Raw genomic sequence first — 140666 nt, 5'->3', positions numbered from 1 at the left:
AACCCAAGTGAAGATGGAGGTGTTTTTTTTTAGTCATGAGGGTTTTTTTTAGTGATGAGAATCCAGTACATTTTAACAGGCAGAAAAATCTCTTCAACGCTGGTCTAACCTCATTAGGCAAGCATAAGTGACACTTTTGCCAGATGCATTGGTGGTATAGTGGTGAGCATAGCTACCTTCCAAGCTAGTTGACCTGGGTTCAATTCCCACCTAAGGCAATGATGTGATGTTTTCTCTGCTGGGAATTGGTTTAATTTCAGTCACATTGTATCAGTTTATCAATGGAATGAGAGAATCCATGTGCTGCAGGTCATTCAACACACAATGGAGGAAGAAAGGGGCAGGACTATACAATGAGCTGTTGGAGTTATCCTGATATTACAATGTTTGGTTTATTTTTTAAAAAACTTCCTTTACTTCCATCTCCCTTTTAGACTCAGAGGCTTTAAGGTCAGAAGGGGCCAGTGTGATCATCTAGTCCGACCTGCTGCACCTTGCAGGCCAAAAGACCCCACCCACCCACTCCTGTAATAGACCCGGGAGGGGAGGCAGCTCTGTGCTCTGCACCTCCCCCAGGCAGCACATGGAGGCCCTCTGCTCCCCTCCCCCCCATGGGTGTGCAGAAATGTGCCAGCAGCACTGAGATGGCTCCCTGCCCACTCTGCCTCCGTCCCTCCGTGCCACTCTCAGAAATGGCCGTCATGTCCCAGCATCCCCTGGGGCGGGGGGAGTGTCTCCATTCACTGCCCCTGCCCTGAGTACCAACTCCACAGCTCCCATTGGCCAGGCACTGCAGCCAATGGGAGCTCTGGGGGCGGCACCTGTAGGCAGTGGCACACGGAGATCCCCTGGCACGGCCCACCTAGGAGCTGCTGCCGCAGGGTTGTGTGTACCAGACACTTTGGGAGCTGCAGTGCCCAGGGTAAGCGCCACCCCTCCTGCACCCCAACCCCCCCCAGCGCAGAGCCCGCACCCCGCACCCAAATTTCCTCCCAGAGCTTTGCTTGTCTTCCTTTCACCCAGAACTGTCCTTCTTCTCCTGGGCTGCAAGTAGCCATCCCTGGGAAGCCAAGAGGCAGGCACAGGATTCTACCTCCCAGCAGCCAACCGCACCTCCCCAGGCTTTGCAGAGCGACTGGTGACGCTCTACTAACCCCACTTAGTCGCACTGAGGCGCTTAGCTTCTGCCCTGCCTTCCTCAGATCGACTTTCCTCTTTTGCCCAATTCCTGCCTCACTCCCTCCTTTGGCAAGTCACACAGAGGAGGCAGCAGGAAGAGCCGGCCGCCATAGGCCAACCTCCAAGGGCAGAGGAGACCAAGCCACAAGGCTTCAAAAGGTGACTGGCCAAGATCCTCTAGCTTTCCCCTGCTGATGCCAAGGCTTTTTCTCAGCTCATTTCACCACCCTCTATCCTGCAGGGGTTGAGTTTATCGCAGGTGTTACCCAAAATTGGGCCAACTAGTAAGTGTAAGGAGGACAAATGACCCACCAGAGTTTGGCAGAAAGCAGCACATTTGTTATACTGACAGCTAAGCTCAAAATAAGTGGGGGCAGGGGGTGTCACACTCGCACTCGCATACTCACACGCCCAGGACGGGCACAGCACTGGAGATGTTAGGATTCTGCAAGGTAAGTGTCCCACAGCACAGCTATGGATGGTGTGATGAAGGTAAGTCTTCCTGAGGCACAGTGAAATGCAACGCAGAGAACCACTGGCCAGGCGGTCCCGGCGAAGGGCATTCACTGGAGGTACAAGCTTGTGAGTGCTCTCCTGAGCACAGGGCCCCTTCCCCTTTTAAGGGCCTGCACCTCATGGCCTGTGACTAGAGATGACTTGGCTGCATCTGGTTGGTCACACTCCACCTTGGGCAGTGTCCATGCTCTGGGTGTGTGAGTGATGCATAATTAGAGTCCCAGACACCTTGTCTACCTGGGAGCTCTTCTGCTCTTCAACCAGCCCATTCATCCCACCAGCATTCCAGGAGGGAGCGGGAGGGGGAAAGCCACTTCACAGGCATTCAGAGAGGGAGAGGAGACAAAAGTGGAAGCAGGGGAAGTATAACAGACCTTTTGAGCATAGAAATCACTGCTACTCCTGCAACAGCAGGAACTGGGAAAATTAAGCCAGGATGTTTCTGCCTGGTTTTGAACCAGGGACCTTTTGCGTGTTAAGCAAACGTGATAACCACTACACTACAGAAACTCTGTCACAGGGTTCTGCCCCTCCCTTCATAAGTACATAAGAATGGCCATACTGGGTCAGACCAAAGGTCTATCCAACCCCGCGTCATATCTGCCAACAGTGGCCAAATGTCAGGTGCCCCAGAGGGACTGAACCTAACAGGTAATGAGTAAGTGATCTCTCTCCTGTCATCCATCTCCATGCTCTGACAAACAGAGGCTAGGGACACCATTCCTTACCCATCCTCACTAATAGCCATTCATGGACTTAACCTCCATTAATTTATCAGCAAAAAGAACAAGGAGTACTTGTGGCACCTTAGGGTATGGCTACACTGGCGAGTTGCAGCGCTGGTAGTTTGCAGCGCTGGTCGTCCAGCTGTTCAGGGCCAGCACTGCAGTGTGGCCGCACTGCAGTGTGGCCACACTGACAGCTACCAGCGCTGCAGTGTGGCCACATTGGCAGCATTTCCAGCGCTGTACTGAGAGGTGCATTGTGGGCAGCTATCCCACAGAGCACCTCATCCCATTTTGGCGCCGTTTTGGCGCTGAGTATTGTGGGAAGGGGAAGGAAGTGTGTGGGTCATTCCGCTTCCTGTTCCAATGCCCCGTGGTGCATCGCTTCACTTCCCAGCAGTCACACTTTTGCCGTCCACGTTTCTTGCCATTGTGAGTGCAGCACGCTGTGAAATGGAGCCTGAGCTGCTGAGGAATTTGCTGCTGACTGTCGCCAGCACATCACGTTTGGCAGTTGAGCTATTCCTCCTTCAGCTCCAAAGTGACAGTGAGGATTCCGATGATGATATGGATTTGCCTAAAGCGGGTGACATGAAATTGCTTGTGGCGGTAACGGAAATGCTCAGCACCGTGGAACGCCGCTTTTGGGCTCGTGAGACAAGCAGTGAGTGGTGGGATCACATTGTCATGGAAGTCTGGGATGACGAGCAGTGGCTGCAGAACTTTCGTATGAGAAAAGCCACTTTCATGGGACTGTGCTGAGCTCGCCCCCACCCTGCAGCGCAAGGACACAAGATTGAGAGCTGCCCTGACGGTGGAAAAGCGGGTGGCTATTGCAATCTGGAAGCTGGCAACTCCAGACAGCTACCAGTCGGTCGGGAACCAGTTTGGGGTGGGAAAGTCGACTGTTGGAATCATGTTGATGCAAGTTTGCAGGGCCATTAATCGCATCCTGCTAAGGAGAACCGTGACTGTGGGGAACGTGCAGGACATTGTGGATGGCTTTGCAGAAATGGGTTTCCCTAACTGTGGAGGGGCAATAGATGGGACGCATATTCCTATTCTGGCACCACCCCACCTAGCCTACGAGTACATTAATCGCAAGGGGTATTTCTCTATGGTTCTCCAGGCGCTTGTGGTTCACCGTGGGCATTTCACTGATATTTACACAGGCTGGCCTGGAAAGGTGCATGATGCACGCATCTTTCGGAACAGTGGCCTGTTCAGGAAGATGCAGGAAGGTACATTTTTCCCAGACCGAAAGATCACAGTAGGGGATGTTGAAATGCCCATTGTGATCCTTGGGGACCCCGCTTACCCATTAATGCCTTGGCTCATGAAACCCTATACAGGGAAGCTGGACAGGAGCCAGGACCGTTTCAACTACAGGCTGAGCCGATGCCGAATGACTGTGGAGTGTGCTTTTGGCCGTTTAAAGGGGCGCTGGCGGGCGCTTTATGGGAAGCTAGACTTGGGGGAAAGCAGCATCCCTGCGGTTGTATCCGCGTGCTGTACCCTCCATAATATTTGTGAAGGGAAGGGTGAAACATTCAGCCAGGCATGGAACAACGAGGTGCAAGTCCTGGAGGCTGAATTTGCACAGCCAGACAGCAGGGCTACTAGAGACGCCCACCACAGGGCAACAAGGATTAGGGATGCCTTGAGGGAGGAATTTGAGGCAGAAAGCCAACAGTAATGTTTTTTTGCCTTGACCAGGAGTGACGTGCACTGGTTACAGTGCTTTTAAAAGTGCCTGTGTTTTCCTTGATGTTTGTTACCTGTGTTTTCATTGGGGTTTGTTATCTTTCACTTTATGCAGTAATAAAAACTGATTCATAATCAAAGAAATCATTTATTTAAAAAGAAGGAAGTACACGGGCAGGGGGGTTGGTTGTTGAACTGTACATTCATGGTTTTGCATATGTACTGCCAGGAGTGCTGTGCACCTCAGGATTGTACTGTTGCATGGTGATGGGGGTTGAGTGCAGAGGGTAAGGGTCGTAGTTCTCTGGGCTCATAGGTGACCGTACAGATGTTGGGGGCAGCTGGTGATGGTGTAGGTAAGAACCTGGATGCTGGGGAACGGGACTTGGAGCTGACATTGGTGCATAGGGGAAAGAGGTTTGGGAGGGTGGGGGTTTGGCACGGTAGTGCTCTGCCTGCATTGCTACCAGTGACTGCATACAGTCTGTTTGGCGCACAATGAGGTTTATAAGCTGCCTCGTGGTTTTCTTCTGCATCAACACCTTTCTCCTGCTTTCTGTTTCCCTCCAGTGCTGCATCTTTTCTCTCCATTTCTGCGCATTTTTATTCTCTGCTGCACACTGGTTCATAACTGCCTTGACCAAATCTTCTTTGCTTCGGTTAGGTTTCCTTCTCAGGTTCTGAAGCTTTCTTTCAGTCACTGATAAGACCGGCCCAGGACTACTCAAGGTCACTATAAAAATACAGCAAATGATACATTTTAAGAGAGCTTGCATTGTGTATAATCTGAAGTCTCACACAAGCATTCCTCAGACATTTCAGCAACTGCTAGAGAATTCACAGCCTCCCAGAAATGGTAAGGGTTCCTGCCTGCCGCGGTCTGCTCGAGCAGGGTGCTTCTTGCTTCATGGCTAGACTGCCTGTTTCTGGGCTTTCTAAAAGGCAGCACTGCCATGTCCCTCAGGAATTAACCCTGGGGTTCCTGCCTGCCACGGTCTGCTCGAGCAGAGTTTTCTTCCTTCATGGCTAGACTGCTTGTTTTTGGGCTTTGTTAAACGCAGCACTGCCATGTCCCTCAGGAATTAACCCTGGGGTTCCTGCCTGCCGTGGTATGCAGTTGGGGAAACCAGCACTGAAACACTCCCTCCATTTCCCACAGGAGTTAACACTTGAAGATATCTCCCTTCTGCGGGTTACCAAAGAAGCAAGGGAGGGTCTCCTACAACAATGCGGATTCCGCCCGGGTCCTTATGCAGCGTGCCTCTGTGCAAGCATGGTTCCCCCACCCCTCCTGGAACAGTGGCGCGGACGCGTTAGCCTGAATGGGACAGGGACCACAATGGCTCTCCCTTTAAACTTGGTCACGCAAATTGCCTATGCTCTTGCAGAAACTTTTGAAGAGATTACAGAGGCAGATTACTGCGACGTGATAGACCACATCAATGGGATATTCCATGTCTAGGCATGCAGGCATGCAGCCATACCATCCCCCTCCTCTCCCAAAACCTTTGCATTGCAATAAAAGCTGCTTACCTGGGACCTGCTCCTGTGATTCTTCTGCAGCAAGTTCCAGGGGCTGCGACTGGCTAGCTTCCTCCTGGCTTGAGAAGAGCTCCTGACTGCATGCCTCCTCCGGGGTGTCTTCCCCCACCACAGTAGCCTCACTGTCTGCCTCCCCCTCCCCCTCCTCTACCAGCTCTGAACTGTCCATCGTGGTCCTTGGATTTACAGAGGGGTCACCCCCATAAATCGCATCCAGCTCCTTGTAAAACCTGCAGGTCGTGGGGGCACTGCCGGATCTGCGGTTTCCCTCGCGTGCTTTGCAATAGGCACTCCGCAGCTCCTTTACTTTTACCCTGCACTGCAGCGCGTCATGCTCATGGCCCCTTTCCAGCATGGCTCTCGATACCTGGGCAAAGGTATCATAATTCTTACGGCTAGAGCGCAGCTGTGCCTGCACAGATTCCTCCCCCCAAACACTGATGAGGTCCATCAGCTCGCCATTGCTCCATGCTGGGGCTCGTTTGCCATGTGGAGGCATGGTCACCTGTAAAGATTCACTGATTGCACTCCACACCTGGCTGAGCAAACAGGAAGGGGATTTTTAAAATTCCCGGGGCATTTAAAGGGCGGGTCACCTGAGGCCAGGGAAGTAGAGTCTGACCTGATGAGCAGAGTGGCTGAACAGGCATTCTGGGATACATCCTTATACCCTGGAGGCCAATCACAGCGCTGGTGTGTGGCCACACTTGATGACCAGCGCTGCAGCACCAGCGCTGGAATCCTTATTCCCCATGCCGAGAGGGGTGTTCGGCCAGCGCTGCAGCCAGGGAGTTGCAGCGCTGGAAGTGCCTTGCAGGTGTGGCCACTTACTAATTGCAGCGCTGGTGGAGGCTTTCCAGCGCTGCAAATCGCCAGTGTAGCCATACCCCTAGACCAATTGACAATGGAGAATGGCATAAGGGGTTTTTCAGTGTTGTACCCACAGAATTAACACGTACACCACAAGGGAACTTATGTGCATATGTACATGTCATCAACACGCACAAACATACTAGCCTATGAAGTAAGCGTACCCTAATGTTTTGTGGGTAAGGAATGAAATTTGGGCATAGGAGGAAGGATTTCCGGCGCTTGTGCCCTATAAAAAAGGTAACCCACCTCGCTAGAGCACATCGCTCTGTCATTCTGACTTACTTCCTCCACTCTCTCTCTATCTACTATCAGTAGGCTGTACTTGTTCTTAAACTTTAAGTTTCAAAGTAACTCGGCTAAGCTCGGTTTCCCTAAGTTTTTATTCTTTGTTTATTAGGATTTGATTTTAAGTTTAACTTATTCAAGTAAACCCAAAGTAACATTAGCTTTTTCTAAGCACTGCATCTTTCACTCAAGAATTGAGAAACCTGAACTGCAAGGCTGGTCCTGTGTCTCTTACCACCAAGTTATCAAGGAAGGGTGTGAGTATATTAACCAAAACTTTGTTGCATATAATGCCATATGTATCTTTTGAATAGCAGTAATGCAACTGTAACTTTATAACTCAATTAAATTAAATAAAATGTAAGCTAATAAATTAAATTTTCATCATATTTTCCAAATTAATATTATTAGTACACCCTAAATCAGGCTACATGGGACAGAGAGTTGGAGTGCAGGGGGATGAGAGCACTGGCTAGGGGGTGCAGGCTTTGGGGTGGGGTTGGAATGAGAGGTTCAGGGTGCAGTAGAGGGCTCAATGTTAGGGCAGAGAATTGGGCTGTGAGGGCTCTGGAACAAGGCCAGGAAAAAGAGACTTGAGGCATGCAGGGCCGTCCTTAGGATTTATGGTGCCCTAGGCGAGATTATGAAACTGGTGCCCCTGTGCCTGATCTGCTCTTAGCAACACAAATATAAGCATACAGTATTGGAAAACTTGCCACGTTCACGTTATTAAACCAGTTTAACTTAATGAAGCACACTGTAATGCTGATGCACTAGCACTAAAGAAGTGGCACTATAGAAAAAATTCTGATTTGACAGAATGATGCAAATAATATAATTTTTTTAATTTGTCTAATTTTTATTGGAAATTTCTATGAAGAGGTATTGAAACAAAGATTTGTTTTTAATTAAAAGCAATCTTTCTGGCTTTTTTGGCTGCAAAATCAGTTTAATAAGCTGGGTTTCCAAACAGTGGGACAATATAACCCTAGTTTTACTGCTAGGTAAAGCACAAAGTGACCAAAATGAAGTCAGCACAGCATCATCTCATCTAGATTAAGGTAGCACAGAAATGTTACAGAAGTCCTATTGTGCCTTATTTTGTTTGGAAAGACATTAGCAATAGCAGCACATTCACATGATAAAATACATGATAAATCACTGCCTCTAAAGTTCCATCAAAAACTGACATTTTCACAGCTCTAGCATGATCTGCTGTACAGATTCTTCACAAGGAAGTGTCCCGGGCCTTTTTAACTCATAGTAACTATGTATTTACTTTATGAAAGTTGGAGAAAACATTGTGAAAACGTAAAACATTGGCTGCCCAACTTCCGGGCTGGCAAAAGCTATACTGACTCACAGGAAAAAAAAAAAGCAGGAGAATCTTAGTACAACATATGGTCAGTCTATACCAGGGGTCAGCAACCTTTCAGAAGTGGTGTGCCAAGTTCACTGTAATTTAAGGTTTCTCGTGCCAGTAATACACTTTAACGTTTGTAGATGGTCTCTCTCTATGTCTATATTATATAAATAAACTATTATTATCTGGGGTCCCGGACACCAGTCCTGCTCAGCCCACTGCCAGCTGAGTAAATGGAACCCCAGACTGGCAGCGGGCTGAGCGGGACTGGTGGCTGGAACCCTAGACAAGGATCCCAGGCCCTGCTCAGCCCATTGCTGGTCTGGGGTTCTGACCACCAACTCCTGCCAGCCAGGATCCCGGCCGCCAACCCCCCTCAGCCCACTACCAGCCTGGGATTCTGCTCACCCAGGCTGGCAGGAGGCAGAGTGGGGCCGGGGGCTGGGCTCCTGACTGGCAAGGGGCCGGCAGCCGGAACCCCGGAGTAGCAGTAGGCTGAGTGCTGCCGGCACCCCAGACTGGCAGCAGACTGAGCCACTCAACCCCCCACCGGCCCTGCTCAGCCTGCCACCAGCCCACTCAGCCCGCTGCCGGCTGAGTGAATGGAACTCCAGGCTGACAGCAGGTTGAGTGGTTCAGCCGGCCTGCTCAGCCCGCTGCCAGCCTGGGGTTCCTTGGGGGTCCCCAGGTCAGCAGCAGGTGCTGAGTGGGGCCGACGGCCGGTATCCCAGCTGGCAATAGGGCAGCAGCCGGTACCCCAGAGCAGTGATGGGCTGAGCCGCTCAGCCTGCCGCTGCGTACCATCAAAAATCAGCTCACCTGCCACCTTTGGCGCGTGTGCCGTAGGTTGCCGACCCCTGCTTTATACGCTTGTAAGGAGATGAGCATATTACAGCTGCTGGAGGGCTCTTATCAGGAGTAACAGGCTATGGGAAAGTCAGTCAACATTTTTTGTTTCTCTGATGAAAACTGGCCCACTCCCTGCCTCAAACCAAACCTGTCACTAATAATTGTCAACAACTTAATTTTCTGTTTTTGGCTAAGATATTGATTTTTTTTCTTTAAATACTGAAATTGGATTCAGGATTGTTAGCAAGAATTTTTGGCAAACTAAGTTGTTAAATGACAATCTAAATGGCAACACAGCACTGCTTTCATGCTTGGCTCACCCCCAAGCCTGCTGGTCCAACAGCTGCAGTAGACCCCAAAATCCACCTCTTGGGGTGCAAAGTGGCAACAGCAGCAGCAAACCCTCAGGTCCAATCACACGCCAATGGGCACCACCACCAGCCTTACGGACCATGGTGAAGTTAGCACAGCATCTGATCTCAGGGACAGGTCACCCATGGAGCCACAGCAGCTCATCCTGCCCTGTGCAGCTCCCCCCGGATGAGATGGATCACTGGCAGCTGCCAGCCCGGGGGAGAGGCGCTCCCCAGCTAGGGTGACCAGATCCAGATGTCCTGATTTTATAGGGCCAGTCCCGATATTTGGGGCTTTGTCTTATATAGGCACCAATTACCCCCACCTAGAGTGACCAGACAGCAAGTGTGAAAAATCAGGACAGGGGGTGGGGGGGTACAAGGAGCCTATATAAGAAACAGACCCCATATTTGGGCCTTGCCCTATAAAATAGGGATATCTGCTCACCCTACCCCAACCCCCTGTCCTGATTTTTCACACATCTGGCTAACCCCAGCCCAGCCCTGTGTGACATTCCAATCCTGGCCGAGGAAGTGAGTTACTTTCACTTTCATTCCTCAGCAGGTAGCCAGCCTCCCCCCACCTACCCCCCAGCACCTCACCCAACCCCGCCCTGATGGAGGGGAGGGAGAAGAGAGAGAGGGATGCTCCTGGGGACAGAGGAACAAGGAGGGGGTGCTCCATGGTGCATGGGGGAGAAGAATGGATGTTATGGGGGACAAGGATACTGGCTCCAGAGCCGCAGAGCCTGCCTCACCTCACTTCAGCCAGAGGGAAAAGAGTCACACTCACAGGTGAGCTCCTTCCTCAACCCCTCCCCCCTTACCTTCCCAGAGACCCCAGCAGCCAATCCCCTCCCTCAGACTGTGCTGCATTCAGCTCTCTCTAGGATCCAGCAGCCTGCTCCACTGCTTCCCATCTGTCCAGGCTCCCCGGAGAGCTGTGCCCCATGTGGCTGCCTATGGCTAAGGACAGCCCGGGAGACATGAGAGAGAGATCAGGCTAGAGCAGAAAATGGCTGGGGGCGGGCTGAAGAGTTTGAAATGCAAGGAGAAGAAAAATCTTCCTCCTGCTCCCTCTCATCAGAGCATCTAAAAACCAGGTGAGAGATACCTCTCCCCCACCGAAACATCAACTCTGGTGGGCTCGGGCTGAGGAAGGAACTTCTCTCTCCAGCAGCTCCAGCACACCTAGGCTGGGACATGGACACCTCCCCCCAAAGATCTGGTGTGCCTGGCCTGGGACAGGGGAGGGGCTCCTCTCCTCTCCATTGGGGACATGGCAGGATGAGAGATGTGACAGGGCTTTATGGGAAATCATTATTTGCCTGATTTATGTGCCAGTCCTAGTCCTTGCTGACCCAACAGATTGTTTATCCTGCATGCTGATGCCAGTTTGGAGGGTCTGGGAGCAGTCTCCTACCAGGAAGTGGAAGGTAAATGTAAATCTGTAGCCTTTGCCAGCTGAGGACTGTCTGATAGCGAAACTCGCTATCCCATCCACCAGCTGCATTTCTTGGCCTTGAAATGGGCCATCACTGAGAAATTTCCAGACTACTTGTCCAGTGCTCAGTTTCAGGTATGGACAGAGAACAATCCACTGACTTCTGTGTTAACAAGGGCTAAGCTGGATGCTACAGGGCAGAGATGGGTGGCTACTTTTGCTAGCAATAACATCAGCATTCAATACCAGTCAGTTGGTATAATAGGGAGTGTGATTTATCAGGATCACCAATTCTTGGCTGGGGGGAGGATGTAAGCAGGGTCAGAATGAACTCTACCCTGCCATCTGTTGGTGATGTGTTGTAAAGGCCTTTTGTTGCTGATGTGCATGGTCACACCCACCCCACATTGCATGATGGGGGTGCTTGTCCAAATGGTGATTTTGGCTGCTGTGGGATCCCCAAACTCTTTCTTAATAGGGCAGGAGTAATAAAATGTAGTAATCCTGGTCATATGAATCAAAAACAGTAGAACGGTACTTAGCAGTTCATGATTTCGGGACTCACCCGAACCTACATAAAAATCATTAGACAAGGGACATGGGTTCCAAAGAATAGCAATTTAAGACAGATTGAAAAAAATATATGTGTTTAACATCATGAGATTCTTCTGAACTCTCTAAATGCACATTTTATGGTTTTCTTCTCTCTTTAGTTGAAAAATAGAATTCATTATTATCCTATTACAAATAATGTATTAAAGCATACACTTAAAATCTTAGACAGATAAGTGAAAAATTGAGTTATACTGAAGGAGGTGGACTCTGATGCTATTTAAAAGCTTAAATTCATAGGAATATAGTTTGGAATGAGAACCTGGTAGAAAAGTTTTTCTGGAAGAGTTAGCAGAGCGAGATTGTTAGTCACAGGTCAGTGGGTGGGTTTATGCAAATACTGGACTCTTGAACGGGGGCAGGGGCAGGACCAAGAGTTCTTTGGCACATGCACCACCTCTGCAACTAACGTTTGCTACCTCACTCCCTCACAAAACACCTTTTACCTCTCAGGGCCAAAATACACCGTGAAAGAGATCTAACGGCATAAGCTTAGGGTGAGCAACTGCAGCACTCACAACAATTTGAAGAGATTCAAAACCGCCTCTGCCTCTGTCTTTCCACACCAGGGACAGCAGAAAGGACATCAGCAGCACCTGCGAGAGACCAACAAACATCCATTTCTACCTCCCTCCACGCACTGCCGTTAGGAACCCATACCCCTTAATGGTGAGTACTTTTCAGGCGAGGGTGACGCTCTCAGGCCTCAAATGCCAGGTACAGTTACTCTGTCCTTGATCCAAAATCAACAGGAAAATACACTGGATTACTCCTGCCCCAATAACAAAGAGACTGGGGAACCCGCAGCAGCTGAAATGACCGTTTGGACAAGCACTCCCATCATGCAATCCGGGGTGGGTGTAACCATGCAAATGACATCAGCCCCAAAAGGCCTTGACACGGGCTGGGAGAGTAGTCACCCTGACTTTTGGGAGCGTAGGTGGTTGCCCCGGCAGCGCCTCTGCCACGTGTTCTACATACTCTGCTTTCTCTTCAGTTCGTATAAATCTTTCACCTTTTACTAAAGATTTCCGTGGAGAGGAATGTTGATGAGTTTGTACCCAATTTTTTAAGGCTTTGCTTTGGCAAGGCTGTTGTCTGCTGTGAAAAAAACAGAAGAGTGCTCCCTGAGCTGGTGTCACTGGCTGAAGCTTTTCTATAGTATGAAAAAGTATAGTAGGGGCACCTGGCATTGGCTGTCAGCAGACAGGATACTGGGCTAGGTCTTTAACTTGGACGGGTAGCTGGGAAGACAGTCAATCAGACAGAACCCGTTCAACAAACCTTTTCATTTCCTTGTTATTGCCTGACTCCTTTAATTCTTTTCCTTTTCCTTATTTCCCAGCAGACCGACTAGCCACCAGATTTGGGTGCTAGCAGAGGGACCTGACGAGCTCCTTCTTTTCGGCAGCGTTGAACATGCCAGGGCACAGTCAGATTCTGGATTCTCATCTGAATGTAACGCCTAGCTCTCACCTTTATTTCTATTTCTTAGCTCTTTTGGGCCATCGATCTTTGGTCTGACCCGTAGGATCCCTGCATTAGGAGAGATGGCTAATTAATGAGCCCATAAACCTTGGAAATCAAATGAAACCTGAAGTCCGTAGAAGACCTCGAAAGGCCCTTGGGGGTGGAGTGCAAGCTGAGGAAGAGTTCCCTGCACAGCTTACCTCTCCATTCTCGTTTTCCTGTCCTGAGCGGAAAAGCCAGGAAGCAGCTCCGGGTAGGGAGGGGATACCATATGTGTGCAGTGGTTAGACAGGAAACAGCAAGGAACTGGACTCGTATGGAGTGAAACTGTAAGCATCTTCTGTATGCCTGATGACTGCAGGTTTGAGAGAGTTATGTGGGAAGTGGAGGCTTTCGGTGGGCTTTCAGAGGAAATGTAATGGAAAGGCAGCCGAAAGTGGAATCCCAGGTTTTTAAACAATCCTCCACTAACACGCCAAACAGCTCAGGTCTAGTTACTCATTGAAAATTAGAATAAAGTTACAGCAAGATTTCATCATAAATGAAGTCAAACCCTAAAGATTTCAGAACACAACTGCTATAAGGAGCCACGAGGGAAGCAATACAAAGTCAACCTTGCCTCAGAGAAAGGCAGTTAAACAATTTCTCTTTTTTAAAGCAGCATAATCTCCCCAAACGGAAGGGCACTGTTCCCGGAGAAGGGTCCTGGAGAGGGTTTTCCTCGTTGGTGCCGCCATCCACCTCCCGAAAGGCGGAGCTAGGTCGACGGAAGAATTCTTCCGACCAAGGCGCGGACTGATGTAGCCGCGCCGATTTACGTTCCCCGTGCAGCCCAGGCCTGAGGGTCGGTGCGTGCTGAACAGTTAAGTCAAAACAGCTCCGTCCGTCAGAGGTGTGCAAAAGGGAAAACCCGCTCCTGGGCGACACGGCCACGCCGCCCTAACCCGCAGCGTAGCTAAAGGGCATTCGGGCGGGCGCTGGGTGGGCCTCAAGCGACGGAAAGCCCTCCTCCAGCATGGGGTTGTGACAGCCTAGTCTCCGTAGCACAGACAGGGTGGCCACCAAGAGACAGGAACAGACAGCGAAAGCCAAAGCAGCCCCAGGGCAGGGGGCGAAGCTGCCTGTTGGACGAGGAGACCACGTGGGACAGGCGTTTTGGACAGGCCGTCCTCCCGTCAAAGGAGGAAGAGCCCGAGAAGAAGGGCCGGGCAAGAAGCTACAAGCAGAGCAGGCAGGCAGGCAGGTCCCCATAGAGCCAAGGAAGGCACCGGTCCAAGCCCCCCAAAAGCAGACTAGAGAGCAGATCAGCTGCAAAAGACCAGGGAAAGCCAAGAACACAGGGAAACCCAAGTAAAGTTTCAGAGCTGAGCTTTGCTTACAAGGAGGAACGTGTGACAAAGATACCTAGAAGTACAGGGCCTGTGGAAAAGAGCACTCCCAAAGGCCCAGAATAACAACTGCTTTCCTAAGAATCTGCTTTGCAGTGCACTAAGCCTAAACAGCCCACTGTCAGTTGTCTGTTGTTCAAACCAATCAGCAGAGGAGAGCGCGAACGCAGTCCCCCACTACCACAAATTATGCAGTTGAGTTTCCCGCATTTGGGGAAATCGCAGGGGTCAGCACACCCACAGTGCAATGGATGAGCCTCCCCCTGGGAAAACCACCTTCATGATCATGGTATCTCCCCTGCCAGGTAAGTATGAGTTCCTGCTGCCCGGCCGCCGCCCGCCCTCGCTCGCCCCACACTTATAACACACGGGGCGGACCGCCGCGCCCCCACCGACGGCCTCGCCCACACCGGCCCCCACTGCCGACAGCTGCCCCGACGCGGCCCCCGGAGACCGTCCCTTCCCCACCCCGAGCTCCCGGTGCCAAAGTCGGGCCCTGCCTGGCAGCCTGCGTCCGCTCCCACGATTCTCTGCTCGCACACAGATCTGCATACCTGCTCACGCGGCTCCGCCCCTCCGCTCGGGCCCCTCCCCCTGCCCGCCCAGGCCGCCGCTCTTGCGTGCTCAGCTCTTTGAGCTCAGATGGGGTGTAGTGCTCAGATCGAGTGCGACAGACCTTAACTTTGCCATGTGAGGGTCATTCTATCCCCATTACCTGGCTTGCTTATTTATACCTATGACTGTCTTTAACTGTTGTATGCGTGATGTACCCTCACTGCTTGCTGAAGGTATCTTGAACTCACCCACAGTATACCCCACATTGGGGACATTGCACACTGTATAAAAGTTATGTGCTGTCCAATACCAAAGTACTAGCATCCCCCTATACTCTGTATGTCACCCCTGATGACCAGTAAGTGATGTTACAAACTCTCTGTATTATCTATTCTTAAACATTTTCTAATAAACATTTAAAACTAAAATTGCCCTATACTCTGTATGTCACCCCCGATGACCAATATCTGACGTTTCAACTCTCTGTATCGTTCATTTTCAAATATTTTCTAATAAACTTTTAAATCTTGGCCTATCCAAGGCCGTGATCAAGTGTCTTGATGTTTTTGGTCTTTTGGCCTCGAGATGAAAACCTTGTCTGTGTCTTGGGAACCTTGAGGTAAAAAATTATCTAAGTTGTAGCGGGTCCCGTCCCGGGAAGCCAGGCCATCGGAGAGATGACGTGGCCCACCTGCTGCTAGGGAAAGAGTGCAGCTTGCATTTCGCTTCTCTCTCGCTCTCTCCCCACCGGAAGTTGGTCCAATACAAGAATGACCTCCCCTGCCTTGTCTCACGTCAGTTTCTCCTCAGGGCAGAAGGTCGGGTGTTGTCAGCCACTCTCCAGAAACTGGACGGCCACTCGATCCCTTTTGTTACCTGCCAAGTGAGGCTGAGTGCACTGGCAGGCAGCGCCGTTTGAAGAAGTGGAAGATTGGACAAATGACCAGGGAGGAGTATAAAAATATTGCACAGGCATGCAGGAGTGAAATCAGGAAGGGCAACTCACGCTTGGAGTTGCAGCTAGCAAGAGATGTTAAGAGTAACAACAAGAAGGGTTTCTTCAGGGATGTTAGCAACAAGAAGAAAGTCAAGGAAAGTGTGGGCCCCTTACAGAATGAGGGAGGCGACCTTGTGACAGAGGATGTGGAAAAAGCTAATGTACTCAATGCTTCCCCACCCTCCCCCTTCGTGATTTTGTCTTCACGAACAAAATCAGCTCCCAGACTGCTGCTCTGGGCAGCACAGCATGGAGAGGAGGTGACCAGCCCTCTGTGGAGAAAGAAGTGCTTCAGGACTATTTAGAAAAGCTGGATGAGCACAAATCCATGGGGCCGGATGCGCTGCATCCGAGGGTGCTAAAGGACTTGGCGGGTGTGATTGCAGAGCCACTGGTCATCATCTTTGAAAATTCATGGCCATTGGGGGAGGTCCCAAATGACTGGGAAAAGGCTAATGTAGTGCCCATCTTTAAAAGAGGGAAGAAAGAAGGAGGATCCAGGGAACTACAGGCCAGTCAGCCTCACCTCAGTCCCTGGAAAAATCATGGAGCAGGTCCTCAAGGAATCAATTCTGAAGCACTTAGAGGAGAGGCAAGTGATCAGGAGCGGTCAGCATGGATTCAGCAAGGGCAAGTCACGCCTGACTAACCTAATTGCCTTCTGTGAGGAGAGAACTGGGTCTGTGGATGAGGGAAAAGCAATGGATGTGTTCTTCCTTGACTTTAGCAAAGTTTTTGATACGGTCTCCCATAGTATTCTTGTCGGCAAGTTCAAGAAGTTTGGGCTGGATGAATGGACTATAAGGTGGACTATAAGCTGGCTAGGTCCTCGGGCTCAACGGGTAGTGATCAATGGCTCCACGTCTAATTGGCAGCCGGTCTCAAGCGGCGTGCCCCAAGGCTCGGTCCTGGGGCCGGTTGTGTACAATATCTTCGTTAAGGATCTGGAGGATGGTGTGGACTGCACTCTCAGCAAGTTTGCAGATGACGCTAAACTGGGAGGAGCGGTCGATACGCTGGAGGGTACGGATAGGCTACAGAGGGACCTAGACAAATTGGAGGATTGGGCTGAAAGAAACCTGATGAGGTTCAACAAGGACAAGTGCCCGGTCCTGCACTTAGGACGGAAGAATCCCGTGCACTGCTCCAGACTAGGGACCGAATGGCTAGGCAGCAGTTCTGCAGAAAAGGACCTAGGGGTTACAGTGGACGAGAAGCTGGATATGAGTCGACAGCGTGCCCTTGTTGCCAAGAAGGCTAACGGCATTTTGGACTGTATACGTAGGGGCATTGCCAGCAGATCGAGGATGTGGTCGTTCCCTTCTCTTCGACGTTGGTGAGGCCTCATCTGGAGTACCGTGTCCGGTTTTGGGCCCCACACTGCAAGAAGGATGTGGAAAAACTGAAAAGAGTCCAGCATAGGGCAACAAAAGTGATTAGGGGGCTGGAAGACATGATTTATGAGGAGAGGCTGAGGGAACTGGGATGGTTTAGTCTGCAGAAGAGAAGAATGAGGGGGGAGTTGATCGCTGCTTTCAACTACCTGAAAGGGGGTTCCAAAGAGGATGGATCTAGACTGTTCTCAGGGGCACCAGATGACAGAACGAGGAGCAATGGTCCCAAGTTGCGGTGGGGAAGGTTTAGGTTGGATCTTAGGAAAACCCTTTTTCACTAGGAGGGTGGTGAAGCACTGGAATGGGTTCCTTAGGGAGGTGGTGGAATCTCCTTCCTGAGAGGTTTTTAAGGTCAGCCTTGACAAAGCCCTGGCTGGGATGATTTAGTTGGGGATTGGGTTGGACTAGACGACCTCCTGAGGTCCCTTCCAACCCTGATATTCCATAATTTGAAGCTGTTCCCGTGTATCAAGGTGAGCTGCAGCTCAGCGAACCCCAAGGATCTGAGCGAGGCGAGCTACTTTGCAGCAGAGGCAGACCAAGCAGCAGGTACAACGCGGGGTCGCACCCCGGCCGGCAGATAGAATCTCATGTGCGAGATCCCGGCTCCTGTTACTTTGCAAAGTGTGTGCGTTTGCTCCGGGTTTCAGCTGTGGGCCAAGTGCCCTCTGGCTTCTCGTCCGGGCTCCGTCCTCCATGCGCCTGGGCATCAGCGGGACTGTCTCAGGAGAGCAGCTGCCCCATCCCAATCTCCGCCCAGCCGGGGAAGGAGCAGAGGCAGCCCGGAGAAAAGACTCCTTTGAGCGCCGGAGACGGCCGGAGCATCTTATTTGCATAGCCACAGTGCACTGCGTGCAGCGAAGCGAGTCCCTGGTCGAGGGGCTGGTTTTGCTCCCTGTGTCCCCGGTTTCGATGATCCAACTCGGGCTGCCAATCGGTTCAATTCCATTTCCTCTGAAAGCTAGCGGTGTAGCGGGCTGGGAGAGTCGTCACCCTGACTTTTGGGAGCGTAGGCGGTTGCCCCGGCAGCGCCTCTGCCACGAGTTCTACATACTCTGCTTTCTCTTCAGTTCGTATAAATTTTTCGCCTTTTACTAAAGATTTCCGTGGAGAGGAATGTTGATGAGTTTGTAGCCAATTTTTTAAGGCTTTGCTTTGGCAAGGCTGTTGCCTGCTGTGAGAAAAACAGAAGAGTGCTCCCTGAGCTGGTGTCACTGGCTGAAGCTTTTCTATAGTATGAAAAAAGTATAGTAGGGGGCACCTGGCATTGGCTGCTGTCAGCAGACAGGATACTGGGCTAGGTCTTTAACTTGGACGGGTAGCTGGGAAGACAGTCAATCAGACAGAACCCGTTCGACAAACCTTTTCATTTCCTTGTTATTGCCTGACTCCTTTAATTCTTTTCCTTTTCCTTATTTCCCAGCAGACCGACTAGCCACCAGATTTGGGTGCTAGCAGAGGGACCTGACGAGCTCCTTCTTTTCGGCAGCGTTGAACATGCCAGGGCACAGTCAGATTCTGGATTCTCACCTGAATGTAACGCCTAGCTCTCACCTTTATTTCTGTTTCTTAGCTCTTTTGGGCCATCGATCTTTGGTCTGACCCGTAGGATCCCTGCATTAGGAGAGATGGCTAATTAATGAGCCCATAAACCTTGGAAATCAAATGAAACCTGAAGTCCGTAGAAGACCTCGAAAGGCCCTTGGGGGTGGAGTGCGAGCTGAGGAAGAGTTCACTGCACAGCTTACCTCCATTCTCGTTTTCCTGTCCTGAGCGGAAAAGCCAGGAAGCAGCTCCGGGTAGGGAGGGGATACCATATGTGTGCAGTGGTTAGACAGGAAACAGCAAGGAACTGGACTCGTATGGAGTGAAACTGTAAGCATCTTCTGTATCCCTGATGACTGCAGGTTTGAGAGAGTTATGTGGGAAGTGGAGGCTTTCGGTGGGCTTTCAGAGGAAATGTAATGGAAAGGCAGAAAGTGGAATCCCAGGTTTTTAAACAATCCTCCACTAACACGCCAAACAGCTCAGGTCTAGTTACTCATTGAAAATTAGAATAAAGTTACAGCAGGATTTCATCATAAATGAAGTCAAACCCTAAAGATTTCAGAACACAACTGCTATAAGGAGCCACGAGGGAAGCAATACAAAGTCAACCTTGCCTCAGAGAAAGGCAGTTAAACAAGTTCTCTTTTTTAAAGCAGCATAATCTCCCCAAACGGAAGGGCACTGTTCCCGGAGAAGGGTCCTGGAGAGGGTTTTCCTCGTTGGTGCCGGCCATCCACCTCCCCGAAAGGCGGGAGCTAGGTCGACGGAAGAATTCTTCCGACCAAGGCGCGGACTGATGTAGCCGCGCCGATTTACGTTCCCCGTGCAGCCCAGGCCCGAGGGTCGGTGCGTGCTGAACAGTTAAGTCAAAACAGCTCCGTCCGTCAGAGGTGTGCAAAAGGGAAAACCCGCTGCTGGGCGACACGGCCACGCCGCCCTAACCCGCAGCGTAGCTAAAGGGCATTCGGGCGGGCGCTGGGTGGGCCTCAAGCGACGGAAAGCCCTCCTCCAGCATGGGGTTGTGACAGCCTAGTCTCCGTAGCACAGACAGGGTGGCCACCAAGAGACAGGAACAGACAGCGAAAGCCAAAGCGGCCCCAGGGCAGGGGGCGAAGCTGCCTGTTGGACGAGGAGACCAAGTGGGACAGGCATTTTGGACAAAGGAGGAAGAGCCCGAGAAGGAGGGCCGGGCAAGAAGCTACAAGCAGGGAAAGAAGCAGAGCAGGCAGGCAGCTCCCCTTAGAGCCAAGGAAGACACCGGTCCAAGCCCCCCAAAAGCAGACTAGAGAGCAGATCAGCTGCAAAAGACTAGGGAAAGCCAAGAACACAGAGAGACCCAAGTAAAGTTTCAGAGCTGAGCTTTGCTTACAAGGAGGAACGTGTGACAAAGATACCTAGAAATACAGGGCCTGTGGAAAAGAGCACTTCCAAAGGTCCAGAATAACACCTGTTTTCCTGAGAACCTGCTTTGCAATGCACTAAGCCTAAACAGCCCATTATCGGTTGTCTGTTGTTCAAACCACTCACCAGGGGAGAGCGCGAACGCAGTCCCCCACTACCACAAATTATGCAGTCAAGTTTCCCGCATTTGGGGAAATCGTAGGGGTCAGCACACCCACAGTGCAATGGATGAGCCTCATCCTGGGAAAACCACCTTTGTGATCATGGTATCTCCCCTGCCAGGTAAGTATGAGTTCCTGCTGCCCGGCCGCCGCCCGCCCTCGCTCGCCCCACACTTATAACACACGGGGTGGACCGACCGCCGGCCTCGCCCACACCGGCCCCCACTGCCGACAGCTGCCCCGACGCGTCCCCCGGAGCCCCTCCCTTCTCCAAGTCGGGCCCTGCCTGGCAGCCTGCGTCCGCTCCCACGATGCTCTGCTCGCACACAGATCTGCATACCCGCTCACGCGGCTCCGCCCCTCCGCTCGGGCCCCTCCCCCTGCCCGCCCGGGCCGCCGCTCTTGCGTGCCCTGTAGGGGTAGCCGGGTCCCGTCCCGGGCAGCCAGGCCAGCAGAGAGACCACGTGGCCCACCTGCTGCTGGGGAAAGAGCGCAGCTTGCGTGTCGCTTCTCTCTCTCGCTCTCCCCCCACCGGCAGTTGGTCCAATACAGGAATGACCTCCCCTCCCCTCGCAAAAAACCCACCTTTCCAAACAGTCCTTCTTTCCCTGCCCCCTAATTCTGCTTTCACACCCTGGGACCATCTCCTCGCTTTGTCTCTCCCCCCCGCAGGTAAAGCAGAGATGGAGGCAACTTCAGCCACTGGAGACAGCCCCAGCGAGCGCTGCAGCCGGCCCGGGGCGGGGGGGTGTTTGCAGACACAGGAAGGAGCAGCTGGGAGCGGTGGGTGCTGGGAACAAGGAGGCAGGAGAACAAAGCCCAGAGATGGGACATTGGGCAGCTCCGGGGGTGGGGCTCTGGCACAGACTGGGGGCAGCTCCTGGGGCGGGGCTCTGGCACAGACGGGGGCGGGCAGCTCCTGGGGTGGGGCTCTGGCACAGCCTGGGGCGGGGCAGCTCCTGGGGCGGGCTCTGACACAGCCCGGGGCCGGGGCAGCTCCTGGGGCGGGCTCTGGCACAGCCCGGGGCAGGGCAGCTCCTGGGGCGGGGCTCTGGCACAGCCCGGGGCGGGGCAGCTCCTGGGGCGGGGCTCTGGCACAGCCTGGGGCAGGGCAGCTCCTGGGGCGGGGCTCTGGCACATTGTGACGCAGGAGCCCGGGCTCAGCAGCTGCTCCCTGGTGGCCGCGTGCTGCCAGCAGCGCTGGAGCCGCCCGGGCCGGAGCAGAGCCGCTGTTCTCCGCTGCAGCCAGGATCTGCCCACGGCCCCGCTAGGATCCAGGTGGGGCCAGAGCCTGGGGCCCGGGGGTTCCCCGTTGTGTGGCTGGCGGGGGCGGGCGGGCAGAAGCCGGAGCTGCAGGCGGGGGAAGGGCAGTGGGGCAGGTGGGGGTTGAACGGTCTCTGTGCAGCCGGGAAAGTCCAGGGGGAGAGTGTGTGTGAGTTGGGGGGGAGATACCTGCATCCTTCTCCTGTCTGTGCCACTTCCCTCCCCAGCACTGGTAACAAGTCTCTCTAGTTCTGCCCCTTTTCTCTCCCCTCACCACACAGGACCGTCAAACCCAAGGAGATTCCCTCGTTTTTCCTAAAATTGTTGACTCTCTAGTCTCTTATTTTTCCTGATTTTTTTTCTATAATTTTCAAATGTCAATTTAAATTCTCCTCATATTTGGGGGGCTTCGCCCCACCCCCCATTTCATCAGCAGCAATTCATCTTTGTTTGGGTGGGAAATTGTTGCCCTGAGTCATTCCCCAAAAGGGATGGGGGTTCCTGGTGCTGTTTGGGGAGCCCTGAGACACAGCTCCCTCTGGGGTGGAGATGGGGTGGCCGTTCTCTGCCAGCCACAGGGCATGGCTGGGGCACCGGTGGGGAAGGAGGAACCAGTGTCCCCTATGGAGCCTGCCCAGCCCCTTTGGTTCTGCTCCTTTCTAGCATTTTGTTCAGAGACTTTATTACTGCAGAGGCTGAAAAACGTCTGTGGATTTACCCCTGGCAGGAGGGGTCAGGTCTACACTGTAATAAAGAGATCAAGCATTTTCCAGCATGGCAGAGTCTAGGATGTCTGTCTGCAGGGAAAGGGCCTGGGGGAATTGTGATGTGAAATGAACTAAAGCCAGTTCTGAAACATCCACAACTGCCCTTCTCATCCTGCCAGGCTGCAGAATGACGCTCATGTCTCGCGCCAGTTCATCCCATCCTCCCATGGGACAGGGAAGGGAAATGGCTGCAGAGGATCCTGTTCAGGTAGGGATTATTGGGGGTTATTGGTGGGTTCCTGCTGGAGGGAGAGTGACAGCAGATACACAGGAGGTGGGAGGCTTGGGCAGTCTGGTTTGGAGGTTGGAGCGGGGCAGGAAATTCACAGGGTGGAGAATGGGAGGAAGCCAGGGTGTAGCAAACCTGTTGGGACTTGTTTAATATGTGGCTTCCATTCTAGGAACAGACCCATGAGGTTAGAAGGTGGAAATGCTCTGATTTGTGGAAGAGCAAAGAACACACCTAGGTGGGGCTAGGTAAAGGGAGCAGAATCCCAGGGCTGGAGCCTCACTGCTGTGAGATGTAGAGGGGCACCCACCAATGAGGCTTAGTCAGGGGTTCTCAACTGTTTTCTTTCTGAGGCCCCTCAACATGTTATAAAACCCCCACTGCCCTGCATATGCCTGGTTTTCTGCACAGAAAAGCCAGGGCTGGTGTTAGGGGGTAGCAAACAGGGGTATTGCCTGGGGCCCCATGTGACAGGGCCCCCCACAGAGCTAATTGCTCCAGCTTTGGCTTCAGCCCCTGGTGGCAGGGCTCATGGCCCCAGGCAGGGAGGTTTGGGCTTTCTGCCCTGGGCCCAAGCGAGTCTAACACTGGCCCTGCTTGGAGGAGCCCCTGAAACCAGCTCGCAGCCCCCCAGAGGTCCAGGGACCCCTGCTTGAGAACCACGGCCTTAGGGGATATGCCCCTCCCCCATACCCAGCTCCAGGGCTGGCCTTAGAGAAAATGGCACCCTGGGTGAACTTGTATTTTGGTGCCCCCCATCACCCCTGGCCCTCACGGGCTCCCCACCATCACGTCCAGGCCCCGGTGCCTCCCTCTATTGCTTAATTTGTATTGAAAGAGGTGCCAGAGCTCAGCCATGGCACAAATTAAGCACTGGCAGGGCGGCCTGATAGCAGCGGCTGCTGGCCGAGCGCCCAGCTCTGAAGGCCATGCCACCGCCAGCAGCAGCAGCGCAGAAGTGAGGGTGGCCTGGTGTGTTGTGTATTGTGCAGCCTTTTATTTAAAGTGCAGTTTGTAACGTGATATTACACCGCCGCGGGGTCGGCTCTGGTGGCGACAGTTTCAAGCTTAACAGAGTGAAAGTCGCCTCTGCTACTTGCTTCAAATGTACAGTCTCTAGGAACACACAAAGACCAAGGGTAGTGACCACACAGACATTCACAGGTACAAGGTCTAGTCGGTTTTACAAGTTTTATTGAAGTTACAGTTAAGGTTATGACGACCCAAGGCATATAGACATTCTATGAAGACCTGTGCAAAAGTTACAACTCTAGTTCTACTCACATCCTGTTCAATAGTATTAGGGTCTGAGGTGTCTCTCATGGATTGATCATCAGTAGAGGGATGGTTCCTGCTGGAATTTCCCATAGGGAGCTCAATTTTCCTGCTCTGGGCACCCCCTTTTTATAATGTGATTCTGATTATACCTCATTAGCATTGACACACAACCTGTATCCTGTGGTTAAGGCACAATTGGAAACAGAGGTGCCTTTACAAAAACATTTTATTTAAAATTAATCTTCCTGCTAATTGTTCACCCTGTTACCACTTGGTACCTCTTTTCCCATAATCTTAATACAGCCACATATTAAATTTAAAAGTAAATTTAGAACAATCAGGAGACAATACAGCAAGATATTCCCTATCCCAAGCCTTGAGGTATCAATTCTGGAGCTTTAATGCAGGTATCAGAAACACAAGGTTGATACTTTTTACCCCATCTTTAGTAGAGATAAATAAAAATAAATAAAATCTGCTTACTTTCTCTAACAGACACGCTCCATGTTACTGCCATTATCTCCTCTATTTTAGTCAATTGTTTTTCATTCCACTGAAAACATATTTACTTAGTTTACATAGGGGATTCAAGTTTTTTTCTCTTTTTTACGAATGGGAATTTGTTTCTCTATTTATTTTGGCATTTGTGTTAACTAATCACTATCATGTAGGTGACTCACTAACATTTCACTCCATCATTGCTATTAGTATCATACTTGGAACTGTATTTATTTTCATAGACATTTTAAGTTACTTTACAGACAGATTTAAAAATACAATCTGAAGATAAGTGATCTTCATCTGCACAGTGTCTAAAGTTTTGAGTTTAGCTAATTTTTTTTTAAATGAGCCCTGCTAAGGTAAGTACATGCAAAATGTAGAGTCTGTTATTTGACTGTACCATGTTAAATAATGAATGACAAAGAACAATACAGTAATAACAGTAATAATGATAATTACTCCAGCCAGGACAGGTGAGGCATTTTAGAACTCATTACTCAAAGAATTGAATTTAAGCATAAGACAGAAATAAAATTTTGAAATGCACAGACCAGTTAGAAAGCTAAAATACCAGCACTGTCATCCTGACCGAATGTGAAAGAATAAAATTACCGTACAGAGACTATGTGCACTTTGCACATTTTGACAGGAAGTAAAAAGAAGTAATAACAGTAATTGAAGTGTCTATTGTGGGGTGAGTGTGTGGGGGGGCGGGGGTGAGACACACCCGCTGTCACTTCAAGCACAGTGGCACTCACTAGTCCGAAGGCTCGTTCACACGGCAGCAGGGGCCAGCAGCTCCCACTCCTGACCCAGAGGCAGCAGCACAGACTCTTGTCCCCCCCACCTCAGCTCAGCAGAGACTGGGCAGAGGCAGGAGGGTGGGGCCACCCTGACATCAGCAAACTCCCCCCCCGCCCCCCGCCCAGCACACGGGAGGCTCCTGGGAGCAGCTTGGCAGGGGCAGCTCCCAGTGGGGGAGGGGGCAGGGCTGCAGGAAGAGCTGCAGGGGCAGACAGCTGAAGAGAAGTGGGGGGAGGAGAGACAGGACACCCCTCAGCAAGGCCCCCCTGGACCGTCATGTCGTCTGCCCCCCACTAAGTCTGGTCCTGTCCTGCTCTTCACAATGAGAACAGCGCTGGGCTCTCTGCCAGCGAGCTCTCCCTGCGCCCTGCTAGGGGCTCCATCTCCTGTGTCCGTCTGTGGCTAGTTGCGGGGTGATGGATCTGCTGGGAGACACAAGGGGCTCTCGCTTCGTCCCCTCACCCTGGTGTTTCCTGGCTGCTCTGAGCAGGGTGGGGGTGGGACTCCTGCCTGTGAGCCACCCAGAGCTTCCCTTTGATTGGCTCCTTTCCCCCCCATGAGTGGTGGGGTTGTGACGGGGGCAGCAGGTACTGAGTGTGGGACTCTTGCTCTTTCAGGGGCCGGTGACCTTCGAGGAGGTGGCTGTGTATTTCACCAGGGAAGAGGGGGCTCTGCTGGACCCCGCTCAGAGAGCCCTCTACTGGGATGTCATGCAGGAGAACTATGAGACGGTGACCTCGCTGGGTGAGGAGTCCTGTCCCCTCGGTTATTAGAAGCTGTGGGGGCTCTAAAAAATCTGAGCAGTGATAACTTTATACCTTTAATTGTCATACAAGTTTTGACAAGTTCCCTTGCCCCGCTTTTTTTGCCTTATCTCCCACCCACTAAAATAATTTTTGGACTGTGCCTTTTTGGTGCCAACAGTCATTTTAAAATTGCATTTAATGTATCTGTAAACGGGCTACTCACCACCGCGGCGCCTCCTGCTGGTTTTTCCCGGGGAATTAGCTCTTTTCCAGCCCGGAGCGCCCTCTGCAGGCCAGTGATCCCCCTTTTTCCTATCGGCCCCGTGTCCCTCCCAGGACCCGGTGCCCCTTTCACTATAATTGGGTCTCCCCCTCCCAGGGGAACCCCCACCCTACTATCCCCACTTTGCCTCAGTAGTGGCCACTGACAGTCATGGTCTAGCCACACACCCTGGGGCAGACTGCAGCATCGGCCCACTCATCACAGGCAAAAGGGGGTTTGGACCTGCTGCTTTACCTACTCCTGGGTTGTCCCTTGCAACCCCTAGTACCTCTTGCCCTTTCCTAGGCCGCAGCCTGGGGCTTTCCAGGCTGGAGCTTCCCTAGCTCCTCAGCCCTTCCCCAGCCCTGCTTCACCATAGGTACCTTTTCAACCTCTAAGCAGCCAGGCCCATCTCCCTCTGGAAGCAGAGGGAGAGACTGACTGCTCCTGGCTTCCCTGCCTTCTTATAAGCCCCAGGGCTTCAGTTTGGGGCGTGGCCGCAGCTGCAGCCACTTCCTTAATCAGCCCAGCTTCCAGAGCCACCGCTCTCAAGCCCTGGCAGGCAGCATTTCAAGCCCCTCCGGGCAGGAGCAGGGTCCACCCTGCTACAGTATCCTTATAGGATACCTTAATAACTACATTAATAACTGTCGCTTTCATGCCGTTTCCTCATTTTAGGAGGAAAATACGCCACCTGTAGAATTCTAAATTGAGTTAATAGGTGTGTGACTCATGCCTGGCTTGTGTGACAGTCAGGTGAGCTCCTCTTTTGATAGGAGAGTGTATAATGTTGCCATTCAGGACCCCACGGGTGAAGGGAGAACAGAGCTATGGGAGGGGAGGAGAAGGGGGAGTAGATAATTCTGGGGTGCCAGGACATGGGGAGGGAGTGTGCAGGGTTAGAGCTAAGAAGGGAGGGAGGAGGTTGTGAGAGACGAGGAGGGAACACAAGAAGTTCCCAAGGTGCCGGGAGGTGGTGCCGGCTGAGAGTAGTGGGAAGAAGAGGAGGGGAGTGTGGGGGAAGGGCACCCGGGAAGTGGGCTGGGTGGGTCAGTGGGAGGGAGGAGAGGTTTGGGGATCCAGAGCTCTGGGGGATCCCAGACCTTTAACCCCGAATCCCTTCCCAAGCCTTGTTGCTTTAGAGCCTCCACTCCAGTTTTCTTTCTGTTCAGTTTCACTTCATTATACATCCCCCCCCCCAATATTATTATTATAACTCTTGCCCTCCCTCTCCCGCTCATTACCCCCCTCCCCATATGGCCTCCCCATCTCAATGCACAGTGACCCCGGCCTCCGACCCTGAGTCCTTGCTGCATCCTCCCTCCCACACCAGGGCCACGTCCCAGGCACCAATGGGCGCTTGGCTGATGATGTCACAGGGCGGTGGTGTAGCCTGTACAGTTTCTACACCTATAAGATTACAGGTTGGGGCACAACTTGCCCTTGTACAGGGCTACTCAGAGTTAATTGAGAAGATGGAATTTGGTGAAACACAGAAACGTGATTTAATCCAGACAGTTATAACTGAAATCATAGGCCAGGCTCAATACACGTAACGATTAAACTAAGGTAAGTACAGTAAAGAGGGTCTTGTCCTGTGCATACTTACAAGATACGGACACCCTTGGAAAGAAAGATCAACGGGCAAAGGAGACCATCAGAAGGGAGCCCTGCTTCAGTTTACACTGTCTCAGGGACCCGACAAAATGAAAACCTGGTAGCTAGGAGAGGTATTTTATCCACTTCCTTAGGATGGCTATATACCATATCTGCTCCTTTTCTCTGATTACAAGAATGTCAATAGCTGCCCCAACCCATACGTGGCCTTTGGGAAGTCCATAAGCATCAAGCATTAATACTCATGATTTACATCACTTATTAATTAATAATTCCAATCTATGAATGTGGTGCAACCTAATTGCTAAAGCCCACCCCAAACTTCCTTCTTTTCAGAAGAATTAGGGACTGTTGCTCCTGAATTTTAGTGTTTAATTCCCCAGCCTTCTCCACACACTGGGGAGTTTAATTCTCCCTCCCATTACACCTGAGTCACTAGATTTCCTAATTCCCCAAAATGTGCTTTTGCGATGTCAGAGATCTAGGGTAGCGAAGCCTTTGACCTGCCTCCATGTGGTGCTCAAGCAATGGCCTCTCGGGTATCAGGCCTCTAGCCAGCCCCTCTCTGTGGGTGGGGACCCACATGCCTCTCCTGTTTGACCAGGGTGTGAGAATTGCAGCTTGTCCTGCACTGTGTTCACTGGACTAACATCCAGTTCCTGTGCTTTGCTTTCTCTCCAAGGGCTGTGAGCAGTGTGTGTGTGTGTGAGAGAGAGGCAGGAATTTTGGTGATGTCAATACACACCTCAGTTTCCCTCTGTGGTTGGTATTGCTATGATTATAAAGAGCAGGAGACATGAGGTGTTTTGTCACGGAGCTGTCATGGGGTGATATGAATGGGTCATTAAGGACAGGCTGGGACCAACCTACATCAGTGGAATACCCGACAGAGACAAGGGAATAATTGTCACCTGTCCATGGGAGGATCTCAGCTTGGCTGAGTGAAACATACATGGACTCGTTATGTTTTTGGGAGCAGGAAGAACTGGGTTTGCAGATGCAGGGAGCTCTACTGGAGCAAAGACAAATGGACACGCTCAGTGAAAGGAAACCAAACTGTTTTCTACAGCAGCCTGGCTCAAGGGCATTGGCCAGTATGGACTATATCGTCGTCTTTGCTTCTCTGCTAATCTAAAGACGTTCAGTGCTGTATTTCAGTTGACTAATGAACCCTGCTATGTTTTAAAAGTCTGCCGAGTGTCACAGCACAAACTTGCTCTGTGCATTGAATGAGGAACAGTCACTGAACAGGAATGTCGTTCGGCTGGATCTGCTGGCAGAGCTCACAGGTTGAAATAGGAGTGTTGAAGCCAGAGGCTCAGTCTCAGGTGCTGAAGCTACATGGCCTGTCCTTGTGGAAGAGTGGGAGCCCTTGGGGGTCTAGTGCACTCAAGGGACACCTCCCAAGGACAGTTTAAAAGCCAGGGCATTGCACAGATCCTGTGCATCCATGACAGTGGCATTGTGCCTTATGGGGAAAAGATATAAAGCAAGAAAAGCATCAAAATTTTTCTTGGGAATCCCCGATCATTCCAAAGTGTATTAAAAACCTTCTTTAAAAGCTTACGTCTGGGTTATCAGGTCATGTCAGTTTGTAGCCCAAAAAGGCCCTTCTCAGTCAGCTCAAACTCAACTGTTTCTCCCCAAAAAGTCTGTCATCTTCAGTCTCCCGAAAGAGGTAAAATCAGTCACTGCCCCTTTCTGTGCGGGGCAAAGCTTCAGAAGATGGAGTTCTGCATAACCAGCCTTGAGATCCAGCCTTAGTGACACCAGATTGCACAAGAAACCCATCCCCCCATCCCTCAGCCTCCCCGGTATCATCTGGCCCATCTCAGCACCACAGTCTGTGAAGTATTCGTGCTTTCAAGGGCTGGCTCAAAGATACAGATAACAGTCATAAGTAGGGCCAGTGTTTGCTGGCAGCGAAAACAGAGTAATTCACAAGCATGAGCAATATATAATCCTTTACAGCCGGAAAGTGCATTGGGGGAGGGGACAGGAGCCAGCTGTGTGGGGAAGGTGGGGCCCAGACACTGGGCATTGAGAGCCTAGAGCCGGCTGTGTGCTGGGGAGACAGGGCATGAAGCAGCTGTGTGCAGGGGAGAGGAGCAGAGGAGAGGTGTTGTGGACGCAGCCGAGAGCAGGTGTGAGCACCGTCTGCGCTGCAGCACGATGAGGGTGCCCAGCGTCCCACTGCCAAGTGCCCCATCTCCCAAGGGGAAGCTCCAGTGTTTTTTCTGAGCCCAGACTTGTATGAGGAGGGAAGAAATTGGCAGCAAGTCTCAAAAGCAGCCAGCCCCCAGCCTCTGCCCCGTGCCCTGGGGAGGAGTCAGGGGTCTCCAGGCAGAAATGTGGGGTTTGTGACCCTGCATCCCCAACCACCTTCTGTTCAGCTATTCTGGATACGAAGGGTGATTCCAGAAATGAAGAGTAGTTTCAGGGGGAAATGCAGTAATAGCAGCAATTTCCGGAAAACACTGGCCCTAGTCATAACATTAAATACAATAGTCTCAAGTTCTACACCTGTGTTCATCAGATCTGTCCCTCTGCCTTCACATAGTTCACTCTGCTGGCGGGTTCCACCTCTTCCCCCATCTGTGTCTGTCTTGTCTAGTTAGACTGTAAATTCTTCAGGGCATGGGCCATCTTCTATTCTGGGTTTGTGCTGTGCCCAGCACAACGGGCCCACGGTTCATTGGCTCTTAGGCACTAAGGTCATGAATATGAGTTATAATAATAACTCTTCTGCCACTTTGAGCCAAGGAAGCCGGCCTTGGGGTGTTACGTCTTAAAAATGAGCTGGGGTTAAAACCATGGAATATTCCTTGTGACAAGTATCCCACCAATTCCATGGACCTTCCTTGTTTTCTTTCCCTTCCCAGGGTTTCCAGTTTCCAAACCTGATGTGATCTCGCAGCTGGAATGAGGGGACCAGCCGTGAGTCTCAGACCTCTATGGCTCTGAAAAAAGTGCTCCCGAGAGCTGTCTGCACAGGTGAGGAATTGGGTGAACCATCTCAACAACTGTCTGTGAATACAGGAAACATTTGGGATGCCCTACAAAGACTCTCCAAGTTGTAAGCGCTCCAAGTTCAGAACTGTTCCCTGCAGATGTGACCTCCAGACTCACAGCTCTGCTGGTGCTGCTCACTCACGACCCGCAGCCCCTGCTATCCCAGCCCTGACCTCCAGACTCACAGCTCTGCTGGTGCCCCTCACTCCCGACCCGCAGCCCCTGCTATCCCAGCCCTGACCTCCAGACTCACAGCTCTGCTGGTGCCCCTCACTCCTGACCCGCAGCCCCTGCCATCCCAGTCCTGACCTCCAGACTCACAGCTCTGCTGGTGCCCCTCACTCCTGACCCGCAGCCCCCTGCGCTCCCTCCAGTTCTAACGGTGCCCCTCACTCCCGACCTGCAGCCCCTGCCATCCCAGTCCTGACCTCCAGACTCACAGCTCTGCTGGTGCCCCTCACTCCCGACCCACAGCCCCCTGGACTCCCTGCTGAGTTCCTCAGTCACTGTGCTGCTGGTGCCCCTCACTGCCGACCCGCAGCCCCTGCGCTCCCTCCAGTTCTAACGGTGCCCCTCACTCCCGACCCGCAGCCCCTGCCATCCCAGTCCTGACCTCCATACTCACAGTTCTGCTGGTGCCCCTCACTCCCGACCCGCAGCCCCCTGCACTCCCTCCAGCTCTGACGGTGCCCCTCACTCCCGACCCGCAGCCCCTGCTATCCCAGTCCTGACCTCCAGACTCACAGTTCTGCTGGTGCCCCTCACTCCCGACCCGCAGCCCCTGCCATCCCAGTCCTGACCTCCAGACTCACAGCTCTGCTGGTGCCCCTCACTCCCGACCTGCAGCCCCCTGGGTTCCCCCCAGCTCTAGTGGTGCCCCTCACTCCTGACCCGCAGCCCCTGCTATCCCAGTCCTGACCTCCAGACTCACAGCTCTCCTGGTGCCCCTCACTCCCGACCCGCAGCCCCCTGCGCTCCCTCCAGCTCTGCAGGTGCCTCTCACTCCCGACCTGCAGCCCCTGCTATCCCAGTCCTGACCTCCAGACTCACAGCTCTGCTGGTGCCCCTCACTCCTGACCTGCAGCCCCTGCCATCCCAGTCCTGACCTCCAGACTCACAGCTCTGCTGGTGCCCCTCACTCCCGACCTGTAGCCCCCGGGTTCCCCCCAGCTCTAGTGGTGCCCCTCACTCCTGACCCGCAGCCCCTGCCATCCCAGCCCTGACCTCCAGACTCACAGTTCTGCTGGTGCCCCTCACTCCCGACCCACAGCCCCCTAGGCTTCCCCCAGCTCTACCAGTGCCCCTCACTCCCGACCCGCAGCCCTTGCTATCCCATTCCTGACCTCCTGTGACGTTATGAGTGTAATATATTTCATTGAAAGGTGACAGGGCCAGAAAGAGTTAATTAACTCACCTCACCCACTGACCTGACCCATGGGTGAACCTTGAGGGCTGGTTAGGAAGATCTGTAAATGAACAGAGCTTTGAAATGCAAGTCTGCATTGTTAGAGGTAGAAGGGGAGATGCTTGCTCAGGTCTTGTGATGTAAGCAAACAAGGCTTGTCTATTGCTGTAGTTTTAATTCAAAGATCAGAAAAGGAATATTAATATTTATGATGATACTTGAGTGAAATAGTATTATTGTCTCTGTGTCTCTTTGAAGGTTGTGCTAACCTGGATCTGAACTGTTTAATGGGTAAATTACCCTGTGCTAATTGCCAGGATGTTTGGGAGAAGGAGTTAAGCCCATTGTTTTCTCAGGCTGAAAGGCTGCTGGAAATATTTAAGAACCCTGGGACATGATCCTGCTTCATCTCAGATCTGCTTTGGGATTTAAGAGGGGGAAACCTTAAGCCATAAGGATTGAGATCCCGAGTCAATGACTGGAGTCACCCTGAATATGGACATTGGACTATCACCTCTGGACTATTTCTAAAAGGACTTTTGGCAACTACAAGCTCACCTCATCTATGCATCTGAACCTCAAGAATTGAATTCAAGTCTGTCTGTATATTGATCTTTTAACCAAAACTCTCTCTCTTTTCTTTTTTAATAAATTTTAGCTTAGTTAATAAGAATTGGCTGTAGCACTATAAGGGAACTGCGTTGTTTGGACTTCTAAGTGACCAGTGAGGTGCTACAGAAGCTGTTTTGTGCTGGTTGGTAAATCTAAGTATTGGAATAACCACCAGCGTTTGGGGTTTGTCTGCCCCGTTTTGTTTGCCGTTCACCCTGATTGAGTGACCTCAGCTGGCTCCCACGGGCAGCAGCGTCACACTGCTCCTTTCTAGTCACACTTTCTACACATCTAACATTAGTATATAATGTAATACAGATCTATCCCATCACCTGCCGGAGGGCCTCTGGTAAGGCGGATTCGGCGGCATGCCTGCGGGAGGTCCTCTGGTAACACAGATTCACCGGCATGCCTGTGGCAGGTCTGCCGGTCCTGTGCCTTCAGCGTACCACCACCGAATTGCTGCTGCAGCTGGGGCACTGGCAGTGCTCCCGCAGGCATGCCGCCTAATCCACATTACCAGGGGACCTCCTGCAGGCAGCCTGACTGCCACCCTCACAGCGACCAGCAGGCCACCCCCCCGCCGCTTGCTGCGCTGGTGCCTGGACCCGCCCCTGTCCCTGACCCAGGGCAGAGGATAGTGAAGCTGAACATCCAGAGCTTGCAAGATAAAGGAGCAGGGGGGCGAGGCCTGGCGGTGTTGGCAGAACGGGAAAGCATCAGAGGGTTCTGTGGCAACCAGGGGGATTGGTGGGAGTCAGTGAGGGAGGAGTTCTGGCAGTCGTGCAAACACCACAACATTAAAGAAACCAACAGTGCCACAGCACTTGCCTGTGGGATTTCCACAAGAGCATCCAGGCTGGGGAGCCAGTCAGCGTGTGACTGTATGACTGGATCAAGCGACAGCTGCCCGAGTTCCAGGAGATGAGGCTGCAGCTGGCCAACATGAGCAGGAGCACTGAGTGAAGGGAGGGGCAGCCTCCCCTGACATTTTTCCGGCCTGCAGGGAATGGAGACAAAGCAGGGGGATGCAGGGACTCAGGGCAGGCCCCACGGATCCGGTAGTGCAGGACTATAGTCGCTGGAGGAGGAGAGAGAGTCCTGCGAGAGGAAACTGCTGGTGGGAAGCAATAAGTGCAGAGTGCAAAGCAGCCAGCTGAGAGTCATGGGTGTCTAGAAAACAAAGCAGTAGCGGGTCCCATGGTGTAATGGGCAGCACTCAGGACTTTGAATCCTGGAATCTGAGTTCAAATCTCAGGGGGACCTCTTGGGCATAAGTTGGTTTGCTGCAAAGCCTTGGAGCTCAAGGTGCTTGGTTACTCTCTCCCTGGCTGAACTAGAGTGGATGTTTTTTCTCCTCCTCCTGGGTCACTGGTGCCCACTGGCAATGGGTCTCTGGTCCAGCTGGGCCGCTAGAGGGTGGGGTCCTAGACCTTAACAGTTTGGCTAGAGATTCCTGCGGTTTGACCTGATGGTTGGGTTTCTTGCTGCTTCACCTGATGCCCACAACTTTGGTCCCTGTAGCTGCAGCCCTTCCTCTTGCCCACGTGGCATTTAAAGGAAGCAGAGCCAGGGCCAGGCTTCCCAGGCTGGAGCCCAGCCCCTCTCCTCCTCTGGGCACCTAGAGCAGAGGCGGCTGGTGCTGACGGCTCCAAGGGAAGGCTTAAAAGCCACAGAGCAACTGAGGTCAGGGCTAGAGGAGGGCAGGACCATGCCTGTGTGTGGCCTTCAGATGGGCACAAAAACACCCAGCCAGGCTGCTCCCTGCCATGCCAAACACCCACTGAAGGCCACCCACAGATCAGCATGCAGGGCGGCTGCTGATGCTCTGTGGCCAACATCAGAAGATGGTAGGAAAGCAGGGCCAGCCCCCCTGGTGGGGCCTCTCACTGTTCCCACTCTCTGTGGTCACTTTGGCAGTGGGGCAGGAGATTTTACCCCAAGAGGCTTTTCCCCAGCTGGTGAGAAGCAGAGAAACACCCAGGCTCCCAAGGGGCTATGTAGCAACCCCCCTCCAGCACAGGGACAGGCGCACATTTGGAAGAGGGAAACTGCTCCACACGCTAGCCCGGGCAGCTGCCCATTTTCTTTGGCAAGTCAGGAAGGGCAAAGGCGAGACTGGAAGCACCTGGGGCTCATGCCCCAGCCTTTGTGACGCCCACCCCCCAACTCCTTCCCGAGGCTCTAGCTGAAGCCAGAGCATTGGCCTGAGCGGCCAAGAAGAGGTTCCAGCCCTGAAGGGAGCAGGACTTTCAGCACAAAGGTAAAATTGCACAAGCACAACCACGAAGGGACTTGAACCTTCAATCTCTTAATCAGAAGACAGACGCCTTATCCATTAGGCCATAGGAACAAAACTTTTCCAAGCACTTATTTGGAAAAGGCAGACACAGTGTTTCTCAGGTCTTCTACTGAGGGGGGCCGAGACTCTCTGGGCACAAGAAGTCGAGTTCCCAGCGAGATGTGAGACAATTCTCTGCAGCCAGGTGCAGGACTTTGGCAGGGAGGCTCAGGGATGAGGGACTGGGGTGCAGCGGACAGACCAGCTATCTAGGTGCTTAGATTTGGTCTCACTGAGGAGGAGGAGGAATCCTGCTGACAGCCAGTGGCTGTGGAGAAAAAGTGGGATGTCCAGGCTGCTCAGGTCTCCTTCTTCCAGCTCCTCATCTGGCTGAGCTGCTCCACCGGCCTGGACAAGTCCTCTGCATGCACAGCAAATAGCCCAAGAGCCATTGCTGCCCAAACCTGTGCTGGGGGATGAGCGTCTCTCTTCCCTGTCCCATCTGCGCTAGAACAGACCACTAGATTGAGAGAGACAGTCAACAACGATTAAGGCTAAGATTATATAAAGGGGGTCACAGAATTTGTGACTTTCAGAGATCTCAGTGACATTTTCCACCTCAGCCCTGGGGCAGCAAGACTGGAGCTGTCGGCCAGTGGGGGCCCCACAGCTATCAGCCACCAGTGTCGGAAGGGGCTCCCACAGGCCCATGCCACCACGGATGGACCCCACAGCTCCCAGCTACTGTGGGTGGATCCCAGAGCTCCCAGCCATGGGGGGCTGTGCCGATCGGGTGTCTGCACTAATTTTGGCATCAATATGGTGATCCCTGAGAAGCTTGGGGTCCCCAGGTTGCCTAAGGAGGGGTGAACCGGCCCAGGTCAGAAACGGAGCAGGTCAAATCTCCCGTGCCGATCAGTAGTGGGATCGCGCCTGTGATTAGCCCCTGCAGTGTAGCCTGGGCAAGACAGTGAGATACGGTCTCTTTTTATACACCCTCCATCCCCCACAGAGACTGTATGGGGGGATGGGAGCACCCATTGTGGGGACCCTGAACTGGTGGGAGGGAGGCACCATGTACCAGGGATCCCGAAACGCAGAACAGGGACACCCACACACCAGGTGTCTTGATTTACAAACTGCAAGTGATGGGGAATTTACCACCTCCCTTGCGGAGCTTGTTCCACTAGATAATTAGCCTCATGGTTAAAAAATGGTTATTTCCAGTTGGCATTTTCTGACATCGACTACAAGCCAAGGGGGTCTTGTTCAGTGTTTGTCTGGTGAATTAAAGACCCCTTTAAATCACATATTCCCCCCTCTGGGAATTTGTAAAATGTATTTAAAACAGTGATTAAATCGCCTCTTAACCTCCAGTCAATGAAATCAATTGAGCTTCTTCAATCTCTCGCTGTAGACAGAAGAGAACAATGCACATTTTCCTTGTTTTTAAAGGCAAAAATCCTGATCTTTCCAATGGGATCTTCTGCTTCAACTGTCAGTTTGGGGAAGAATTTGGCTTCCTGGGTTATAATCTGCCGGCTGGGTTATAATCTGCAGTCTGAAGGGTCAAATTTAGATGAGGCCGTTAGTGCTGCCCCCGTCTGGCCAGAGAGGGGAGCTCACAAGCAGAGTTGAAAGCTGGAGCTGAGAGGGACCTGGCAGGACACGCGGGGCACGAAGCCTCTCACATGGGACCCTCGCTGTGCAGCAGGAGGCGGAGGGAAGCTGATTGTCAGGGCTCAGGGCTGCACCCTGCCAGGCTGAGCCGGCGTCTGTGCTAAGCTCGGCATCAATCAGGTGATTCTGGGAAGTTCGGGGTCCCCGGGCTCCCACAGGAGGGTGAAGTAGGTCACCCCTGGAGCAGGTTAAAGCTGCAGGGTGACAGTGGGGCTGCTGCCCCTGTGAACAGCTGCTGTAACACCACCTGGGCAGGACAGGGAGAGCCAGTTATACCCCCCCCCCCACAGCCTGTATCGGGGGATGGGAGCACTCACACCCTGGGGACCCACCCACCAGAGATCTGCTGGGGGGGAGAGTGGCACCCACACACCCAGGAAGTTGTGGGGGGGGGGCAGAGTTACCTGGACACCTGGGCTCCTGGATGGGGGATGGGAGGCACCGAAACATCTGGGATCTTACATGAGAGGAGAGAGAAGCCTGCATCCAGACATGAGACGGGGGCGGGGGAAGCAGGATCATTTCCCAGTTCCAGGCTGTCCCTGTCTGGCCAAGGCACAGAGCTCACAAGCAGAGTTTAAAGCTCCAGCTGCCAAGCAATAAAAGCAGCCAGGCTCCATGGCTGGTGCCTGTGATCCCAGCTCCTGGGGAGACTGAGGCCAGAGGATCACTTGAGCTCAGGAGTTCTGGGCTGCAGGGGGCTGTGCCGATCGGGTGTCTGCACTAAGTTCAGCATCAATATGATGATCACGGGGGAGCTTGGGGTCCCCAGGTTGCCTAAGGAGGGGTGAACCGGCCCAGGTCAGAAACAGAGCAGGTCAAAACTCCCGTGCTGATCAGTAGTGGGATTGCACCTGTGGATAGCCCCTGCAGCGTAGCCTGGGTAAGACAAGTATCAGAGGGGTAGCCGTGTTAGTCTGGTTCTGTAGAAGCAGCAAAGAATCCTGTGGCACCTTATAGACTAACAGAAGTTTTGCAGCATGAGCTTTCGTGGGTGAATACTGCATCCAAAGAAGTGGGTATTCACCCACGAAAGCTCATGCTGCAAAACTTCTGTTAGTCTATAAGGTGCCACAGGATTCTTTGCTGCTTCTGGGTAAGACAGTGAGACACGGTCTCTTTTTATACGGACACCCCCCACAGAGCCTGGAGGAGGGGATGGGAGCACCCACACGCTGGGGATTCTGACTTGGGGGGAGGGACGCCCCCCTGCAACACAGATCTTGAAAAGGGGAACAGTGACACCCACACACCACAGAGCCTGGATGGGGGCAGGGGAACCACACACGGGAGCTAGTTCATGGGGTGGGGGACACACCCATATGCTCCATTGCACCATTCTTAATGAGAAGAACGGGGGCATCCGCACAACACGGATCCTTAACGGGCGGGGGGACACCCACACACTCCACTATTAACCAGGAGGGACAGGGGCACCAGACACCCCCAGTAGCGTGGAGAACACCCACATCCACCGGATCCCTCATGGGGGGTAAGACAGAGGGGATTGTAATGGGGCCCAGTGCACCCACGCACCAGGGATTGTTAAGGGTTGAAGGGACAGGGACACCCACACACACTGAGATCACATCATTGGAGGAACGCAAACCCTCCACAGAAGGACCTGGTCTGTTCCATGATGGCAGCCCAGCCTGGGTGAGTCAAAGTCTCTTTTTATACAGGCACGTCCCAGAGATCCTGACTAGGGGAGCGAGACACCCACCCACCAGAGATCCTTAATGATCTAGGGTGCACCCACACACCAGGGATTCTTATGGGTGGGAGGAATGGAGACAGCCAGACACACTGAGATCACTTCCTCCAAGGAGCCTGGGCCAGAAAGGGAGACACAGTCCCCCTTTACAGATCTGCCACACAACCTTCCTCCCACTCCCTCCACACAATGTTCTTATCTGGAGGGGAAGCCAGGGAAATCACATGGAGGATTCTTATCTGGGGAACTGGGGGGACCCACTTACCACTTCTTAAGGGCAGGAGGAACAGGGACTCCCACCTCTGTAGCATGGGGGTGGGTCGCCTGCTGGGATCATCTGGGCATATTTCACCTCGTCAGTTCCCTGCCATTGCCTTGGGGGCCCCTTGTTCGCTGCCTCTGGTACCCAGTTTAGCCTCCTTCCTGAGGGCTGAAACGCTTTGATCTATCTAAGGTCTGTGGGATCAATACGTGTCATGGTGTAATTCTGTGTTATTCGGGGTCAGACCAGCTGAGCTAATGGCCCCTTCTGCCCTTAAACGCCATGAAAACATTTCCCTGGTTTCTCCTGGCGCCTGACAGACACCACGGTGAGGGGCCCAATAGAAGATCCTGGACACAGCGCTCTGGCTCTTACGTTAGTTGGGGACGTCAGCGCTTTCCTAGCAAAGCTGCTGCTAAAGCGCTGGATTTGGGGAACGGTTCGGCTCCGGTTCAGAGATCTGCCTGCGGGGTGTGAACCTGCCACGAGGAGCGGGAAACTCAACCAGCAACGGGAGGTGTTGGCTGAGCTCCAGGCTGCCCCCGTGTGGCCAACGCTTAGAACTGAGCAACGGAGTTTAAAGCTGGCGCTGGGAGGGAGCTGAACACGCGGGGCACGAAGGCTCCTGCGTGTAACGCTTGTTGGGTGGGCAGCTGAGCGTAGCTGATTGCCGGAGTTCAGGGCTGCACCCCGGGGTGCTGAGCAGGTGTCTGTGCTCAGGTTGGCCTCGCTATGATGGTTTCTGGGAAGTTTGGGGCCGCCAGTCTCCCTAGAGAGAGAGGAGCCAGCCCAGAAAAGGAGGCCGGCAAAACTCTGGTGCCAATTGGCAGTGGGACTGCCCCTGTGAAGAGCCGCTGCAGCCCCGCCAGGGAGAGCCGGTCTCTCTTTATGCAGCCCCCACCCGTTCCTCAGGATGAGGGTTGTGCTCAAAGATCTGTGCCCCGTGTTTTCAGCTCCGGAGCCCCGGGACGAGCGGACCTGCCGCAGGCATGACTGCGGCGGGTGCGCTGGTCCCGCGTCTAGGACGGAGCTCCCGCAGGCATGCCTGCGGATGCTCCACCGGAGCCGCGAACCAGCGCACCCACCGCAGACGCTTCTGCCCCGGCCGCTGGACCGGGGAAGGGCGGCGAGTGCGCCACCCTGCTTGGGGCGGTGTAATTTCTAGATCCGCCCCTTCTTGCAGCAAGAGCTGCTGTCTTGATTTACACACGGCAGTGATGGGGCTTTAACCACGTCCCTTGCGGAGCTTGTTCCACTAGATGATTAGCCTCATTGAAGTACCCAGACCTTTTAACAATAAGAAGTGAAATGAAATGGCCACATGATGGCAACAGAACCTAAGAAACGTGTTAGTCTCTAAGGTGCCACAGGTACTCCTGTTCTTTTTGACAATACAGACTAACACGGCTGCTCCTCTGAAACCGAAGAGCTGAGAAGCCATGTTCTTGTTCAATGTGCATTGAAGCTAAAGGGAGATGTTTCCTCTTTGTTTCCTAAGCCCCCAACTCTAATCCACTAAACACCCCTTTCCTGCCACAGCCAGGACTAAAACCCAGGAGTCATAACTAGTGGCCCCCCTTAACCTTCTCTCTGTGAGGAAGAAGAAGCTCTGAGACCCCTGTGCTGTCCCCTTGCCACCCTGCCTGGGCTGCCCTTGAAACCCAATGGGGTTTCCTTGGGCAGTTCTGAATCTTGCTCCCAGGAAGGGTGTAATTTTAGGAGCAGGTTCCAAATAGTGCAATTAACCAGCCAGACGGGGCAGCAGGTATCGGTGTAGGAGCCATTGAAATCATCACAGCAAAGTAGTTCAGGGAAACTGTTATTAATGAAGTGTGAGTGAAAGGTGAGAATCTGATGGTGTCAGTGTCACACTAGAGGGCGCTGAGATGGTTTTAAATTTGTCATCCAAACCCAGCCACCACCTAGCTCATGTTTTAACCTCTTCTTCTCTTACTGTTGCTCCTTATCAGGAAGGGAGAGAGCAAACGAGCAATAGAAACAGAGACCTAGTGACCGAAGCAAACATTTCTTTGCTCCTTGCTTTGCTCTGTCAGTTATTTAGGTACAAACTCACCCCCCACCCACGGTCTGGGCTGGGCTCAGTGGGCAGGAAGAGCTCAGCTGTCAGTGGGACTTGGGGAGCTCGGGACATTACTGGGAGCTGCTTGAACGTTTAGGTGAAAACCACCTAAACATGGACACAAGGTCTAGGCTGCAGTAACTCATCTTGCATCTGCGGCTGTTGAAGCTACAAGGCAGAGGACTAAGTACAACATTTAAACTGATGTTTGACCTCAGAGAATAAAACAAATGTGTCTGTGAAAAGAGGGGAGTCGAGTTCAATCCCTTGTCACCATCAATGTGCAAACCAGGAATTTGTTGCTTTGCATTCCTGATGTGTCACCCTCATGTGGCTATTCTCAGAGACTTTAAGGGCAGAAGGGACCATTATGATCATCTAGTCTGACCTCCTGCACAACGCAGGCCACAGAAATCTCACCCACCCACTTCTATAACAAACCCCTAACCTATGTCTGAGTAACCTATTCTCTTTCAGTCCCTTTAATTAAAAAAATTGTGTTTTTTTCATAGAAACTATATTTTCCTTGTAGCGACACAGGGGCAGATTAATCTACAAAGGGAAGGTGATTCCAAGGCAGTTCTGGAGGAGAAGGGAACGTTTCCAGCATCACTAAATTATTTCATTGTGCCTCACAGAGAGAGAAAGAGAGAGAAAATAAACCTATTAATTTGAGCTACCGACACAGTTCACAGCATGAAATACACAATTTTGTGTTCAATGAGTTGTGTTAATTTACATAATATGAAAAATATGTATTAGGCAATGCATGAAAACCTCACTGCATTGAACAACCCACTTGATCTAGTCAATGTACTACAGAATATTTAAAGATATTAAGAAAGATGTGCTTATAAATTAACGTGTTGTGCCATTTACACATGCACAAGACACAGCAGAAACTGAATTATTTGAGCTACTAAAATTTCCACTTTCTCACAGCATTTTAGTTCTCAAGGTTGTTTTAATTTGCTTATTTTTTTGGAACTAGAAATGGGGAAAGAGCACATTGAAGTCAGTGGAATTACCGCAATGAGGGATTAGTCTCATTATTTGCCACTAACAAAACCTTTGTTAACAGAGAGTTAACTTTGACTGTGACTATCTCTTACCTTCCAGAACATGGAGTTCAGTAAAACTCAAACTCTGGAGAAACAGGAATACAGAGTGAGGGTACATGCCCAGATAACCTTAACTCTGCCCTCTAGAAGAGAATCCCTGATAGCATATGAGAACAAGGAAAGGTTTGGGGACAAATTACAGCTATTTCCCAAGAGTTTGTTTCTTCTGTAATTAATTGATCCTGGCCCCATCAATTGATCCTGGCCTGGTGTCTGGCTGTGGAATTTACTATTTACTATTTTTATCCCAGCATATTTAAAGATGAAACTGCTTTACAAAAGCTCCTTTATTCTAGGTTATACAAACAGGTCACTTCCCAGCTATTTCAAGGAGATGGAATTTTCCTGACCCACAGGGAACTTAAACTATCATGCTCAAGATCACACATTCCTTGGGAGAAAACGAAGGAGGAAAAAAAACCCCACCAAACCGTTGCTGTTTCTACCCAAATGATCAATGAGACCAGAAAGTGAGACTGTGCAATTAACTGTCTGGGACTACAGTGACTCTGCAGTTACTTGGATGCAGACACACCCAGCTCTATGGTTGGTAAACGTACAGAGACTCTGCTGCTGCTCATGAACTAGCAGCACATGACCTCTAAACAGCTGCCATTCGAATGTATCTGAAAGTCACAAGGAACAAAGATCTGTGTTAAAGGAAGGCTGCCATTTATTAGAGCCCCAGTTGATGCCGTGTGCACAAAGAGAGGATTGAATGTGTAACAGGGAGTTTGTAAATCTTGGTTATTTTAGTTTTGTAACAGGCTCCTGTCCACCTCCAGTAGAGTTTTCAGTCCCAATGGCAACTTACTTACCAAATGTAATACAGACTAGTCCATGCCTCCCATGTGGATGTGGTTCTTGTTCTTCTGCACATTGTAGCCCATGGAGGCCAAGGACCTGCAAATGTGTCTTCATGGGCCTTTGTTTAGTTGATGAAAACAAACCTAGACACTTAGAGGATTGGAACTGATTTCAGCTGGGGACATGTTTGCTAGGTTTTTGTGCATTTGCACAGGCAAACATTGAGTGTGTCCATTCGTTTCAGGGATCCCTATTTAGGGGAGCTCTTGAGCAAACTGGAAACAGAATTATTTTTATTTAAGAAATTGGGACACTTGGATTTGAACTAAAGACCACTTGATTTGTAGTCAAACACTATACCACTGAGCTATACCCCCATGACATTTGCATTGGCAAGTCAGTGATCTTAAGGATTTTGAAGGACGGGCTCTGCCTCAGAGAGCTCCTTTTCTATTCCCAGGCCACAGGGGTTTTAAAAATGGGGTTTGAGTAAACTTTATATACACATGTAGATACCACAGCTTGCACACCCACCAACATAGCTTCCCCCACTGACATAGCTACCACCTCTCGGGGAGATGGGTTAACTGCACGGATGGGACAGTTCTCTTCCCTCCGCTTAAAGCATCTTCATTATTTATGAATAGGTGGGAAATAACCTCCTGACTGGACAGGAACCAATGTATCAGATATTGCTGTGTCTGCATTCAATATGGGTAACTGGTCATATTGGGCTGGATTAGTAGGAGCATTGCAAGCAGATAGAGGAAGTGATTATTCCCCTCTATTCAGCACTGGTGAGGCCACATCTGGAGCCTTGCAGTCAGGTACCCCCCCCACCCCCCGCACCCTCTCTGCCCCTCCCCTGAGACCCACCCTGTCCAGCCACACAGCGTCTGATGTTTTCCTGTCTAGCCAGCGTGCTTCATAGAACGAACGCTCCTTCAGTGGGGTGATCCACAGGGAGTAGCTTAAACCTCGAAAGTGCCTGGGCAGGGGCAGGACATTAGCACAGCAAGGGAGGGGTGTGGCAGTGACATCACAAAGGCCTTTTGCAGGACCTCAGACTATTGGTCAAAGGTGGTGGGGAGGTGGTGACCTCACAGAGAGATGCTGACATCAGCCAGGCAGGACAGGGGTGAGGGGTCAGGGAAACCTCAGAGACCCCTGTGGCTTTGCTTCAGCAAGTCTCCTTCTCTAGGTCTCTCTTTGAGGACAGAGAGAGTATTCGGGTTCACATACGTGAGCGCCAGGGGGAACCTCTTTCGAGTTTTCTCCTTCCCTTTTCATGATTTTACTAGAAAACAGATGTCCCTGTTTAGAAAGTAAGAGCCTCCTTAAGGGAAGGGATGTCCTGGGTGTGTCACAGTTCGGATTCCAGTGGCCCCCCTACACTGTAAGGAAACTCCCACCACCTGCTCTGTGTTCGCAGTGCGGGAGAGAGCAGCATCCATGGCAGTGATTTGCTCCTGGCTGCCGGAGCAGAGCAGCAGGCTCAGCTGTCAGAACTTCCCAGAGCTATGAAAGGGGAGGGGCCCAGCCTCTGTAGCAGGAATGCAGGGCAGGCGAGTTCATGGTGGGCATTGTGGGATACTGGAGGAGGCCAGTTATGGTGATATAATGAACAGCAGCATCTACACTGACACTCTGTCACTTTAAGTTTGCTGCAAAAAGCTCTAGACCTCTCATCGAAGTCGTTTTATTTTGTCAGAAAAACAGGGCAGTTTTGTCGCCAGACGTGGCATTGCAGTGTATACACCAGCCACAAGCTGCCGACCGAGGGAGCGTTGTGTGTTTTTCACACACCAGAGCAATATCATTCTGCTGAAACAACTTTGTAGTGCAGACCTGTCCAAAGATTCACTCACACACAGCTTGCAAGGAAAACATCACCTGCTCCTCTGCTTTGCAGAATCCAAACACAAGCAAAGCTTGTCAGGCCCTGGTGGCAATGGCAGGGAGTCAGGTGTGGGCAGACAGAGTACTTTAGCCACACACAGGCACCATGGCTTAGCTGGTTAACTCGTCTGTTTTGTAAACAGGAGATTCTGGGTTCAACTCCCAGTGGTGCCTTGTTGACTGGTTGTTGGGGTACCTGTTATTGGCTACTGTCAGAAGAGAAGTTTCAGAGCTAGATGGGCCTTTGGTCTGGCCCAGGGTGGTTTTTCTTATGGTTTAAATTACACTCACAGACACTGATAATAGAGTTACTGAAAGTTTGGGAATTAGGAGCAGGTAGGTCAGTGGTCCAGTCCCCACACAGATGACCCCTTCCCTCTGGGACAGGGGCAGGTCTGAGCTCTCACCCAAATGCTCATTGTGGCTGCCAGAATCTGTGGGCAGCTTGTTTAGTTTACAGCAAAGGTTGAGTCCTGCTTTGTGCACCGTGTGTGAGAATGAAAATCCTAAACCGCCCTTTGAAATATCGAATGCAGCAGGACGTGTTATTGTCCCTGCCCCAAAGCAGACAGACCAATGGAGAAATGCTGTTGAGTCCAAGGTAATACTCCCCTGCCATTTTACTTTTTTGCTTGCTAAACTCCTTCTTATCTGCCCGGCCCAGGCTGTCCTCTGCCTCAGCTGCTGCTCCCGGCCTGCTCTAGAGTCAAACACGCAGGGCCCCCAGGGGAACAGAGGCTGGGACAGGGCAGCAGCCTGGGCTGGGCTGGGAAGATGCTGGGAGTTCTCGTTCCCTGAGAACTGGCCTGGCTCCCTTCTCAACAGCAAACAAATCAATTCCACGTCCCCTCCCCAGAAAAACCAGCCTGGAGCCAAGGGCAGCAGGGGACGATTCCCTCCAGTTCCCACCGAGGCAGGAGAGAACCCAGGGTGTTTGTAGCAGAGCTTATGGAACTGAGGTGGGGAAACCAGCCTTTAATAACAGGCAGTTCCAGTTTAAGCTCAGTGTTTTTAACAATTTCTACAACATTAAATAACCCTTCAATCATAGTGTCACCATCCATAAAATTGCTTCAGCCTTACAGGTTCCTAAGTGCCCAACTAAACATCTCTTCAAATCCAAGGGAGTGGAGATCAGTCAATGTTCAGAGTCATCCCACAAAAAAGAACCATGTTGTGGTACATAGTGGCCCCATCATGTGGCCATGGCCTTTCTCTCCTCCTCTAGAGTCAGAATGTGACCAGCTCTCACTGAAGGGGTGCAACATCCCTGCCTTGGTCTCTATGCCAGAGCTCCTATCAGCTCAGCGTCCTTCCCACAAGAGTTGGCTGCTGAGAGGGTTGTGATGGGGTAAATGAAGGCAGAGGAGGATTGTTCCTCATGGGTTTTCTTTGTGTGGCTCTGTGATCCTGATGGAGGAAGCATCATTTGTGCTTGTTTCAGTAGCTTGAGTTGGGCTCAGGTTGTGACCCTGAATACAGGGATTCCTGCACTCTCTGCTCTTAGTCCCTCAGGGAATGGACAATGGAGCAACTTCAGAAATTGGATAGAAAGTAGCCTAAGAAAGTGTAACATAAGTGAGAAGAAAAACAGCATCTGCCCCTCCCTGGTGGTCTAGTGGTTAGGATTTGGCACTTTCACTGCCAAGGTCTGCATTCAATTCCCAGTCAGGGAAAAGTGACTTTAAACCAAAACTGCTTTTGTTTCTCTTCACTTACAACATAAACGAATCTGTGGTGTTTTCCTGATTCCCCCCATCTTCCCAGTGTCTCCATGGCAGGGCTCACTCCAGGCACCAGCCCAGCAAGCAGGTGCCTGGGGCGGCCAATGGAAAGGGGAGGCTTCAGCAGCAATTGGTCCCTCTCAGAGGGAGGGACTTGAGGCCAAAAGCAGCAGAGGTAGAGCTGCAGTTGATTGCAGCTTTTATTTTTTTCCACTTGGGGTGGCAAAAACACTGGAACTGGCCCTGCTCCATGGAAGACAATTTGTTAAATCCCAGATGAGTGGAGTTAAATCAGTTCTCAGCCTGAGTTCTTAGGTCTTAATCCTGAGGATATTGTCCCACCATGAGGCCATTTCCTGCCTCTCTTTCATACAGAAGCACAATTTTCTTTCAACAGACACAGGAACAGCAAGATCTTTCTCTGTCCCTTGTGCAAAGCAGGGGGCCAAATTCCAGGGAAACAATGGACAAGCAGGGGGCCCTGGGCACATCCAGCCCTGGCCGTGAGATGTTCCTCCCCTCTTTCTTTATGCTCCTGTTGTTATTTCATGGATAGTCTGGGATGGGGAAAAGCTGAGTTCACTCCAGGTGGAGGGGAAAGGACCCTGAAAATCTCAGGCCCCAACCCCTGCTACCAGGATCACTGAGGTGCTGGGGATTTGAGTAGGAAAGGGACTGTGTGAATTGTCAAGGTGCGGAATGAATAACAATCTACAACTAGATCCACCTCATTAATCACTGACACAGGCTAATCCTGCTGCAGATAGAAGGGCTCTTCCAAGGCTCTATCTTGCTTTCTCCAATGCCATGAAAGCCTGTCTTTTGCCCGCTAGCTGTTGTGACTTGAGCACAAGAGGGGACGTTTGATCCAGAAGCCTGGCCATGCCTGGAGTCCTGTAGGTAGGGATGCGAGCTCCATTTCCTCTGAGTCCTGAAGCTGGGCTGCAGCCTGGCCTGGGAGGCAGCCCTATTGGTTGACCTACTGGCCCAAAGTCACTTGGGCAGTGTTGGTCTTCCCCAGGGATGCTGAAGGGCCTAAGGGAGGGAGGCTTAATAATCCTCCCTATCAGTCAGGGTGGAAGAGGAGGGCTGCAAGAGTGGGCAGGTTGATGGCTGGGCCTTCTAGCGTTCGGTTGGGGTTGAGGTGGGGAACGCGAACTGGGAGAAATGGTTGCTGGCCTGTGAGGAGTGGCTCAGCCGGTGGCGTAAGTGGACCTTGTCATTACCTACAAGGTTGTGATGCTCAAGACCCATCTGTGGGGAATTTCCTCAGCCAGGTATTTCCCCCTGCTCCACGAGTGCTACTGAGACCGAACACGATGGCCTTCCACTTCTTGTGGGGCCATAGGACGTCCCTACCTAGTCAGGAGAAGTTCGGCTTTTCTGCCATATTAGAAGAGCGGTTGGGCCTGGTGGGCTTTGAAGCCTTGTACGGCTCTACTGTTTTGTGTTTCAATTTTCAGTGGTGGCTGAGCTGGAGGGCAGGTCAGACCTGAGGGGAATGGCAGGGTAACCATAAAGAATGCAACTGACTCTTCCGATATGGCCGTATTTTCTTTTTACCCCACTGGGTGCAGCACCGGGTATGGGATGGCGAATGGTGGGGGAAGGGGGAGGCCCCCCCTAGTGTTCTTCTACCCACACCTTACATCCTACAGGATTTTCAGTGGGTGGCTAGGTGGAAGGTGCTTCCAGGATGGCTTCATCCGCAACAGTGGCCACCCTCACAGCAGCGGCGGCCACAGTGGCGAGCCCCACCCCCCTTTGACTCAGTCTGAACAGAGGTCAATGTACCACTGGGTGAGACAGGCCAATTTTAAGGAGCTTCCTCTGAAGGTGAGCAACTGTCCCCAGAACTTACTGACAGGAGCTTTAAAGTATTTGCAAATGTGCACGGCCGGCATGTGCAGAGCAAAGGCGGCCCGGGGAACTGTGTCAGGCTCTGGCACCGCTTGAGACAATGGACCATCTTCAGCCACCAGGCGACCCAGGATCTAAGGCAGGAATGGGGTGAGGAAGCAAGTCAAGCTGAGCATGGCAGGCAAAAATTCATCTCGCCTTCGTGGGCGCTCGCAATGATGCCCTTTTTGTGTGCCAGGGCTGACAAAAACCTCCCAGACAGAAAAGCAGCAGGCCAAAAAGCCCTCTACACCAACATTCCACACAAAGATGGACTACGAGCCGTCAGGAACAGTATCCCCGATAATGTCACGGCAAACCTGGTGGCTGAACTTTGTGACTTTGTCCTCACTCATAACAGATTTGGGGACAATGTATACCTTCAAGTCAGCAGCACTGCTATGGGTACCCGCATGGCCCCACAGTATGCCAACATTTTTATGGCTGACTTAGAACAACACTTCCTCAGCTCTCATCCCCTAATGCCCCTACTCTACTTGCGCTACACTGATGACATCTTCATCATCTGGACCCATAGAAAAGAAAACCCTTGAGGAATTCCACCATGATTTCAACAATTTCCATCCCACCATCAACCTCAGCCTGAACCAGTCCACACAAGAAATCCACTTCCTAGACACTACAGTGCTAATAAGCGATGGTCACATAAACACCACCCTATACCGTAAACCTACTGACCATTATACTTACCTACATGCCTCTAGCTTTCACCAGAGCACACCACACAATCCATTGTCTACAGCCAAGCTCTAAGATACAACTGCATTTGCTCCAACCCCTCAGATAGAGACAAACACCTACAAGATCTCTATCAGCTGTTCTTACAACTACAATACCCACCTGCTGAAGTGAAAAAACAGATTGTCAGAGCCAGAAGAGTACCCAGAAATCACCTACTACAGGACAGGCCCAACAAAGAAAGTAACAGAACCCCACAGAGCTTTGCGAACAGGGGCTGCTAACAGGGAGTTTCGCAAGGGAGTTCTCCAGGTGAAGGAGGAGCTAATACAGCATCTGTGGGGTAAGTGACTGTCTGTAGTGTGTGTTTGTTTGTGTTTGGGGGTTACTTGCTGTGTGCTGAGCTTGTGTTTGTCAGTCTGTTTGTTTGTTTGGTTGTTTGAGGGACCGTGTGCTCTGGCTGGCAGTTGGAGGCAGGTTTGAAAGCTCAAAGCCTCTGGTAATTGGCTGAGCCTTAATCAGTGGGCGGGGCATTCACTCAGGCCAGGGCTTTATAAAGCCGCGCACAAGTGACCAGGGAGCTTTGCGACCAGGGGCTGCTAACAGGGAGTTTCGCAAGGGAGTTTGGCAGGGGAGTGGGAAGGGAGTGGGAACTCCTCGCCAGCCCTAACCCCTTCCCCGTGCCCCCCCCCTCAAACCTATAAACCGAACCACATTCCAAAACTACTTTCCGTAAACCACCCTTTCACTAACTGGCAGGGTGAAATTAAAGGCTGGGCAGAAGCCCAGCAGCAGAGTGGGGGCTATCCAGTTTATTGCACTGACTGTCGCATGTATGATTACCTGCCCTGTGGGCGGGTGGCGTATGTGTGCAGTCAGTGCAAGGAGCTCCTGACCCTCAGAGACCATGTACGGACTTTGGAGGCCAGGGTGGCGGAACTGGAGGAGCTGAGAGAGGCAGAGAGGTATGTTGATGAGGCTTTCCGGGACACTGTAGAATTGTCCCACCTCTGCTTAGACAGCTCCTGTGCTGTTGAGGAGGAAGAAGGGCCCAGGGAAGTAGAGCAGTCAATGGGAGCAGAGGGAAACCTTCCCGTAGTTGGGACCCTCCTTCCAGATGGTGCTGGGGTTGCCTCTCGCACTGAGGTTGCCTCTCCGGGGGAGGGAACTCCAGTTTCTAGGAAAAGGCAGGTGTTAGTAATGGGAGATTCGATTATTAGAAATGTAGATAGCTGGGTCTGTGATGACCGGGAGAACCGTATGGTGACTTGCCTGCCTGGTGCGAAGGTTGCGGATCTCTCGAGGCATCTAGATAGACTTATGTGTAGTGCTGGGGAGGAGCCGGTGGTCGTGGTACATGTAGGTACCAATGACATAGGGAAGGGTAAGAGAGATGTCCTGGAAGCCAAATTTAGGCTGCTAGGGAAGAGACTGAAATCCAGGACCTCTACGGTGGCATTTTCAGAAATGCTCCCAGTTCCACGCGCAGGGCCAGGTAGGCAGGCAGAGCTTCAGAGTCTCAATGCGTGGATGAGACGATGGTGTAGAGAGGAGGGGTTCATGTTCATTAGGAACTGGGGAAACTTCTGGGATGGGAGGAGCCTATACAGGAGAGATGGGCTCCACCTAAACCTAAGTGGAACCAGACTGCTGGCACTAAATATTAAAAAGGTTGTAGAGCAGTTTTTAAACTAGAAGATGGGGGAAAGCCGACTGCTGCGGAGGAGCGTGTGGATCGGACACAGACTTCTCTTAGGGGAGAGTCTGATGATAGAGAATCTCCGGGTTATAGTCAGGAGCAGAGGAATGAGAAGTATAATGTAAGGGCCAGATCAGATGATAAACAGTCACATAAAAAAGAATCTGGCACATCAGAAAAAGGCAGGCTAATAAACAGGGACAAGTTTTTAAAGTGCTTGTACACAAATGCCAGAAGTCTAAATAATAAGATGGGTGAACTAGAGTGCCTTGTGATAAAGGAGGATATAGATATAATAGGCATCACAGAAACCTGGTGGACTGAGACCAATCAATGGGACACAATCATTCCGGGGTACAAAATATATCGGAAGGACAGAACAGGCCGTGCAGGGGGAGGAGTGGCACTATATGTTAAAGAAAGTGTAGATTCAAATGAAGTAAAAATCTTAAACGAATCCACAGGTTCCATAGAGTCTCTATGGATAGAAATTTCATGCTCTAGTATAAATATAACAGTAGGGATCTATTATCGATCACCTGACCAGGACAGTAATAGTGATGATGAAATGCTAAGGGAAATTAGAGAGGCTATCAAAATTAAGAACCCAATAATAGTGGGGGATTTCAATTATCCCCATATTGACTGGGAACATTTCACTTCAGGACGAAATGCAGAGATAAAATTTCTTGATACTTTAAATGACTGCTTCATGGAGCAGCTGGTACGGAACCCACAAGGAGAGGTGACTCGAGATTTAATCCTGAGTGGAGCGCAGGAGCTGGTCCAAGAGGTAACTATAGCAGGACCACTTGGAAATAGTGACCATAATACAATAGCATTCAACATCCCTGTGGTGGGAAGAACATCTCAACTGCCCAACACTGTGGCCTTTAATTTCAAAAGGGAACTATACAAAAATGAGGGGTTAGTTAGACAAAAGTTAAAAGGTACAGTGACTAAAGTGAAATCCTGCAAGTTGCGTGGGCCCTTTTAAAGACACCATAATAGAGGCCCAACTTCAATGTATACCCCAAATTAAGAAAAACAGTAAAAGAACTAAAAAAGAGCCACCGTGGCTTAACAACCATGTAAAAGAAGCAGTGAGAGATAAAAAGACTTCCTTAAAAAGTGGAAGTCAAATCCCAGTGAGGCAAATAGAAAGGAGCACAAACACTGCCAACTTAAGTGCAAGAGTGTAATAAGAAAAGCCAAAGAGGAGTTTGAAGAACGGCTAGCCAAAAACTCCAAAGGTAATAACAAAATGTTTTTTAAGTACATCAGAAGCAGGAAGCCTGCTAAACAACCAGTGGGGCCCCTTGACGATGAAAATACAAAAGGAGCGCTTAAAGATGATAAAGTCATTGTGGAGAAACTAAATGGATTCTTTGCTTCAGTCTTCACGGCTGAGGATGTTAGGGAGATTCCCAAACCTGAGCTGGCTTTTGTAGGTGACAAATCTGAGGAACTGTCACAGATTGAAGTGTCACTAGAGGAGGTTTTGGAATTAATTGATAAACTCAACATTAACAAGTCACGGGACCAGATGGCATTCACCCAAGAGTTCTGAAAGAACTCAAATGTGAAGTTATGGAACTATTAACCAAGGTTTTTAACCTGTCCTTTAAATCGGCTTCGGTACCCAATGACTGGAAGTTAGCTAATGTAACGCCAATATTTAAAAAGGGCTCTAGGGGTGATCCTGGCAATTACAGACCAGTAAGTCTAATGTCGGTACCGGGCAAATTAGTTGAAACAATAGTAAAGAATAAAATTGTCAGACACATAGAAAAACATAAACTCTTGAGCAATAGTCAACATGGTTTCTGTAAAGGGAAATCGTGTCTTACTAATCTATTAGAGTTCTTTGAAGGGGTCAACAAACATGTGGACAAGGGGATCCGGTGGACATAGTGTACTTAGATTTCCAGAAAGCCTTTGACAAGGTCCCTCACCAAAGGCTCTTACGTAAATTAAGCTGTCATGGGATAAAAGGAAAGGTTCTTTCATGGATTGAGAACTGGTTAAAGGACAGGGAACAAAGGGTAGGAATTAATGGTAAATTCTCAGAATGGAGAGGGGTAACTAGTGGTGTTCCACAAGGGTCAGTCCTAGGACCAATCCTATTCAATTTATTCATAAATGATCTGGAGAAAGGGGTAAACAGTGAGGTGGCAAAGTTTGCAGATGACACTAAACTACTCAAGATAGTTAAGACCAAAGCAGATTGTGAAGAACTTCAAAAAGATCTCACAAAACTAAGTGATTGGGCAACAAAATGGCAAATGAAATTTAATGTGGATAAATGTAAAGTAATGCACATTGGAAAAAATAACCCCAACTATACATACAACATGATGGGGGCTAATTTAGCTACAACGAGTCAGGAAAAGATCTTGGAGTTATCGTGGATAGTTCTCTGAAGATGTCACGCAGTGTGCAGAGGTGGTCAAAAAGCAAACAGGATGTTAGGAATCATTAAAAGGGGATAGAGAATAAGACTGAGAATATATTATTGCCCTTATATAAATCCATGGTACGCCCACATCTCGAATACTGTGTACAGATGTGGTCTCCTCACCTCAAAAAGATATTCTAGCACTAGAAAAGGTTCAGAAAGAGCAACTAAAATGATTAGGGGTTTAGAGAGGGTCCCATATGAGGAAAGATTAAAGAGGCTAGGACTCTTCAGTTTGGAAAAGAGGAGACTAAGGGGGGACATGATAGAGGTATATAAAATCATGAGTGATGTTGAGAAAGTGGATAAGGAAAAGTTATTTACTTATTCCCATAATACAAGAACTAGGGGTCACCAAATGAAATTAATAGGCAGCAGGTTTAAAACAAATAAAAGGAAGTTCTTCTTCACGCAGCGCACAGTCAACTTGTGGAACTCCTTACCTGAGGAGGTTGTGAAGGCTAGGACTATAACAATGTTTAAAAGGGGACTGGATAAATTCATGGTGGCTAAGTCCATAAATGGCTATTAGCCAGGATGGGTAAGAATGGTGTCCCTAGCCTCTGTTCATCAGAGGATGGAGATGGATGGCAGGAGAGAGATCACTTGATCATTGCCTGTTAGGTTCACTCCCTCAGGGGCACCTGGCATTGGCCACTGTCGGTAGACAGATACTGGGCTAGATGGACCTTTGGTCTGACCCGGTACGGCCTTTCTTATGTTCTTATGTTCACTAGCAGTCACCTTCAGCCCCCAACTGAAACCTCTCCAGTGCATCATCAAGGATCTACAACCCATCGTGAAGGATGATCCCTCACTCTCACAGATCTTGGGAGACAGGCCAGTCCTTGCTTACAGACAGCCCCCCCAACCTGAAGCAAATACTTACCAGCAACCACACAACAAAAAACACTAACCCAGGAACCTATCCTTGCAACAAAGCCCGTTGCCAACTCTGTCCACATATCTATTCAGGGGACACCATCATAGGACCTAATCACATCGGCCACACTATCAGAGGCTCGTTCACCTGCACATCTACCAATGTGATATATGCTATTATGTGCCAGTAATGCCCCTCTGCCATGTACATTGGCCAAACCAGACAGTCGCTACGTAAAAGAATAAATGGACATAAATCACATGTCAAGAATTATAACATTCAAAAATCAGTTGGAGAACACTTCAGTTTCTCTGGTCACTCATTTACAGACCTAAAAGTCGCAATATTACAACAAATAATCTTCAAACCCGACTCCCACGAGAGACTGCTGAAGTGGAATTAATTTGCAAAGTGGACACCATTAAATTAGGCTTGAATAAAGACTGGGAGTGGATGGGTCATTACACAAAGTCAAACTATTTCCCCATGTTTATTTGTCCCCCTACTGTTACTCACACCTTCCTGTCAACTGTTGCAAATGGGCCATCCCAATAATCACTACAAAAGGTTATTTTCTCCTGCTGATAATAGCTCACCTTAACTGCTCACTCTTGTTATAGTGTGTATGGCAACACCCATTTTCTCATGTTCTCTGTGTATATATCTTCCTGCTGCATTTTCCACTGCATGCATCTGATGAAGTGGGTTTTAGCCCACAAAAGCTTATGCTCAAATAAATTTGTAAGTCTCTAAGGTGCCACAAGTACTCCTCTTTCTTTTTGCAGATAAATGAATGGAGGTTAAATCCATGAATGGCTATTAGCCAGGATGGGTAAGGAATGGTGTCCCTAGTTTCTGTTTGTCAGAGGGTGGAGATGGATGGCAGAAGAGAGATCATTTGGTCATTACCTGTTAGGTTCAGTCCCTCTGGGGCACCAGGCATTGGCCACTGTTGGCAGATAGGATGCGGGGTTGGATGGACCTTTGGTCTGACCCAGTATGGCCATTCTTATGTTCTTCTGAAGGGAGAGGCAGTTCCTTATGACAGAGTTTCTGTAGTGTAGTGGTTATCACGTTTGCCTAACATGCAAAAGGTCCCTGGTTCAAAACCAGGCAGAAACATGCTAGCTTGTTTTTCCCAGCTCCTACTGGCCTGTCCTTGCTGTTGTAGGAGCAGCAGTGATTTCTATGCTCAAAAGGTCTCTTATACTTCCCCTGCTCCCACTTTTGTCTCCTGTCCCTCTCTGAATGCCTTTGAAGTGGCTTTCCCCCTCCTGCTCCCTCCTGGAATGCTGGTGGGATGAATGGGCTGGTTGAAGAGCAGAAGAGCTCCCAGGTAGACAAGGTGTCTGGGACGCTAATTAGGCAGCGATCACACACCCAGAGCATGGACACTGCCCAAGGTGGAGTGTGACCAACCAGATGCAGTCAAGTCATCTCTAGTCACAGGCCATGAGGTGCAGGCCCTTAAAAGGGGAAGGGGCCATGTGCTCAGGAGAGCGCTCACAAGCTTGTACCTCCAGTGAATGCCCTTTGCCCGGACCGCCTGGCCAGTGGTTCTCTGCGTTGTATTTCATTGTGCCTCAGGAAGATTTACCTTCATCACACCATCCATAGCTGCGCTGTGGGACACTTACCTTGCCGAATCCTGACATCCCCAGTGCTGTGCCTGTCCAGGGAGCGTGAGTATGCAAGTGTGAGTGTGACACCCCCCACTTCTTCTTTTGAGCTTAGCTGTCAGTATAATAAATGTGCTGCTTTCTGCCAAACTCTGGTGGGTCATTAGTCCTCCCTTCGCTGACTAGCTGGCCCAATTTTGGGTAACCCTGCGATAAACTCAACCCCTGCATGGCAGAGGGTGGTGAAATGAGGTGAAAAAGCCTTGGCATCAGCAGGGGAAAGCTAGAGGATCTGGGCCGGTCACCTTTTGAAGCCTTGTGGCTTGGTCTCCTCTGCCCTTGGAGATTGGCCTATGGCGGCCGGCTGTTCCTGCTGGCCTCCTTTGTGTGACTTGCCAAAGGAGGAAGTGAGGTGGGAATGGGGCAAAAGAGGAAAGTCGAGCTGAGGAAGGCAGGGCAGAAGCTAAGTGTCTCAGAGTGGCTAAGTGGGGTTAGTAGAGCACCACCATTCGTTCTGCAAAGCCTGGGGAGGTGCAGTTGGCTGCTGGGAGGCAGAATCCTGTGCCTGCCTCCTGGCTTCCCAGGGATGGCTACTTGCATCCCAGGAGAAGAAAGACGGTTCTGGGTGAAAGGAAGACAAGCAAAGCTCTGGGAGGAAATTTGGGTGCACGGTGCTGGCTCTGCGCTGGGGGAGGGGATTGGGGTGCAGAAGGGGTGGCGCTTACCCCGGGCACTGCAGCTCCCAAAGTGAGTGGTACACACAACCCTCTGGCGGCAGCTCCTAGGTGGGCGGGGCCAGGGAGTCTCCGTGCGCCGCTGCCTGCAGGCGCTGCCCCCAGAGCTCCCATTGGCTGCAGTTCCTGGCCAATGGGATCTGTGGAGTTGGTACTCGGGGCAGGGGCAGTGAATGGAGACACTCCCCCCACCCCAGGGGATGCTGGGACATGCCGGCCATTTCTGAGAGTGGCACGGAGGGACGGAGGCAGAGTGGGCAGGGAGCCACCTCAGTGCTGCTGGTACATCTCTGCACACCCATTGGGGGGAGGGGAGCAGAGGGCCTCCATGTGCTGCCTGGGGGAGGGGCAGAGCACAGAGCTGCCTCCCCTCCCGGGTCTATTACAGGAGTGGGTGGGTGGGGTCTTTGGGCCTGCAAGGTGCAGCAGGTCGGACTAGATGATCACACTGGTCCCTTCTGACCTTAAAGCCTCTGAGTCTAAAAGGGAGAGGGAAGTAAAGGAAGTTTTTTAAAAAATAAACCAAACATTGTAATATCAGGATAACTCCAACAGCTCATTGTATAGTCCTGCCCCTTTCTTCCTCCATTGTGTGTTGAATGACCTGCAGCACATGGATTCTCTCATTCCATTGATAAACTGATACAATGTGACTGAAATTAAATCACTTCCCAGCAGAGAAAACATCACATCATTACATTAGCTGGGAATTGAACCCAGGTTAACTAGCTTGGAAAGTAGCTATGCTCACCACTATACCACCAATGCATCTGGCAAAAGTGTCACTTATGCTTGCCTAATGAGGTTAGACCAGCGTTGAAGAGATTTTTCTGCCTGTTAAAATGTACTGGATTCTCATCACTAAAAAAAACCCTCATGACTAAAAAAAACCACCTCCATCTTCACTTGGGTTTCAACCATCAGCCTTTCAATTAGCCACCAATGTTGTTAATCACAGGGTATGTCTACACTACGGGATTATTCCGATTTTACAGTGCATCCGAGTTCAGATTGCTGTCCAGAGCAGTCACAATGGTGCACTGTGGGATGGCGCCTGGAGGCCAATACCATCGAATTGCGGCCACACTAACCCTAATCCGACATGGCAATACCGATTTCAGCGCTACTCCCCTCGTCGGGGAGGAGTACAGATATCAGTATTAAGAGCCCTTTATATCGATATAAAGGGCTTCGTTGTGTGGACGGGTGCAGGGTTAATGCCCTTTAACGCTGCTAAATTCGATATAAACTCACAGTGTTGACCGGGCCAGAGAGAGCAGCAGGTTTCCCATATTGTTTCCCACTCTTGTTTTCTTTACTAGTTTCTCCTCTGCACCAACTTGCTCTTTTTCTTCATGAGCCTGGCTAGCTGAAGTGGGTATTCACCCATGAAAGCTCATACTTCAAAACATCTGTTAGTTTATAAGGTGCCACAGGACTCTTTGCTGCTTTCAGTTGGCAGAGCATCAGACTTTTAATCTGAAGGTCCAGGGTTCAAGTCCCTGGTCAGGTGATAAACTACTCACCAAGATCTTACACTGTCTTCCTAGAGTCCTCTTTGATGTTACTTTTTCTCTTCAGGATTTTCTCTTTCCTCAGAAGGGCCTTTTTGTGTGTGGTTTGAAGGGGCAACTTCCTGACAGCCCCTCTGTCCTTGCAGCCTGGAGGAATAAAGGCCTCTGGGCATAGAGCATGTTCCTTCCCTGCACACACACACAGACACACACAAACACACAGAATATCCCTAAGGAATTAGAATCACCTGCTTCCTTCCCCTGTCATGCTGGATCCCCAAATGAAGATGCTCTTCAGCCTAAACCCATGTCCCCTCTTTTCCCAGTGCCCCTCAGTCCCAACCCTCAGTCCCTCCTATGCTCACTGCTCCTCACTCCCAACCAGAGCCTGCTCCTCTTCACCCTTCTCCTCTGTCCCAACCCACAGCCCCCTCCTATTCTCGGTGCCCCTCAATCCCAATCCACAGGCCCCCCCTTCTCACGCTGCTCCTCAATCCCAACCCACGGCTCCCTCCTTCCCTCCAGCAGCAGGTGCTTCAGACCCCCTCAGGAAGATTTTCTTGCAAGGTTTCGTGTATGAGTCTGCATGTGGATTTTACAGTATGTTGGAAATATGTTGGGTTGCTTGCCGAAATGATCACTGGTGGCTGGTGTTGGATTCCCAGTCTCCATGTTATAGGGGCAGGAGAAATAAAGGGTTGTTATCCTTGTTGTGTGAACCGAGGGCAGCACAACTGGGCTTGGCAGACCCCGATTGAGGGACTCATCCTCAATTCAATAGCACTTGCTAGGCAGGGGACAGGGGTTCCAAAGCTGAGTGGGTTGGGGCTATGTCCATACTGCAATGAAACACTCATGGCTTTCCTGTGCCAGTGCAGGCTCCCAGGCTAGGGCCATGGGGTGGTAAATTTGCACTGTAGACATCTCAGCTCAAGCTCAATATTGGGCTCTGGGAGCCCTCAAGGTTGGAAGGGAGTTTAGCAAGCAAAAACGATAAACTGGCAGTGGAGTATTACCCTGGACTTGACAGCATTTCTCCATTGGTCTGTGTGCTTTGGGGCAGGGACAATAACACGTCCTGCTGCATCTGTTATTTCAAAGGGCGGTTTAGGATTTTCATTCTCACACATGGTGCATGAAGCAGGACTCAACCCCCAGTGCAAACTAAATGAGCTGCCCACAGGTTCTGGCAGCCACAATGAGCATTTAGTGTGAGAGCCCAGACCTGCCCCTGTCCCAGAGGGAGGGGGGTCATCTGTGACAGGCTGGAACACTGACCTATCAGCTCTTAACTCTCAGTAATGCCATTATCAGTGCCTGCGAGTGTAATTTAAACCATAGGTTCATCTAGCTCTGAATCTTGTCTTCTGACAGTAGCCAATACCAGGTGCTCCAAAAGCCAGTCTTTAAGGTACCACCGGGAGTTGAACCCAGGATCTCTTGTTTACAAAACAGGTGCTTTAACCAGCCAAGCCATGGTAACTACTGTTGTTTAAAGCAGCATGTTTGCTCACACCTGACTCTCTGCCAATCCCCACTGGGCCCTTACAAGTGTTGCTCGTGTTTGGCTTCTGTAAAGCAGAGGAGCAGGTGAAGTTTTGCTCCCAAGGTGTGTGTGCGATTCTTTGGACAGGTCTACACTAGGAAATTAGGTTGGTGTAATTACATTACTTAGGCTGGCAATGCAGTTCTATCAACCTAATCCCGGTGTAGATAGCAGCTCAGCTGTCAGAATTTTCTGGAGCTATGAAAGGAGAGAGGTCCGGCCTCTGTAGCAGGAATGCAGGGCAGGCGAGTTCATGGTGGGATACTGGTGGAGACCAGTTATGGTGATATAATGACCAGCAGCATTTACACTGACAATTTGGCACAAAGCTCTAGGCCTCTTGTCGAGGTGGTTTTATTTTGTCGCCAGACGTGGCATTGCAGTGTGTGCACCAGCCAAAAGCTGCTGATCGAGGGAGCGTTGTGTGTTTTTCACACACCTGAGCATTATAATGATGCTGAAATAACTTTGTAGTGCAGACCTGGCCAAAGATTCACACACACACACACAGAGCTTGCAAGGAAAACCTCACCTGCTCCTCTGCTTTGCAGAATCCAACACAAGCAAAGCTTTTCAGGCCCCAGTGGGGATGGCAGGGAGTCCGGTGTGGGCAGAGAGTGTCCCTGAGCCACAAGCAGGCACCATGGCTTAGCTGGCTAAAGCACGTGTCTTGTAAACAAGAGATCCTGGGTTCAACTCCAAGTGGTGCCTTGTTGAGTACCTCTTGGAGCACCTGGTATTGGCAGCTGTCAGAGAACTAAATGGGCCTTTGGCCCAGCCCAGTATGGCTGTTTCAATTACACTCACAGGCACTGATAACGGAATTACTGAAAGTTTGGGTGTTAAGAGCTGATAGGTCAGTGGTCCAGTACCCTCAATGTGATTTTAGCTGGAAACACACCTGGAGGACAAAGACTCAACTGAACTGATTCAGAAGAGAATAATAACAATAATACTTTCAAACCAAAGTCCCCAAACAGATTAGTACTGGTTTTTCAGTTTGGGGAATTTTTTTCTCCCAGTCAGACCTTGCCAAGGGAAGCAGGGAGAAAATGTTTGAGTTGCCTCCTTCAGAACAGCTTGGCCTAGACACTAGCTCTGGGTCACTGCTCTGGCCTTGCTCGGGTTGAGGGTATTTTAATAATTTGGGCTGGTCCCAGGGTGTTTGGAGGACATGACGAGGATGTTCCCTTTTGAGATATAAATTAAGAAATACAGGACTAGAGAATTTTTCTTTTTTTAAGAAATCTGGGATTTAGACATTTTATTTAAAGCAAGAGAGTTCTGAGTTTCTGAGAAGGTTTTTGTTTGCAAGAAGCAACATCATACCAAACGGGGACATGGTTGTCTACAAAGGAGGAGTAATGACTAAATGCATCCGATGAGGATGCGATTTGTACCCATGCATGCAGAGCACAATGGACTAGCAGTCCATCACCTTAACCACTCAGCCACCTCATAAGAACTATCAAGGAAAAGACAGGAGGAGAAATCTAATGTCAGCAGAGATAGGGACAATAAGGAGTTTTTAAATACTAAGCGGAAGCAGAGGCTGAATGAGCTCCCCCTTCACATCTAGTGAGGAGCTGGGGGAAAGACTTCAGGAACAGACCGTGTTTGCACAGACACACCTACTCTGCCTAGCTATGCAGCATGATGGGGCCGCTTTCCCAGAATGACCAGTTTTGGCTGGTGGCGGGTTACAAATCACTTTAGGATTGAGTGGAATGAAATGTTATTATCCTTCCTGCATGAGTGAAGGGCAGCAGAACATACCTAGTCCGTCCTGATGGAGGGGTAGGTGGGTGAGGAATAGCTTTCATTGGACTTCATAGAAGTGATTGAGAACGTCATCCTAAAACAGTGGTCCCCAAACATTTCACACTGTGCCCTCTTATCCAGTTGGGGGAGGGCAAAACCAGAGCTTGAGGGATTCAGCCCTGGGTGGTGGAGCTCAGACTTTTGGCTTCAGCCCCAGGCACCAACAAGTCTAATGCCAGCCTTGGTGACCCCATTAAAACAGGGTTATGACCACTTTGGGGTCCTGACCCACAGCTTGAGAACCACTGCTCTGTGCTGAGTGGAGAGAGTTTTCCTGTGGGTGTAGTTAATCCACTTCCCAAGAGGTGGCAGCTATGTCAGTGGGAGAAGCTATATCGGTGGGTGTGCAAGCTGTGGTGTTCACCACATTTAAGAAGTTTAATCAAACCCCATTTTTAAAACCACTTCTGGTCTGGGAATGGCAAAGGATCTCGAGGAAGCAGGGTCTGTCCTTCAAAGTCTTGGAGATCATGAGTCCATGGTCATGGGGGTATAGCTTAGTGGTACAGTGCTTGATGGTAGATCAAGTGATCCTTGATTCAAGCCCCAGTGTTCTCTTATAACCTTCTTTTTTTTTTTAAAAAGGAAAACATTTTCATTTCCATTCTTCATTATGTTCAGGAGCTCCACTATACGGGGGTGCTTGATATGAATGTAAACACTCAACATTTCGCTGTCCAAATGCACAAAAACCTAGCAAAGCTGTCCATCAGCTGAAATCAGTTCCAATCCTCTAACTGTCTAGTTTATGTTTTCATCAATTAAACAAAGGTATCATAGGAATGTACATTTGAAGATCCCTCTTCTCCAGGAGCTATGTTGTGCAGAAGAACAAGAGCCACATCCAGCTACAGTTCAGGAGTCTGATGACCAAAGAGCCAATAAATGTTCTGAGGGATGGAGAAAAATGCCTTCTAGTGAGCTCAACCTGTTTCGCTTATCAAAAGAAGATTGAAAGGTGACTTCATTGAAGTGTTCAAGGGCCTTCATGGAGAGAATAGATTGGGTATTAAAGGGCTCTTGAATCTAGGAGAGAAAGGCATAACAAGACCCAGTGGCTGGAAGGTGAAAAGAGACAAATTCATATTACAACTAAGGCACAAATATTCAACAGCGAGGATGATTCACCACAGGAACAATCTACCAAGGAAAGTGGTGGATTCACCATCTCCTGATGTCATTTCATGAAGACTAGATGCCTTTCTGGAATGTGTTTGCCCCAAAAGTAGCTCTTGTGTCATACAGGAGGCCTGTGATATGCAGGGGGGTCAGATTAGATGCTCTAATGGTCTCTTCTGGCCATAAAGTCGACTAATTTCTGAAAAACTGAGTGTAGCATTGGGAGCAGCGTCTGATGTTTCCCTGTCTAGCCGGCTTGCTGCCTAGAACGAACGCTCCTTGAGTGGGGTGATCCACAGGGAGTAGCTCAAACCTCCAAAGTGCCTGGCCAGGGGCAGGACATTAGCCCAGCAAGGGAGGGGTGCGGCAGTGACATCACAAAGGCCTTTTGCAGGACCTCAGACTATTGGTCAAAGGTGGTGGGGAGGTGGTGACCTCACAGAGAGATGCTGACATCAGCCAGGCAGGACGGGGTGAGGGGCCAGGGACACCTCAGAGACCCTGTGGCTTTGCTTCAGCAAGTCTCCTTCTCCAGGTCTCTCTCTGAGGACTGAGAGAGTATTCGGGTTCACGGACGTGAGCGCCAGGAGGAACCTCTTTCGAGTTTTCCCCTTCCCTTTTCCTGATTTTACTAGAAAACAGCCGTCCCTGTTTAGAAGGTAAGAGCCTCCTTGAGGTTTGAAACCTGTTCAGTCTGATCCATCTGGTGACAGTTGAATTCTAGGCATGGAAAACACGAGCTTAAGGAGGCAGAATTTTATTCCGTACCTGGGATTTTGTCCCTTAAAATCACTGGGGACATTAGGGTTTGTTCTTTTTGTTTCACCTTTTCCTCCATCCATCCCTCCCTCCTTTCTCTTCGTCTCTTGCTTCTTTTGTCCTTTCTCCTGTTCCCCTCCCAAAACCAGGAGCAGTGTCGGGGTGTGTTTGGGGCGGGGGCAGAGAGGGGATGGGCGGCACTGGGGAGGAGCTCGGGAGAGGGTTGGGGCGGGGCAGAGAGGGGAGGGGCGGCACTGGGGAGGGGAGCTCAGGGGTTGGGGGCGGAGCAGAGAGGGGAGGGGCGGCATTTGGGGAGGGGAGCTCGGGGTGTTGGGGCAGGGGCAGAGAGGGGATGGGCGGCACTGGGGAGGGGAGCTCGGGGGTGTTGGGGCGGGGCAGAGAGCGGGATGGGCGGCAGTGGGGAGGGGGAGCTCGGGGTGTTGGGGGCGGGGCAGAGAGGGGATGAGCGGCACTGGGGAGGGGCATCTCAGGGGTTGGGGCGGGGCAGAGAGGGGATGGGTGGCACTGGGGAGGGGAGCTCAGGGGTTGGGGGCGGGAGGAGGGGATGGGCGGCAGTGGGGAGGGGAGCTCAGGGGTTGGGGCGGGAAGGAGGGGATGGGCGGCAGTGGGGAGGAGATCGGGGTTGGAGGCGGGGCAGAGAGGGGAGGGGCGGCAGTGGGGAGGGGAGCTCGTGGGGTTGGGGGCGGGGCAGAGAGGGGAGGGCGGCAGTGGGGGAGGGGAGCTCGTGGGGTTGGGGGCGGGGCAGGGAGGAGGGGCGGTAGTGGGGAGGAGCTCAGGGGTTGGGGGCGGGGCAGGGAGGGAGGGGCGGCAGTGGGGAGGGGAGCTCAGGGGTTGGGCGCAGGGGAGGAGGGGAGGGCGGCACTGGGGAGGGGAGCTTGGGGGTTGGGGGCGGGGCAGAGAGGGGATGGGCGGCACGGGGAGGAGCTCAGGGGTTGGGGCGGGGCATGGAGGAGGGGCGGCAGTGGGGAGGGAGCTCAGGGGTTAGGGGCGGGGCAGAGAGGGGATGGGCGGCACTGGGGAGGGGAGCTCGGTGGGTGTTGGGGCGGGGCAGAGAGGGGAGGGGCGGCAGTGGGGAGGGCGCTCGGGGTTGGGCTGCTCAGGAGCCGCCTCGAACGCTTCAAGGCCACGTGACGCCCTCTCGGAAACTCCGCCTCCCGAGACAGCCAATAGGAAGAGGAGGCAGAGCCCTGACCAATGGGAGCGAGAAGAAACCTTCCCCCGCCCAGTTCCAGTGTGAGGTTGGGAGCTGCAGTGACCAGACCCCCCAGCAGGGTGCAGCGGGGGGGGGGGGCTGCAGTGACCAGAGCCCCCAGCCGGGTGCAGCGGGGGCTGCAGTGACCAGAGCCCCAGCTGGGTGCAGCGGGGGGGGCTGCAGTGACCAGAGCCCCCAGCAGGGTGCATCGGGGGGGGCTGCAGTGACCAGAGCCCCCAGCAGTGTGCATCGGGGGGGGGCTGCAGTGACCAGAGCCCCCAGCAGGGTGCATCGGGGGGGGGCTGCAGTGACCAGACCCCCCAGCAGGGGCGCTGCCGGCGGGGTTCCCTGCAGTCTGGTGCCATTCACAGGAGACCGCAATAGCCTGACCCCCACCCCTGTCCGAGCTTCCGCCCTGCCCCAGCCCACTGCCTCTTGAGCAGCCCCCTGCGGTGTCACCACTACCCCCGGCTGTGTCCCTCCCGCAGCTTCCCAGCCCCCCAGCTGCCCTCCGGTGGCCCCCACACTTCCTCCTGCAGCCTGCCCCATTCCCCTCCTGAGTCCCAGCTTCACCCCCCGACATCTCTCCAACCCACCTCCCCCCATCGCAGCCGCTGCCCCCAGTGCCCGGCCCTGCTCCCGGGGCTTGAGAGGCCCCCACCCCCCGGCCGCTCCACTCCCCACAATGGGCAGCTGCTGGCGCTGAGGAAGGGGGGTCTGGGCCAGGCCAGGTGCTGGGCCGATCCTGGTGAAAGAGAGACGAGCCGGCAAGGCTGAGAGGCCCCTCCCTTGTCTGGGGTGGGGGACAGGGGCTCCCACAATTTGGCCAGTGTCACCTCCCCATCCAGAGGAGACGTCCGCTCCCAGCAGGCCGTGCTCCATCTCCACCCCGCAGGGGGGAGCCCCCAGTCCAGCAGTGCCCCCCACCCCGCCCCCATCAGCAGCCAAGCCGGGAACCTGCCCCTTCTCCCCTGCGAGGGCTGCAGGACTCCCTGCCCCCGCAGCTCCAGCCTCCCCCCATGTCCCCGGGGTGGGGTGGGGGAAGGGGGGATTCTTTCTTCCCATTGCCCAGATCCCACCCCCACCCCGGGCTGCCCAGACGGGAGCCAGGGGCTGCAGCAGTTGGCTGCTTCCCCAGGGCTACCAAGGAGCCGCCAGGAGAAGGGACGAGATTCTCCACGGCGCTGCAGCCGTTCACACTGGGACCCGTCTCACACGGGGGAAACTGAGGCACCAGGGAGGGCGAGATGGGCTGCACCAGCTCAGACTGGGAGTCTGCGGGAGAGCCAGGAATAGAACCCAGGAGTCCTGGCTCCATGGGCAGCAGGACTCCTCCACTTGGGAGGCTGGGCGGGCCCGGACTGTGGCCCTGCCCCAAGGCCTGCTGCCACTCAGCCTCCGCCTGCCAAAGCCCCGCCCACACGCCCCCTCCACCCCGCCCACACGCCCCCTTCAGCCCTGCCCACACGCCCCTTCAGCCCCGCCCACACGCCCCCCTCAGGACCCCTTTGTTCCACTCCCCTGACCCCCCCGCCCACCTCTCACGTCTCTTCCCCGAGGCCCTGCCACTTGTGCCTCTTCGCCCCACCCAAGGCCCCCACCTGCCTCTCTGCCGTTTGCACCCCCGGCCTCTCCCCCCACGGCCCCATGTGGCCGGATGGAGCTTGGGGAAGGGCGAAGTGAGGATGGGGCCTTGCGGGGGAGAGGACGCGCGGGAGCAGGGCCTCTGGGTGGAGCACGGGCCAGGTGCCTCCCCGGGCCCCTTACACCCACCGCCCCTGCCTGGCTCCCGGCCTCCCCGGCTCTAACCACTAGACCCAGCGGCACTGGGACAATTTGTATAGTGGGAGGTGCTGAGAGCCAGTGAACAAAACTGTAAACCCTGCACAGGATGGAAACCACTTCAAGCCAGGGGGTGCACAAGACTGGCCCCCACTCCCTTCCCAGAGCCAGCGGTGGGACCCGGATACCCTGGCTCCCAACCCCCACTCTAACCACTAGCCTGCACTGCCCTGCCACAGCTGGGGAGAAGAACCAGGAGTCCTGACTCCCAGCCTGGTCGTGGGTGGAGCAGGACGTACTCGCCATGGGCTCAGCTGGGCATCGCTTACCATTAGGCTGGATAGTATCCCAGTGCTGACCTCCAGACCCACAGCTCTGCTGGTGCCCCTCACTCCCGACCCGCAGCCCCTTGGTTCCCCCCAGCACTGACGGTGCCCCTCACTCCCGACCCGCAGCCCCTGCTATCCCAGTCCTGATCTCCAGACCCACAGTTCTGCTGGTGCCCCTCACTCCCGACCCGCAGCCCCTGCTATCCCAGTCCTGACCTCCAGACCCACAGTTCTGCTGGTGCCCCTCACTCCCGACCTGCAGCGACTGGGCTTCCCGCAGAGCTCCCCAGTCACTGTGCTACCGGTGCCCCTCACTCCCGACCCGCAGCCCCTCCTATCCCAATCCTGATCTCCAGACCCACAGTTCTGCTGGTGCCCCTCACTCCCGACCCGCAGCCCCTGCTATCCCAATCCTGACCTCCAGACCCACAGTTCTGCTGGTGCCCCTCACTCCCGACCGGCAGCGACTGGGCTTACCGCTGAGCTCCCGAGTCACTGTGCTGCTGGTGCCCCTCACTCCCGACCCGCAGCCCCTCGTATCCCAATCCTGATCTCCACACCCACAGCTCTGCTGGTGCCCCTCACTCCAGACCCGCAGCCCCCTGGAATCCCCGCTGAGCTACCCAGTTACTGCGCTGCCGGTGCCCCTCACTCCCGACCCGCAGCCCCTACTATCCCAGACCTGACCTCCAGACTCACAGCTCTGCTGGTGCCCCTCACTCCCGACCCGCATGCCCCTGGATTCCCCGCTGAGCTACCCAGTTACTGCGCTGCCAGTGCCCCTCACTCCCGACCCGCAGCCCCTACTATCCCAGTCCTGACCTCCAGCCTCACAGCTCTGCTGGTGCCCCTCACTCCCGACCCGCAGCCCCCTAGTCTCCCTCCAGCTCTGCCGGTGCCCCTCATTCCCGACCCGCAGCCCCTGCTATCCCAGTCCTGACTCCAGACTCACAGCTCTGCTGGTGCCCCTCACTCCCGACTTGCAGCGACTGGGCTTCCTGCAGAGCTCCCCAGTCACTGTGCTGCCGGTGCCCCTCACTCCTGACCCACAGACCCCTGGGCTTCCTTCAGCTCTACCGGTGCCCCTCACTCCCGACCCGCAGCCCCCTGGGTTCCCCCCAGCTCTAGTGGTGCCCCTCACTCCTGACCCGCAGCCCCTCCTATCCCAATCCTGATCTCCACACCAAGAGCTCTGCTGGTGCCCCTCACTCCCGACCCGCAGCCCCCTCGATTCCTCGCTGAGCTCCCCAGTTACTGCGCTGCTGGTGCCCCTCACTCCCGACCCGCAGCCCCTTAGGCGTCAAGCAGCTCTGACGGTGCCCCTCACTCCCGACCCGCAGCCCCTGCTATCCCAGTCCTGACCTCCAGACTCTCAGCTCTGCTGGTGCCCCTCACTCCCGACCCGCATGGGTCACCCCTGGAGCAGGTTAAAGCTGCAGGTTGACAGTGGGGTTGCTGCCCCTGTGAACAGCTGCTGTAGCACCGCCTGGGCAGGACAGGGAGACCCAGTTATACCCCTCCCCCGCCCCAGCCTGTATCGGGGGATGGGAGCGCTCACACCCTGGGGCCCCTGAGTTGGGACGGAGGGAGGCCCCCGTGCACCAGGGATGCTGTAAGGGCGAACAGGGGCACCCACCCACGCACCCGAGATCTTCTAGGGGGGGAGAGTGGCACCCACACACTCAGGATCTTGTAGGGGGGGACAAGGGCATCCACACTCCGGTATCCTCTGCAGAGGGACGGACACCCACACATCCAAGATTCTGTATGGGGGGCAGAGGTACCCGGACACCTGGGCTCCTGGACAGGGGATGGGGGGCACCGAAACATCCGGGATCTTACATCAGAGGACGGCGGCGCCTGCAGCTCGACATGAGACGTGGGCGGGGGGAGCAGGAGCATTCCCAGTTCCAGGCTGTCCCCGTCTGGCCAAGGCACAGAGCTCACAAGCAGAGTTTAAAGCTCCAGCTGCCAGACAGCAAAATAAGCCGGGCTCTGTGGCTGGTGCCTGTGATCCCAGCTCCTGGGGAGGCTGAGGCTGGCGGATCGCTTGAGCTCAGGAGTTCTGGGCTGTAGGGGGCTGTGCCGATCAGGTGTCCACACTAAGTTCAGCATCAATATGGTGATGCCGGGGAAGCTTGGGGTCCCCAGGTTGCCTAAGGAGGGGTGAACCGGCCCAGGTCGGAAACAGAGCAGGTCAAAACTCCCCTGCTGATCAGTAGTGGGATCACACCTGTGAATAGTCCCTGCAGCATAGCCTGGGCAAGACAGTGAGACATGGTCTCTTTTTATACAGACACCCCCCCCCCCCACAGAGCCTGGAGGGTGGATGGGAGCACCCACATGCTGGGGATTCTGACTTGGGGTGAGGGACGCACCCAAGCAACACGGATCTTGAAAAGGGGAACAGAGACACCCACACACCACAGATCCGGGATGGGGGCAGGCAGGGGAAACCACACATTGGAGCTAGTTCATGGGGTGGGGGACAGAGACACCCACCAGAGATCCTGGATGGGAGCACCCACATGATGGGGATCTTGAACTGGGAGGAGGGAAGCACCATGTACCAGAGGTTCTGAAGGGGGAACAGGGACACCCACACACCAGGTGTCTTGCAGCAAGAGCTGCGGTCCTGATTTACACAGGGCAGAGATGGGGAATTAACCACCTCCCTTGCGGAGCTTGTTCCCCTAGATAATTAGCCTCACAGTTAAAAAATGGTCATTTCCAGTTGGCATTTTGTGACATTGACTGCGAACCAAGGGGGTCGTGTTCAACCTTTGTCTGGTGAATTAAAGAACCCTTTAAAATCAGATATTCCCCCCTCTGGGAATTTTTAAAACTGTGTATTTAAAAACAGTGATTAAATCCCCTCTTAACCTCCAGTCAATGAAATCAATTGAGCTTCTTCAATCTCTCGCTGTAGACAGAAGAGACCAATGCACATTTTCCTTGTTTTTAAAGGCAAAAATCCTGATCTTTCCAAGGGGATCTTCTGCTTCAACGGTCAGTTTGGGGAAGGATTTGGCTTCCTGGGCTATAATCTGCCCACTGGGTTATAATCTGCGGTCTGAAGGGTCAAATTTAGATGAGGCCGTTAGTGCTGCCCCCGTGTGGCCGGAGAGGGGAGCTGACAAGCAGAGTTGAAAGCTGGAGCTGGGAGGGACCTGGCTGGACACGCGGGGCACAAAGCCTCTCGCGTGGGACCCTCGCTGTGCAGCAGGAGGCGGAGGGAAGCTGATTGTCAGGGCTCAGGGCAGCTCCCTGCCAGGCTGAGCCGGTGTCTGTGCTAAGCTCGGCATCAATCAGGTGATTCTGGGCAGTTCGGAGTCCCCGGACTCCCACAGGAGGGTGAAGCAGGTCACCCCTGGAGCAGGTTAAAGCTGCAGGGTGACAGTGGGGTTGCTGCCCCTGTGAACAGCTGCTGTAGCACCGCCTGGGCAGGACAGGGAGAGCCAGTTATACCCCCCCCCCCCAGCCTGTATCAGGGGATGGGAGCACTCACACCCTGGGGACCCACCCACCAGAGATCTGCTGGGGGGGAGAGTGGCACCCACACACCCAGGATCTTGTAGGGGGGGAGAGTGGCACCCACACACCCCGGATGTTGTAGGGGGGGACAAGGGCATCCACACTCCGGGATCCTCTGCAGAGGGAGGGACACCCACACATCCAGGATTCTGTATGGGGGGGCAGAGGTACCTGGACACCTGGGCGGGGGAAGGGGGCACCGAAACATCCGGGATCTTACCTGGGAGGACAGCGGCGCCTGCAGCTCGACATGAGACGGGGGCGGGGGAACCAGGAGCATTTCCCAGTTCCAGGCTGTCCCCGTCTGACCAAGGCACAGAGCTCACAAGCAGAGTTTAAAGCTCCAGCTGCCAGGCAGCAAAATAAGCCGGGCTCCCTGGCTGGTGCCTGTGATCCCAGCGCCTGGGGAGGCTGAGGCTGGCGGATCGCTTGAGCTCAGGAGTTCTGGGCTGCAGGGGGCTGTGCCGATTGGGTGTCTGCATTACGTTCAGCTTCAATATGGTGATCCCTGGGAAGCTCAGGGACCAGGTCTCCAGGTTGCCTAAGGAGGGGTGAACCGGCCCAGGTCGGAAACAGAGCAGGTCAAAACTCCTGTGCTGATCAGTAGTGGGGTTGTGCCTGTGAGTAGCCCCTGCAGCGTAGCCTGGGCAAGACAGTGAGACACGGTCTCTTTTAAGACCCCCCCCCCACAGAGCCTGGACGGGGGATGGGAGCACCCACACGCTGGGGATTCTGACTTGGGGGGAGGGATGCCCCCCTGCAACACGGGTCTTGAAAAGCAGAACAGTGACACCCACAGAGCCTGGATGGGAGCAGGGGAACCACACATGGGAGCTAGTTCATGGGGTGGGGGACACACCCATATGCTCCGTTGCACCATTCTTAATGAGAAGAACGGGGGCATCCGCACAACACGGATCCTTAACGGGTGGGGGGGACACCCACACACTCCACTATTAACCAGGAGGGACAGGGGCACCAGACACCCCCAGTAGCGTGGAGAACACCCACATCCACCGGATCCCTCATGGGGGGTAAGACAGAGGGGATTGTAATGGGGCCCAGCGCACCCACGCACCAGGGATTGTTAAGGGTTGAAGGGACAGGGACACCCACACACACTGAGATCACGTCCTTGGAGGAACGCAAACCCTCCACAGAAGGACCTGGTCTGTTCCATGATGGCAGCCCAGCCTGGGTGAGTCAAAGTCTCTTTTTATACAGGCACGCCCCAGAGCGCCTGACTAGGGGGAGAGAGACACCCACCCACCAGAGATCCTTAATGGTCTAGGGTGCACCCACACACCAGGGATTCTTATGGGTGGGAGGAATGGAGACAGCCAGACACACTGAGATCATTTCCTCCCAGGAGCCTGGGCCAGACAGGGAGACACAGTCCCCCTTTACATATCTGCCAGACAACCTTCCTCCCACCCCCTCCACACAATGTTCTTATCTGGAGGTGAAGCCAGGGAAATCACATGGAGGATTCTTATCTGGGGAACTGGGGGGACCCACTTACCACCAGAGATTCTTAAGGGCAGGAGGAACAGGGACTCCCACCTCTGCAGCATGGGGGTGGGTCGCCTGCTGGGATCATCTGGGCATATTTCACCTCGTCAGTTCCCTGCCATTGCCTTGGGGGCCCCTTGTTCGCTGCCTCTGGCACCCAGTTTAGCCTCCTTCCTGAGGGCTGAAACGCTTTGATCTGTCTAAGGTCTGTGGGATCAATACGTGTCATGGTGTAATTCTGTGTTATTCGGGGGTCAGACTAGCTGAGCTAATGGCCCCTTCTGCCCTTAAACACCATGAAAACATTTCCCTGGTTTCTCCTTGCGCCTGACAGACACCACGGTGAGGGGCCCAATAGATGATCCTGGACACAGCGCTCTGGCTCTTACGTTACTTGGGGACGTCAGCGCTTTCCTAGCAAAGCTGCTGCTAAAGCGCTGGATTTGGGGAACGGTTCGGCTCCGATTCAGAGATCTGCCTGCGGGGTGTGAACCTGCCACGAGGAGTGGGAAACACAACCAGCAACGGGAGGCGTTGGCTGAGCTCCGGGCTGCCCCCGTGTGGCCAAAGCTTAGAACTGAGCAGGGGAGTTTAAAACTGGCGCTGGGAGGGACCTGAACACGTGGGTCACGAAGGCTCCTGCGTGTGACGCTTGTTGGGTGGTCAGCTGAGCGTAGCTGATTGCCGGAGTTCAGGGCTGCACCCCGGGGTGCTGAGCAGGTGTCTGTGCTCAGGTTGGCCTCGCTATGCTGGTTTCTGGGAAGTTTGGGGTCGCCAGTCCCCCTAGAGAGAGAGGAGCCAGCCCAGGAAAGGAGGCTTTCAAAACTCTGGTACCGATTGGCAGTGGGACTGCCCCTGTGAAGAGCCGCTGCAGCCCCGCCAGGGAGAGCCGGTCTCTCTTTATGCAGCCCCCCTCCCCCATTCCTCTGGACGAGGGTTGTGGTCAAAGATCTGTGCCCCGTGTTTTCACCTCCATGTGAAGCGCACAGTGCAAATAACCCTCAGCGCATCAGCTCAGCTCCAGGCTCCACTTCCACCTGCTCAGAGCGCAGAGCTCCCAGACTGAGCCTGAAGTTGGAAGCGGGAGACCCTGTAACCAGCCAGGCCCTGTGGTTGGTGCCTGTGATCCCAGCGCCTGGGGAGGCTGAGGCCGGCGGATCGCTTGAGCTCAGGAGTGCTCGGCTGCAGGGGGCTGTGCCAATTGGGTGTCTGCACTAAGTTTGGCATCAATATGGTGATCCCGGGCAAGCTTGGGATCCCCAGGTTGCCTAAGGAGGGGTGAACCGGCACAGGTCAAAACTCCTGTGCTGATCAGTAGTGGGATGTAGTGCCAGAAACTGCTCCCTGTAGGACTTTGCTACCTGCAGCAGTTACTGAGACCTGAGGTTGTTCTTATTTGCTGACTTGTCCTAATTGGCTAAAACTAGACAGTGGTGGGCGATGGAAGCATAAAGGCTTCGTCCTCCAAGCGACCCTGCCTGGTGTCCATCTGTATCTATTACCTCTTAACACAGGATTGTAAACAACAGAGTGAGGTCATTTAAACATCATTTATTTTGCAGCTTCATTTACTGCGCTAACAATGTAGCATCCTGACACCGATACTTCTGCCCACGTGCCCTGTGGGTTGGATTCATTTTAGTGGGACGCGGGACTTGTGGAGGATAATTTAAACTCTTAATTTCCTTATGGTTTCCCTGCAATATACTTTTCTGCTGGTGCAATTTCTGACCATTGCACTTCTATTGTATTTATTACAATAGCACAAGTAAGTCACACAAGTGACATAGTCTAGGGGCTTGGCTACACTTGCAAGTTAGAGCCCATTAAAGCAGCCCTGGGTGCCCTAACTCCTGAGGTGTCCACACTCGCAAGGCACATGGAGCACCTGGGCTCTGCAGGTGGAGCACTCTGGGTAATCCACCTCCATGAGAAGCATAAAGCTCGCTGAGCCCTGCTGAAATACCGGGCATCAGTGTGGACGACGTGTTGCATCACTGCACTATGTTTGGCATCAGGAAATGTCCCATAATCCCCTGAAGTCAAGTGCCCACTCTGGTCATTGTTTTGAAATCGGCTGCAGGCATGCGGATATCCCCTTTCAAAGCTCCGTTTCTGACAGCCGGCTGCTTATCTGCTCCGGGACAAAGCAACCATTAGTGTGGAATGCTGCTGTTGTGAATGTGTGTGAGAGAGGGGGGTCTGCTGCTGTCCGAAGACAGCATGCTGACTCACTCTCAGCCCCCCACACACACTGTCACTCCCCCCACGTACACACAACACACTCCCTGTCACACTCCATCCCCATCCCCCATTTGAAAAGCACGTTGCAGCCACTTGCACACTGGGATAGCTAACACACTGCACTGCTCTCTGTGGCATTGCCAGAGCTGCTAATGTGGCCACTCCAGTGCGCTTGCAGCTGTCAGTGTGAACACACGGCAGCGGTTTCCTTGCTGTGGTTTAACTCCCAGCACTCTACCTCTGCAAGTGTAGCCAAGCCCTAAATTTGCCAGACGAACCAAACTCAGTAACTGCCCTCCACCACCACGTGCAGTGAGTAGGGGCATGGTGAAGCACACACCACACTTGCTGGCTCAGCCTTGTGCATGGTGGGGTGGCCACCTCCCCGTTGATGAGACCTGGTCCCACTGTCTCCGTGGAGCTCCAGTCTGCCCTGCTGCCATCCCTGTCTGTGTTGTCTTCTCTAGCAGTTGACTGGAAGGTGAGCACTGGCTGCATGCCATGTAGCCATGTTGTCTCGAAGGGCGAAAGCAGGAGGAATGGTGCCTTCATAGCCCACCCAATATTCCATAACATAGTTAAGGAAAATATTTCTCAATGAATTCTCAGTAAAAGGTCAGTAGCAGCCAGTGTCCGCATCAGTCTACGAGCATTGGTATTTTCTTGAAATTTGTCAGACCAACCTATCTAACACCTAACACACATTTGAAGTTCTTCTTTTCACACTGTTGCTCATTCTCAGGTTCTGCTTTGTCTCCAGACAGATCCATTCTCTTTCAGGACAGCCTTGCTCTTTCTGTCTGTTTCACTCACTGAGGTGTCGGAGTAAACACTCCCCTTCCTTCTATTCTCAGACAAACACTAGTATTAAGTGTTTGCTACTGATGGGTCTAGAAAGGATTTGTCAAGTGGAAGATGCTGTTTCTGGGGGATTGCTCCCAAGATCCAGTACTTTGGGTTCAAACGTCTCCCAGCTTTCTTGGGGAAAATAACACCAAGGCTTTGTTGCAATATACAAGAAGAAAGGAGTTCTTCCACCCCAGATGGGACTTGAACCCACAATTTCTGGTTTAGAAAGTCAATGCCCTCTCCATTAGGCCACTGGGGCCCTAAAGAACAGTAGAAAGAAGGATGGAAGGATGGAAATTCCCTCTCTTAATTACTTCAGAAGCCAAATACCCCATTTAATGGCCTTACAGAAACGTCTGCATCCCCTGGCAGCGAGGCAACTGACAGAGCTGAGCACCACCTTTCTGCCAGCCATCTTTAGAGAAGAACCCCACCCTAAGGGCGCCGGGTTCCTCCGGTGGGGGTGTGGAGCAGCCGTTCATTTTCCTGTCCTTTTTGTGTGCAACTGCTGACAACAACATCCCAGACAGAGAAGCAACAGGCCAAAATACTGCTAAACAGCTGCCAAAGTAGCTCAGTTGGGAGAGCGTTAGACTGAAGATCTAAAGGTCCCTGGTTCAATCCCAGGCTTTAGCAGGCCCTTTCATCCCTCTTTGCCCAGTGGTGGCTTGTTCTCTGGGAACACAGTAGTCCCTGAGCTTGGGGTCTGCAGCAGGAAAAGATATTGTGGGCTTCTGCCCCTAATTGGCTGGCCTGACATTTAACAATGAGGGACAGGAGCTGTCTCTCCTAAGTGAGTTATTGGTGGACCCAATATGGCAGGAAGAGAGGGCTAGAGGGGGTGCTGGGCAGTGACAGGCAGGTAGAGAGGATGAAAACTCTTCTGTGCAGCTGAGGGAGGGCAGTGCCAGGGAAGGGGCATGTGTGAAAGTGGCCCTGTGGAAGGGAGTTGGGGGCTCAGGAGGAGGCACTTGATGTTCAGTGTCTTGGAGCAGCTGGGCTTGGACATGGTGGGTGTTCAGGAAATGCACGTTAACAACTCTAGGGTAGCTTGATAGGCAGAGGGTGATTGGGGGAAGGGCCCATCTCTCTGGTCCTCCAGGCCAGGGAAGAATGATGGGGTTGGAGTCTTGTTCTTCACAGTCGCGGTGTGAGTACAGAAGGTGGTGGAGCTCGGACCAGGTGGCTTTGTGCTCCATGGCACTGGTTATGGCTATATTAGTGTGTATGGTCCCCAGTTAAGGTGTAAAAGGAAAGTTCTATGAAGGAACTGGCTCCCTTCTTCTAGACCGCACGGTGTTTGGTGTTGGGGGGGATTTCAATTGTTGCACCGGCCTGAGGACTGCTGGTCCTGTTTTCCCAACCGTCAGAGGAAACTCTTCTACGATGACCACTACCTGGTGCAGGTCTGTAGCAAGGTCGGCTTAGAGGACGTGTTTCTGCACAGTGAACCAGTGGAGGGTGGGCAGTAGCCTCCTATTCCTCTGACCCGAGCTCACACCAGCCGCAGAGGGGATATACCTTTCTGTGGGGACAGGCCAGGAGTCGCAGTGACCGGATTTCCGTGAAGGAGAGCACGTCGACAGCCCAGGGCAGGGTGGTGCCAATGGACAGTTCGGATCACGCAGCTCTCACCGTGTGCTCAATGTGAGCAATTCCCTGACCCAGGGCAGAGGATATTGGAAGCTGAACATCCAGAGCTTGCAAGATAAAGGAGCAGGGGGACGAGGCCTGGCGGTGCTGGCAGAACGGGAAAGCATGAGAGGGTCCTACGGCAACCAGGGGGATTGGTGGGAGTCGGTGAGGGAGGAGTTGGCGGCTTTGTTCCGGCGGCTGGGGAAACATCACAACATTAAAGAAACCAACAGTGCCAAGTCCTGCAGCATCACCTGTGGGATTTCCACAAAACCATCCAGGCAGGGGAGCCAGTCAGCGTGTTACTGTACGACCGGATCAAGCAACAGCTGCCCGAGTTCCAGGAGATGAGGCTGCAGCTGGCTGATATGAGCGGGAGCACCGAGGGAAGGGAGGAGCAGACTCCCCTGACATTTTTGCAGCCTGCAGGGAATGGAGACAAAGCAGGGGGATGCAGGGACTCAGGGCAGGACCCGTGAATCCGGTAGTGCAGGACCACAGTCGCTGGAGGAGGAGAGAGAGTCCTGCGAGAGGAAGCCGCTGGTGGGAAGCAATAAGTGCAGAGTGCAAACCAGCCAGCCGAGAGTCACAGGGGTCTAGAAAATGAAATAGCAGCAGGTCCCATGGTGTAATGGGCAGCACTCAGGACTTTGAATCCTGGAATCTGAGTTCAAATCTCAGTGGGAGCTCGTGGCAATACGTTGCTTTGCTACAAAGCACTGGAGCTCAATGTGTTTGGCTACTTTCTCTCAGGTAGAGAGTGAGGTTTTCCCTCCTGCTGGGTGACTGATCCCCACTGGAGACAGGTCTCTGGTCTGGCTGGTTCAATGGGCTGGCGGCTATAGGTTGGGGTCCTAGAACTTAACAGTCTGGCTAGAGATTCCTGTGGATTGATCATATGGCTGCTTCACCTGATGTCCATAACTTTGGTCCCTGCAGCTGCCACACTCTTCCTCTTGCCCACATGGCACTTGAAGGAAGGAGGGCCATGGCCAGGCTTCATAGTCAGGGCTGGGCAGGAGGAGGCAGAGTCCCAGGCTGGAGCCCAGCACCTCTCCTCCTCTGCCAAAGTAGCTCAGTTGGGAGAGTGTTAGACTGAAGATTCCAGGTTTTGGCAGGCCCTTTCATCCCTCTTTGTACAGTGATAACTTGTGTTCTGGGAGCACAGTGGTGCCTGTACCCCAAGGTGAGTCCTTGGGCTTTGCAATAGGGAGGAAAAAAAAAAACCTGTGGGCTTCTGCCCCTAGTTGCCTGGCCTGACCTTTAACAATGAGGGACAGGAGCTGTCTCTCCTACATGAGTTGTTGGTGGACCCAATATGACAGGAAGAGAGTGAGGCAGGGTGACCTTCAGGAATGGTGCCAGAGGGGGTGCTGGGCAGTGACAGGCAGGAATAGGGGATGAAAACTCCTCTGTGCAGCTGAGCGAGGGCGGAGCCCTCCCATGTTTAAAAGTCCTGGGGTGTTGTTCCCCCCTGTTCAGGCAGCCCTGGGGCCCTGCACTTCACACAGCTCTCCCTGATTTCAGCTGTTAGTGAGGGAGCCTCACTGCTAGTGCAGACTGGGCAGTTTCTTCCATGAGAGACACTGTCCCAAAGCAGGACTAATGCTTAGAGCTGGTTATCAGTGATTTCAGATCTGTTGGTCTGCAGCAAGACTCTCCATTGAGTCTTAACCAGCTCTGTTATTACACGGGGAAGAACAAAAGGGTCAAATGGGGCCTGGAAGCCTTAAGAAGAATCCACCCCACCGAGTACAACACTTGTTGCTACCTGCTCCCAGCCCCAATGAGAACGTTTTGGGGTCACTCCTTGCCTGTATCAACATAGGGGGGTCTCAGAGAATGCTAATTAACAGGTGCTCCAGTGGCGCAATTGGTTAGCGCACAGTACTTATAGGGCAGTGCTGAGAGGAGCTATGCTGAGGTTGTGAGTTCAAACCTCACCTGGAGCACTGGTTTTCATTAGCCAAGTGGTGTCACCCCCTCATTTGGCCTGTGGAATGTAGAATTCCAGCCCTGGGGACCCTCAGGAGGGGGCTAATAAAAATGCCCCTTCACTTATTACCTCCTCTCCAGGTCAGAATCTACCATCCTTTCTACCCCCCAGCCCCTGTGCCAGGATCCCTCAAGCAGAGCCTGGAGTCCTGCCCCTGGCGTCTGTACTATTGACAAAGACTAAGTGACAGGGACAAAACACTCAAATCCCGCCTGGTGCGGGGAGCCAGGTTTGCTCTTCAAATTCTGTCATTGGTACATTTCCAGGCCTGGTAATGTCCCACAACAGCATTTAATGGGAAGCTGCCTGCAGAACAGTGACACTGCACAGAGCTCCTGTGGAGGAGGGGTGGGAATTAGTAACATTTTGAGGATCGTTTGCTGACAAGGTTTGTCTCTGTTCATATTTCACCTTCAGGTGTTATGTTGAGGGATCTTTAGTATATTTTTGGGAGGTTAATAACTATCTCCTCAACTTTATTTACTCAACTTAAAAATTGGTGTCACTTGATTTTTGCATCTCCCTGTGAAAATACAACTGACGTGTGGCTTTCTACAGGGGGCCATGATGTTAAGGTTGGGGAATTCAGTCTCTGTACTTCTGGGAGGGGGTGTTGCTTTTCTACAGCTGCCTCACGGCCAGGCACACCAGGCTGTTAGCTGCACCCACTGTCCTTGCCAGGGCCCTGCTGAACCCTGGGCGGCTGCACTGCCGTGCTGGGGTGACTCTGCAGGTGGAGAAGCTGCTGTGGAGCAATGTAGAGCAGGTGCAGGAAGGAGACGGGGTCACTATTCTCATTCTGAACTGCACAGTTTTCCAAATTTGGGACTAGATTCATAGATTCATAGACTTAAGGTCAGAAGGGACCATTATGATCATCTAGTCTGACCTCCTGCACAATGCAGGCCACAGAATCTCACTCACCCACTCCTGTAACAAACCCTAACCTATGTCTGAGTTATTGAAGTCCTCAAATTGTGGCTTAAAGACCTCAAGGTGCAGGGAATCCTCCAGCAAGTGACCCAGGCCCCACGCTGCAGAGGAAGGCGAATGTCTGAGAACAATTCTAAGGGGAAGGTGAATGCAGAGCAATGACACTGGAGATGCCCAGACCTCCAATGGGGGCAGCGTGGAAATTAATAATGGGAAGATCATTTGTGAAATTAGTCGTCACTGACAAGATTTGTCTCTGTTCCTATTTCACGCTGTGGTGTTAGTTAGAGGAATCAGGACAGAGTTTTACTATATTAATTAAACACTTAATTTTATTTAACCAAGCAACAAACTTAGTGTCACTTATGTTTTCTCTCTCCTAGCAAGAATGAATTGAATTTTGTGACTTTCTGGAAAGTGCAGTGAGATTAAATGTGGAATTCAGTCTCTGTGGTTGTGAGCTAATGTTTTCCTCTCACAGGTCAGTGCCTGCATTGAAATACCAAGAGGGATCTAAGGGCTGGTGTACGCTGGGCACTGAACTGACAGAGCGACGTCTCTCAGGGTGTGAATCCCTCCTCCCCCCAAACCCATAGAGTTAAGGTGACCTAAGCCCTGGTTAGATAGTGCTTAAGAAAAGGAAGAAATGTTCTGTCAATGCAGCTATTACAGGGCTGGGAATACCCCTCCAGTCACTGTCTACTCCAAAGTGCTATAGCAGCACCACAGTGGTGCAATGGGTTAGTGCCCAGTACTTACAGAGCAGTGCTGAGTGGAGTCATGCTGAGGTTGTGAGTTCAAACCTCACCTACAGCACTAGTTTCCTTTAAGCAAATGGCTTCTGCCAATCATTTTGCCCTGCAGAAAATACAATTGCAGCTCAGAAGACACCAAGGTCCCCTTGCTTTACAGAGAGCAGGGCAGATTCCACAGATCTACCAGGCTCTGCTCCCCACCAGCCGCCTGTGTCAGGAGGGGTCAGGCAGAGCCCAGAGCACTGCCCCCGACTCCCCCTCAGTCTTTGCTCCCCAAACCACCTGTGTGCTCACCCTCTTCGCTGTGAGACTCAAACCCTGCCTGGCTTTCTGTATGTTGGGGTTTTTTTGTCTGTCGCGTTGATGTGCATGTGGGTCCTGTGTGATTTTTGTGGATGCCTTGCATAGTTTTGTGTGTGTGTGTGTGTATGACTTTTGCATGCAGATTGGTTTTTTGCTAAGTATTCTTTTGGTATGTGGTTTTTGTGCTTTCCTGTTGTGGGCTTTTGCTGTATTTTTTGGTGTGGATTTGTTCTATGTTTTGTGTGGCTTTCCCTTATGTGTCTATGGCTCTGTGTGCTGTGTGGGTTTAGCTTTTGTTTATGTCTGTGTGGGCCTGTGCAGTCTGTGATGTTCTCTCTCTGTTTGTATCTTCATGTGTAAATTCACTGGAACTTTTCAAAATTTCCACAGCTTTGCCAATTTTCACCAGGAATTTTACTCATTAACAAATTCTCACTTGTTCCCTACCAGTTGGTGACCATTGCCCCAGGGGCCTGTCAGTCTCAGGGTCCTGATTTCCCATTGACCCTTCCCCCTTCTATTGGAACTGGGAACTAGCCAACCAAAAAAACCCCCACTCAGTTTTAGTAAAGGGCCAACAGTCCCTTACACAAGCTGGGCCTGTGAGGGAGGGAGAGCTCAGTGGTTTGACTATTGGCCAGCTAAACCCAGGTGTGTGAGCTCAGTCCTTGAGAGGGCCATTTAGGGATCTGGGATAAAAATCTGTCTGTGGATTGGCCCTGCTCTGAGCAGGGGGTTGGACTAGATACCTCCTGAGGTCCCTTCCAACCCTGGTATTCTATGATAGGGTCACCAATGTTCAGAGAAACTATCACAAGCTGGGCCCATGGTGTAATGGTTGGCATGCTGGAATCTGAGTTCAAATCTCAGTGGGACATTATGGTAAATCCCTGGAGATCCAAGCGCTTTCCTATCTCCAGCTGTATAAGAATGAGTTGTTTACCTTGTGCTGAGTGACTCATACCCACTGGAGCCAGGTCTCTGGTGGGAATGGGGTTTAGAAGTGGCTATGGTTTGACTGGGTGTTTGGGATTTCTGATGCCCACAAGTTTGGCCCTTGTGCTTTCTACCACACTTTTCCTCTTGCCCACATGGCGCTTAAAGAAAGGAGTGTCAGGGCCAGGTTTCATAGTCAGGGAAAGGCAGGAGGGAGGCAGAGTCCCAGGCTGGAGCCCAGCACACCTCTCCTCCTCTGGGCACCTAGGACAGAGACGGCTGGTGCTGACAGCTCCAAGGGAAGGCTTAAAAGCCACAGAGCAACCAAGGGCAGGGCAAGAGGAGAGGAGAACCATGCCTATGCGTAGCCAGCAGACAGCCACAGAGACACCCAGCCAGGCTGCTCCCTGGCATGCCGAACCCCCACTGAAAACCACCCACAGCCAGCTGCTGATGCTTTGTGGCCAACATCAGAAGATGGGAGGAAAGCAGGGCCAGCCCCCCTGGTGGGGCCTCTTACCGTTCCCACTCCAGGTGCTCACTTTGGCAGTGGGGCAGGAGATTTTACCCCAAGAGGCTTTTCCCCAGCTGGCGAGAAGCAGAGAAACACCCAGGCTCCCAAGGTGCTATGTAGCAACCCCCCTCCAGCACAGGGACAGGCGCACACTTGGAAGAGGGAAACTGCTCCACATGCTAGCCCGGGCAGCCGCCCATTTTCTTTGGCAAGTCAGGAAGGGCAAAGGCGAGACTGGAAGCACCTGGGGCTCATGCCCCAGCCTTAGTGACACCCAACCCCCAACTCCTTCCCGGGGCTCTAGCTGAAGCCAGAGCATTGGCCTGAGCAGCCAAGAAGAGGTTCCAGCCCTGAAGGGAGCAGGACGTTCAGCCCAAAGGTAAAATTGCACAACCACGAAGGGACTCGAACCCTCAATCTCCTGATCCGAAGTCAGATGCCTTATCCATTAGGCCACATGGTCACAGGAACAAAACCTTTCCAAGCACTTATTTGGAAAAGGCCGACACTGTGTTTCTCAGGTCCTCTACTGAATGGGGCCGAGACTCTCTGGGCACAAGAAGTCGAGTTCCCAGCGAGATGTGAGACAATTCTCTTGAGCCAGGTGCAGGACTTTGGCAGGGAGGCTCAGGGATGAGGGACTGGGGTGCAGCGGACAGACCAGCTATCTAGGTGCTTAGATTTGGTCTCACTGAGGAGGAGGAGGAATCCTGCTGACAGGCAGTGGCTGTGGAGAAAAAGAGGGATCTCCAGGCTGCTCAGGTCTCCTTCTTCCAGCTCCTCATCTGGCTGAGCTGCTCCACCGGCCTGGACAAGTCCTCTGCATGCACAGCAAATAGCCCAAGAGCCATTGCTGCCCAAACCTGTGCTGGGGGGTGAGCTTCTGTCTTCCCTGTCCCATCTGCCCTAGAACAGACCTCTAGATTGAGAGAGACAGTCAACAACGATTAAGGCTAAGATTATATAAAGGGGGTCACAGAATTTGTGACTTTCAGAGATCTCAGTGACATTTTCCGCCTCAGCCCTGGGGCAGGAAGACTGGGGCTGTCGGCCAGTGGGGGCCTCACAGCTATCAGCCACCAGTGGCGGAAGGGGCTCCCACAGGCCCATGCCACCACGGATGGACCCCACAGCTCCCAGCTACTGTGAGCAGCGGGAGGCCCCCAGAGCTCCCAGCTGCTGTGGGTGGATCCCAGAGCTCCCAGGCACCACATGTGACAGGGGGACCCTGGAGCTCCCAGTCGGGTGACTGCGTTATAAGTCCGGTCAGCGATGCTGCGGGGCTCAGGCAGGCTGGTCCCTACGTGTCCTAGGGCACCGCACAGTGCCCTGGAAGTGGCCAGTAGGTCCCCCCTGCTGCACCGCTGACCAGGAGCCGCCTGAGGTAAGTCTGCACCCCAACCCCCTGCCCCAGCCCTGAACCCCCCCAAACCCAGAGCCCCCTCTTGCACCCCAGAGCCCTCACCCCTCTGCACTTCAACCCCCGTGCTCCAGCCCAGAGCTTCCTCCCACACCCCAAACCCCTCATCCCTGCCCCCACCCCAGAGCCATCACCCCGTCCTGGACCCCAACCCCCTGCCTCAACCCACAGCCCCCACCGGCACGCTGAATCCCTCGGCCCCCCCCGGCACGCTGGAGCCCTCCTCCACCCCAAACCCCTCATCTCCCCACAGCTCCCACAGGCAGACCCTGGAGCTCCCAGCAGCCATGGGTGGCGGGGAGCCCCCCCAGCCCCACCCCACTGCGTACGGACCCTGCAGCTCCTACGAGCGGACCCCAGAGCTCCCAGCTGCTGTGGATGGACCCAGGGTTTCCCAACAGGCCTTGATGGCGGAGGGCCGCAGCCCCACGTCATTGCTCACAGACCCTGCAGCGCCGCAGCCCGGAGCTCCGGCCGCCCGGGCAGGAGAGGAGCCCCGGCGCTCAGACACCGCAGGCAGAGCCGGGAGCTCCCAGTCACCGGGGTGAGGAGAAGCCGCAGCCCCGGGAGCTCCCGGCCGCCCGGGCAGGAGAGGAGCCCCGGCGCTCAGACACCGCAGGCAGAGCCCGGAGCTCCCAGTCACCGGGGCGGGGGTGAGGAGGAGCCGCAGCCCGGGAGCTCCCGGCCGCCCGGGCAGGAGAGGAGCCCCGGCGCCAGACACCGCAGGCAGAGCCCGGAGCTCCCAGTCACCGGGCGGGGCTGAGCAGGAGCCGCAGCCCCGGAGCTCCCGGCCGCCCCGGGCAGGAGGAGCCCCGGCGCTCAGACACCGCAGGCAGAGCCCGGAGCTCCCAGTCACCGGGCGGGGCTGAGCAGGAGCCGCAGCCCCGGGAGCTCCCGGCCGCCCGGGCAGGAGAGGAGCCCCGGCGCTCAGACACCGCAGGCAGAGCCCGGAGCTCCCAGTCACCGGGGCGGGGTGAGGAGGAGCCGCAGCCCCGGGAGCTCCCGGCCGCCCGGGCAGGAGAGGAGCCCCGGCGCTCAGACACCGCAGGCAGAGCCGGGAGCTCCCAGTCACCGGGGGTGAGGAGGAGCCGCAGCCCCGGGAGCTCCCAGTCACGGGGTGAGGAGGAGCCGCAGCCCAGGAGCTCCCGGCCGCCCGGGCAGGAGAGGAGCCCCGGCGCTCAGACACCGCAGGCAGAGCCCGGAGCTCCCAGTCACCGGGGCGGTGAGGAGGAGCCGCAGCCCCGGGAGCCCCGGCCGCCCGGGCAGGAGAGGAGCCCCGGCGCTCAGACACCGCAGGCGGAGCCCGGAGCTCCCAGTCACCGGGCGGGGGGTGAGGAGCCGCAGCCCCGGCCAGTGCAGGGGCCCCGCCGCTCCCAGCCGCCGCGGGCGGGCGGACGCCAGAGCCCCCCGCTGCCATCGGGACCCCGCGGCCGCCCCGGGCAGGACCCGTCACCCCGCGACCGGCAGGAAACAGCCGCGCGCGGAAGCGCCTCGCGCCCTGTGACCCCCCCGGTGCTGCGGCTTCTCGCCAGGCGGGAGGCGGCGCCGCGGCTGCGGTCTCGGTCCCTCCGCCCGGCAGCGGGACCCGCCCCGCGCGGCCTCGCGCCGCTTCTCGCGGGCGGCGCTGAGCTCTGAGCGTACAAGGCCCTGGCGGCTCCGCCCCGCATCGCTGTCACACAACGTCACCAATGGGAGCTGAGCCCGTCGGAAACGTCAGGTGGGGAGGGCCCAATGGGAGACCAGCTTTCAGAGACCCGCCCCGCGCGAGGGCCAATGGGAGATCAGCTGTCAGAAAACACTAGGCAGGCCAGCACCAGCCAACCAGGAACCGCCCCTCATCTCAAGGACAGCCCCGCCCGCACCTGTCCTATGCCCCACAGCAGCAGCCAGCATCAGGGGGCTTGTGTCACACCTCACAACAACCCCCAAAGCAGAGTCTCAATTCCCCTCCCCCACCCCTGCTGCTGCTCTTCAGTAGGTAACAAGAACCCCACCCACACACCCAAAAGAGACAGGGGCAGGGAGCCCGGTCTAAAGCCAACAATCTCCCTCACCTCCCCCCGCAGCCCCTTCCCCATGTCTGGCCACACGCTCCCAGGTCAGGGTGACCACACACTCCCCGTCGGGGCAGGCTCTGCTCAGCCCGGCTCCCCACAGCCTGCACTAAACATGTGGGGACCAACCCCAAAACTTACTCATATTTTACCCCAATGGCCCCAAACTGCCGCTTTTAATATGCAAATAAGGTGCTGCCACACTCAGGCCACGCCCCAGCTCTCCAGTGGAGCCACCCGGCAGAGAACCAGGTGATATTTAAATTAGCCAGGACGTCGCTCAGTCATTGCCCTCTGCTCCCAGCAGGTGGCGCCGGAGAGCTCCGAGCTCGCTCACTTCCCTTTCTCGCGTCGGCTTCAGCCCCCGGGTTACAAACGCACCAGCCGGGGAGCAGGAGTGCGGGGCTGCTCCAGGGTGAGCAGATGTCCCATGTTTAAAGGGACAGTCCGGTTTGGCTGGACTTTTTCTTATATAGGAGCCTATTGCCCCCCACCCCCATCCTGTTTTCCACAGTTTCTTGAATGTCACCCTATGGGGCAGCTCTGCGGGGACGGACTTGCACACTTGGAAGCCATCAGCCGGATCTGCGTGCCTGGGAAGCTGCGTCCCTCCAGAGGCGCTTGAGAAGCCAAAGGGGCCGTGGGTGAGTTTGTGATGAGGTGAGTGTGAAGTGTGGAAGGGGGAGGGTGGCAAGAGGAGGTTTTGAGAGGAAAAAAGGTGCTGCTGAGCTGGTAGGGGAGGGCAAGGTCCCAGGCGGGTGTTGTGTGACGAGCTGTGTGGGCCCGGAAAGGCGTCCTGCTGACGGGGGCAGCCGGTGGGGCCAAGGGAGTGACCAAAACTGCTGGCGCCCCACGGGCGAAACCTGGGAACCAGGACTGCCAGCCAGACAAACACCTTTAAGAGGAGGCGTCCCCCTGCCTGTCAAAAACTGATCTTCCTCCTTCAGTTCAGTGACAGCCTGAATTGTTCCTTATCCCGCCAGAGCCAGAGGACTGAAAGCAGCAACATCAAACCCCTGTGTAGCTCGCAGGAATGGACACAAACACTCCCTGGTATCTGAGGAGATGTTCAGGTGAGGAGGGCCAGGGCTGTTGCTGCGGCCAAAGCCTTTGGGAAGCAGAAGAGGGCCAGGGGTGCTGTTGCCTGCTGGGGCCCATGCGACGGTGTAGGTGTACGCTGACCGTAGCTGGTATGTGGGAGCTGGGGCCACTCGCCGTGCCCCTTTCCTCGTTAGTATAGTGGTGAGTATCCCCGCCTGTCACGCGGGAGACCGGGGTTCAATTCCCCGACGGGGAGGGAGACCCCTTTTGAAGGGGGGACAAAGAAATCCCTGGCCTGCCCACCCCATGCCTTGCATTCTCCTTCGACGGCCACTTCCCTTCGCACCCCGCACTGATGACTTTCACCTCCAGAGAGACAATTACCTCGCAAGGACACGCTCGCCCTAGCCAAAGCCTCCCCCGGGGCCTGCACGTGGGGGCACGTTTCAGAGCGGCAAAGGGAAATAGGCTGGCCAGGGCCAGGAGGACAATGGCCCAGACAAACGGGGAGGGACTTGGTCCAGGGGTGGAGGAAGACAGAAAAAGGGACAGGCATGGGATTGGCTTCCTGTCTTTTTTCCTTTGCTCAGCATTTGACCTGTGACTGTAATGGGGAGACTTGAGAAAGACCTGTGGCCGCCGGCGAGGTAGGTGGCTGCCCCGAGAGCGCAGAGCTGAGCATTTTCCACAGGGCTGCTGCCTGCGTCCCCAGCGCCTGGCCATGATTGTATAGTGGTTACTACTCAACGCCATGGCCGCAGCAACCTCAGTTCAAATCCAGGTCCTGGTATTGCTTTTTGGTGGGGAGGGGCTATCCTGCAGCACGCCTCGTGGCTCAGTCTGATGGCGTCCGTTTGCAAAGAGAGCCATCAGCCGGTCCACTCAGCACTGCTATTATAAGTCCTGTGCACTAACCCATTGCACCTCTGGTGCCCACCTGAGGGTCTTGTCTCCTTGATTCATGGATGAATTAGGGGTTGAGGGGGTTGCATTAGCTAAAACAAATCCATATTAATGGCTGCAGAATTGCAGCAGCAGAGGTGGGGACTCTCCTTCCATGTGATAGAGCTGGTTCCCCCTTCCGTTGCTGAGGGGAAGGTTGGTGCTTTGAGCCCACCCGGTGCTGGAACGTCCCATGGGTGAGATTAACGGGACTCTTGGGAAGGGAAGGGAAGTATTTTCTATCCCTGCCTAGCTCCATTGGTCTCCTGTGGCCCTTTCAGCTCTCTGCTCCCCTGTTGAGGCTGTGTCCCATGGCGTGTGTGGGGGAGAGGGGGAGGGTTGGATGGGGCTCAAGGGGAGAAGGTTGTGTGTGACAGTGTGTGGGCGAGGGGGAGAGTGTGTTCCTTAGGATAGAAATGATGGAAAACACAGGGGCAGTGACAGTGAAGCCCCGTGTCTGAGTGTTATGACCCTGTGTGGTGCTGCCGTTCACCTTCCCCTCCTATGGTCTCAGCTTTAATTGAATCCAGCATTTTTTCACTTGTCATCACCACAGAGGTGTCCCACGTGCCTCAGCTACCGAGTGTCCCTCTTAGAGACGCCGAGGACTGGAACTGATTTCAGCTGCTGGTCAGCTCTGCTAGGTCTTTATTCATTTGTACAGGAAAATGCTGAGTGTTTAAATTCATTTCAAGCCCCCTGCCCCCATTCAGCGAACTCCTGAACATACTGGAGATGGGTCTGGAAATCGATTTTCATTCGAAAAGTTTTTAAAGGGAATCATTTGGATTGGAACTAGGAACCCATTACCCTGCAAGGAAACATTCACCCACTGAGCTATACTTGCAACAAAGAGTGTCATGTATCGCCCACAGCAGGAACAGCTTTGAAGCTGGGGGTTAGTAAACTTTATCTCTATACAAACACCACAGCTTACAACCTCCCCACCCCCGCTCTGTGTCACCAGAGCACAACAACAACTCTCCTTGGGGCACACACAGCTCCCCAGCTCCCTGCCCGTCAGTCTCTCCAGCATTGCTCCAATCCCTTAAAGCAGGGTCTCAACCTCAATTTACCTTAGGGCCAGTGCCAGTCCTCCAGTCCTCCTAGTGGGCCAATAATGTCACTCATACTGCCCAGAACCCGCCCCCCAAAACTCCACCCTCCACTTGCCTACGGCTCTGGGAGGGAGTTTGGGTGTGGGGAGGTCTAGGGTGCAGGCCCTGGGCTGGGGATTGGGGTGCAGGGTCTGGGAGGGAGTTTGGGTGCAGAAGGGGTGAGAGGCTGGTCTCTGGGAGGGAGTTTGGGTTGGGGAGGGGTTCTGGGGTGCAGTCTCTGGGATGGAGTTTGGGTGCTGGGTGCAGGCTCTGGGCTGGGGCAGGGGGTGTGTGGAGGGGGGTGCAGGCTCTGGGAGGGAGTTTGGGGGCCAGGGAGGTGTGGGAATGGGGGGGGAAGGCTCTGGAAAGGAGTTGGGGGGTGGGAGGGGGTATGTGCGGAGGGGGGGAGGGTGCAGGCTCTGGGAGGGTGTCAGGGGTGCAGCGCTTACCTGGGGCTCTAAGGCAGGGCGGGCTGAGGGGCCTCCATGTGCTGCTGCCCCCAGACACCGCCCCTGCATCATCTCATTGGCTGCAGGGGCTCGGGGCGGGGGCAGCGCGCAGAAGCACAGCCCCACCCTGCCCTGCCATGCGGAAGGGCCGGCAGCCACTGGAGCGAGCAGGCAGACGCTGCTCAGCTCCACTGCACTGATGGGGCCCCTGGGGGGATGGGGGGCGGCGCCTGGGGGCAGCCGGTGGGGCCAAGGGAGTGACCAAAACTGCTGGCGCCCCACGGGCGAAACCTGGGAACCAGGACTGCCAGCCAGACAAACACCTTTAAGAGGAGGCGTCCCCCTGCCTGTCAAAAACTGATCTTCCTCCTTCAGTTCAGTGACAGCCTGAATTGTTCCTTATCCCGCCAGAGCCAGAGGACTGAAAGCAGCAACATCAAACCCCTGTGTAGCTCGCAGGAATGGACACAAACACTCCCTGGTATCTGAGGAGATGTTCAGCTTTGCCCTTGGTCAACTACAAGGCTAAAGGGAAAGGAGGTGGCGCCAGGTATAAAGAGTGAAACACGACACATCATAGTTATGCCCAAGGTGGCTGCAAAATCTTTTTATGTACTTGCTGTTATCAGCAGTGTATTGTTTTCTCTGGAGTCTAGACCTTGGCCAAGAAATTTGTATCTTGATAAAATAATCTACTGCCTCTGGTAAAGGCAGTGGACTTGACACCCACTGGGGTGTCCCAACACAGGTACAAGTACTAACAACAGTGGCTGCCTTTTAGCCATAGATTTTAATCAGGGCAATAAATACAACCCCCTATTAAATAATTTCTCAGACCGAGTCCTTCACCCACATTCCCTAGAGCATTGGGCCACCATGTGGACATTTCATTTCCGACCTGTTTCACACAGAGACAGAATTTCCTTTGCACAGATCCATGAACAGCAAAATCTTCCTGTGTCTCTTGTCTGAGCCAGGGCATTCGATTCCAGTGACCCCTTCTCTCCTGCAATGGCGATGGTCAGACAGAGGACGTGGCACCTGCATCCCTGCCAGGGAGATGTTGGCTCGGCTCTTTCTTTCTGCTGCTGTTGTTAGTCCAGGAAACATCAAGGGTGGAATGCAAGGCTGAGTTCATGCACCAGCCCTAAGTGCCCCAGAGAAATCCTGCCCCCTGCTATTGGAACGATGTGCTGGAGATTTGACTAGGAAAGGGACTGTCTAAATTGTCAGAGTGGGGAATGAACAACAATCTACAGCAATGTCGTTCACACAAACACACTCTGATCATGCTCCAGCCGGAAGGGAAATGGGCAGGAATTCTCGCTGTTCAGCCAAGGACACTTACACTGATGAGCAGCCATGAGTGTGCTGGGGAAGCTGGTCGGAGCAAACAATTTAAACTGACAATTCTGTGAGAACAGAATCATGATGTAGTGAAACAGGCATACATCAAGTAGTTGTGGCCGAGTGGTTAAGGCGATGGACTAGAAATCCATTGGGGTCTCCTGCATAGGTTCGAATCCTGCCAACTACGCAAGCTCTGTGCTGTTGTTATTATAGTTTTAGTACCTGAGCATCCACAGTGCGAACTGGAACCAGATCTAGTTTCACTCTGTCTACACTTAAAATGCTGCTGTGGCACTGCTATAGCACTTTGGAGTAAACAGTGACTGGAGGGGTTTTCCCATCCTTGTAACAGCTACATGGACAAAACAATTCTTCCTTTCTTTTAGCACTATCTAATAAGGGCTTAGGTCACCTTAACTATATGGGTTTGGGGGGGTGTCACACCCTGAGAGACGTCGCTCTGCCAGTTCAGTGCCCAGCGTACACCAGCCCTTAGATCCCTCTTGGTATTTCAATGCAGGCACTGACCTGTGAGAGGAAAACATCAGCTCACAAACACAGGGACTGAATTCCCCACATTTAATCTCGCTGCACTTTCCAGAAAGTCACGAAATTCAATTCATTCTTGCTAGGAGGGAGAAAAAATAAGTGACACTGGTTAAATAAAATTAAGTGTTTAATTAATATAGTAACAATCTGTCCTGATTCCTCTAACTAACACCACAGCGTGAAATAGGAACAGAGACAAATCTTGTCAGTGATGACTAATTTTGCAAATGATCTTCCCGTTATTAATTTCCACGCTGCCCCCATTGGAGGTCTGGGCATCTCCAGTGTCATTGCTCTGCATTCACCTTCCCCTAGAATTGTTCTCGGACATTCGCCTTCCTCTGCGGCATGGGGCTCGGGTCACTTGCTGGAGGATTCCCTGAACCTTGAGGTCTTTAAGCCACGATTTGAGGACTTCAGTAACTCAGACATAGGTTAGGGGTTTGTTACAGGAGTGGGTGGGTGGGTGAGATTCTGAGGCCTGCGTTGTGCAGGAGGTCAGACTAGATGATCATAATGGTCCCTTCTGACCTTAAGTCTATGAATCTATGAATCTATTCCCAAATTTGGAAAACTGTGCAGTTAAGAATGTGAATAGTGACCCCGTCTCCTTCCTGCACCTGCTCTACATTGCTCCACAGCAGCTTCTCCCCCTGCAGAGTCACCCCAGCACCGCAGTGCAGCCGCCCAGGGTTCAGCAGGGGCCCCTGGCAAGGACCGTGAGTGCAGCTAACAATCCGGTGTGCCTGGCAGTGAGGCAGCTGTAAAAAAGCAACCCGACCCCACAAGTACAGAGACTGAATTCCTCAACTTTAACATCATGACCCCCTGTAGAAAGCCACACGTGTCAGTTGCATTTTCACAGGGAGATGCAAAAATCAAGTGACACCAATTTTTAAGTTGAGTAAATAAAGTTGAGGAGATAGTTATTAACCTCACAAAAATATACTAAAGATCCCTCAACATAACACCTGAAGGTGAAATATGAACAGAGACAAACCTTGTCACTAAAGGCTCATTTCCCAAACGATCCTCAAAATGTTACTAATTCCCGCCCGTCCTCCACAGGAGCTCTGTGCATTGTAACTGTTCTGCAGGCAGCTTCCCATTAAATGCTGTTGTGGGACATTCCCAGGCCTGGAAATGTACCAACGACAGAATTTGAAGAGCAAACCTGGCTCCCCACACCAGGTGGGATTTGAGTGTTTTGTCCGTGTCACTTAGTCTTTGTCAACAGTACAGACGCCAGGGGCAGGACTCCAGGCTCTGCTTGAGGGATCCTGGCCCAGGGGCTGGAGGGGAGAAAGGATTGTAGATTCTCACCTGTGCTCTAGAGAGGAGGTAATAAGTGAAGGGGGCATTTTTGACTCTGCCCCTTTCAGTGTCCCCAGGGCTGGAATTCTACATTTCACAGGGCCAAATGACAGGGTGATGTCACTTGGTTAATGACAACCAGTGTTCTAGGTGAGGCTTAAACTCATAATCTCAGCACAGCTCCTCTCAGCACTGCTCTATAAGTACTGTGCGCTAACCAATTGCGCCACTGGAGCACCTATTCATAAGGCTTTTCTGAGACCCCTAGGTTGACACAGGCAAGGAGTGACCCCCAAAACATTCTCAGTGGGGTTGAGAGCAGATAGCGACAAGTGTTGTATTCGGTGGGGTGGTTTCATCTTAAGGGTTCCAGGCCCCATTTGACCCTTTTGTTCTTCCCTGTGTAATAACAGAGCTGATTAAGACTCAATGGAGAGTCTTGCTGCAGACCGACAGATCTGAAATCACTGATAACCAGCTCTAAGCATTAGTCCTGCTTTGGGACAGTGAAGTGCAGGGCCCCAGGGTGCTTGAACAGGGGAACAACACCCTAGGACTTTAAAAATGGGAGGGGTCTGCCTTGCCACTTTGTAAGGGCAGTGAGGGTGGGGAGGATGGAGAGCTGTGCGCGGGCGGGGGGGTCTTGCGGGTTGCGGCCGCGCCGGCGCGGGGCCTGGGGGCGCCGGGGGGGCAGGGGCGTTGCCTCGAGTAGAAGGGGTGGGGCTACTGTTCAGGCTCGGGTGGCCACTAATTTTAGGCAGGGCTGCCCGGGGGGGGGCAAATGGGGCAATTTGCCCCAACCCCCGGGCCCCACAGGGGCCCCGCGAGCCCTGGCCAAGAATCCCTTCCCTGGCTAGAGGCGCCTTTTTAATTTGTATTCATCCGGCAGCAGTCCGGGTCTCGTGGCAGTTCAGTGGCGGGTCCTTCAGTGCTGCCGAAGACGCGGAGCGAGTGAAGGACCCGCTGCCATTGAAGACTTGGATGCCGCCCAGTGAGTACAAGCGCCGCAGCGGGTGGCGCCTTTTTTATGTCCGCTCCCCCGCTTTGCCGCAGGCCCCCGAATCCTCTGGGCGGCCCTGCTTTTAGGGAGCCTGTTCCGCTCCTGGTGGGACCACAAGACGTCCCAGAGCAGAGAGGGTGGCCAGCAGAGCGGTGACAGGGGGGAACGGCAAGTGGCCGGCAATGTGGCCAGACAGCGAACGGAGAAAGGGGCTTTCCCCCCGGGAGGTGAGAGGTGAACTCTGGGTTTTCACTGACCCAGGCCAGCAGCTGTGGGTGAGGTGCAGTGAAGGGAGGGGCACATCCACAGAGCTTCTGGGGTCTGGATTTAGGAGCCCGAGGCAAAAGGCCACTGCCCAGCGCACTGTGGGTGGGGGGGCGGGTGTTTTGCTCATAGTGTTGTGTTATGAATCCTGATTGTGGTGTTTTCCCAAGTTAATACAAGGTGATTTTCCTCCTTTTTCTTAAAGTTTCTTTTCTACACTCAGTGGTTGTGAGTGGGGAAAGTATCACCTCTTAGAGGCACCCAGTGGCCAGGGTTAGTTTCCCCAGGTTACTGGGTGGGGGCTTAAGCAGACTGTGTGTTGTGTTGTTGAAGAGGAGCCCCAAGCACCCAAACAGGGAATTGTAACTTCAACCTTCAGAGTAAGAGCCAGAGGTGCTGCCAGCTGAGCTAGCCAGGCCGCCTAAACGTATTAACCCCTTTCACCGCAAGAGCAAACACACCGGGTACTTCTGTGCTTCTCAGCAGCTGGGAAAGAGCCTCTTGGGGGAAATATCTCCTGCCCCACCGCCAAAAGGAGCCCCTTGAGTGGGAACGGTCAGAGGCCCCACTCAGGGGCTGGCCCTGCTTTCCTACCGCCTTGTGATGCTGGCCGCAGAACGAATGCTGGTCTGTGAGTGGCCTTCAGTGGGGGGTTGGCATGGCAGGGAGCCATATCTGCCTTCTCTCAATGGGTCAATTGTACAGCTGATGTTCCTTAATGACCCATCAAACAGGCTAGACAGAACTGACACCAACTTGTCTGGGGTGTTCCCCGGAAGCAGAGCACAAGTTTGAAATACGAGCAGCATAGAGCCAATATTCATAACGTCAGCTACAAAAATGATACACATCTAGAGATAGCATCATTAGAATCAGCCAATCAGAACCTCTCCGTAGACCCCTTACACAACAACCTTTCTACAATATTGGCTGCAAATATAGAACAGTGGTCGCAACAGTGATCTGTACAGTTACAGATTATGTCAATAACGTCACAGGAGGTGACACGGCATCAGTGAGACTGATACTGGAATACTGCCTCCAGTTTTGGTGTCCTCATTTGAAAAAGATGTTGTGAAATTGGAGCTGGGGCAGCAAAGAGCCACCAAATGTTCTGAGGGCTGGAGAAAAATGCCTTTTAGTGAGCTACTGAATGAGCTCAACCTGTTTAGCTTATCAAAAGAAGATTGGCAGGTGACATCAATGAAGTGTTGAAGTGCCTTAATGGAGAGAAAAGATTGGCTATTAAAGGGCTCTTTAATGTAGCAGAGAAAAGCATAACAAGCCCCAATGGCTGGACGGTGAAAAGAGACAAATTCATATTACATCTAAGGCACAAATATTCAACAGCGAGCATGATTCACCACAGGAACAAGCTACCAAGGAAAGTGGTGGATTCGCCATCTCCTGATGTCATTTAATGAAGGCTAGATGCCTTTCTGGAAGCCGGCTTGTGTCATACAGGAGGCCGGTGATATGCAGGGGGTCAGATTAGATGCTCTAATCGTCTCTTCTGGCCATAAAGTTGACTAATTTCTGAATAACTGAGTGTAGCATTGGGAGCAGCGTCTGATGTTTTCCTGTCTAGCCGGCTTGCTTCCTAGAACGAACGCTCCTTGAGTGGGGTGATCCACAGGGAGTAGCTCAAACCTCCAAAGTGCCTGGGCAGGGGCAGGATATTAGCACAGCAAGGGAGGGTGTGGCAGTGACATCACAAAGGCCTTTTGCAGGACCTCAGACTATTGGTCCAAGGTGGTGGGGAGGTGGTGACCTCACAGAGAGATGCTGACATCAGCCAGGCAGGACAGCCCTCCACCACCATGTGCAGTGAGTAGGGACACAGTGAAGCACACGCCGCACTTGCTGGCTCAGCCTTGTGCATGGTGGGGTGGCCACCTCCCTGTTGATGAGACCTGGTCCCACCGTCTCCATGGAGCTCCAGGCTGCCCTGCTGCCATCCCTGTCTGTGCTGTCTTCTCTAGCAGTTGACTGGAAGGTGAGCATTGGCCGCATGCCATGTAGCCATGTTGTCTCCAAGGGCGAAAGCAGGAGGAATGGTACCTTCATAGCCCACCCAATATTCCATATCATAGTTAAGGAAAATATTTCTCAATGACCTCTCAGTAAAAGATCAGAAGCAGCCAGTGTCCGCATCAGTCTACGAGCATTGGTATTTTCTTGAAATTTGTCAGACCAACCTAACTAACACCTAACACACATTTGAAGTTCTTCTTTTCACACTGTTGCTCATTCTCAGGTTCTGCTTTGTCTCCAGACAGATCCATTCTCTTTCAGGACAGCCTTGCTCTTTCTGTCTGTTTCACTCGCTGAGGTGTCGGAGTAAACACTCCCCTACCTTCTATTCTCAGACAAACACTAGTATTAAGTGTTTGCTACTGATGGGTCTAGAAAGCATTGGTCAAGTGGAAGATACCGTTTCTGGGGGATTGCTCCCAAGATCCAGTACTTTGGGTTCAAACGTCTCCCAGCTTCCTTGGTGAAAATAGCACCAAGGCTTTTTTGCAATGTACAAGAAGAAAGGAGTTTTTCACCCCAAATGGGACTTGAACCCACAATCTCTGGCTTAGGAAGCCAACGCCTTATCCATTAGGCCACTGGGGCCCTGAAAACCAGTGGAAAGAGGGATGGAAATTCCCTCTCAGGATTGCACATTCCTCACATTCAATCAGAAGTCAAATACACCATTTAATGGCCTTACAGAAACGTCTGCATCCCCTGGCAGCGAGGCACCTGGGCAGGTGGCTGACAGAGCTGAGCACCACCTTTCTGCCAGCCATCGTTAGAGAAGAACCCCACCCTAGAGTCACCCCTCCCTCCTTCAGCACCTCCACGTCTGTGGCTCTGAGCGGCAGTAGGATGATTAGGGGGTGAATCCGGGGCTGGAAGGGGGGTAAGGTCGGCCTGTAAGGAGTAACCAGGTGGGGCAGACCCAGGGGGAGGCTGTGGGCTGCTGGTTGGTTGTTGGGATCCGAGCTCTAGATCAAAGCTGCACAGCGACCTGACACCCAGGGTTATAAGGCCGAAATAGTGACCCCCTTACTGGCCTTGGTGACCCCCAAACCCTTGTTACTAAGGGCATTGAGGAGCCTCTGTCCCTTAATAACTTCTGGGAGCTCCCCAGCAGGCTGCGGGCATCAGCCGCCTCCTGCCTCACAGGTTAGACTCTTGGTGCTGTGCCAGCCGCCCCCTCGCTTGCAGGCCCAGTGTAAGAAGCAGGAGGCCCGGTGCTGGCAGAAGAGGGTTTTGATTGATCGATCTCTGTGTGATGGGCACAGGACGCTTCCACTCAGTAGCACAGCTGGGGGGGGAGCAAGGGGAGCAGCTAAGGGCATTGGGTTCCTCCGGTGGGGGTGTGGAGCAGCCGTTCATTTTCCTGTTCGCACTCCTCTGCGGTGTGAAAATTGGGGCGGGGAGGCAGAAGCCCCACTTCCCTCCCGAAATGATACCCAGTGGGGGAAGCCAGGACAACAGGGTGGGGCGGCAAGTGGTGGCCAGACTCTCACCACCAGGGTCTAATCTAGCTCAGGGTCCAGCTCAACTTCCTCCCCGCACCACTGGCCCCCAGTCCCTTCCACCACCAGGTCAGCCCGGGCACTAGGGCAGGAACAGGGTGAGGCAGCAAGTCAAGCTGAGCAAGGCAGGCAAAAGCGAGTTTTGTCTTCATGGGCCACTCACAATGACGTCCTTTTTGTGTGCAACTGCTGCAAAAACATCCTGAACAGAGAAGCAACAGGCCAAAACACTGCCACACAGCTGCCAAAGTAGCTCAGTTGGGAGAGCGTTGGACTGAAGATCTGAAGGCCCCTGTTTCAATCCCAGGCTTTGGCAGGCCCTTTGATCCTTCTTTGTGCAGGGGGGGCTTGTTTTCTGGGAGGGTGGCAGCAGCACCTTTATCTGGGGCAGGTACCTGATTTTGGGCTCCCCAGCAGGACAACAGAGAGCATGGGCTTCTCCCCCTAGTTGGCCCACCTGACCTATAAGGATGGGAGATGGGAGCTGTCTTTCCCACATGACTTATTTGTCGACCCAAAGTGGCGGGAACAGAGTGAGGCAGGACGGCCCTCGGAGATGGTGCCAGAGGGGGCAGGGACTTGGGAGGGAAGCTCCTCTGCAAAGCTGAGTGACGACAGTACTGGGGAAGGGGCATCTGGCACCTGGAATGTGGCAGGGATTCAGAGGCCCAAGAGGAGGCACTTGATGTTAAGGTGTGAAAGGAAAGATCCATGGTAGGAACTGGCTCCCTTCCTCTGGACCACACAGTGTTTGGTGTTGGGGCGGATTTTAATTGTCTCAGCCGGCCTGAGAACCGCTGGTCCCGTTTTCTCAACTGTGAGAGGAAACGTTTTTACAATGAGCACTACCTGGCGCAGGTCTGTAGCGAGGTCGGCTTAGAGGACGTGTTTCTCCATAGCAGAACCAGTGGAGGGTGGGCGGTAGCCTCCTAGTCCTCTGACCCGAGCTCACACCAGCTGTAGAGGATACACCTTTCTGCAGGGACAGACCAGGAGTCGCACTGACCGGATTTACGTGAAGGAGAGCACGTCGACATGGCTAATCTATGGGGCACCAGGTGAGTGGCAGAGGTTTCAGGTGCTGAGAGTTTGCCTGACCCCTCAGGGACACAGTGTGAGGGGGTGTCCCAGGGATCTCTGTGAAAGGAGCAGAACAGGATTTACTTGGGGTGGGGAGAGAATTGAGAGTGGCTCAGGGGGTTGGACAGAGGTATTGCCCGGGTGAGAGACTGGCTAAAACACAGGCCTCGCTGTGAGCAGGATTTGAACCTGCGCAGGGGAACCCTATTGGATTTCGACTCCAACGCCTTAACCACTCGGCCATCACAGCTGTGAGCACAAAGCTACCCCAATGCCAGAGAAACTGGTAAAGAATCACAATGCCCAGGCGTGAAGTCATCTGAACTACAGAATTCCCACCGCAAACCTGGCCCCCAAAGCACAGGGGGGATTGGGGGTTTGTTCTCTTTGTAGCCATGTGCAGTCGCACAGAGAGCGGGTTTAAAGTCTCCCCTCCCACAGAGCGGGAAGGGGAAATGATTCTCAACTTGAAGCCTGAGGTGAATGAGGATGTCTGGACCAAGGGGCCAGGGACTGGCCTTTGCTAGAGAAACCACTGTCAAGTTTTAGCCAATTAGGACAAGTCAGCAAATAAGAACAACCTCAGGTCTCAGTAGCTGCTGCAGGTAGCAAAGTCCTACAGGGAGCAGTTTCTGGCACTACACCTGTGCAGCTCTGCTCCCCGGCTCTTCTCGGGCTCCTGCTCTCTCCTTAGCTCTGCCCCACTCTGGCCCAGGCAGTTCCAGCTCCCACGGAGGATGGGACCCCCTGGCCTGGTGACTCCCCCATTACACTGCCTGGCCTGTCAGTGCGGCTAACTTGGAGCTTTGGCCTCTCCCCATTGCCCCTGGGGACTGTCAGTCTTAGGGTCCTGATTCCCCATTGGCCCTTCCCCCGGGACTGGGAACTAGCCAACCAAACCCCGCCCCCTCCCACGCTAAGCTTTAGTAAAGGGCCAAGAGCCCCCTTACACAAGCCAGCCCCGTGAGGGTCACCAATGTGCAGAGAGGGCAGCATGAGCTGGTCCCATGGTGTAACGGGCGGCACTCAGGACTCTGAATCCTGCAATCTGAGTTCAAATCTCAGTGGGACCTTGTGGTAAAGCCCTGGAGCTCCCAGTGTTCAACTTCCCTGTCTCCAGTTGTGCAAGAGCCAGTCTTTCCTCTCCTGCTGGGTGACTCACACCTCCTAGAGCCAGGTCTCTGGCTGGGGTGGCCACAGTGGGTTGGGGCTCTAGAACTTGCTACCCTGATGGTTGGGATCCTTGCTGCTTCACCTGATGCCCACAAGTTTGGCCCTGGTGCTTCCTGCCACACTTTTCCTGGGGCCCACATGGTGCTTGAAGAAAGGAGGGTCAGGGCTGGTATTGATAGTCAGGGCTTGGCAGGAGGAAGAAGGTTCCCAGGCTGGAGCCCCACACACCTTCCCTCCTCCTCTGGGCACCTAGAGCAGAGGCGGCCCAGCTCTGTCTGCTGGATACCTGGGCAGAGTAGGTGAGTTCATGTAAATACAGTCTGGTCCCAAAGCCTCCCCAACCCTGGCTCATCACTAGCTGTCAGGAGAGTCATTCACACCTTGATTCCAAATCATCATTTGAAATTCTGAGGTTGGCCAACATTGCCGAAGCCAATGCACCGACATTGTCAGCAAACACAACAGCTGGGTGAGAAACCCGGCTTTGTCCAGACTTTTCAAACCTATTTTACTTTCTCAGGTACAAGTATTTGTCATACGTTGGAGCTGCTTTTAAAGTGTTTGTTAACATTGCAATTTCCATTTAGATTTGCAACCAATGACAACATTGGCAGCGCTGCATGTAACTACCTGACCACTGGGGGTGTTGGGAAATTCGGGAAGGGTGCACAACCCCTGGCTGGGGCGTATAGGGAATGCCCAGTTTCACTGAATTGAGTCTCCTACTGCAGCACCTCAGTAGGTCACATCAGAGAGGAGCTGCAGTGTCTAGGCAGTGGGATGCCTGTGCCTTTAGAGCCCAGCCCTGGGAAGCCCATGCTGAGAGGTGCTGCCTGTGGGAGAAATAGAAAAGCCCTCTGCTCCCCGACCCTGTTTTTGCAAACACTGGAGTCTCAGCCCCCAGGGTAACTGTTACCCCTCTGCCCTGCCTGTGCCGGGGTTTAACCCTCTGGCAGCGCCTCCCCTGGGCTTAACCCGGCTCCTTCCCCCTCCTGACTTTGCCCTTCATCCCCTCTCCTAACTCTGCCTCCAGCTGCTTGACCCCCGACCAGTCAATTTCCACCCCTGCTCAGACCCTGGCCACCCCCTCCTCTGATTTACCCCCTTTCCCCTCTTTAATCCCTGTAAAAGTAGGGGCTGGGTCCCATTCTCAGGGCGGGGGTTGGGCATCTGGCCCCTGCCTGCCCAATGCTCAAAGCGCCCCCCATGATCTTGCGGATGTTTGCCGAGTGCTGCAGGGTCACCTGCAGGGAGAGAGAGACGCGGTTAGGAGGTGAGGCAGCCAAGGGTGCCTCACCCAACACTGAGATGCAGCCACCTCTGGGGTGGGTTGCACAAGTCAGCAAATGAATTTGGAACAGGAAATGCACTGAAAGGACTGAGGCAGCTGCAGGAGGTGGAAAACCAGAAAAAGCAGGAGCCCTGGATCCCAGCCCTGCCCCTCCTCACTCTACCCACTAAACCTCCTCCCCTCTCCTCCCAGAGTTGGGGGGAGAACCCAGGAGTCCTGGTCCCCAGCCTTGCCCACCCCCATATTCCATCCACCAGCTGCCCCCCAATTGCAGGGCAGCGCAATGGGGCACACCAGGGCGCTGGACGGGCAACACCAGTGCCCCGGGGGAGAGATGATGCTAAGGGAGAAGCAGGCAGCAGACACCCCCACGACAGAGTAAGAAATGCTAGGGTGCGCCGTGCTGCAAGGAGTGAGGGGGGTTGGCAGAGAATGGGAGGATCTCCCCTCACAGCGGGTGCATCTGTCTCCCCTGCAATTCCTCCCCAGCCCTACTCCGTCCCAGGCTAATCCTGGCCCAGCTACCAGGGTTACATTTGGCCTGGATTCCCCAGCTGCTGGGGGAGGGGCGTGGGGCTGGGGAGCATGAGCCTCTACTCCCCCTTCCCCCAACACAGCTGCATGGGCACTGACCAAAGGAGCCTGCAGCACTGCTGCCTAGAGGAAACTGAGGCACCAGCCAGTGACAGACACATCATGGCTCTCCTCATCCTCATCCTCTTTTCCATATACAACCCGGGGGGGGGGGGACTCAGGGCAGTTGCATAGTTAACCTGTGGAACTCCTTGCCAGAGGATGTTGTGAAGGCCAAGACTATAACAGGGTTAAAAAAAAGAACTAGATAAATGAACAGAGGACAGGTCCATCAAGGGCTATTAGCCAGGGTGGGCAGGGATGGTGCCTGTAGCCTCTGTTTGCCAGAAGCTGGGAATGGGCAGGGGATGGATCACTGGATGATTCCCTGCTCTGTTCATTCCCTCTGGGGCACCTGGCACTGGCCGCTGGCAGAAGACAGGAGGATACTGGGCTAGATGGACTTTGCATCTGACCCAGTCTGGCTGTTCTTATGTCTCCCTTGGCGCAGCAGCGACACCCAGTGGCCAATCAGGGTAACGCACAGAAGGTGTTTTCCTTGGAGCAGCAGTGACACCCAGTGGCCAGGTGGCGTAATGCACAGCGTGTAGCTGCCTTCTAGGAGCAGTGACACCCACGGACCAGTCAAGATAACACACAGAGCATGTTTCCCATGGAGCAGAAGTGACACCCAGTGACCAGCAGGTGGCATCAGACTCTTCTCGTTTGGTGGGTGACTGAGGTGGGCTAGACAAAAAAAATCGGGGGGGCTGTGCTCCCCATCATCTGGCCCCACCCTTCACGGGGGCCATGCCTCCCATGCCTCTGCTCCTTCTCAGTTAAAGGCCAGGCTCATCTCCTCTCCCCCTGGCCAGGGTTTAGAGCAATACAACCTTTATTAAAATAAAATAGTAAACAGGGTTTACTTTAAATAATCTAAATCTGTCCAAATTTTAGTATTAAATCCAAAGTTCTTAAAGATCCCATCAATAACCAAAGCCAAAATAAAAAATTGAAACCAAAAATAATGCTTAATTTAAAACCCAAACACTAAGAAAAACTTTGTTTTCAAAAATAAAAATTAACAAATACCATAAATTAATAATTTCAACATTTTATCCAAAAGGTGTGCTACAGCAGGATGATAAAATAACATAAAATAAATAAGCCTGACCACTAAAACCTTCTATAAAGGATTTGGATCCTTGAATACTGGCCAAATCTGTATAAAATATGCAGAACTATGTCAAAACTGGTGTTGTAGGTCAGCCATTCGAATCAGAAAATGTCAATTAAAAGCTCCAGTCCAACTTAAAAAAACAAAACAACCCAATAAACCAAAACAGTCACAGCCTGAAACAAGCCTACACAGAAGCAAAATTAAACCTGTGCCAACATTGGAACAAACGATGTAAATTTCTAATTCTAACTTCTTGTTTCTCCCAGGAGGAAAGTGTTTTGCACCCCAGTAACCAGGCTGTCACTGCAGCTTTCCTTTCACTAAATAAGATTTTTACCAAATATAAATTGCCCTCAAATTTCTCTAAGAGAAATTGAAATTGTATCTTTGCACTAATATCCCAAGTGTGCAAGTCCATCCCCTCAGAGCAGTCCCACCCCCTGAGCCCAGGGGAGAATCCCAACTGGTTTGTGCATTTGTAACCCTGGGGCCTGAAGCTGATGAGAGAAAGGAAGTGAGCCATCTTGGAGCTTTCCGATACCACCTGCTGGGAGCAGAGGGAATTGACTGAGCGACGTCCTGGCTAATTTTCACCTTGTTGTCCGCCAGCAGGCTCCACTGGAGAACTCGGGAGTGACTTGACCATGGCAGCACCCTATTTACATATTAAAGCCGGCATTTGGGGCCATTGGTGTGAAATGTGAGTACTTTTGGGGTTGGGACCCACATGAGAAGGGAAGTGGAGAACCTGGAGAGAGTCCAGTGGCGGGCAATAAAAATGATTAGGGGGCTGGAGCACATGACTTACGAGGACCTACAGGCCATATCCTGTATGTTAAGCTAAGGCAAAGTGAGCATCTCTATAGTGTGACCTTTTACTCAGAAAGGAAAATTGACCTTTATCTTGTTACTTAAAGAGAGAAGTACCCACACCTGTCTAAGGCCTTTACCTAGACCAATCGACAATGGAGAATGGCATAAGGGGTTTTCAGTGTTGTACCCACAGATTTAACAGGTACACCACAAGGGAACTTATGTGCATATGTACACGTCATCAACACGCACAAACATACTAGCCTATGAAGCAAGCGTACCCTAACGTTTTGTGGGTAAGGAATGAAATTTGGGCATAGGAGGAAGGATTTCCGGCGCTTGTGCCCTATAAAAGAGGTAACCCACCTCACTAGAGCACGTCGCTCTATCATTCTGACTTACTTCCTCCATTCTCTATCTACTATCAGTAGGCTGTACTTGTTCTTAAACTTTAAGTTTCAAAGTAACTCGGCTAAGCTCGGTTTCCCTAAGTTTTTATTCTTTGTTTATTAGGTTTTGATTTTAAGTTTAACTTATTCAAGTAAACCCAAAGTAACATTAGCTTTTTCTAAGCACTGCATCTTTCACTCAAGAATTGAGAAACCTGAACTGCAAGGCTGGGCCTGTGTCTCTTACCACCAGGTTATCAAGAAAGGGTGTGAGTATATTAACCAAACCTTTGTTGCATATAATGCCATATGTATCTTTTGAATAGCAGTAATGCAACTGTAACTTTATAACTCAATTAAATTACATAAAATGTAAGCTAATAAATTAAATTTTCATCATATTTTCCAAATTAATATTATTAGTACACCCTAAATCAGGCTACATGGGACAGAGAGTTGGAGTGCAGGGGGATGAGAGCACTGGCTAGGGGGTGCAGGCTTTGGGGTGGGGGTGGAATGAGAGGTTCAGGGTGCAGTAGAGGGCTCAATGTTAGGGCAGAGAATTGGGCTGTGAGGGCTCTGGAACAAGGCCAGGAAAAAGAGACTTGAGGCATGCAGGGCCGTCCTTAGGATTTATGGTGCCTAGGCGAGATTATGAAACTGGTGCCCCTGTGCCTGATCTGCTCTTAGCAACACAAATATAAGCATACAGTATTGGAAAACTTGCCACATTCACGTTATTAAACCAGTTTAACTTAATGAAGCAAACTGTAATGCTGATGCACTAGCACTAAAGAAGTGGCACTATAGAAAAATTCTGATTTGACAGAATGATGCAAATAATATAATTTTTAATTTGTCAAAATTGTATTGGAAATTTATATGAAGAGGTATTGAAACAAAGATTTGTTTTTAATTAAAAGCAATCTTTCTGGCTTTTTGGCTGCAAAATCAGTTTAATAAGCTGGGTTTCCAAACAGTGGGAAAATATAACCCTAGTTTTACTGCTAGGTAAAGCACAAAGTGACCAAAATGAAGTCAGCACAGAATCATCTCATCTAGATTAAGGTAGCACAGAAATGTTACAGAAGTCCTATTGTGCCTTATTTTTGTTTGGAAAGACATTGGCAATAGCAGCACATTCACATGATAAAATACATGATAAATCACTGTCTCTAAAGTTCCATCAAAAACTGACATTTTCACAGCTCTAGCATGATCTGCTGTACAGATTCTTCACAAGGAAGTGTCCGTGGCCTTTTTAACTCATATTAACTATGTATTTACTTTATGAAAGTTGGAGAAAACATTGAAAATGTAAAACATTGGCTGCCCAACTTCTGGGCTGGCAAAAGCTATACTGACTCACAGGAAAAAAAAAAAGCAGGAGAATCTTAGTACAACATATGGTCAGTCTATACCAGGGGTCGGCAACCTTTCAGAAGTGGTGTGCCAAGTTCACTGTAATTTAAGGTTTCTCGTGCCAGTAATACACTTTAACGTTTGTAGACGGTCTCTCTCTATGTCTATATTATATAAATAAACTATTATTATCTGGGGCCCCGGACACCGGTCCTGCTCAGCCCGCTGCCAGCTGAGTAAATGAAACCCCAGACCAGCAGTGGGCTGAGCGGGACTGGTGGCTGGAACCCTAGACAAGGATCCCAGGCCCTGCTCAGCCCACTGCTGGTCTGGGGTTCTGACCACCAACTCCTGCCAGCCAGGATCCCGGCCGCCAACCCCCCTCAGCCCGCTACCAGCCTGGGATTCTGCTCACCCAGGCTGGCAGGAGGCAGAGTGGGGCCGGCGGCTGGGCTCCTGACTGGCAAGGGGCCGGCAGCCGGAACCCCGGAGTAGCAGTAGGCTGAGTGCTGCCGGCACCCCAGACTGGCAGCAGACTGAGCCACTCAACCCCCCACCGGCCCTGCTCAGCCCGCCACCAGCCCACTCAGCCCGCTGCCGGCTGAATGAATGGAACCCCAGGCTGACAGCAGGTTGAGTGGTTCAGCCAGCCTGCTCAGCCCGCTGCCAGCCTGGGGTTCCTTGGGGGTCCCCAGGCCAGCAGCAGGTGCTGAGTGGGGCCGGCGGCCGGTATCCCAGCTGGCAATAGGGCAGCAGCTGGAACCCCAGAGCAGTGATGGGCTGAGCCGCTCAGCCTGCCGCTGCGTACCATCAAAAATCAGCTCACCTGCCACCTTTGGTGCGTGTGCCGTAGGTTGCCGACCCCTGCTTTATACACTAGTAAGGAGATGAGCATATTACAGTTGTTGGAGGGCTCTTATCAGGAGTAACAGGCTATAGGAAAGTCAGTCGACATTTTTTGTTTCTCTGATGAAAACTGGCCCACTCCCTGCCCCAAACCAAACCTGTCACTAATAATTGTCAACAACTTAATTTTCTGTTTTTGGCTAAGATATTGATTTTTTTTAAAACAAAATATTGAAATTGGATTCAGGATTGTTAGCAAGAATTTTTGGCAAACAAAGTTGTTAAATGACAATCTAAATGGCAACACAGTACTGCTTTCATGCTTGGCTCACCCCCTAGCCTGCTGGTCCAACAGCTGCAGTAGACCCCAAAATCCACCTCTTGGGGTGCAGAGTGGCAACAGCAGCAGCAAACCCTCAAGTCCAATCACACGCCAACAGGCACCACCACCAGCCTTACGACCATGGTGAAGTTATCCCAGCATCTGATCTCAGGGACAGGTCACCCATGGAGCCACAGCAGCTCATCCTGCCCTGTGCAGTTCCCCCGGGATGAGATGGATCGCTGGCAGCTGCCAGCCCGGGGGAGAGGCGCTCCCCAGCTAGGGTGACCAGATCCAGATGTCCTGATTTTATAGGGCCAGTCCCAATATTTGTGGCTTTGTCTTATATAGGCATCAATTACCTCCCACCTAGGGTGACCAGACAGCAAGTGTGAAGAATCAGGAGGCTGGGGGTAAGAGGAGCTTATATAAGAAAAGACCCCAAAATTGGGATGGTCCCTATAAAAGTTGGACATCTGGTCACCCTACCCCAATCCCCTATCCTGATTTTTCACACATCTGGCTAACCCCTGCCCAGCCCTGTGTGACATTCCAATCCTGGCTCACTGCCCAGGAAGTGAGTTACTTTCCCTTTCATTCCTCAGCTGGCAGCCAGCCAGCCTCCTCCTGCCCACCAACCCCCCAGCACCTCACCCAACCCAGCCCAGATGGAGGAGGGAGGGAGGAGAGAGGGATGCTCCTGGGAGGAGGGAGAAAGGAGGGGTGCTCCATGGGGCAGGGCGGAGGAAGAATGGATGTTATGGGGGACAACAAAGGATACTGGTTCCAGAGCCGCAGAGCCTGACTCACCTCACCTCAGCCGGGGGAAAGCGTCACACTCACAGGTGAGCTCCCGCCCCAACCCCTCCCCTCCCCCGAGACCCCAGCAACCAATCCCCCCCCCCTCCGACTGTGCTGCATTCAGCTCTCTCTAGGACCCAGCAGCCATGCTCTTACATGCTCCACGGCTTCCCGTCTGTCCTGGCTCCCAGCAGAGCAGTGACCCCAGACCTCGTGGTGCCCTAGGCAGCTGCCTATGGCTAATGACGGCCCTGGAGACATGAGAGAGAGAGATCAGGCTAGAGCAGAAAGTGGTTGGGGGTGTGTGTGAAGGGTTTGAAATGCAAGGAGAAGAAAAATCTTTCTCCTGCTCCCTCTCATCAGAGCATCTAAAAACCAGATGAGAGATACCTCTCCCCCACTGCAACATCAACTCTGGTGGGCTCGGGCTGAGGAAGGATCTTCTCTCCCCAGCAGCTCCATCACGCCTGGGCTGGGCCATGGACACCTCCCCGCACAGATCTGGTGTGCCTGGCCTGGGACAGGGGAGGGGCTCCTCTCCTCTCCATTGGGGACATGGCGGGATGAGAGATGTGACAGGGCTTTACGGAAATCATTTTTTGGCTGATTCATGTGCCAGTCCTAGTCCTTGCTGACCCAAACGAACGGTTTATCATGCATGCTGATGCCAGTTTGGAGGGTCTGGGAGCACTCGCCTACCAGGAAGTGGAAGGTAAATGTAAATCTGTGGCCTTTGCCAGCTGAGGACTGTCTGATAGCGAAACTCGCTATCCCATCCACCAGCTGCAGTTCTTGGCCTTGAAATGGGCCATCACTGAGAAATTCCCAGACTACTTGTCCGGTGCTCAGTTTCAGCTATGGACAGAGAACAATCCACTGACTTCTGTGTTAACAAGGGCTAAGCTGGATGCTCCAGGGCAGAGATGGGTGGCTACTTTTGCTAGCCATAACTTCAGCATTCAATACCAATGAGTTGGTATAACAGATAGTGTGATGTATCAGGACCACCAATTCTTGGCTGGGGGGAAGATGTAAGCAGGGTCAGAATGAACTCTACCCTGCCATCTGTTGGTGATGTGATGCAAAGGCATTTAGCTGCTGATATGCATGGTCACACCCACCCTGCATTGCATGATGGGGGTGCTTGTCCAAACTACCTCACTCCCTAACAACACACCTTTTACCTCAGGACTAAAATACACCGTGAAAGAGATCTAACGGCATAAGCTTAGGGTGAGCAACTGCAGCACTAACAACAATTTGAAGAGATTCAAAACCACCTCTGCCTCTGTTTTTCCACACCAGGAACAGCAGAAAGGACATCAGCAGCACCTGCAAGACACCAACAAACATCCATTTCTACCTCCCTCCACGAGCGGCCGTTAGGAACCCATACCCCTAAATGGTGAGCACTTTTCAGGAGAGGGTGACGCTCTCAGGCCTCAAATGCCAGGTACAGTTACTCTGTCCTTGATCCAAAATCAACAGGAAAATACACTGGATTACTCCTGCTCCAATAACAAAGAGACTGGGGATATCGCAGCAGCTGAAATGACCGTTTGGACAAGCACTCCCATCATGCAATCCGGGGTGGGTGTAACCATGCAAATGACATCAGCCCCAAAAGGCCTTGACAACACATCACCAACAGATGGCAGGGCAGACTTCATACTGACCCTGCTTCAACTAGATTGTGGCAAAGATTCCAAAACACCGAATGTTAAAACTCACCAAACGCGGGTCAATCCATCCTCATCGTCGTAACCGCTCGTTATATTCCACACCCGAACGTAGCCCTCATATGGACAACATACCCTCCTAACTCAGTGTCTGTACGTTAACCTTTTACCCCCCAGTCAGGGCTATTGTAGATTATGTATTCTTTATGCCACCCGATCTTAAACTGAATTTTGCATCCCTTGGGTAAGCTGTACGTTGTTCCCTGAGCACCAGAAACTTCTATGCCGAAACTCTGTACTGTACACTTTTTTTTTCTTTGAACGTCATCTTAATAAAATGTTGACTTTTGTTCGAGATCCCGGCTCCTGTTCCTTTGCAAGGCGTGTGCGTTTGCTCCGGGTTTTAGTCTGCTAATACAGCGGGGGAGGGGGGGGCGATTGAGCCAGACGCGCTTGCCTGCTGCAGACACGGATCCAAGGCTGAACCTCGTCCCCCACAAGCTTGAAAGCTTAACTGAAAACTGTTTAAGAAGTGCTCCCATCTCCGGCACTCAGCTACCCAGCTCCCAATGGGGTCCAAACCCCAAATAGATCCTTTTTACCCTGTAGAAGCTGTAAAATCCTGTAACCAGGGCAGCTGCCTAGTAGCCTGCGCATCTGCCTGCCAGCACGAGAGCGCGTAAGGCACTAATCCGGATAGTGGCGGCTAGGTGACAGGGGGCAGGTGTAAAGAAGCAGCAGAGTGGCGCAGCGGGAGCGTGCTGGGCCCATAACCCAGAGGTCGATGGATCGAAACCATCCTCTGCTATACGTGCGCTTGTTTCTTTTCCCTCTGGGCCTTCAAGCGAGCCGGTGACCAGCAGAGCACCAAGAGCCTAGGCCATGAGGCAAGAGGTGGCTGAGGCGAAGCGGTGGCCTGCCAGGGAGCTCCCTGGCACCTCTGGCTGTCTGGGCTGAAGGCAAGAGGCAGGCCTAGGCGTGGTGAGGGCCTCCTGTCCTGGAATGAGGCTGCAGTGCTTCCTGGTCCCCTTTTCCCACCACCCCGGCAGGCGGCTGCTGCGGGAGAACACGAGGAGGCTCTGGGGCGCTAGGCAGCGCTGTGTGTGTGGCTGTCAGGGAAAGAGCCGAGGCTCGGACTCGACCTGCCATTGACTCGCGTGGCTCTGCGCGGCCGTCAGCCGGGCAGGGCGGGCCAGGCTGCGGGCGTGACTCAGGCTTGGCGGCAAGGCGCTTTCCTGACGAGGCATGAGGCAGGCCAAGAGCTTTGCACAGCGTACAGAGAAGTGGGAGGGAGGCGTCTTTGAGCCGGCGTGTCTCCTCCGCTTCTCCCTTGCCGCTTGGGCGGAGGCGGGAAGGGAGCGAAATGTTCCCGGCTGAAAGTTTTTGTGCTCGGCCTTGAGGATTAAGCCTGAGCCTCCGGCACGGCTGCTGCCAGATGGGTTTCTGAATGGCATCCAGCCCGCTCTTTGGACCACCTGCTGAAAGCACTGAGGCCAAGAGGCAGCAAAATGGGACCTTTGAGGCTCCCCCACAGGCTTCGGGGAAAGCGAGGAAGCAGCACAGGCTTAGCGCCGTCCCTGGGTGGGCTCAAACCACCACCCTTTCGTTTAACAGCCAAACGCGCTGATCCATTGCGCCACAGAGACACATGGGGCAAGGCTGTATTGAGCACAAAAGCCGGGCATCAGCTCAGGGTACGGTATAGCACACGCATGCAGTGGTTAGCCAAGCAACAGCAAGGAACTGGACTGGTATGGAGCGAAAGTTCTGTGGGAAGGAACCGAAAAGAGCACCAGGGCTGTGGTACAGCGCTCACATACACTTTCTTTGGTCCGTTTTGCTGGAAGAGTTAACAGTGAGAGACTGCTAGTCACAGGTCAGTGGGTGGGTTTGTGCAAAGTAGGAGTGTACAGGGAACTGTCTTTGAACAGAAGGAAGGAGAGGAACCAGCGAGAGGAAGGAGGCTGAACTACTTCTCTCTCTTTGAACAGCATTCTGTGTTAATGGTTCTTGCTTTGAATTCTTCAATTGGAGTCATTTCGGGGAAGTGATCCTCACTTAGGGCTTGGCTACACTTACAAGTTGCAGCGCTGGTGGAGGCTTTCCAGCGCTGCAATTACACCCCGTCCACACTTGCAGGGCACAACCAGCGCTGCAACTCCCTGGTTGCAGCGCTGGCTGAAAACCCATCCCGGCAGGGGTATAAGGAGTGCAGCGCTGGTGGATCCAGCGCTGCTCAGCAGGTGTGGACACTCACCAGCGCTTTACCTGTCCTCCAGGGCCGCATGGCCGCGCTTTCCTGACGAGGCATGAGGCAGGCCAAGAGCTTTGCACAGCGTACAGGGAAGTGGGAGGGAGGCGTCTTTGAGCCGGTGTGTCTCCTCCGCTTCTCCCTTGCCGCTTGGGCGGAGGCGGGAAGGGAGCGAAATGTTCCTGGCTGAAAGTTTTTGTGCTCGGCTTTGAGAATTAAGCCTGAGCCTCCGGCACGGCTGCTGGCAGATGGGTTTCTGAATAACATCCAGCCTGCTCTTTGGACCACCAGCTGAAAGCACTGAGGCCAAGAGGCAGCAAAATGGGACCTTTGAGGCTCCCCCTAGCCCTCGAGGAAGTAGCACAGGCTTAGCGCCATCCCTGGGTGGGCTTAAACCACCATTCTTTCAGTTAATAGCCAAACGCGCTGACCCATTGTGCCACAGAGACACAGATGGGTGAGGCTGTATTGAGCACAAAAGCCGGGAATCAGCTCAGGGTACGGTATAGCACACGCATGCAGTGGTTAGCCAAGCAACAGCAAGGAACTGGACTGGTATGGAGCGAAAGTTCTGTGGGAAGGAACCGAAAAGAGCACCAGGGCTGTGGTACAGCGCTCACATACACTTTCTTTGGTCCGTTTTGCTGGAAGAGTTAACAGTGAGAGACTGCTAGTCACAGGTCAGTGGGTGGGTTTGTGCAAAGTAGGAGTGTACAGGGAACTGTCTTTGAACAGAAGGAAGGAGAGGAACCAGCGAGAGGAAGGAGGCTGAACTACTTCTCTCTCTTTGAACAGCATTCTGTGTTAATGGTTCTTGCTTTGAATTCTTCAATTGGAGTCATTTCGGGGAAGTGATCCTCACTTAGGGCTTGGCTACACTTACAAGTTGCAGCGCTGGTGGAGGCTTTCCAGCGCTGCAATTACACCCCGTCCACACTTGCAGGGCACAACCAGCGCTGCAACTCCCTGGTTGCAGCGCTGGCTGAAAACCCATCCCGGCAGGGGTATAAGGAGTGCAGCGCTGGTGGATCCAGCACTGCTCAGCAGGTGTGGACACTCACCAGCGCTTTAATTGTCCTCCAGGGAACAAGGAGCTATCCCAGAATTCCTGTTCAGCAACTCTGCTCATCAGTTTGCACTCTACTGCTCTTGCCTCAGGTGACCAGCCCTTTAAATGCCCCGGAATTTTAAAAATCTCCTTCCTGTTTGCTGCAGCCAGGTGTGGAGTGCAATCAGTTAATCTTTCCAGGTGACCATGCCTCCACGTGGCAAACGAGCCCCAGCATGGAGCAATGGCGAGCTGTTGGACCTCATCAGTGTTTGGGGGGAGGAATCAGTGCAGGCACAGCTGCGCTCCGGCCGTAGGAATTACGATATCTTTGAGCAGATATCAAGGTCCTTGCTGGATAGGGGCCATGATCGGGACGCACTGCAATGCAGGGTGAAAGTTAAGGAGCTGCGGAGTGCCTATTACAAAGCCCGCGAGGGTAATCGCCAATCCGGAGCTGCCCCCACGACCTGCCGTTTTACAGGAGATGGACGAGATACATGGGGTGACCCACTGCCAATCCCAGGATAACGATGGACACTTCTGAGCAGGCTGGGGACAGGAGGAGGCGGAGGCGGCGGAGGCGGAGGCGGGGAGGAAACCACGAGTGAAGCTACTGGGATGGGGGAAGACACCCCAGAGTGGACATGCAGCCAGGAGCTCTTCTCAAGCCAGGAGGAAAGTACCCAATCGCAGCAGCCAGCAGTTGCAGAAGGACAAGCAGAGGAGCGGGTTAACGGTAGCGGCTTTTATTTTCTGGGTGGAAATGTTTCTGGAGAGGAAGGGGGGTTATGGCTGCATGCATGCCAGCCTCTAGATGTGGAATAGCCCGTTGATGTGGTCTATCACGTCGCGGTAATCTGCTTCAGTTATCTCAGCAAAAGTTTCAGCCAGGCGTGGGCAATATGCCTGCGCAGGTTTATAGGGAGAGCCACTGTGTTTCTTGTCCCAGTCACGCTGGCGTCCGCGCCACTGTTCCGCGAGTGGGGGTATCATGTCTGAACACAGGGAAGCCGCGTAGGGTCCCGGGCGGAATCCACATTGCTGTAAAAGAGCCTCCCGCTGTCCCCTAGTGACTCGCAGCAGGGAGATATCTTGCAGGATTAACTCCTGTGAAAAATGTTGGGAGACTCTTTAGTGAAGAGATAGGTAGATAGTGAAGATCACCCCTGCAGCTGCATCTTCACTCAACCCCTCTATCACTCCAGATTACCCGAAGCAACCAGCCCCCCTCTATCAATCAAGCCCCACTTCTCCTTCTATAAGCACCCCTCACTCACCATTTCGTGACTTCTGTCGTGTTATGCGTGTGGGAAAAGAATGTTAAAGTGCGAACTCCCTCAGTGTAACAATTCATGTCTGGAGATAGTGGATACAATGCTGCCCCTGTTAAATGTTTCATTTCTACAGTGACCTTGACTCCTGGAGTGGGCAGATGTTCCACAGCACAGAGGGTACAAAATTTGAGAAGAAATCCCCAAAAGAGCAAAGAGGACATGCTGAAGACTGTTCTTCAGCACTCTGCTGCAGAGAGAAAGGAACTGAAGGAGTGGCGAGAGAAGGAAAGCATGATCCGCCAGAGACATTGGCGTAGAAACGCTGTGGCAAAGAAGAAAAGCACAAACCAGCTGCTAGAGATCCTGTCGAGCCAAGCGGACTCTCTCAAGGCAATCTTAGCCATGCAGGCAGAGCAGTCCCGTGCTGCCCCACAGCCCCCCCCCGTCCCAAAGCTTTTTTCCTTGTGCCCCAATGTCAGCTCAAACCGCCTTTCCCCAGCATTCAGTTTCTTACCACCACCAGCTGCCTCCAACACCTGTTCTTTCACCAACCAGCCCTGATACCTACCACCCTTACCCTCTGCACTCAACCCCCATAACCATGCAGTATATGCACCCTGAAGTGCAGGAATCGTTAAACAGCACTCCAGACAGGACACATGCAAACTTGTGACTGTACAGTTCACCAACACACCCTTCCCTCTTGTGTTCATGAAATGTTGTGTGTCTGTCTGTCTGTCAAGGAATTTTTTTTCTTTACAATAAAACAATTCTTGGCTTTGAAAACAGTCTTTATTATAGCAGATAGTGAAAGATACCTTAGCCCAGTAAAGAAAGAGGCACTGCAAATCATTTTAGGGATAATAGAATAACAGTGTAAACAGTGCAATTCACTCCCATGCAAGTCAGCAAACATTACTGTTGGCTTTCAGCCTCAAATTCTTCCCTCAAGGCATCCCTAATCCTTGAAGCCCTGTGCTGGGCCTCTCTATTAGCCCTGCTCTCTGGCTGTGCATATTCAGCCTCCAGGACTTGAACCTCGGTGGTCCATGCCTCACTGAATGTTTCACCCTTCCCTTCACAAATATTATGGAGGGTACAGCAAGCGGATATAACCGCGGGGATGCTGCTTTCCCCCAAGTCTAGCTTCCCATACAAGCAACGCCAGCGTGCCTTTAAACGCCCAAAAGCACACTCCACAGTCATTCGGCACCGGCTCAGCCTGTAGTTGAACCGGTCCTTGCTCCTGTCAAGCTTCCCTGTATAGGGTTTCATGAGCCAAGGCAGTAACGGGTAAGCGGGGTCTCCAAGGATCACAATGGGCATTTCGACGTCCCCTACTGTGATCTTCCTGTCTGGGAAAAAAGTCCCTGCCTGCATCTTCCTGAACAGGCCACTGTTCCGAAAGATGCGTGCATCATGCACCTTTCCAGGCCAGCCTGTGTAAATGTCAATGAAACGCCCGCGGTGATCCACAAGCGCCTGGAGAACCATAGAGAAATACCCCTTTCGATTAACGTACTCTGATGCCAGGTGGGGGGGGCAGAATAGGAATATGCGTCCCATCTATTGCCCCTCCACAGTTAGGGAAACCCATTTGTGCAAAGCCATCCACCATGTCCTGCACGCTCCCCAGAGTCACGGTCTTTCTTAGCAGGATGCGATTAATTGCCTTGCAAACTTGCATCAAAACGATTCCAACGGTCGACTTTCCCACTCCAAACTGGTTCCCGACCGACCGGTAGCTGTCTGGATTTGCCAGCTTCCAGATTGCAATAGCCACCCGCTTTTCCACCGTCAGGGCAGCTCTCAATCTTGTGTCCTTGCGCCGCAGAGTGGGGGTGAGCTCAGCACACAGTCCCATGAAAGTGGCTTTTCTCATACGAAAGTTCTGCAGCCACTGCTCGTCATCCCAGACTTCCATGACGATGTGATCCCACCACTCAGTGCTTGTTTCCCGAGCCCAAAAGCGGCGTTCAACGGTGCTGAGCATTTCTGTGAATGCCACAAGCACTTTGGTGTCACACGTGGCAGGAGAATCGATATCGATATCATCGTCAGACTCCTCGCTGTCACTTTGGAGCTGAAGGAATAGCTCGACTGCCAAACGTGTTGTGCTGGCGACACTCATCAGCACAGTCCTCAGCAGCTCGGGCTCCATTTCCCACAGAGTAAAACAGAAAGACACTCACAATGGCGCCAAACGTTGCCGGAAAGACAGAATGCTGGGATGTGAAGCGATGCACCACGGGGCGTTGGAACAGGAAGCGGAATGACCCACACACTTCCTTCCCCTTCCCACAATACTCAGCACCAAAACGGCACCAAAACGGGATGAGGTGTTCTGTGGGATAGCTGCCCACAATGCACCTCTCAATACAGCGCTGGAAAGTGCTGCAAGTGTGGCCACACTGCAGCGCTGGTAGCTGTCAGTGTGGCCACACTCCAGCGCTGGCCCCTACACAGCTGCATGACCAGCGCTGTAACTCCCAGCGCTGCAACTTGTAAGTGTAGCCATACCCTTAGTTACCTAATTTTCAAAGTCATGTGAATGGTGTTTGGTGCGTGTCTGGGAGCTCGTCATGGCGAGGTAGAAAGCAGTGGGGGCAGAGAGGCTGTGTAACAGCCAAGGGTGTCAGCCTTGTTTTTCGTCTCTTTAGAGCTCAGATCCAAGGGTATATTACTTCTGTTCACTGGATTGTTGGGTAGTAAGTCATCTATTGGACTTTGATTTATTGGCTGTTGTCTGCAGGTAGTAAATCAATCACCAAATGTGCTCCTGTTGATTCTGCAACTTTACCAGGGTAAGAGGTGGGAGTGGAGTGGATGGGGGAGCCCCACCTGTCAATCCTGTGCTGTGAGGACAGGAGGTAAGTCACAATAAGATATATCAACTTCAGCTACACTATTCTTGTAGCTGAAGTTTTGTGTTTACATTGACCTTGTTCCCCCAGCCTTCCCCCAGTGTAAACCAGGCAAAAGTGTAAGTAGTCTCTTAGCCTATCCATGCTGTGATCAAGTGTCTTGGGGTCTATCTACACTATGAAATTAGGTCAAATTTATAGAAGTGTTTTTTTTAGGAATTGTTTTTATACAGTCGATTGTGTGTCCCCCAACACAAAGGGCTCTAAGTGCATTAAGTCACTGGACTGCATCCACAGTATCAAGGGAGCGTCGACTTCTGGAGCGTTGCAATTTGGGTACCTGTGGGTAGCTATCCCACAATCTCCGCTGTCCATTGGGATTCTGGGTTGAGATCCCAATGCCTGATGGGGCAAAAACAGTGTCGCGGGTGATTCTGGGTACATGTCATCAGACCCTCCTCGCCCTCCCTCCCTCCGTGAAAGCAACAGCAGACAATCATTTCGCACCTTTTTTCCTGGGTTACCTGAGCAGACGCCATACCACGGCAAGCATGGAGCCCGCTCAGCTCACCATCACACCGTACGTCTCCTGGGTTCTGGCAGACATGGGACTGCATTGCTACACAGCAGCAGCTCATTGTCTTTTGGCAGCAGAAGGTGCATTATGATTGGTAGCCATTGTCATTGTACTCCTAGGTGCTCTTTTAGCTGATCTCAGTGAGATCAGTTGGGGTGCCTGGGCAGACAAGGGAGTGACTCAGCCAGCTCATTCCCATCTTCTGCCAAGCAACCAGGAGAGGACGATGGCTAGCAGTTGTACTGCCCCGTTTGCTACCAGCCTAAAATGTAAAAGCTAGATGGATCAAAACAAGAAATTGACCTGATTTGTTTTGTGAAATCAACGGCCTGCTAAACCCAGGGTTTTGAGTTCAATCCTTGAGGGGGCCATTCTGTGTGACAGTTGTTTGTGTTTCTTCTTGATGCAAAGCCACCCCTTTTGTTGATTTTAATTCCCTGTAAGCCATGCCGTCAGTCGCCCTCCCTCCATCAGAGCAATGGCAGACAATTGTTTCACACCTTTTCTCAGCGCAGAACCAGAAGCTGCAAAAGCAAAACCAGGCAAGGAGGCGACAGCAGTGCGGTGACAAGAGTGATGAGGACATAGACATGGTCATAGACTTCTCACAAAGCATGGGCTGGGCAATGTGCCCCGGCAATGTGCACATCATGCTGATGAGCTCTGCATGGTCACCTGTGCTGATCAGCACACTACACTGGCCAAACAGGAAACGAAATTAAGAAGTTTGCAGGCCTTTTCCTGTCTATCTGGCCAGTGCATCTGAGTTGAGAGTGCTGTCCAGAGTGGTCACAATGGAGCACTCTGGGATAGCTCTGGAGGCTAATACCTTCAAATTGTGTACACACTACCCTAAATTCGACCAGGCGAGGCTGAGTTCAGTGCTAATCCCCTCGTCGGAGGTGGAGTAAAGAAATCGATTTAAAGAGCCCTTTAATTTGAAAAAAAGGGCTTTGTCGTGTGGATGGGTCCAGGGTTAAATTGAGGTAACGCTGCTGAATTCAACCTAAAATCATAGTGCAGACCAGGCCTCTGTGGGATTTTATAGCTACTGGCTGGCTGGGTGTCCAAAAAAGGGAGCAACCCTCCCCCCCCCCCCCCGCTTCCATTGATCACACTTGGTAACTACTAAGCAGAAGCACAGAATCATAGATTGATTTGCTGAGTCTCCTGCAGGCTTCCTAACAGCACAGCAGGGCTGCTCTTCGATCTGCACAATGTTGTTTCGTTTAGCAGTGACTGTGAAGGCACTTCCAGCTATTTGGCCGTGGGAACTCTGGTATTAAGTGGACACCCTGTGTATGGCTGTATTGCTTGTAGATTTATATATTCTGTATTGATGTTACCAAATGGAGTATTTTGTAGCTGTCTGCTATAATTTGTTTAACTTGTATGAAATATGAATATGCTCCCTCAGACTTAACTACCTGCCTTTCACACACTCCCTGCCCCTCGCTCTCTGGGGTGGGAACAAGCCACCAGCATGTGTGTCCATTGGATTTTTTTTATTTAATTACTTCTCATTGTTAAATTATTTATGAGTGTTTTTTAAATTTCATTGCAGTGCGTTTTCTTCCTGCCACTGTCACCTGGCAGCTCAGGGATGTGAGATTCTCCTCCATTGCGTTTCTGCCTATGGAAAAAGAAGAGAGATCACACATCAGTACTTTTGGAAATAAAAGCAACCTGAAACAAACCAGCTGTCTCCTCAGTGTGCAGTTTGTGTCTTTTGCTGCAGTTGATGTGTGTGCAGCATGTGTGGTGCACAGGGGCACTGTGTGCTCACATGGGAATTCACCACCCTTGGTGCAGGATTTGACTTGTTCCTGGAGTGAATGTAGCACTGTGGAGTGTCAGGCACAGGCTGCATGACCCCTTCCATTTATCCTTGGCGCAGATACAGCCCAGGCAGCGCTAGTGCAACCTCCCATCCTGCTGCCCTCCACCATCATCTGCACAGCCCACTTGTCAGGGCAGGAGGAATGTTGCTCCATGGATCCTGCTTCTCAGATGGGGCTGCCCTGGGATGGGGTGTGTGGTTGCATCCATTAGGTCACCAGACTGAGCCTTCTAATATCCTTGGTGATTGTTCCCAAGATCCAGGACTTTGTGCTCAAACAAAGAAACATCTCCCAGCTTCCTGGTTGAAAATAAGGCCCTTTCCTTGCAATATAGAGGAAAGAAGTAGATCTTCACCCCAGATGGGACTTGAACCCACAATCTCTGGCTTCGGAAGCCAATGCCTTATCCATTAGGCCACTGGAGCCCTGATGTACAGCTGTTGAAGAGATGGAAATTTCCTCTCATAAATGCACATTCCTCGCATTTGCTTCAACACTAAATAGCCCCTTTATGTGCCTTAGAGAAATGTCTGCATCCCCTGGCAGCGAGGCAACTGGGCAGGTGGCTGACAGAGCTGAGCACCACCTTTCTGCCAGCCATCGTTAGAGAAGAACCCCACCTAGAGTCACCCCTCCTCCTTCAGCACCTCCACGGCTGTGGCTCTGAGTGGCAGTAGGATGATTAGGGAGTGAATCCGGGGCTGGAAGGGGGGTAAGGTCGGCCTGTAAGGAGTGACCAGGTGGGGCAGACCCAGGGGGAGGCTGTGGGCTGCTGGTTGGTTGTTGGGATCCGAGCTCTAGATCAAAGCTGCACAGTGACCTGACACCCAGGGTTATAAGGCCGACACAGTGACCCCTTACTGGCCTCTGTGACCCCAAACCCTTGTTACTAAGGGCATTGAGGAGTCTCTGTCACTTAAAGCTTCTGGGAGCTCCCCAGCAGGCTGCGGGCGTCAGCCGCCTCCTGCCTCACAGGTTAGACTCTTGGTGCTGTGCCAGCCGCCCCCTCGCTTGCAGGCCCAGTGTAAGAAGCAGGAGGCCTGGTGCTGGCAGAAGAGGGTTTTGATTGATCCACCTCTGTGTTATGGGCACAGGACACTTCCACTGTGTCCCTCTGCTGGCTTTTCTTCAGCAGCGCCTAGCGGCCCTGGCTCCAGGCTAGTGCCTGGTGAGCTCTGGCACTGGCAGGAAGCGCTGCAGGGTGCTGGGCAGCAGCCCTGGCAAACCAGCTGCTGGTAGGTGTCTCTGTGGTATCATGGGTCAGTGAGTGCAGCTGTTAATGGAAAGGAGGGGGGGGTTATGCTCCCCCAGGGATGCCACTGAAGGCTCCTCATGGGCTCCTCAAGGTCTGCTGGGAGCCGTGATGTCCCCCTTTTGCCACGTTGAAGGCTCCCTCCTGGACACAGTGGATTCACCTGCTGCCTACAAGAGTGTGGGGGCCGCGCTGCAAAAGCGCATCTCCCAGCAGCCATGCCAGAGCCTCAGGTTTAATCCTCAAGGCCGAGCGCAAAACCTTCAGCCGGGAACATTTCGCTCCCTTCCCGCCTCCGCCCAAGGGGCAAGGGAGAAGCGGAGGAGACACGCCGGCTCAAAGACGCCTCCCTCCCACTTCCCTGTACGCTGTGCAAAGCTCTTGGCCTGCCTCATGCCTTGTCAGGAAAGCACGGCCATGCGGCCCAAGCCTGAGTCACGTCCGCGGCCTGGCCCGCCCCGCCCCGGCTGACGGCGCGCAGAGCCACGCGAGTCAATGGCAGGTCGAGTCGGGAACCTCGGCTCTTTCCCCTGACAGCCACACACACAGCGCTGCCTAGCGCCCCCAGAGCCTCCCTCGTGTTCTCCCGCAGCAGCCGCCTGCCCGTGTGGGTGGGAAAAGGGGACCAGGAAGCACTGCAGCCTCATTCCTGGACAGGAGGCCCTCGCCACGCCCAGGCCTGCCGCTTGCCTTCAGCCCAGGCAGCCAGAGGTGCCAGGGAGCTCCCTGGCAGGCCGCCGCCTCAACCAGGAAATAAGGAAAAGGCGATGAATGACTAAGTCAGGAAATAACAAGGAAATGAAGAGGTTTGTCGAATGGGTTTCTGCCCGATTTACCATCTTCTCAGCTACCGCTCAAAGTTAAAGACCTAAAGTCGACCTATCGGCATAAGTACAGATGGTTAGATGGGAATTAAAAGGAGCTGCTGTCACAAGTGTTAGGTGCCTGCAAGCAGCATGCAGAGCGTTTAAAACCACCGCAGTTAGAGGCTCAGATGAAACGTTTGCCCTAAATCAGAAACGACAATAGGAGGACCAGCAGAAAGCCACTCTAGGTAAACGTCAGAGTAATGGAGGCCATTAGAGGCAAAAAGTCATTCCTTAAAATTTGGAAATCAGATCCTAGTGAGGATAATAGGAAGGTGCACAAACTCTGGCCTGTTAATTGTCAAAGTCTAACAAGTCAGGCCAAGAAAGAATCTGAGAAGCAACATGCTAAAGACACAAAAGCTGAGCATAAATCCGGTCAATGCGAGTCCTGGCCTGTCCCCGCAGAAAGGTGAACCCCCTCTGTGGCTGGAGTGAGCTCCTCTAAGCCGACCTCACTACAGACCTGCGCCAGGTAGTGCTCATTGTAAAAATGTTTCCTCTGAAGGTTGGGAAAACAGGACCAGTGGTGCTCAGGCCGGCTGACACAATTAAAATCCCCCCCAACAACAAACATCATGCAGTCCAGAGGAAGGGAGCCTTTGATCTTCCCTCTCATGCCTTAACTGGGGACCATACACACTAATATAGCAGTAACCAGTGCCACAGAGCACAAAGCCACCAGCAATGCCCTCCCTGGTCTAAGCTCCACCACCTTCTGTACTCGCACCGTGAATGTGAAGAACAAGACTCCAGCCCCATCATTCTTCCCTGTCCAGGAGGCCCTTCCTCCAATCAACCTCTGCCTATTGAGCTACCCTAGAGTTGTTAATGTGCATTTCCTGAACACCCACCATGGCCAAGTCCAGCTGCTCCAAGGCACTGAACAGCAAGCACCTCCTCCTGGGCCCCCAAATCCCTGCCACCTTCCACACGGCCACTTTCACAGATGCCCCTTCCAGGGCACTGCCCTTGCTCAACTGCGCAGAGGAGTTTTCATCCCCAATGCCTGCCTGCCACTGCCCAGCAGCCCTCTGGCACCATTCCTGAGGGCCACCACGTTCGGAAAGACAGCTCTCATCTCTCAGGGGCCCCATGAGAATACAGTATTGCAACTTTTTTAATGGAAAGGACCCCCAAAATTGCTTTGCCCTAGGCCAGCCCTGCTCACGTTGGGTGCAGGCACCGCTGTGCTTCCAGAGAACAAGCTGCCAAAGGCTGGGGTTAAACCAGGGACCTTTAGATCTTCAGTCTAACACTCTCCCAACTGAGCTACTTTGGCAGCTGCTTAAAAGGGTTTTGGCCCGTTGCTTCTCTGCTCGGGATGTTTTTGCAGCAGTTGAAAGGCAGGTAGGAAAGCAGGGCCAGCCCCCGAGTGGGGCCTCTGACCGTTCCCACTCAAGGGGCTCCTTTTGGCAGGGGGGCAGGAGATATTTCCCACAAGAGGCTCCTACGCTGCCTCATCCCCCAAGACCCCTCCTCCCGCTCACTGATCTCCGTACCCTCCCCACCCTCACGGTCATTACAAAGTGGCAAGGCAGAGCCCTCCCATGTTTAAAAGCCCTGGGGTGTTGTTCCCCCCTGTTCAGGCACCCCTGGGGCCCTGCACTTCACACAGCTCTCCCTGATTTCAGCTGTTAGTGAGGGAGCCTCACTGCTAGCGCAGACTGGGCAGTTTCTTGCATGAGAGACACTGTCCCAAAGCAGGACTAATGCTTAGAGCTGGTTATCAGTGATTTCAGATCTGTTGGGCTGCAGCAAGACTCTCCATTGAGTCTTAACCAGCTTGGTTATTACACAGGGAAGAACAAAAGGGTGAAATGGGGCCTGGAACCCTTAAGAAGAATCCACCCCCCCAAGTACAACAGTTGTCGCTACCTGCTCCCAGCCCCACTGAGAATGTTTTGGGGGTCACGCCTTGGCTTTATCAGCCTAGGGGGGTTTCAGAAAATGCTATTCCACAGGTGCTCCAGTGGTACAATTGGTTAGTGCACAGTACTTATAGGGCAGTGCTGAGAGGAGCTATGCTGAGGTTGTGAATTCAAATCTCACCTGGAGCACTGGTTTTCATTAACCACATGGCATCACCCCCTCATTTGGCCCTGTGGAATGTAGAATTCCAGCCCTGGGACACTGATGAGGAGGAGTGAAATGCCCCCTTCAATTATTACCTCCTCTCCAGAGTGCAGGTGAGAATCTACAATCCTTTCTCCTCCCTCAGCCCTGTGCCAGGATCCCTCAAGCAGAGCCTGGAGTCCTGCCCCTGGCGTCTGTACTATTGACAAAGACTAAGTGACAAAGACAAAACACTCAAATCCCGCCTGGTGCGGGGAGCCAGGTTTGCTCTTCAAATTCTGTCCTTGGTACATTTCCAGGCCTGGGAATGTCCCACAACAGCATTGAATGGGAAGCTGCCTGCAGAACAGTTACACTGCACAGAGCTCCTGCGAGGAGGGTGGGAATTAGTAACATTTTGAGGATCGTTTGGGAAATGAGCCTTTGCTGACAAGGTTTGTCTCTGTTCACATTTCACCTTCAGGTGTTATGTTGAGGGATCTTTAGTATATTTTTGGGAAGTTAATAACTATCGCCTCAACTTTATTTACTCAACTTAAAAATTGGTGTCACTTGATTTTTGCATCTCCCTGTGAAAATACAACTGACACGTGTGGCTTTCTACACAGGGTCATGATGTTAAAGTTGGGAATTCAGTCTTTGTACTTCTGGGGTGTTGCTTTTTACAGCGGCCTCACTGCCAGGCACACCGGGCTGTTAGCTGCACCCACGGTCCTTGCCAGGGCCCCTGCTGAACCCTGGGCAGCTGCACTGCAGGGCTGGGGTGACTGCAGGTGGAGAAGCTGCTGTGGAGCAATGTAGAGCAGGTGCAGGAAGGAGATGGGGTCACTATTCACATTCTGAGCTGCACAATTTTCCAAATTTGGGAATAAATTCATCGATTCATAGACTTAAGGTCAGAAGGGACCATTATGATCATCTAGTCTGACCTCCTGCGCAACGCAGGCCACAGAATCTCACCCACCCACTCCTGTAACAAACCCCTAACCTATGTCTGAGTTATCGAAGTCCTCAAATTGTGGTTTAAAGACTTCAACGTGCAGGGAATCCTCCAGCAAGTGACCCGAGCCCCACGCTGCAGAGAAAGGCGAATGTCCGATAACAATTCTAAGGGGAAGGTGAATGCAGAGCTATGACATTGGAGATGCCCAGACCTCCAATGGGGGCAGCATGGAAATTAATAATGGGAAGATCACTTGCAAAATTAGTCATCACTGACAAGCTTTGTCTCTGTTCCTCTTTCACGCTGTGGTGTTAGTTAGAGGAATCAGGACAGATTTTACTATATTAATTAAACACTTAATTTTATTTAACCAAGACAAAAACTGTGTGTCAATTATTTTTTCTCTGTCCTAGCAAGAATGAATTGAATTTTGTGACTTTCTGGAAAGTGCAGCGAGATTAAATGTGGGGAATTCAGTCTCTGTGTTTGTGAGCTGATGTTTTCCTCTCACAGGTCAGTGCCTGCATTGAAATACCAAGAGGGATCTAAGGGCTGGTGTACGCTGGGCACTTCACTGGCAGAGCGGCGTCTCTCAGGGTATGAAACCCCCCGTCCACCCATATAGTTACAGTGACCTAAGCCCTGGTTAGATAGTGCTAAAGAAAAGGAAGAATTGTTCTTTCAATGCAGCTATTACAGGGATGGGAAAATCTCTCCACTGACTGTCTACTCCAGAGTGCTATAGCAGGTGCCACAGCAGCATTTTAAGTGTAGACAGAGTGAAACTAGATTTAGCTCCAGTTTGCACTGTGAATGCTCAGGCACTAAAACTAGAGTGATCATAACAACAGTGCAGTGCTTGCGTAGTTGGCAGGATTTGAACCTGCGCGGGGCAACCCCAATGGATTTCTAGTCCATCGCCTTAACCACTCGGCCACAACTACTTGATATATAATTGTTTTACTACACGATAATTCAGTTCTCACTGAATTGTCTCTTCAAATTGTTTGCTCAGACCAGCTCCCCCAGCAGACTCATGACTGTGCATCAGGGTAAGTGTGTCCTTGTGTGAACAGTGAGAATTCCTGCCCATTTCCCTTCCGGCTGGAGCAGGATTAGAGTGTGTTTGTGTTAATGACATTGCTGTAGATTGTTGTTCATTCCCCACTCTGACAATTCAGACAGTCCCTTTCCTAGTCAAATCTCCAGCACATCATTCCAATAGCAGCCGGCAGGATTTCTCTGGGGCACTGAATTTTTTTCAGGGGGCTGGTGCATGAACTCAGCCTTGCATTCCACCCTTGATGTTTCATGGACTAACAACAGCAGCAGAAAGAAAGAGCCGAGCCAATATCTCCCTGGCAGGGATGCAGGTGCCACGTCCCCTCTGTCTGACCATCGCCATTGCAGGAGAGAAGATTTCACTGGAATCGAATGCCCTGCCTCAGACCAGAGACACAGGGAGGTTTTGCTGTTCATGGATCTGTGCAAAGAAAATTGTGTCTCTGTGGGAAATGGAGGCAGGAAATGAAACACCCAATGCCCTAAGGAATGTGAGTGAAGGACTCGGGCTCAGCAATGATTTAACAGGGGTTGTTTCAATTTATTGGCCTGATTAAAACTATGGCGAAAAGCCCCCTGTAACAGGGGCTGCGGGACAGGACAGGCAGTTCTGCGCACAGTGTTCAGAGCTGCCCCGTATCTGCCCTTTCTCTGCCCCGCCTCTGCTCCCAGAATGCACCAGGCCCTGGACTGAACTCTTCCCCTGCCGGCAGAGCTGGTTTCCTTTGCTGTGATCCTGTTGGCTTGGCAGGGGGGAAGTGACACTCCGACCCCAGAGCCAACACCCCCCTGTCACCCAGCCCCCTGACCCCCAGGTGAATGACAAAACAGAGATGGTTCAGGTCACTGGTGGGGATCACTGCCCGAGCACTATTTCAGCCCCACAGTTTTGGTGGACCTCCCACAGTGGGAGCTGCCAAACACTCCCCCGCAACACATACACACACCCCGCTCTTGGTGTTGGGAGGGAAACAGGTGAAAGGACAAAAGAAGCAAGAGAAGAGAAAGGAGGAAGGGATGGAGGAAAAGGTGAAACACAAAGGATAAACCCTAATGTCCCCAGTAATTCTAGGGGACAAAATCCCTGGTGCGGAATAAAATTCTGCCTCCTTAAGCTCGTGTTTTCCATGCTTAGATTTCATCACCAGATGGATCAGACTGAACAGGTTTCAAACCTCAAGGAGGCTCTTACCTTCTAAACAGGGACGGCTGGTCTCTAGTAAACTCCCTAAAAGGGAAGGAGAAAAGTCGTAAGAGGTTCCTCCTGGCGCTCAGGTACCTGAACCCGAATACTCCCTCAGTCCTCAAAGAGAGACCTGGAGAAGGAGACTTGCTGAAGCAAAGCCACAGGGGTCTCTGAGGTTTCCCTGGCCCCTCGCCCCTGTCCTGCCTGGCTGATGTCAGCATCTCTCTGTGAGGTCACCACCTCCCCACCACCTTTGACCAATAGTCTTTGTGCAAAAGGCCTTTGTGATGTCACTGCCACACCCCTCCCTTGCTGTGCTAATATCCTGCCCCTGGCCAGGCACTTTGGGGGTTTGAGCTACTTCCTGTAGATCACCCCACTCAAGGAGCATTCGTTCTAGGCAGCAAGCCGGCTAGACAGGAAAACATCAGACGCTGCTCCCAATGCTACACTCAGTTTTTCAGAAATTAGTTGACTTTATGGCTAGAAGAGACCATTAGAGCATCTAATCTGACCCCCTGCATATCACAGGCCTCCTGTATGACACAAGAGCTACTTTTGGGGCAAACATATTCCAGAAAGGCATCTAGTCTTTATCAAATGACATCAGGAGATGGAGAATCCATGGCAGGCTGAGACTTCTCTCCCCCCGCACCCTTCCTGGCAAGAGGGGAAACTGAGGCACGGGGTGATCTGATTCCCCTCTCCAAATTATTTTGCAAAGGAAGGGGACTGGGGCTCCTATCCAGACCAGTTCCCTTCCCATCAACTCTGCTTTCCCTGCTGCAAGATCGCTGTAGGGGCTGAATATTTCCATTAAACTATGGCGCCTTCATTTGCCCTACAACAATAAATTAGACCGGCTTGGTGGAGGGGCTATTCCCCACTCAAAGCTGTGTGGATATTAAGGGTTTTTTGAGGGGGGGCATGATAATATTCCAGATCAATCAAATGCCCAGCTCAGCTTACTAGCCATCCAGCAGCTCTAGGGCAGGGAAGGGAGGTGCTATTGGTGCAGAGTGGTTGCAAAACAGGGGTGAATTTAGCGGGGGGGGGGGGCCGGTTGAAAGCCCGCCTGATGCAGCCACACAGACTCGCTGGCAGTGCTGGGAGAGGCCAGGAGTGGAAGCAGGTGCCCGGGCTGGGGACATTTGCCTCAGTCCTGGGCTCTGGGATGGACTAGGTGGGTGGTGGGTTCAGTCTAGTCTTCCAGCCTGTTGCTCTCACTGAGGTTTGTGGTTTTCATCTGGCTCCACCGAAAAGAGCAAACAAGCCCAGTAGAAAAGTGGAGTGAGAGAGGCGGGAAAGGGTGTGTAATGGGTTAAAGTGACCCATCAACGAAAGAGTAAAACCAGAGTTTGACTGGGTTTTCCCCCAGCCACCACTCCTGCAAACACTGGGCAAGGGGCAGCTCCATTCCCCACCGAGGCTATGGTGAGGGGCAGCAGAGGAGGAAGGAAGCCACATGTGATGGCAGTCCCCTCCCCTCGCCCCCCCAAGCACCCAGCACCCCATCTCCGGCTCCCAAACTCTATCCCAGAGCCTGCACCCAGCCCTCCGCACTCCCTCCCAGAGCCTGCACCCCTCCACCCTTCCTGCACCCCACCCCGTGCCCCAGCCCGGAGCCTGCACCAAGCACCCAAACTCCATCCCACTCAGCCTGGGCAAAGCTCTCCTCCATCTGGCTCCCAGTCCCTCTCCAAGGGTTGCAGGTGTCTGGAGGTGCTGCCTTACACACCTTCCTCACTCACACCTCATCCATTCAACAGGGCAACTGATTACAAAGTGCAGGGAAGATCTGATTCTACTCCAAGCAAAAAGACATTTTTCTTTTACCTTAATTACACTACCTTAGGGGCCGCTATAACATATTACCAAGGTTCAATACAAAGTCATATAAAAGTTATACAAAAATGCATAATACAGAGATTTATCTACAACTGCATTGATTGACTGCTGTGTGCAGTAATATAGTGACCCTGGGGCTTTGAATGAGGCGTTATACTTGGGGAAGGGTGAGGGGTGAGTGGGCAAAGAGGCGAGCAGTGAGCCAGCAGGGGCTCTAGGGGCTGGCATGGGGGTTTCTGGCAGGGAGGGAGAAGGTGAAAGGAGGCGAGTGGTGGGTGGGGACTGACTAGGAGGGACGCAGCAAGCCAGCGGGGCTAGGGGGTGAAGAGGGGTATGATGGTGGGGCTGAGCAGGGAGGGGGCAGGTCCTATTTTACTGCTGTGATCTGGTCACCCCATGTGTGCCATTTCTTCCTGCCCCCACCCCTGAACCTTGTTTTGATGGGGCGGAGCTGGGGAAGGAGGGTTTGTTTCCCGGGGCCGGGCGGCGCTGGAGGAAGGATGGGGGCAATTTTATATTAATAAGGAAATATTTTATAAATTTTAATAAAATAGTGAAGAAAATCAGTTGTACAACTATCAAAACAAATTATTTTCCTGATATGGAAGTGCAAATCAGCTAATTAATATATGATGCAATGTATGTAATAGATAATTTTGTTATTATTTATATAGTCATGGAAAGTAAATACTACATGGAAGAAATGAAAGGGGTTTTTTTTAAGTTTTTTTTGTTTTAGTCGTCCCTGCTGTGGCCCCATCGAAACTGTTCGAATTGGGCCCCGCACTTCCTAAAGCCTCCCTGACAATGAGGCTAATCATCTAGTGGAACAAGCTCCGCAAGGGACGTGGTTAAATCCCCATCTCTGCCCTGTGTAAATGAAGACCGCAGCTCTTGCTGCAAGACACCTGGTGTGTGGGTGTCCCTGTTCCCCCTTCAGAACCTCTGGTACATGGTGCTTCCCTGCTCCCAGTTCAAGATCCCCATCATGTGGGGGCACAGGTGGCAGGTTATACACATTTGCGGTGCCCAGGCTCCAGGAATATTCAGGGCCGGGTGCCCTGCTCCAGCAATATTTGGAGCTGGGTCTCTCCCCCGGCCCTGCCTGGATCGGGCCCCGGCCCCCACGGGTCTCCCCCCACCCCGCCGCGTCCCTGCCTGGAGCAGGTCCCAGCCCCCGCCTGGCCCCCCCTGCGTGGCCCCCCCCTCCACCGCACCCTGTCCCTGCCTGGCAGAAAGCAGCGCGCGCCTCTCCCCTGCCTGCTCTGTGCTGCTGGAGGGCTCCCGGCAGAACTACTGTCTGCTGCCGCAGGGTCCTAGCGCCTGCCCTCCATTAATGGCAAGGCAGGCTGCCCTTCCCCTGCCCTTCTGCCCTAGCCCTGAGCGTCCCCAACACCCCCAACCCTCATCCCCAGCCAGAGCCCTCATCCCCTGCACCCTGATCCTCTGCCCCAGCCAGAGCCCTCGTCCCCCGCATCCTAATCCTCAGCCCCAGCCCTGAGCCCTCATCCCCACACCCTAATCCTCAGCCCCAGCCAGAGCCCTCATCTTCCTGCACCCTAATCCTCAGCCCCAGCCAGAGCCCTCATCCCCCCGCACCCTAATCCTCAGCCCCAGCCAGAGCCCTCATCATAGCGAGGCCAACCTGAGCACAGACACCTGCTCAGCACCCCGGGGTGCAGCCCTGAACTCCGGCAATCAGCTACGCTCAGCTGCCCACCCAACAAATGTTACACGCAGGAGCCTTCGTGCCCCGCGTGTTCAGCTCCCTCCCAGCGCCAGCTTTAAACTCCCCTGCTCAGTTCTAAGCTTTGGCCACACGGGGGCAGCCCGGAGCTCAGCCAACTCCTCCCGTTGCTGGTTGCGTTTCCCACTCCTCGTGGCAGGTTCACACCCCGCAGGCAGATCTCTGAATCGGAGCCAAACCATTCCCCAAATCCAGCGCTTTAGCAGCAGCTTTGCTAGGAAAGTGCTGACATCCCCAAGTAACGTAAGAGCCAGAGCGCTGTGTCCAGGATCTTCTATCGGGCCCCTCACCGTGGTGTCTGTCAGGCGCAAGGAGAAACCAGGGAAATGTTTTCATGGCGTTTAAGGGCAGAAGGGGCCATTAGCTCAGCTAGTCTGACCCCCGAATAACACAGAATTACACCATGACACACATTGATCCCACAGACCTTAGATAGATCAAAGCGTCTCAGCCCTCAGGAAGGAGGCTAAACTGGGTACCAGAGGCAGCGAACAAGGGGCCCCCAAGGCAATGGCAGGGAGCTGACGAGGTGAAATATGCCCAGATGATCCCAGCAGGTGACCCACCCCCATGCTACAGAGGTGGGAGTCCCTGTTCCTCCTGCCCTTAAGAATCTCTGGTGGTAAGTGGGTCCCCCCAGTTCCCCAGATAAGAATCCTCCATGTGGTTTTCCTGGCTTCACCTCCAGATAAGAACATTGTGTGGAGGGAGTGGGAGGAAGGTTGTCTGGCAGATATGTAAAGGGGGACTGTGTCTCCCTGTCTGGCCCAGGCTCCTGGGAGGAAGTGATTTCAGTGTGTCTGGCTGTCTCCATTCCTCCCACCCATAAGAATCCCTGGTGTGTGGGTGCACCCTAGACCATTAAGGATCTCTGGTGGGTGGGTTTCTCTCTCACCCTAGTCAGGATCTCTTGGGCGTGGCTTTAATAAAAGAGACTTTGACTCACCCATGCTGGGCTGCCATCATGGGACAGACCAGGTCCTTCTGTGGAGGGTTTGCGTCCCTCCAAGGACGTGATCTCAGTGTGTGTGGGTGTCCCTGTCCCTTCAACCCTTAAAAATCCCTGGTGCGTGGGTGCGCTGGGCCCCATTACAATCCTCTGTCTTACCCCCCATGAGGGATCTGGTGAATGTGGGGGTTCTCCATGCTACTGGGGGTGTCTGGTGCCCCTGTCCCTCCTGGTTAATAGTGGAGTGTGTGGGTGTCCCCCAGCTCGTTAAGGATCCGTGTTGTGCGGATGCCCCCGTTCTTCTCATTAAGAATGGCGCAACGGAGCATATGGGTGTGTCCCCCACCCCATGAACTAGCTCCCATGTGTGGTTCCCTGCCCCCATCCAGGCTCTGTGGTGTGTGGGTGTCGCTGTTCCTCTTTCAAGATCCGTGTTGCTTGGGTGCGTCCCTCCCCAAGTCAGATTCCCCAGCGTGTGGTGCTCCCATCCCCAGCCAGGCTCTGCGGGGGGTGTCTAAAAAGAGACTGTGTCTCACTGTCTTGCCCAGGCTATGCTGCAGGGGATATTCACAGGTGCGATCCCACTACTGATTGGCACAGGAGTTTTGACCTGCTCCATTTCTGACCTGGGTCGGTTCATCCCTCCTTAGGCAACCTGGAGACCCCAAGCTCCCTCGGGATCACCATATTGATGCTGAACTTAGTGCGGACACCCGATCGGCACAGCCCCCTGCAGCCCAGAACTCTTGAGCTCAAGCAATCTGCCAGCCTCAGCCTCCCCAGGTGCTGGGATCACAGGCACCAGCCACAGGGCCCGGCTTGTTTTGCAGCTTGGCAGCTGGAGCTTTAAACTCTGCTTGTGAGCTCTGTGCCTTGGCCAGACGGGGACAGCCTGGAACTGGGAAATGCTTTTTCTCCCCCAGCCCCCGTCTCATGTCGAGCTGCAGGCGCCGCTGTCCTCCCAGGTAAGATCCCGGATGTTTCGGTGCCCCCTTTCCCCGCCCAGGTGTCCGGGTACCTCTGCCCCCCATACAGAATCCTGGATGTGTGGGTGTCTGTCCCTCTGCAGAGGATCCCAGAGTGTGGATGCCCTTGTCCCCCCCTACAAGATCCTGGGTGTGTGGGTGCCACTCTCCCCCCAGCAGATCTCTGGTGGGTGGGTCCCCAGGGTGTGAGTGCTCCCATCCCCCAATACAGGCTGGGGGGGGGTATAACTGGCTCTCCCTGTCCTGCCCAGGCGGTGCTACAGCAGCTGTTCACAGGGGCAGCAACCCCACTGTCACCCTGCAGCTTTAACCTGCTCCAGGGGTGACCTGCTTCACCCTCCTGTGGGAGCCCGGGGACCCCGAACTGCCCAGAATCACCTGATTGATGCCGAGCTTAGCACAGACACCGGCTCAGCCTGGCAGGGAGCTGCCCTGAGCCCTGACAATCAGCTTCCCTCCGCCTCCTGCTGCACAGCGAGGATCCCACGCGAGAGGCTTCGTGCCCAGTTTGTTCAGGAGTGTCCCAGGCTCCAGCTGTAAACTCTGCTGCTCAGTTCTACTCTTTGGCCACACGGGGGCGGCACTAACGGTCCCATCTAAACGCTGTTTGCGTTCGACCCTTCGGATCGCAGATTGTAACCCGCGGGCAGATCTCTGAGTGCAGCCAAATCCCTCCCCAAACTGAACATTGAAGCAGCAGCTCCCATTGGAAAGAGCAGGATTTTTGCCTTTAAAAAAAAGGGAAATGTCTCCAGCGAGAGACTGAAGAAGCTCAATTGATTTCATTGACTGGAGGTTAAGAGGCAATTTAATCACTGGTTTAAATACGTTTTACAAATTCCCAGAGGGGGGGATATGTGATTTAAAGGGTGCTTTAATTCACCAGACAAAATTTGCACAAGACCCCATTGGCTCACAGTTGATGTCAGAAAATCCCAACTGGAAATGACCGTTTTTTAACCGTGAGGCTAATTATCTAGTGGAACAAGCTCCGCAAGGAAGGTGGTAAATTCCCCATCACTTGCAGTTTGTAAATCAAGACTGCAGCTCTTGCTGCAAGATGCCTGGTGTGTGGGTGTCCCTGTTTTGCATTTCGGGATCCCTGGTACATGGTGCCTCCCTCCCACCAGTTCAGGATCCCCACAATGGGAGCTCCCATCCCCCCATACAGTCTCTGCGGGGGAGGGGGGTGTATAAAAAGAGACCGTGTCTCACTGTCTTGCCTAGGCTACGCTGCAGGGGCTACTCACAGGCGCGACCCCACTACTGATCGGCACGGGAGTTTTGACCTGCTCTGTTTCCGACCTGGACCAGTTCACCCCTCCTTAGGCAACCTGGGGACCCCCAGCTTCCCAGGGATCACCATATTGATGCGGAGCTTTGTCCGGACACCCGATCGGCACAGCCCCCTGACCAGGCCAGAGAGAGCAGCAGGTTTCCCGTATTGTTTCCTGCTCTTGTTTTCTTGACTAGTTTCTCCTCTGCACCAACTTCCACTTTTCCTTTATGAGCCTGGCTAGCTCAGTTGGCTGAGCGTCAGACTTTTAATCTGAAGGTCCAGCATTCAAGTCCATAGGCAGGTGATAAACTACTTGCCAAGATCTTAAACTGTCCTTTCTGTAGTCCTCTTTGATGTTACTTTTTCTCTTCAGGATTTTCCCTTTCCTCAGAAGGGCCTTTTTGTGTGTGGGTTTGAAGGGGCAACTTCCTGACAGCCCCTCTGTCCTTGCAGCCTGGAGGAATAAAGGCCTCTGGTCATAGAGCATGTTCCTCCCTGCACACACACACACACACACACACACACACATACAAACACATAGAATATCCCTAAGGAATTAGAATCACCTGCTACCTTCCCCTGTCCTGCTGGATCCCCAAATGAAGATGCTCTTCAGCCTAAATCCATGTCCCCTCTTTTCCCAGTGCCCCTCAGACCCAACCCTCAGTCCCTCCTATGCTCACTGCTCCTCACTCCCAATCAGAGCCTGCTCCTCTTCACCCTTCTCCTCTGTCCCAACCCACAGCCTCCTCCTATTCCCAGTGCCCCTCAATCCCAACCCACAGGCCCCCACTCCTCACGCTGCTCCTCAATCCCAACCCATGGCTCCCTCCTTCCCTCCAGCAGCAGGTGCTTCAGACCCCCTCAGGAAGATTTTCTTGCAAGGTTTCATGTATGAGTCTGCATGGGGATTTTACAGTATGTTGGAAATAGGTTGTGTTGCCGAAATGATCACTTGTGGCTGGTGTTGGATTCCCAGTCTCCTTGTTATAGGGGCAGGAGAAATAAAGGGTTGTTATCCTTGTTGTGTGAAGCGAGGGCAGCACAACTGTGCTTGGCAGACCCCGATTGAAGGACTCACCCTCAATTCAATAGCACTTGCTAGGCAGGGGACACCGGTTCCAAAGCCAAGTGGGCCAGGGTCTGGCTGTCAATGCTAAAATTTAGGTGTTAGACCAATGTTAGGACAGGGTGGCTATGGGGGGATGAATGAATCCCTAAAGAGCATAGTGAGTATGGTGCCTTCTTATTTCTCCCTTTTCCACCCAGGGTAGCAGGTGAACTGGACAGAGGCACCTCTGGGCTTGCACTGACTAAGAACAACAGCTGTGAGTGGGGTGCAGAGAGGGGATGGCTCATGTTAAAGGACTTTTGGTTGCCGGACTTACGAGCTGTAGGGAGAAGGACACTGCCCAGCTTATTTGGGGGTGGGACTTTTCCTCGTGGTTTAGGTTTATGTGTTGGGGCTGCTGACATGACTTCTGCTAACCCTGGGCTTACATTGCAGTGTAGACATACCCTGAGAGGGCATCTAGACTGTGATAAAATCCCTGTGGCCCGGCTGGCCTGGATGATCTGATTTGGGATCCTGGAGCTCATACTGGAGCCCAGGCTCGGAGACCCTCACCCCTCGTGGGGTCTCAGAGGCTGGGCTCAAGCCCAAGTGTCTACACTGTAATTTTATAACCCTGCAGCACAAGCCCCACAAGCCTGAATCAACTGACCCAGGGTTTGAGAATAGTGACTTGGGTGTGTTAATGGCAGTGTAGACATAATGCTAGGCTATGTCCACACTGCAATGAAACACCTACGGCTGTCCCGTGCCAGTGCAGGCTCCCAGGCTAGGCCCGTGGGGTGGTAAATTTGCACCGTAGACATCTCAGCTCAAGCTCAATATTGGGCTCTGGGAGCCCTCAAGGTTGGGAGGGAGTTTAGCAAGCAAACAAGGTAAAATGGCAGTGGAGTATTACCCTGGACTCAATGGCATTTCTCCATTGGTCTGTCTGCTTTGGGGCAGGGACAATAACACGTCCTGCTGCATTTGTTATTTCAAAGGGCGGTTTAGGATTTTCATTCTCACACATGGTGCACAAAGCAGGACTCAACCCTCGGTGCAAACTAAATGAGATGCCCACAGGTTCTGGCAGCCACAATGAGCCCTTTGGTGTGAGAGCTCAGACCTGCCCCTGTCCCAGAGGGAGGGGGGTTTATCTGTGTTGGGCTGGACCACTGACCTATCAGCTCTTAACTCCCAAACTTTCAGTAACTCTATTATCAGTGCCTGTGAGTGTAATTTAAACCCTAAGAAAAGTCACACTGGGCTAGCCCACAGGTCTACCTAGCTATGTGTTTTGTCCTCTGACAGTAGCCAATACCAGGTGCTCCAAGAGGTACTCAACAAGGCACCACTGGGAGTTGAACCCAGGATCTCCTGTTTACAAGGCAGGTGCTTTAGCCAGCTAAGCCATGGTGCCTGCCTGTGGCTAAAACACAGTGTCTGCCCACACCTGACTCCCTGCCATCCCCACTGAGGCCTGAGAAGCTTTGCTTGTGTTGGATTCTGCAAAGCAGAGGAGCAGGTGAGGTTTTCCTTGCAAGCTGTGTGTGTGTGTGTGTGTGTGTATATCTTTGGCCAGGTCTGCACTGCAAAGTTTTTTCAGCATCATTATATTGCTCAGGTGTGTGAAAAACACACTACGCTCCCTAGGTCAGCAGTTTTTGGCTGGTGCACACACTGCAATGCCACGTCTGGCGACAAAATTGCCCTGTTTTGGTGACAAAATAAAACCACCTTGATGAGAGGTCTAGAGCTTTGTGCAGCAAACTTAAAGTGACAGAGTGTCAGTGTAAATGCTGCTGGTCATTATATCACCATAACTGGCCTCCACCAGTATCCCATAATGCCCGCGGTGAACTCGCCTGTCCTACATTCCTGCTACAGAGGCTGGGCCCCTCCCCTTTCATAGCTCCAGAAAGTTCTGACAGCTGAGCTGCTATCTACACCGGGATTAGGTTTATAGAACTGCATTGCCAGCCTAAGTAATGTAATTACAACAACCTAATTTTGTAGTGTAGACGTGTCCAAAGAATCACACACACATCTTGGGAGCAAAACTTCACCTGCTCCTCTGCTTTACAGAATCCAAACACGAGCAACACTTGTCAGGGCTCAGTGGGGATTGGCAGAGAGTCAGGTGTGGGCAGACATGATGTTTTAAGTAACAGTAGTTACCATGGCTTAGCTGGTTAAAGCACCTGTTTTGTAAACAGAAGACCCTGGGTTCAACTCCCAGTAGTACCTTTGGGAGTGGCTTTTGGGGCACCTGGTATTGGCTACTGTCAGAAGACAAGTTTCAGAGCTAGATGGACTCCTACGCTGCCTCTTTCTCCAAGACACTGCTCTCTGCCCCCTCCCCACCCTTATGGTCATCACAAAGTGGCAAGGCAGAGCTCTCCCATTTTTAAAAGTCCTGGGGTGTTGTTCCCCCCTGTTCAGGCACCCCGTGTCCCTGCACTTCACACAGCTCTCCCTGATTTCAGCTGTTAGTGAGGGAGCCTCCCTGCTAGCGCAGACTGGGCAGTTTCTTGCATGAGAGACACTGTCCCAAAGCAGGACTAATGCTTAGAGCTGGTTATCAGTGATTTCAGATCTGTTGGTCTGCAGCAAGACTCTCCATTGAGTCTTAACCAGCTCTGTTATTACACAGGGAAGAACAAAAGGGTCAAATGGGGCCTGGAAGCCTTCAGAAGAATCCACCTCACCGAGTACAACACTTGTCGCTACCTGCTCTCAACCGCACTGAGAATGTTTTGGGGTCACCCCTCGCCTGTATCAACCTAGGGTCTTGGAGAATCATAGCAAACAGGTGCTCCAGTGGCACAATTGGTTAGCGCACAGTACTTATAGGGCAGTGCTGAGAGGAACTATGCTGAGGTTGTGAGTTCAAGTCTCACCTAAAGCACTGGTTTTCATTAGCCAAATGGCATCACCCCCTTTTTTGGCCCTGTGGAATGTAGAATTCCAGCCCTGAGGAGGGGAGGAGTTAAAAATGCCCCTTCACTTAGTACCTCCTCTCCAGAGCACAGGTCAGAATCTACCATCCTTTCTCCCCACCAGCCCCTGTGCCAGGATCCCTCAAGCAGAGCCTGGAGTCCTGCCCCTGGCGTCTGTACTATTGACAAAGACTAAGTGACAGGGACAAAACACTCAAATCCTGCCTGGTGCGGGGAGCCAGGTTTGCTCTTCAAATTCTGTCGTTGGTACATTTCCAGGCCTGGGAATGTCCCACAACAGCATTTAATGGGAAGCTGCCTGCAGAACAGTGACACTGCACAGAGCTCCTGTGGAGGAGGGGTGGGAATTAGTAACATTTTGAGGATCGTTTGGGAAATGAGCCTTTGCTGACAAGGTTTGTCTCTGTTCATATTTCGCCTTCAGGTGTTATGTTGAGGGATCTTTAGTATATTTTTGTGAGGTTAATAACTATCTCCTCAACTTTATTTACTCAACTTACAAATTGGTGTCACCTGATTTTTGCATCTCCCTGTGACAATACAACTGACACGTGTGGCTTTCTACAGGGGGTCATGATGTTAAAGTTGGGGAATTCAGTCTCTGTACTTCTGGGGGGGGGGTTGCTTTTTTACAGCTGCCTCACGGCCAGGCTCACCGGGCTGTTAGCTGCACCCACGGTCCTTGCCAGGGGCCCCTGCTGAACCATGGACGGCTGCACTGCCGTGCTGGGGTGACTCTGCAGGGGGAGAAGCTGCTGAGGAGCAATGTAGAGCAGGTGCAGGAAGGAGACGGGGTCACTATTCACATTCTGAACTGCACAATTTTCCAAATTTGGGAATAGATGAATAGATTCATAGGGTTAAGGTCAGAAGGGACCATTATGATCATCTAGTCTGACCTCCTGCACAATGCAGGCCACAGAATCTCACCCACCCACTCCTGTAACAAACCCCTGACCTACGTCTGAGTTACTGAAGTCCTCAAATCGTGGCTTAAAGACCTCAAGGTGCAGGGAATCCTCCAGCAAGTGACCCGAGCCCCACGCTGCAGAGGAAGGCGAATGTCCAAGAACAATTCTAGGGGAAGGTGAATGCAGAGCAGTGACACTGGCGATGCCCAGACCTCCAGTGGGGGCAGCGTGGAAATTAATAATGGGAAGATCATTTGCAAAATTATTCGTCACCAACAAGATTTGTCCCTGTTCCTATTTCACGCTGTGGTGTTAGAGGAATCAGGACAGATTTTTACTATATTGATTAAACACTATAATAACAGCAACAACAGTGCAGAGCTTGCGTAGTTGGCAGGATTCGAACCTGCGCAGGGAGACCCCAATGGATTTCTAGTCCATCGCCTTAACCACTCGGCCACAACTACTTGCTGTATATTTCATTACATGATGATTCTGTTCTCACAGAATTGTCACTTTAAATTCTTTGCTCAGACCAGCTTCCCCAGCACACTCATGGCTGCATTAGTGTAAGAGTGTCCTTGGCTGAACAGCGAGAATTCCTGCCCATTTCCCAAATTCTTTGCTCAGACCAGCTTCCCCAGCACACTCATGGCTGCATTAGTGTAAGAGTGTCCTTGGCTGAACAGCGAGAATTCCTGCCCATTTCCCTTCCAGTTGGAGCATGATTAGAGTGTGTTTGTGTGAACGACATTGCTGTAGATTGTTGTTCATTCCCCACTCTGACAATTCAGACAGTCCCTTTCCTAGTCAAATCTCCAGCACATCGTTCCAATAGCAGGGGGCAGGATTTCTCTGGGGCACTGAGGGCTGGTGCATGAACTCAGTCTTGCATTCCACCCTTGATGTTTCATGGACTAACAACAGCAGCAGAAAGAAAGAGCTGAGCCAATATCTCCCTGGCAGGGATGCAGGTGCCACGTCCCCTCTGTCTGACCGTCGCCATTGCAGGAGAGAAGGGTTCACTGGTCACTCCCTTGGCCCCACCTGCTGCCCTCAGGCGCTCCCCCCCAGGGGCCCTGTCAGTGCAGCGGAGCTGAGCAGCATCTGCCTGCTTGCTCCAGTGGCTGCCGGCCCCTCCGCATGGCAGGGCAGGGTGGGTCTGTGCCTCCACGCGCTACCCCCACCCTGAGCCCCTGCAGCCAATGGGACACTGCGGGGGTGATGCCTGGGGGCAGCAGCACATGGAGACCCCCCAGCCTGCCCCACCTTGGAGCCCCAGGTAAGCGCCATACTCCTGACTCCCTCCCAGAGTCTGCACCTCAGTCCACACACGCCTGCCCCCAACTCCCTCCCACAGCCTGCGCCCTCTCCCTCCACACACCCTCCCGCCCGCCCCAATCTCCCCCCGAGAGCCTGCCCCTCCACCCCTCCGCCTGGTCCCCCGCCCCCCGGCCCCAGCCCAGAGCCTGCACCCCGCACCCAAACTCCCCGAGCCATACCAAGGAATTGTTGTGCCCGAGGCAAGGGCCGGCTCCAGGCTCTTTGGCGGCAGGTCCCTGAATCTCTGTCGGAGGGAAGGACCTGCCGCTGAATTGCCACCGCTGCTTCATTCATCCTTCAGTGGCAATTTCGCAGCAGGTCCCTGAGTCCCTCTCGGAGAGAAGGACCCACTGCCGAATTGCTGCCGAAGAAGCAGCAGCGGTAGAGCTGCCACCGAAGTGCCGCTGATCGTAGAGCTGCGCCTCCACTTTGCGCGCCGAGGCAAGTGCCTCACTCGCCTCACCCTTGTTACAGCGCTGCAAACTCCATCCCAGAGCCTGCACCCCAGCACCCCTCCCCCACCCAATCTCCCTCCCAGAGACCAGCCTCTCACCCCTTCTGCACCCAAACTGCCCCCAGAGCCTGCACCCCTCCTGCACCCCAATCCCCAGCCCAGGGCCTGCACCCCAGACCTCCTTCCCCCACACAAACTCCCTCCCAGAGCCTTAGGCAGGTGGGGAGTGGAGTTTTGGGGGGCAGGTTCTGGGCAGAATGAGTGACATTATTGGCCAACTGGAGGACTGGCACCGGCCTTAAGGTAAATTGAGGTTGAGACTCTGCTTTAAGGGATTGGAGCAATGCTGGAGAGACTGACGGGCAGGGAGCAGGAGAGCTGGTGACACAGAGCGGGGGTGGGGAGTTTGTAAACTGTGGTGTTTGTATAGAGATAAAGTTTACTGATCCCCAGGTTAAAAACTGTTCCTGCTCTGGGCTATACAGGACACTCTCTGTTGTGAGGGTAAGTCAGTGGGTGAATGTTTCCCTGCAGGGTGATGGGTTCCTAGCTCCAATCCAAGTGATTCCCTTTATAAACTTTTTCAAATGAAAATCAATTTCCAGACCCATCTCCAGTATGTTCAGGAGTTCGCTGAATGGGGGTAGGGGGCTTGAAATGAATTTAAACACTCAGCATTTTCCTGTGCAAATGAATAAAGACCTAGCAGAGCTGTCCAGCAGCTGAAATCAGTTCCAGTCCTCGGCGTCTCTAAGAGGGACACTTGGTAGCTGAGGCATGTGGGTCACCTCTGTGGTGAGGACAGGTGAAAAAATGCTGGATTCAGTGAAAGCTGAGCCCATAGGAGGGGAAGGTGAACGGCGGCACCACACAGGGTCATAACACTCAGACACGGGGCTTCACTGTCACTGCCCCTGTGTTTTCCATCATTTCTATCCTAAGGAACACACCCTCCCCCTCCCCCGCACATTGTCACACAGAACCTTCTCCCCTTGAGCCCCATCCCACCCCCTCCCCCCCACACACCATGGGACACAGCCTCTCGGTGACTCACCCCAATGGGGGCTTGTCTCTGCATCTCCCCAGCAGGGGAGCAGAGAGCCGAAAGGGCCACAGGAGACCAACGGAGCTAGGCGGGGATAGAAAAGACTTCCTCTTCTCTCCCCTCCCCTCCCAAGAGTCCCGTTAATCTCACCTCACCCATGAGACATTCCAGCACCGGGTGGGCTCAGCACCAACCTTCCCCTCAGCAACGGAAGGGGGAACCAGCTCTAGCACATGGAAGGAGGCTCCCACCTCTGCTGCTGCCATCCTGCAGCCTTTAATATGGATTTGTTTTAGCTAATGCAACCCCCCCACTCCGCTAATCCATCCGTGAAACATGGAGACAAACTCCTGAAAGCAGCGCCCAGTGGTGCAATGGGTTAGTGCCCAATACTTACAGAGTGGTGCTGAGTAGAGTCATGCTGAGGTTGTGAGTTCAAACCTCACCTCCAGCACTAGTTTCCTTTAAGCAAATGGCTTCTGCCAATCATTTTGCCCTGCAGAAAATACAATCGCAGCTCAGAAGACACCGAGGTCCCCTTGCTTTACAGAAAGCAGGGCAGAGTCCACAGATCTACCAGGCTCTGCTCTCCACCAGCCGCCTGTGTCAGGAGAGGTCGAGCAGAGCTCAGAGCACT

General features: G+C 52.9%; 20 non-coding genes across 20 annotated transcripts; 10 read left to right on the top strand and 10 right to left on the bottom strand.

The window, feature by feature from the left end:
* Positions 1-2132: 2132 nt before the first annotated feature.
* TRNAV-AAC lies at positions 2133-2205 on the bottom strand. Its single transcript has one exon. It is a non-coding gene; the product is annotated as a tRNA-Val (tRNA).
* Positions 2206-12422: 10217 nt separating this feature from the next.
* Positions 12423-12538, top strand: LOC120376037. The gene has a single exon (XR_005586962.1). It is a non-coding gene; the product is annotated as a U5 spliceosomal RNA (small nuclear RNA).
* A 1914-nt stretch (positions 12539-14452) lies between these two features.
* LOC120376181 lies at positions 14453-14616 on the bottom strand. Its single transcript, XR_005587088.1, has one exon. It is a non-coding gene; the product is annotated as a U1 spliceosomal RNA (small nuclear RNA).
* Positions 14617-18299: 3683 nt separating this feature from the next.
* On the top strand, positions 18300-18415 carry LOC120376011. Its single transcript, XR_005586937.1, has one exon. It is a non-coding gene; the product is annotated as a U5 spliceosomal RNA (small nuclear RNA).
* Positions 18416-20324: 1909 nt separating this feature from the next.
* On the bottom strand, positions 20325-20488 carry LOC120376194. Its single transcript, XR_005587101.1, has one exon. It is a non-coding gene; the product is annotated as a U1 spliceosomal RNA (small nuclear RNA).
* Positions 20489-34049: 13561 nt separating this feature from the next.
* On the top strand, positions 34050-34121 carry TRNAQ-UUG. Its single transcript has one exon. It is a non-coding gene; the product is annotated as a tRNA-Gln (tRNA).
* Positions 34122-55110: 20989 nt separating this feature from the next.
* On the top strand, positions 55111-55183 carry TRNAV-AAC. The gene has a single exon. It is a non-coding gene; the product is annotated as a tRNA-Val (tRNA).
* Positions 55184-75199: 20016 nt separating this feature from the next.
* On the top strand, positions 75200-75272 carry TRNAF-GAA. Its single transcript has one exon. It is a non-coding gene; the product is annotated as a tRNA-Phe (tRNA).
* A 1616-nt stretch (positions 75273-76888) lies between these two features.
* TRNAQ-UUG lies at positions 76889-76960 on the top strand. The gene has a single exon. It is a non-coding gene; the product is annotated as a tRNA-Gln (tRNA).
* A 1169-nt stretch (positions 76961-78129) lies between these two features.
* Positions 78130-78223, top strand: TRNAI-UAU. The gene is made up of 2 exons: positions 78130-78167; positions 78188-78223. It is a non-coding gene; the product is annotated as a tRNA-Ile (tRNA).
* A 3875-nt stretch (positions 78224-82098) lies between these two features.
* On the bottom strand, positions 82099-82171 carry TRNAR-UCG. Its single transcript has one exon. It is a non-coding gene; the product is annotated as a tRNA-Arg (tRNA).
* A 4236-nt stretch (positions 82172-86407) lies between these two features.
* Positions 86408-86479, top strand: TRNAD-GUC. The gene has a single exon. It is a non-coding gene; the product is annotated as a tRNA-Asp (tRNA).
* A 3688-nt stretch (positions 86480-90167) lies between these two features.
* TRNAS-AGA lies at positions 90168-90248 on the top strand. Its single transcript has one exon. It is a non-coding gene; the product is annotated as a tRNA-Ser (tRNA).
* Positions 90249-95737: 5489 nt separating this feature from the next.
* Positions 95738-95810, bottom strand: TRNAR-CCU. Its single transcript has one exon. It is a non-coding gene; the product is annotated as a tRNA-Arg (tRNA).
* A 2159-nt stretch (positions 95811-97969) lies between these two features.
* On the bottom strand, positions 97970-98051 carry TRNAS-CGA. The gene has a single exon. It is a non-coding gene; the product is annotated as a tRNA-Ser (tRNA).
* Positions 98052-108966: 10915 nt separating this feature from the next.
* Positions 108967-109038, top strand: TRNAM-CAU. Its single transcript has one exon. It is a non-coding gene; the product is annotated as a tRNA-Met (tRNA).
* Positions 109039-118440: 9402 nt separating this feature from the next.
* Positions 118441-118513, bottom strand: TRNAR-CCG. The gene has a single exon. It is a non-coding gene; the product is annotated as a tRNA-Arg (tRNA).
* A 5574-nt stretch (positions 118514-124087) lies between these two features.
* On the bottom strand, positions 124088-124169 carry TRNAS-AGA. Its single transcript has one exon. It is a non-coding gene; the product is annotated as a tRNA-Ser (tRNA).
* Positions 124170-134682: 10513 nt separating this feature from the next.
* On the bottom strand, positions 134683-134756 carry TRNAT-UGU. The gene has a single exon. It is a non-coding gene; the product is annotated as a tRNA-Thr (tRNA).
* Positions 134757-137592: 2836 nt separating this feature from the next.
* Positions 137593-137674, bottom strand: TRNAS-AGA. The gene has a single exon. It is a non-coding gene; the product is annotated as a tRNA-Ser (tRNA).
* Between the last annotated feature and the right edge of the window lie 2992 nt (positions 137675-140666).

This window comes from Mauremys reevesii, linkage group 12 (assembly GCF_016161935.1).
Source record: "Mauremys reevesii isolate NIE-2019 linkage group 12, ASM1616193v1, whole genome shotgun sequence".
Taxonomy (NCBI): domain Eukaryota; kingdom Metazoa; phylum Chordata; order Testudines; family Geoemydidae; genus Mauremys; species Mauremys reevesii.
The sequence above is the reverse complement of the archived record's forward strand: the minus strand, read 5'-3'. Positions and strand labels throughout refer to the sequence as shown.